The sequence below is a fragment of the Rhinopithecus roxellana genome, chromosome 16, assembly GCF_007565055.1.
Source record: "Rhinopithecus roxellana isolate Shanxi Qingling chromosome 16, ASM756505v1, whole genome shotgun sequence".
Lineage (NCBI taxonomy): Eukaryota > Metazoa > Chordata > Mammalia > Primates > Cercopithecidae > Rhinopithecus > Rhinopithecus roxellana.
This window is the reverse complement of record NC_044564.1, coordinates 23,920,667-24,064,119: the sequence shown is the minus strand read 5'-3', so window position 1 is coordinate 24,064,119 and position 143,453 is coordinate 23,920,667. Positions and strand designations below refer to the sequence as shown.

The 143,453-nt window shown below is 44.3% G+C and overlaps 3 protein-coding genes, 1 long non-coding RNA gene and 2 pseudogenes across 11 annotated transcripts in view; 3 read left to right on the top strand and 3 right to left on the bottom strand.

Moving 5' to 3' along the window:
- Positions 1-3,941, bottom strand: part of FAM205C (family with sequence similarity 205 member C) — a 14,170-nt gene extending 10,229 nt beyond the window's left edge. Inside the window, exons 1-3 of one of the 2 annotated variants that reach the window (XM_030920063.1) lie at positions 3,742-3,941; positions 3,205-3,250; positions 2,606-2,666 (exon numbers count right to left, since the gene is read on the bottom strand). In XM_030920063.1, the coding sequence (XP_030775923.1) occupies positions 2,606-2,666; positions 3,205-3,250; positions 3,742-3,885 (251 nt within the window). In that variant the 5' untranslated portion in view covers positions 3,886-3,941. The remainder of the gene's footprint in view (positions 1-2,605; positions 2,667-3,204; positions 3,251-3,741) is intronic. The other variant, XM_030920062.1, reaches the window with a different exon arrangement.
- A 22,507-nt stretch (positions 3,942-26,448) lies between these two features.
- LOC104680022 lies at positions 26,449-27,568 on the top strand (annotated as a pseudogene).
- Positions 27,569-35,041: 7,473 nt separating this feature from the next.
- Positions 35,042-35,863, bottom strand: LOC104680023 (annotated as a pseudogene).
- A 34,357-nt stretch (positions 35,864-70,220) lies between these two features.
- PHF24 (PHD finger protein 24) lies at positions 70,221-95,631 on the top strand. Of its 4 annotated transcripts, none has more exons than XM_010385809.2 (8): positions 70,221-70,431; positions 84,349-84,730; positions 85,452-85,637; positions 89,293-89,371; positions 89,676-89,881; positions 90,222-90,382; positions 90,683-90,778; positions 91,098-94,828. In XM_010385809.2, the coding sequence occupies exons 2-8, from the start codon at positions 84,353-84,355 to the stop codon at positions 91,192-91,194; spliced, it is 1,203 nt and encodes a 400-aa protein (XP_010384111.1). In that variant the 5' UTR covers positions 70,221-70,431; positions 84,349-84,352; the 3' UTR covers positions 91,195-94,828. The 4 variants fall into 4 exon arrangements, with proteins under 4 accessions (XP_010384111.1, XP_030775673.1, XP_010384112.1 ...); XM_030919813.1 differs by having other exon boundaries at positions 90,680-90,778; XM_010385810.2 differs by lacking the exon at positions 70,221-70,431 and adding an exon at positions 70,924-71,099 and having other exon boundaries at positions 91,098-95,631.
- Positions 95,632-98,492: 2,861 nt separating this feature from the next.
- On the bottom strand, positions 98,493-102,374 carry LOC104680025. Its single transcript, XR_750391.1, has 2 exons — positions 102,154-102,374; positions 98,493-99,009 (listed from the first exon to the last, which is right to left on the bottom strand). It is a non-coding gene; the product is annotated as an uncharacterized LOC104680025 (long non-coding RNA).
- Positions 102,375-102,662: 288 nt separating this feature from the next.
- On the top strand, positions 102,663-111,408 carry DNAJB5 (DnaJ heat shock protein family (Hsp40) member B5). 4 transcript variants are annotated; one of them, XM_010385814.1, is made up of 5 exons: positions 102,663-102,825; positions 103,661-103,805; positions 106,181-106,425; positions 109,242-109,843; positions 110,002-111,408. In XM_010385814.1, the coding sequence occupies exons 1-5, from the start codon at positions 102,663-102,665 to the stop codon at positions 110,233-110,235; spliced, it is 1,389 nt and encodes a 462-aa protein (XP_010384116.1). In that variant the 3' UTR covers positions 110,236-111,408. The 4 variants fall into 4 exon arrangements, with proteins under 4 accessions (XP_010384116.1, XP_010384113.1, XP_030776201.1 ...); XM_030920341.1 differs by having other exon boundaries at positions 102,739-102,825; positions 103,492-103,805; XM_010385813.2 differs by lacking the exon at positions 103,661-103,805 and adding an exon at positions 103,492-103,604 and having other exon boundaries at positions 102,745-102,825; positions 110,002-111,403.
- Positions 111,409-143,453: the final 32,045 nt, after the last annotated feature.

Sequence of the window (143,453 nt, the reverse complement as noted above, 5' to 3'; positions counted from 1 at the left end):
TGGGAGTCTAAGTCTCTTTGTAAGTCTCTAAGGACTTGCTTTATGAATCTGGGTGCTCCTGTATTGGGTGTATATATATTTAGGATAGTTAGCTGTTCCTGTTGAATTGATCCCTTTACCATTATGTAATGGCCTTCTTTGTCTCTTTTGATCTTTGATGGTTTAAAGTCTGTTTTATCAGAGACTAGGATTGCAACCCCTGCTTTTTTTTGTTCTCCATTTGCTTGGTAGATCTTCCTCCATCCCTTTATTTTGAGCCTATGTATGTCTCTGCATGTGAGATGGGTCTCCTGAATACAGCAGACTGATGGGTCTTGACTCTTTATCCAGTTTGCCAGTCTGTGTCTTTTAATTGGAGCATTTAGTCCATTTACATTTAAGGTTAACATTGTTATGTGTGAACTTGATCCTGCCATTATGATATTAACTGGTTATTTTGCTCGTTAGTTGATGCAGTTTCTTCCTAGCCTCGATGGTCTTTACATTTTGGCATGTTTTTGCAATGGCTGGTACCGGTTCTTTTCCATGTTTAGGGCTTCCTTCAGGGTCTCTTGTAAGGCAGGCCTGGTGGTGACAAAATCTCTAACCATTTGCTTATCTGTAAAGGATTTTATTTCTCCTTCACTTATGAAACTTAGTTTGGCTGGATATGAAATTCTGGGTTTAAAATTGTTTTCTTTAAGAACGTTGAATATTGGCCCCCACTCTCTTCTGGCTTGTAGAGTTTCTGCCGAGAGATCTGCTGTTAGTCTGATGGGCTTCCCTTTGTGGGTAACCCAACCTTTCTCTCTGGCTGCCCTTAAGATTTTTTCCTTCATTTCAACTTTGGTGAATCTGGCAATTATGTGTCTTGGAGTTGCTCTTCTGAGGAGTATCTTTATGGCGTTCTCTGTATTTCCTGAATTTGAATGTTGGCCTGCCCTACTAGATTGGGGAAGTTCTCCTGGATGATATCCTGAAGAGTGTTTTCCAACTTGGTTCCATTTTCCCCCTCACTTTCAGGCACCCCAATCAGACGTAGATTTGGTCTTTTTACATAATCCCATACTTCTTGCAGGCTTTGTTCATTTCTTTTTCTTCTTTTTTCTTTTGGTTTCTCTTCCCGCTTCATTTCATTCATTTGATCCTCAATCGCTGATACTCTTTCTTCCAGTTGATCCAGTCGGTTACTGAAGCTTGTGCATTTGTCACGTATTTCTCGTGTCATGGTTTTCATCTCTGTCATTTCGTTTATGACCTTCTCTGCATTAATTAGTCTAGCTGTCAATTCTTCCACTCTTTTTTCAAGATTTTTAGTTTCTTTGCGCTGGGTACGTAATTCCTCCTTTAGCTCTGAGAACTTTGATGGACTGAAGCCTTCTTCTCTCATCTCGTCAAAGTCATTCTCTGACCAGCTTTGATCCATTGCTGGCGATGGGCTGCGCTCCTTTGCAGGGGGAGATGCGCTCTTATTTTTTGAATTTCCAGCTTTTCTGCCCTGCTTTTTCCCCATCTTTGTGGTTTTATCTGTCTCTGGTCTTTGATGATGGTGACGTACTGATGGGGTTTTGGTATAGGTGTCCTTCCTGTTTGATAGTTTTCCTTCTGACAGTCAGGACCCTCAGCTGTAGGTCTGTTGGAGATTGCTTGAGGTCCACTCCAGACCCTGTTTGCCTGGGTATCAGCAGCAGAGGTTGCAGAAGATAGAATATTGTTGAACAGCGAGTGTACCTGTCTGATTCTTTGGAAGCTTCCTTTCAGGGGTGTACTCCACCCTGTGAGGTGTGGGGTGTCAGACTGCCCCTAGTGGGGGATGTCTCCCAATTAGGCTACTCAGGGGTCAGTGACCCACATGAGCAGGCAGTCTGTCCCTTCTCAGATCTCAACCTCCGTGTTGGGAGATCCACTGCTCTCTTCAAAGCTGTCAGACAGAGTTGTTTGCATCTGCAGAGGTTCTGCTGCTTTTTTGTTGTTGTTATTTATCTGTGCTCTGTCCCCAGAGGTGGAGTCTACAGAGACAGGCAGGTTTCCTTGAGCTGCTGTGAGCTCCACCCAGTTGGAGCTTCCCAGCGGCTTTGTTTACCTACTTAAGCCTCAGCAATGGCGGGCGCCCCTCCCCCAGCCTCACTGCTGCCTTGCAGTTAGATCGCAGACTGCTGTGTTAGCAATGAGGGAGGCTCTGTGGGCGTGGGACCCTCCCGGCCAGGTGTGGGATATATTCTCCTGGTGTGCCCGTTTGCTTAAAGCGCAGTATTGGGGTGGGAGTTACCCGATTTTCCAGGTGTTGTGTGTCTCAGTTCCCCTGGCTAGGAAAAGGGATTCCCTTCCCCCTTGCGCTTCCCAGGTGAGGGGTTGCCTCGCCCTGCTTCAGCTCTCGCTGGTTGGGCTGCAGCAGCTGACCAGCACCGATTGTCCGGCACTCCCTAGTGAGATGACCCCAGTACCTCAGTTGAAAATGCAGAAATCACCGGTCTTCTGTGTCGCTCGCGCTGGGAGTTGGAGACTGGAGCTGTTCCTATTCGGCCATCTTCCCATTATCCCTCTTCTTATCTCTACCCCAAGCCAAGCTGAGAAATGATCACAGACCAGACTAGCAGCTGGGAGACTGCAGAGAACAAGAGATTACCTTTTCATGAGAAAGAGCAGCTTCCACAACTTCTTGGCTTCTTCCTGAGAAGTTCTCCTAGCTGAGGAAACAGAAGATAGTGTTATGTGGAACTGGAGAGGATTCAGGAACATCCTATAAGAAGTTGAAGGCCTTTTAATGAGAGGATATTGAAAACCCCAAGAGTCAGAACACTAAGTCACATCTGTGTACAACTTAACTGTTTACAATGTGTTGTTCTGTACCTCATCTCATTTGTTCTTCACCATCACACTGGGAGTGAGGAAGGCTCATCACATGCCCATTTTATGGAGAACAAGACTGAGAGTTGAAGTGAGTTCCACAGGTTTGTAAAACTAGTAAATGACAGAGTTGAGGACTTATGCCCTACTTCTTCCTTCTTTATTCTCAGGAGGATAAGATAGAGAATTTTTTTAATGTCCCTAGGCTCTGATTTTCCACCCAAGGAAGTCTTCCATGAGAAATTGTCCCTAGGGGGGTACTAGAGTCTGCAGTGGTTAGAGCACCTGGCTCTTAGCAGCAGGGGTCATAGAGGGGTCAGGATCCATGGGAACCTCACCCACAGTAGAAGCGAATCAGAGGAGAGACTGGGACTTTACCTCTTGATGTTCTATCTCCAGACTTTTGTTGGACTCTTCGGTGACACTTAAAGACAAAAACATTAGAATGTAAAGCTGCTACACCATTTTTTCCCATATCTAAAATGAAACAAAACTCATAAACATTTCCCAATCTTTTTCTGTGTTCCAATTTTACATACTCTTCTTTCCTTTCTATATTCTTTTTCACCCCAAGAGTTTCCTTATTTGCTTGTTTCTGACTCCCTTTCAGGCTCTTCCATACTCCATGCCTCCCGCCCTCATTCCTTTCATAAGTTCTGTGGGGACTTTAGGATGAGATGGGAGGAAAAGTGGAACAGATTAAAGGATGGGTGGGTCTAGAAGCCAAAGGAGTTCAGCCATCAAATGGCCCTAAATAGCCGCCAACCAGAATAATCACCCGAATTGGGAGCTCTTCTGGTATCCAGTGAGGAAACCCCCTTAAAAAAGCAAGGGCTAACAGTAACAAGAGAAAGCTGGGGGATAAAGTCTTGTTTGAGGCACATCAATTTAGCCATGGTCATAGTGTTTCCCTACCCGGCAACAGCTCCTGTTAGGTCCCAACCTTAATTTTTGGCGGCTCTTTTTCACTTGCCAAATAATTAATGCAATAATGCAGATGGATCCATAGGTGTATAAGGGATGTCCAACATCCCACAAAACAAAGGTAGGGCTTAACATGATCTAAACCTCACTAGCCATCCTTCTCCCTAGTCTTTCACTGTCTTGGAACCTAATACCTCCAGATTCTACACCTCATCATTTCTGCCTCACAGAAGAGGGATCCAAACCACCAGACCGCATCACAAAGCCCTCCTGTTCCACAAGGCAGGAATAGCATCACAGACCTTTGTCTGTTTTTGGAGAGGCTTACTGTGGTGATTCAATGTTCAGATGAGGGTGTCTGGTGCTCTGTATGGGCTATAGAGCCTGGGGCAAAAGATACCAAGGTCATGGGCAGCATGTACCTTTTCATGTTCACTCTACTCTCTATACCCTTATGGCTCAGCTCTCTCCTTTACTACAATGGCCTGACACCTATCCCTATAAAACGAAGTCTATATACACTACATGCCCTATAAGAGAGACAGTGGGTAGATCAGAGGAACTCCATGAACTACATCATCTGTACTGGGAAGATAACAACAACAACAACAACAACAAAAACAGAGGATAGGGCAGGCATCATATTGTTAAATCTTGGAAACTGATTTTTAATGTCACCAGCAATGATATATGGTCAGTACAGAGAGGTCCAGAAAGAGGGCAATGTATGACGTGTCAAGGAAAGGACAAAGCTGTTGTTCTTTTAAATAACTTTCTGAGAGTTAAAGAAGGACTCCTCCCAATCTGTGTGGTCCAGCCTGAGATGGGTGAGCAGAGATTGTAAGCACTACCTTTCAAGGAGGCAAATGAATGATGCTCACTTCTGGAGCTCTGTACAAGGCTTGATTTTCCAGAATCGCCTCTACAGATTTTATAGCATCTAGCCTATTCATGGAGGTGAGTTATTGGCGAAACTTTCGATTAAGGTCAACAAACTTGTGGCTCTTTGGTTGAATCCACCATGGTCGGAATGTTTGCCTGAAAGAGTGTTTTATGAAAATCTGAATTTGAATAACTTTAGGCAGAGCAGGATTTTCCCTCATTCAACCCTAGGATCTGCCTCTCCTATGCCCACTGATTCTCACATTAATGTTAACTTCATGACCCCGATCAATATTATGGCATGTCCCATAATATTGATCCCTAGGATTTCTGAGTTTCCTTGAGAAGTTCTTGCCCTGATAAGAGTGGTTGCTCTTAGGCTCAAAATCTCTGAAAAGGGGCTGGGTACGGTGGCTCACGCCTGTATTCCCAGCACTTTGGGAAGCTGAGGCAGGTGGATAACCTGAGGTCAGGAGTTCAAGACCAGCCTGGCCAACATGGTGAAACCCTGTCTCTACTAAAAATACAAAAAATTAGCCAGGCGTAGTGGTGGGCACCTGTAATCCCAGCTACTCAGGAGGCTGAAGCAGGAGAATCACTTGAACTCAGAAGGCACAAATTGCAGTGAGCCGAGATCACACCACTGCACTCCAGCCTGGGTGACAGAATGAGACTCTGCCTCAAAAACAAACAAAATCTCTGAAAAGGGTATTTGATCCTTCTTCCAGCATTCGTTCCTCCACCAGACAGGAATAGTGAGCACTCAGTACGTGCTTAACCCTAAGTTGGGCAGTGTGAAGAGTACAAAGACATTTGGGTTGTGTTGCATACCTGCTTTCAAGATTCTTAAATATCTAGTTTCAAAGACAAGGCATTCACAAGAACCAAAAGCCAACCTTTTGCTGGGGAAGGAGCTGGAGAAGGGGGAAATCAAGTGTTATTGTTTAATGGGTACAGGAGTTTCTGTTTGGGGTGATGAATACAACCATCTTATTCATAAGTGAATACCCTTAATGGCACTGAATTGTACACTTAAAAATAACTAAAATGGTAAATTTTATATTAAGCATATCTTACCATAACTTAAAAACAACCAAAAAATTCATTAGCACAAGGGTTTCTTTTTGAACTAGCTATAAGGAAAATTATTCTGAAAATGATTTGACAAACAAATGGATTAGTGAACATTTTTCTCTTTTTTTTTTTTATTTCCATAGGTTATTAGGGAACAGGTGGTGTTTGGTTACATGAGTAAGTTCTTTAGTGATTTGTGAGATTTTGGTGCACCCATTACTTGAGCAGTGTACACTGTACCCTATTTGTAGTCTTTTATCCCTCGCCCTCTCCCACTCCTCCTCCCAAGTCCCCAAAGTTCATTGTATCATTCTTATGCCTTTGCGTCCTCATAGCTCCAATATATCAGTGAGAACAGATGATGTTTAGTTTTCCATTTCTGAGTTACCTCACTTAAAATAATAGTCTTCAGTCTCATCCAGGTCGCTGTAAATGCCATTAATTCATTCCTTTTTATGGCTGAGTAGTATTCCATCTCATATATATATACACCACAGTTTCTTTATCCACTCATTGACTGATAGGCATTTGGGTTGGTTCCACATTTTTGCAATTGCAAATTGTGCTGCTATAAACATGCGTGTGCAAGTATCTTTTTCGAATGACTTATTTTCCTCTGAGTAGATACCCAGTAGTGGGATTGCTGGATCGAATGGTAGTTCTACTTTTAGTTCTTTAAGGAATCTTCACACTGTTTTCCATAGTGGTTGTCCTAGTTTGCATTCCCACCAGCAGTGTAAAGTGTTCCCTGATTACCACATCCATGCCGACATCTACTGTTTTTTGATTTTTTGATTATGGCCATTCTTGCAGGAGTAAGGTGATATCACATTGCAGTTTTGATTTGCATTACTGAACATTTTTCTTAAATGTCCTTCTTATACCTACAAAAGGAAAATAGATTTTCATATTAAGGATAATTTAAGAAGAGCCCGTCCTGAAAATTGGATGAATTTGAGCTATTTCAACATCTGCCCTGAACTTGCAAATTCCATAATACAGGAATGAGAAGACTTTTTCAACCAAAGAACGCTGAATGAAAGGTTAACAAAAATCAATTAAAAGGCAGTTTGAGTCAGCTGTTTAGTAGCAGGTTATCAACATACCTGCAAAGTAGCCTGGATCCTTCATTACTTTTATTACTCCTACTTAACCAGCTGCTGCCACCCTCTATGGGGCTATAACAGTTCTATCACCCATTAGCCTGACCTCTTGCCCCCGGCAAAATCACCACATTCTGCAAATCCTGCACCTGCTCCTACCGGTGCACTACTTACCTCACAGATAACCCGCAGCCTCTGCCCTCTGACCAAGACATTAAAACCGTCTACTGAAAACTCCGCTCCAGCAATTCTCCTGGCCCTTGCTCCTCTGTCTCAGAGCTGAGGAATTAGAGCAAAGGGCTGAGCCAAAAATGGTCTCATGCCTTTTTGCAGATTAGGCCTTTAGCATAGGTTTATTTACTGGTTTGGGGCTCATCGACAAGGGTGCTTGTGCGGACAGGACAGTGGGATCAGTGTCTTCCTAAACAAGGGCACATTCATGTAATGAACACAGCTAAGCCTGGCATTTCTCACGATGTGGGCATGGATCATCACATTTGCCCTTTCTGCCTTGTAGTTGAGAGCAAATAGCAAACAAGGGAGATGAAGTACATGAAAAGCCTCTGTGGATGCTGGAGGGCTGCACAACTATCAAGGGTTCTTCATTTGTTTCTAGAAAACTTGCTTTAAGCCAGACCCTGCTTTCATTATAATGCTGCAGAGCCACAATGATCGCAATAGAATTTCTTCAAGGAACTGTTCATGGCTACCAGTTCATATGTACCATGGGTCCTATCACCTTGTAAAGAAAAATGTGACTGACATGCCACTGATGTGAGACTTGTCCCTCCACACAAGCCTTACGAAAGAGCTTCGCTGTGTCTCATACTCAGAAAATACTAGTGAACATCTCAAATATACCAAGGTGCCGGGGACAGAGATGCATAGTTGCTGCGACTCAGCGGCAACACTTTTATAGATGAGCACCTTTGTTAATGCCCAAGAGCTAGAATTTCCAGGGAGTTGGGCAGGAAGCCTCAGAGCAGTGTCAGGCAGCAGAGCCACCAGAGCTCACACAGCGGATTACTACCCAATGCAGGAGTGTGGGGAGTAACGGTAGATGACAGCCAGAGACACTAGAGGGCAGCACATGCCCACCCAATACGCCTAGTCCTGTGACATCTCTACCCTGACAGGAATTTTCAAAGGTTTTCTTCTCCAGTGGGCTCTCAATCCCAGCCTTACATCAGAATCACTCGGGAGCTTGTTAAAAATATAGATTTCCTGGTTTCACTCCAGACTAATGAATCGGAATCTCTATGTGCAGGGTCCAGCAACCTGTATATTAAATAAGTATCAAAAATAACCCTTAAGCAAGAAGGCACTGAGCTATGGATTTGTATTTGAGACTCTGAAGAAACTATGTCCCTCCCCTCACGCTCAAAATTTGATTGAATTTCAGAGGCATTGACTCCACTTATGGACACCATGGGGAACTCAAGGAGCCTGGTTAAGAAATTTGAATACAATTTATGCCAAGCAAAACACCATCACTCAGAGGTGGGAGCCTCAGCAAGGCCAGGGTCCTTCATGTTTTAAAAAGTCATAGGAACTTTGGGAAAAAAGAGAGCAGACCAATAACCAATATTGAGAATGAGAGAGGTGACTCACCAAAATTCCAAAGATATTTAAAGGACAATCAATTAATGTGAAGGCCAAGTACAGAGGCTCATGCCTGTAATCCCAGCACTTTGGGAGGCTAAGGTGGGTGGATCACTTGAGTTCAAGAGTTTGAGACCAGCCTGGGCAACATGGCAAAACTCCATCTCTACAAAAACTATAAAAATTGGCTGGGCATGGTGGTGTGCACCTGCAGTCTCAGCTACTCAGGAGGCTGAGGTGGGAGGATCGCTTTTTGCCTGAGAGGTGGAGGTTGCAGCAAGCTGAGATCTTACCACTGTACTTCAGTCTAGGTGACAGAGTAAGCCCCTGTCTTAATAACGATAATAATGTGAAACTTTTAATGTCTATAAATTGACAACAAAAAAATTGACAACTTTAATGTCTATAAATTGACAACTGCTATGGTTTGAATGTGTTCCTTCCAAACTTTATGTGTTGGGAACTTAATCCCCAGTGTAACAGTGTTGGGACGTGGGGACTTTTGGGAGGTGTTTTAGGTCATGAGAACAGAGTGGATTGATGCCACTATAAAAAGGGTTTGCAGGAGTGGGTTCTCTCTCTTCTACTTTTCTGCCCTTCTTCCACGTGAGGACAGAGCAAGGAAGCCCTCATCAAATGCTGGTACCTTCCCACCCTCCAGAACTGTGAGAGAATAAATTCTGCCCTTATAAATTACCCAATCTGTGGTATTCTGTAACAACAGCACAAAATGGACTAAGACTGGACAAATTACTTGAAAGACACAAACTATCAAAACTTACTCAAGAAGAAATAGATAACCTGAATGGCCTTATATCCGTTTAGAGAAATTGCATTTGTAGTTTAAATCTTGTCTCAAAATAATTCTTGTCAAGGAAACTCTATTTCTTTATGTCCATATTTCTTCACTAGTGAATTCTAACAAATATTTGAGGAAGAAATAATATCAATTCTACATAAATTCTTTCAAAAATTTAAAAAGAAGAGAATACTTCTCAATTCATTGTTTGAGGCCAGGATTGCCTTGATACCAAATCCAAAGACATTACAAGAATTGAAAACTAGAGACCAACATTTTTCATGAACGTGAATGCAAAAGTTCTTAACATTTTAGCAAATCAAATTCAGCAACATATAATTGGTAGGAAATACAGAGGGCAAACAAACATGATAGACCACGGGGATGCAATTGGCAGAATCAGGACTATGGACAAAGGATCTACTTTCTTCCACAAAAAAATTATAAGAAGAAAAGTTAAAGCAATGGAGCAGAATCTATGTATTAAAAGAGCATTAAGAGACATTTCAACTACTTGAAGTTTGTGGGCTGTGTTTATGTTCTGATTCCAACAAACAAATTATAGAAAATAAAAACGGGGTCGGGCGTGGTGACTGGCCAGGTGTGGTGGCTCATGCCTATAATCCCAGCACTTTGGGAGGCTGAGGTGGATAGATCACATGATGTCAGGAGTTTGAGAAAATAAAAATAAATTTATAAGCCTATCAAGGGAATTTAAGCACTGATAGGGTATTTGATGATATAGGGAAATTATTATGAACTTTCCAGGTTTAATAATGGTAGCTCTGTCATTTTAAAAGCTTGTATATGTTTAGATGCATTCTGAAATATTTAATGGTATAATTCTCTGATAACTGGAATTTATTTCAAAATGAGGAGGTAAATAGTGTGGGGTATAGAAGAAACAAGATTGTTAAAAAATATTAATTTGAAGTTGGGTGACAGGTGCGTGGAGGTATGTTATTTGAAATTTTCCCTAGTAAAAAGATAATTAAAAACAGAATCTTCCAAAAAATGTTTTAAAATACCTTACTAATAAAGTAAAAACTCAGAAGACAGAGTCATGTATAAATAAATAAACATGTAGAAATGCTTTTGATTTAATACTATACACAGGAAGATCTTATAATCAAAATGATTAAATTTTATTTATACCTTGAAAATATGTTACTATGATTGTAAAAATGAATTTATATTCTTATTCTTATATAAAATATATTATCCTATTAAATATTACTGATAGTTACTACTCAACCAAACAAAATAATTACATTTCCATCTGCCTCAATAATGCATCTAAAAGAAACTCCTATAAAAATGAAATTTTAGACTGGGCATGATGGTTCATACCTGTAATCCCAACACTTTGGGAGGCTAAGGCAGGAGGACGACTTGAGCCCAGGAGTTCGAGACCAGCCTGGGCAACATAGTGAGACCCCATCTCTACAAAAAATTATAAAGTTAGCCAGACATGGTGGCATGCATCTGTAGTCCCAGCTACGCAACTCAGGAGGCTGAGGTGGGAAGATCTTTTGAGCCTGGGAGGTCAAGGCTTCAGTGAACCATGATCACACCATTGCATTCCAGCCTGGACGACAGAGTAAGACCCTGTCTCAAAAAAATAAAAATAAATAAATGAAATGAAATTTTAGTCATGATTTCAAAAATGTGTTCAGTAGCTGCATCTTTTTCACCATTTGAAATGTTTCTAAATGTTCTGAAATTTAATTCCTGTCTATGACAGATTTCAATTAAGAAAAAGAAATGAGCTTTCTTGTGGTGGGGAGGTGGTTAATAGGGTGTCAGCAACTCTCTGTGGATGATATTATGAAAAGTCCTCATATAATAGGTGAGTTTGGCCATCTCTGGTGATGAGCTGACCTAGACAATGAACTATAAATAAAGGTCAAAGAATTCAGGAACACAGGGAAGAAAGGGGAATTAACCCTGACTGAGCAGCATTACCCAGTGCCAGGCCTGTACACACATCACCTCATTCAGTGCTTATTACCGGCCAGACCCAGGTATTTTATCCCACATTATACAAGAGGAAACTGAATCACCAAGAAGTAAAGTAACTAGCCCATCACAGCAACTTAGAGATAGATAAAAAGGTTGATTCTAAACTCCACTAAGGGCCTTACCACCTCCATTTCATTCAAGTTAAGAGGATATAAATACTCAGAATGATTATAAATAAGCTGTTTGAAATTTTAGACTATTCACATATCCATTAGTTTTTTAAAAGAAGGACAGTAATAAAAGAAATTTTAAAATAGGTGCCCGGGCAGCCAAGGCAGGAGGACACTTGAGGCTAGGAGTTAAAGACCAGCCTGGGCAACACAGCAAGACCCCATCTCTACAAAAAAATAAAAAATTAGCTGGGCATGGTGGCATGCTCGTGTAGCCCTAGCTACTCAGGAGGCTGAGGCAGGAGAATCACTTGAGCCCAAGAGGTTGAAGCTGCAGCAAGCTGTGATTGTGCCACTGCATTCCAGCCCAAGCTATAGAGCTAAATCCTATTTCAAAAATGAAATGAAATTAAATAAAGTAAATTTTTAAAAAACAGGAGCCAAAGAGCAAGGCTGGATCCAAAGGTCTTCCAGTGTCATCCAGGTATATACCTAGTTCCTGTCATCAGTTGTGTCCCCCAACTGCAGGAAAGGCACCAGGCTGTCACAGCCCAGTGACACTAGCACCTGAGATTGTTCCACTCACAGCCTTTTTGGCAGTAAAGCCATTTTCACAATACTGATTCTACTCATTCATGAGATTTATGTGTTTCCATTTGTTTGTGTCATCTATGATTTCTTTCAACAGTGTTCTGTTGTAGCAGGACAAGCCGCAGGCAAAACTCCTCAGACACCAAGTTAAAGAAGGAAGGGGTTTATTTGGCCGGGGGCATCAGCAAGACTCCTGTCTCAAGAGCCGAGCTCCCCAAGTGGGCAATTCCTGTCCCTTTTAAGGGTTCACAACTCTAAGGGGGTACGTGTGAGAGGGTCATGATTGATTGAGCAAGCAGGGGGTAGGTGACTGGGGGCTGCATGCACCGGTAATTAGATCAGAACAAAACAAGATAGGGATTTTCACAGTGCATTTCTATACAATGTCTGTAATCTATAGATAACAACCAATTAGGTCAGGAGTCAATCTTTAACTACCAGACTCAGGGTGTGGCACTGGACTGTCTGCCTTTGGATTTCATTTCTGCCTTTTAGTTTTTACTTCTTCTTTCTTTGGAGGCAGAAATTGGGCATAAGACGATATGAGGGGTGGTCTCCTCCGTTACTGTAGTTTTCCTTTGTAGAGGCCTTTTGACTCCTTGGTTATGTATATTCCTAAGTATTTTATTTATTTATTTATTTTTTGTAGCTATTGTAAGAGGGATTGAGTTCTTGATTTCATTCTCTGCTTGGTTGCTTTTGGTGTATAGAAGAGCTACTGATTTGTGTACATTAATCTTGTGTCCAGAAGCTATGCTGAATTCTTTTATCAATTCTAGGAGCTTTCTAGAGGAGTCTTTAGGGTTTTTAAGGTAGACGATCATATCATCAGCAAACAGTGAAGGGTTTTCAAAGTAGACAACCATATTGTCAGCAGACAGTGACAGTTTGACTTCCTCTTTACCAATTTGGATGCCTTTATTTCTTTCTCTTGTCTGATTGCTCTGGCTAGGACTTCCAGTACTATGTTGAAGAGGAGTGGTGAGAGTGGGCATCCTTGTCTTGTTCCAGTTCTCAGAGGGAATGCTTTCAACCTTTCCCCATTCAGTATTATTTTGGCTGTGGGTTTGTCATGGATGGCTTTTATTACATTAAGGTAAGTCCCTTGTATGCTGATTTTGCTGAGAGTTTTAATCATAAAGCAATGCTGGATTTTGTCGAATGCTTTTTCTGCATCTATTGAGATGATCATGTGATTTTTGTTTTTAATTCTGTTTATGTGGTGTATCACATTTATTGACTTGTGTATATTAAACCATCCCTGCATCCCTGATATGAAACTCACTTGAGCATGGTGGATTATCTTTTTGATATGTTGTTGGATTCAGTTAGCTAGTATTTTGCTAAGGATTTCAGCATCTATATTCATCAAGGATATCAGTCTGTAGTTTTCTTTTTTGGTTATGTCCTTTCCTGGTTTTGGTCTTAGAGTGATGCCGGCTTCATAGAATCAATTAGGAGAGGGTTCCTTCTTTCTCTGTCTTGTGGAATAGGGTCAAAAGGATTGGTACCAATTCTTTGAATGTCTGGTAGAATTCAGCTGTGAATCCGTCTGGTCCTGGACTTTTTTTTTGTTGGTAATTTTTAAATTACCATTTCAATCTCACTGCTTGTTAGTGGCCTGTTCAAGGTATCTAATTCTTCCTGATTTAAGCTAGGAGGGTTGTATTTTTCCAGGAATTTATCCATCTCTTTTAGGTTTTCTAGTTTATGCACTCACAGCCCTGACTGGATTAGAGTCATCAGACACTTCTGAGTAGCCTAGAACTTGCAATGTAAATAGACCTAGAAGGAGAGAATGCCCTGACTAGCAGGTGGGAGTAGGCCAGGTTCCTTGGAGTTACATTTCTCACTATAAATTAGTAAATTAGCATTCTGATTTATGCTTCAGTCTCTTTTTAGTTTAATTACAGTGGATCCATCCCAAAGAAACCACTTGGCTCAGAGAACCTTGACAAAATGGAGCCTTTCTCTCTATAAAGCTGAATGCTGGCTCCTGATTCTCTCTGATCCCCCTCATTAGTCTCCACCCTCCTGACCAGCTGCAGAGGCAGGGAAGGCAATCCTAAACACCAGATTGCAGTCATGACTTTCACCCACGTCCATGTGAAGAGACCACCAATCAGACTTTGTGTGAGCAATAAAGCTTTTTAATCATCTGGGTGCAGGCGGGCTGAGTCCGAAAAGAGAGTCGCGAAGGGACATAGGGGTGGGGCCATTTTATAGGATTTGAGTGGGTAGTGGAGAATTATCATCAAAGGGGGTTTTTCTCTTACGGGCAGGGGTAGGGGTCACAAGGTGGGGGAGGTTTTGAGCCAGGAGAAGGAGTTTCACAAGATTAATTGCTCAGATAAGGTGGGGCAGGAAGAAATCACAATGGTGGAGTGTCATCAGTTAAGGCAGGAACCGGCCATTTTCACTGCCTTTGTGATTCTTCACTTGCTTCAGGCCATCTGGACGCACATATATATGTATGTATGTCATATATATCCCTCATTTCTCATCTAAGCCACCTTCCTCTCCTGTGCTTTAGTTTTCTACCTATTAGCTGAAAGTGGTGTTCATTAAAACCTATTTGTTGAATAAAACATTGTGGGGGATATAAAAGTATGTAGAAGTGAATTCTGATAACTTAAAAGTTACATGTGTTCAGCATAGTGGGAAATAATAGGTATCTATACAATAATATGGTTTCTGAGAGTGTGGTATATAATCTCCTTATAAATATTATATAAAGTTGCTATATAAATCTCCTGGAAAGGGGAAATTATTTTTGGCTGAAGTGATCTGGGAAAGCTTCATGTAGAAGATGGCATTCAAGCTGGTGCTTGAAGCTGAGAGAGGATTTTAATATGTGAAGTTGGAAGAGGGAATGATCCAAAATGCAGGAATCAACATGCATAAACTGCTGGTGTCTCTGTGTAATGATAACATGCAGAAATAACAGAAGGATTCCTGAAATATTTATTTTACTCTGACTGCATTTTATTTTGTATATATTTGATCTTAATTAACTAAGTTTTAGATTTTATTTTGTCTTCGTGTGGAAACTGGGGTTGTGGATATCTCCTTATGGGTGTATTTCTCTGTGTCACGTGGACATGAACTGTGGAGATGGGTCTTCAGAACCTGACCATATGTGTTTCTAGGTATAAACGTCTGTGTGGGTGCATTTCTCTACACAGATTTTTTGGTCTTTGTGGGTGTGTGCACATGCAGTCCTGAGGGTTGAGAAGGAAAGAGAGGAAGGATTAGAGGGGAGAAACAGGGAGGGGGGAAGGAAGTGAGAAGTTGTTGAGGGTGTTGGGGCTGTTAGTGGAAAAAATAGACTCTGTAAAATATTTTAAAGAGGCTTATTCTGAGTCAATATGAGTGACCATGGCCTGGGTAACACAGTCTCAAGGGGTCCTGAGAAAGTATGCCTGCCTCAGTTGGATTACAATTTGGTTTTGTACGTTTTAGGGAGGCAGAAGTTATAGGCAAGGTCATAAATCAATACTTGAAGGGTATCTATTGGTTCAGCCCAAAAAGGCTGGATGTCTTGAAGCAGATCTTACAGGTTATAATGGATTGAGAGATTCTTGAATTTACAAATGGTTAAAGGTGTCAGGCCTCTGAGCCCAAGCTAACCCATCATATCCCCTGTGACCTGCACATATACATCCAGATGGCCTGAAGTAACTGAAGAATGACAAAAAAAGTGAAAATGGCCTGTTCCTGCCTTCACTGATGATAGTACCTTGTGAAATTCCTTCTCCTAGCTCATCCTGGCTCAAAAGCTCCCCCACTGAGCACCTTGTGACCCCCCCCCCATCCCTGCCCGCCAGAGAACAATACCCCTTTGACCCCTTTGACTGTAATTTTCCTTTACCTACCCAAATCCTATAAAACATCCCCACCCCATCTCCCTTCACTGACTCTCTTTTCAGACAGCCTGCCTGCACCCAGGTGAAATAAACAGCCACGTTGCTCACACAAAGCCTGTTTGGGGGTCTCTTCACACAGATGCGTTTTGTCTAAAAATTTGGAGTCAACGGAAAGGAATCTTAATTTAAGGAATCTTAAGTTTCATTGTGCTTTGACATGGTGCTTCCTTCCTGATGCTTTGACATGGTGAGGCCTTAAAAGCTGTCTTAGAATCCAGATGAATCACTTGGACCCAGGAGGCAGAGTTTGCAGTGAGCCGAGATCACGCCACTGCGCTCTAGCCTGGGCGACAGAGTGAGACTCCATCTCAAAAAAAAAAAAAAAAAAAAAGAAGCTGCCTCAGAATCAAGATCCCTAACCCTAACTCCTACCTTTGTCTTATTCCCCCGACTCAAACTGCAGAGAGGGACTCTCTTGGAATTTCCTTGTCTAAACAAGTAACTTTGTTTCCAAAAGAAATGCAATGTAATTGTCTGAAATCCCCTCCCTAGAGATTCAAATAACCAGGAGAGGTCAACCACTGGAGAAGAGAAGAAATTGGGTGTCATCACCACACCCAGACACACTTTTTTAAAAGAGAAGATTCTTGCGCTGTTGCCCAGGCTAGAGTGCAGTGGTGTGATTATAGCTCACTGCAGGTGAGCACCACCCCACCCCTCTAATTTTTATTTTATTTTCATAGAGACAGGTTGTCTACTGTTTTGCCCAGGCTGGTCCCAAACTCCTGGCCTCAAGGGATCCTCCCTCCTCGGCCTCCCAAAGGGCTAGGACTACAGGTGTGAGCCACCTTTCTGGCCCAGATTTTTCATCTGTTCTTCTGAGGGTAGCCCCAAGAGATCACCCGTGGAACTTTATCTGCATAGGACAACCTTTGTTCCTGTGTAGCTCTACCTCTCACCTTCCCTTAATATAGGCCTCCCAACTCCTGGGTCCATTCATTCTCCCTAATGACTTACTGCCCCTCAAAGGAATTGTTGACATTCCTCATCTCTTACTGTCCATGAAAAAGGATATGTAAGTTTCTGTACCACACTGGGGTATTCAGTAATAATCACTCTGATTATTAATAATCCCCTCCCTCATGCACATTAATAAATTTGTATGCCTTTTCACCTATTAATCTGCTTTTTGTCAGTTGATTTTCATAACCTTCTAAAGGTGAAGGGACGTTTCCCCTTTGCCACCTACAAGGGGAACCTCTGCTCTGAAGACAAAGTGTGGTTTCATATAGTTAATATTTTACGTAGTTGATAATTGATTGTCCCATAGATCACAGATGTTCCTTTCCTATAATACAACATTTATCAGTAAAAGGCTAGTGTTTCAAAATGTCATCTTTTCTTTCATCCATTGCACTCTATCTCTTTTCATTGGTACAGTCTTTCATCCAATCTAATCCTCTTTTTGGATTGTCTTTGTTTACTCTTTTTCTTATCCTTCCAGTTTGATTTCTTTCTTCGCTGTAGTTGTTTTTTTTTGTTTTTTTTGTATGTGTTTATTTGTTGTTTTTTTCCCCCAAGATAGGGTCTTGCTCTGTCACCCAGGCTGAAGTTCAGTGGCACGATCTCGGCTCACTGCAACCTCTGCTTCCCAGGTTCAAGCAATTCTTCTGCCTCAGCCTCCCAAGTAGCTGGGATTACAGGCGCCTATCACCAAACCCAGCTAATTTTTGTATTTTTAGTAGAGATGGGGCTTCATCATGTTGGTCAGGCTGGTCTTGAACTCCCGACCTCGTGATCTGCCCGCCTCAGCCTCCCAAAGTGCTGGGATTACAGGCGTGAGCCATCGCACCCAGCCTCTTCACAGTAGTTTTCACCTTCTGTAAGTTTTCTCTTCTAACTTATGGAACTAATAACATATCCCAGAAACAAATGTTTTGTAATTGAGGAAGGGGCACTTCTTGTTATAAGGATATTTTAGGCTCCATTTTAGGCTTTTGTCTTCACTGCCACTGCCATAGACAATTCATTCATTGATCCTACAAATTTAAATTGGGTAGCTTTGTTTATGTGAAAGACATTGTTCTAGTTAAGACAGAAACAGAAAAAAAAAAATAAAATCCTTCAGGGAGATTTCATTCTAGTGGAAGGAGAGATAAAGCAAACAAATAGGAAAATATGTAGTGTGTTAGATGGTGATAAGTGCAATGGAGGAAAATAAAGAAGAGACCGAGTCAGGAGTATAAACAAGATTTGTAATTTTAAATAGGTGGCAAGGGGAGGTCTGAGAAGATGACGTTGGAGCAAAGACCAGTAGGAGATGAGGGAGCAAATCATGCATGTCTCTGGGAAAAGGGAACAGGAAACATCTATAGGGAGAAGACAGGTAAAGATCCAATAAGACAGTCCCTCAAGCCGGTACACAAGCGGTTGAGAACTTCAGAAAGCCTCCATAGTATGGTGTCCTTCAGACAGACTTTGTCTCAGGTCAACACTTCAAATCCTTATAAGGACTTCTTTCTCAATCTTATTTTATCTTACCTCATCCTTTTTTTCTTTCTTTTTTTCTTTTTTTGAGACTGAGTCTTGCATCGTCGCCCGGGCTAGAGGGCAGTGGCGCAATCTCGGCTCACTCCAACCTCTACCTCCCAGGTTCAAGCAATTCTCCTGCTTCAGCCTCCCAAGTTCCTGGGATTATAGGCACCTGCCATCATACCCCACTAATTATTTGTATTTTTAGTAGAGACGGGGGTTTCACCATGTTGGTCAGGCTGGTCTGGAACTCCTGACCTTGTGATCCGCCCACCTCAGACTCCCAAAGTGCTGGGATTACAGGTGTGAGCCACTACGCCCGGCCCCCTTTATTTTCTTTTTTAAGAGATGGGGTCTCACTATGTTGACTAGGCTGTCCTCAAACTCCTAGGCTCAAGCTTCCTAAACAGCTGGGACTGCAAGAGCACACCGCTATACCTGGCTCTTCTCTTATCTTTGTGTCTTTGGGGACTAATGGTTTAGTTTTGTCTGCCCAACTTGGGAGGTTTAGTCAGCTGTCATCAGTGACAGCCTGGCCTTTGGCCAAGCTCTGGACAGGCACCATCATATGGACCACTGACATTTCACGTGTTCTGCCTCATCCCAAACTGAGCCTCATCTAGGCCAAAAGCTCAATTCCTATGTGGTTTCTCACTATAACATTAACTTGTATGCCTCTCTGTCTGTCACAGTTTTACCAGGGACAGTTTGCAATTGCACCAAACACTTTGGTGAACTGTTTACAGAGACTACTTTGTTCCTTTGAGAGGTACCTTAGAACATAAAGAGAAGAAATCCTTTTAAGGAGGTTTTTCATCTTGCCTGATTAATATGGAGTGATTGTTTTGTTTCATGTAGAAGATACCCCTCCTTCATTTCTGTACTTCAGGAGTTAATAAATGCTGGCTTTATTGTACCACTTATAAAATTGTGAAAGGTCAGAGCTACTGTTTCAACCAGGTATAATAACTCTCTGTTGTATATCTATATGTGAAAATGGATGTTCCTGCATCTAAGCTTTCTCTCCTCTCCTTGAAGAAGGAATATAATTAGCCTTCTACAATATTCATATTTGTCTGAAGCCAGTTTTGTCTCTTCTTTTTTTTACTCACCACTATACTGATGAGGATCTCCTCTGTTTTGTTCTGTTCCTTTCCCTCCTTTTTCCCCCTCTCAGAAAACATTAAAAATTAACTTAGAAATAAAAGTCATTCTGTTATTATGTGCACATTCTAGGAATAACTAGTCCAGATAAGCAGCCAAAAATGTCTAAAAGATCTTGAAAATTGCTAAGAGAGTAGATTTTAAGTGTCCTCTCTACATACATACAAAATAAGTATGTGAGGTAATACTAATGTTACTAGCTGAAATTAGCCATTTCATAATGTGTATTTCAAAACAACATACATGATAAACATATATAATTTCTATTTGTCAATTACAATATGTAAGTAAATGTTTTTAAAGTCTAAAATCTTTATTAAACTATTAGGGTTTCTTTTTGTGAACACTTAAAAGCGTATTTACATAGTAGTCTATGTTACTAAGTTATGAGATAAAAAGAAATAGAGTTAAAGACTAAGAGCTTTTGTTATGGTTTAGAGTCTCTAACTTTTAGTTTACCCTATAGAAAGTAATGTCTTACTTATCTTTAGATATACATGACTTGTATCTTGTCTTCTTTTTTTTTCTATTGAGACAAAGTCTCATTCTGCCACCCAGGCTGGAGTGCAGTGGCAGGATCATAGCTTACTGCAGCCTCCATCTCCCAGGCTCAGGCAGTCCTCCTGCCTCAGCTTCCCAAATAGCTGGGACTATAGACACACACCATCACACCTGGCTAATTTTTTTTTTTATTTTTAGTAAAGACGAGATCTCATTATGTTGCTCAAACTGGTCTTGAACTCCTGAAATCAACTGATCCTCCCACCTTGGCCTCCAAAAGTGCTGGGATTACAGGCATCAGCAACCATGCCCAGCCTATTTTGTCTAATTACTAACTATTCTTGATTTTGCCTATCCAAAAGTCATATTTTAAAAAGAACTGTAAAGGTGTCTTTTATGAATAAACTATATTTATAGGGTTTTCTTTTCTTTCTTTCTTTCTCTCTTTCTTTCTCTCTCTCTCTCTCTCTCTCTCTCTCTCTCTCTCTCTTTCTTTCTTTCTTTCTTTCTTTCTTTCTTTCTTTCTTTCTTTCTTTTTGAGACAGAGCCTCTCTCTGTCGCCTAGGCTAGAGTGCAGTGGCATGATGTTGGCTCACTGCAACCTCCGCCTCCCAGGTTCAAGCAGTTCTCTGCATCAGCCTCCCAAGTAGCTGGGACTACAGGTGCCCACCACCATGCCTGGCTAATTTTTTGTATTTTTAATAGAGGCAGGGTTTCACCATCTTGGCTGGTCTTGAACTCCTGACATCGTGATCCACCCACCTCAGACTCCCAAAGTGCTGGGATTACAGGCGTGAGCCACCGTGCCTGGCCTATGGGGTTTTCTAAAATGGCCATTAAGTACCATAGAGATTTGCTCCTTCAACCCATAAAAGGAAGGACAATAGAACTAATTAGTTTTGTCTAGAATTTTTCCAAATTTCAGTTAATTCAAGCCTGCTATGTGAACTCTTTTGTTTATCAAATTTAAGATTAAAAAACAAAACTGTCCAGCCCATGTCTAGCCAAGTTGCAGCCTATCTCCCCCACTGATTGTAACAAAAATTCTGGAAAAATACAAGAAACAACTATCTAAGAACTCTGAGAAGTAGAAGTAGCAGTTGTCTGTGAAGGAAGTGAAAGCCTGAAGAACAATCCAAATGGAGGCAGTGAGTTTCCTGGGTTGTTTTCTTCCTTTACCTACCAATTTCGATCCCCTGAGTTGGGGATCTATGTGACAGGAACAGATAGCAAAAACTGAGAAAATCCCATTTTTCATGGCCATAGGTCTGGAAAAGATGGACTAAGCAAGCTCGAGAGTGTAGGGAGAATCCTTGGTTTTATTTTTCTCTTTTCGTCCTTTCTAAACCATGCCCAAGACCAGCCCTGGTCATACAGCTGAGCTGTCACGTTGGCAGTGGTACAGAAACCCAGAACCCTGAGAGAAAACCTGTTCCTCTGGAAGGAGGAAATGGGGAAAAAAAATGCCCCTGAGGTAGGAAGAGTGTATGTGGGTGGATGGAAGAGTTCCTGTTATTTTTCTATCTCTCTTTTCTCTAACGATCTTGTCCTGAGTGTAGACCCAATCACACAGAACTGTATGATTATGGTGGCCACAACTCTAGGGGAAACCCCAACTCTCTACGAAAGGACTGGTAAAAAGGGGCTCCTGAGAAACAAAGAATGTATTGAAAATCCAACAGAGGAGAGGGGGATAAGGGATCCCCAGCTTCCATGTGCATTGTCACAAGTCCATACTCACCCCTAAGCCGTGTATGTTCAGAACACATGAAAAACCGCATAGCAAAAGCTTTGAGAACTGAACTGCCGTATAGCCCATCCCCTATGTCCCAGACTAACCTGTAAGAAGTGCATGCAAAGAGCAGACCCAAACAGCATAACAAATACTTTGAAAACTGAAGTCTTTGGAACTGCTCCCCACAGAAAGTGACAGAACTTCCCATCCAAACCTAACAGGGTTAACTCCCTGCTAAAATAGTAACAACCAACATTCTGCAGAGGACTTAAATGGGCCCAGAGTCTCACAATTTAGTACACAAAATGTCTAAGATTCAACCTATTAAGAATTAAGAAAATGTGACCAATTCTTAAGGGAAAAAATAATCAATAGATGTCAACCCCAAGATGTTGACATTATTAGACAAATACCTTAAAACACCTATTATGTGCTTCGTCCAGAAGGTAAAAGTAAACACTATTGAAATCAATAGAAATACAGAAGCTCTAAGCAAAGAAATATAAATTATAAAAAGGAACCTATTGGAAATTTAAAACTGAGAAATACAGCATCTGAAATAAAATATTTACTGGGCACAGTTGAGAGCAGAATGAAAATGACTGACCAATCCATGAACTTGAATTTGGACCAACAGAAATTTCCAATCTGAAAAACAGAGAAAAAAATTGGAAAAAAAAAGATGAGTGCAATCATGAGGACTTTTGGGACAATACCAAAAAGATAAAATTCATGTCAGTGGAATTCCAGGAGAGGAGAAAAAGATTGGTGTGCAAAATATATGTGATGATATAATGGCTGAGAATTACCCAAATTTAGTAAAGTTATAAATTTACATATATGGAATCTCAGTGACCTCCCCAAACAGGAATGAATTAAAGAAAACCATGCCCTAACATGGGAGGAAATTGCTTGACTTCATTTTCCCATCCTGGAAAATTCAACTGAACTCTATTGATAGGAGAATACATTTCACAGAATTCATTATTAAAGAACTCTGCAAAATCATTATCTTTTACTTAGAAACTCTATCATTTAATTATCCACAAACTTCAGAAAATGTAAAGAGAACTAATTAAGGAATTCTAAAATTAAACTTAGCAAAGTTTAGCTTTCAAAAACCCTTTAATTTCTATGGCCTAAACCAGGGTTCAGCAAACCCTGACACAGAGCCAGAGTAAATAATTCAGGTTTTGTGGATTTTGCGGTAGAAAAGACTCCTCCAATCTCCTGCCTAGAAGGTATAGGTCTGGCTCTGGTATTCTCAGAGCACAGCAGGTAAAGAGAACAAGGAACATTCAGCTTTCACTACAGTACCCTCACCCTTAGCTGTGCCTGGTCCAGGTGAGTCCAGGGTCTCTCTGCATTAATTTTTCTGGAGCATAAACCTTTAGGCTTTGTCCTTTTGTGGGAGAAGGAGTGTTAAAAGTTTGTGAGGAGCGGAAGAAGAGATTTAGGTGTCCATTCTCATACTTTCAACCCCACTTTCAGAGATAGCTGCCACCAAATCCTAAGCCTTTAGAGTTATTTGGCTTTAGTCTTTTATAGTCACTCCACAGGCATTTAGCCTTTTCCTTTCTCAGGTCTCCTAAATCAATTAGTACTAGTCTGTTTTTCAGCTTCCAAAATTTTGTTGGCAATTTTTATCTACTGTCATCTCCCTCTTCCTCCATTTGCTCTCCCATTTTCTTTAATATCATGGTTTTTTTCCTCTTAAAAAAATATTTTTATGTCATTATAGCAGGGTAAATTAATGTGATTAAATTTACCTGGAAATGTAAGTCTCAACAGGATATAGGTAGATATAGCATTTATTAAAAGTTAAGTTTGCTGGAAAACAGTAAGTTCCTTTAATATATAATCTAAGCTCTTTTTTTCCACTCAGGAACATTTTCTTCTCTTATACCTTGCATTATTACTTCTTTTTTGTTGGTTTTGCTCCCCGTTCCTATAATAAAAGTCTTTTATTCCAAAATTTGATTTTCGTCCTTTGCTCTCTATATCTATCATCTTCTCTTATAATGTCTACTTTGGAGTTTTAGTTTTGTTTTTGTTTTTACAGTCTGGAAGTACTTCTTAATTGTATCCTTATACAACAGGAATCTCATTTTGCCATGAATCTCATGTCAGTTCTGCTTCTTATACAACTTTTGTTTCATTGAAATCTATTCTTTCTCAGCTAACAGTCCCTTCATCTCTAATCTCTATTTATATCACATTTGGGTTTCTAGTCTTTTCCAATCATCTAAATGTCCTCCTGTGATCACCTGCCTTTCTTTTTTCCTCTTTCTCCTTTGTTTTCTTTTTCTTTTTTTTTTTTTTTTTTGATAGACAAGGTCTTGCTCTGTTACCTAGGCTGAAATGCAGTGGTGTGATCATGTCTCACTGCAGCCTCAACTTCCTAAGTTCAAGGGATCATCCTGTCTTAGCCCCCTGAGTACCTGGGACTACAGGTGCATGCCACCATGCCTGGCTAATTTTTTTTTTTTTTTTTTTTGGTAGAGACAGGTCTCACGATATTGTAGAGATAGGTCTCACTATATTGCCCACGTTGACACATTTCTTTTTTCTTTTTCTTTGAGAGAGGGTGGTACTTTGTCACCCAGGCTGGAGTGTAGTGGCACAATCACAGCTCACTGCAGCCTCGACCTCCTGGGCTCAAGCTATCCTCCTGCCTCAGCCCCCCAAGTAGCTGGGACTACAGGTGTGCACCACCATGCCCTGCTAAATTTTTGTATTTTTTTGTAGAGATGGGGTTTTTCCCGGCACATTTCTTTTATTGAAAACACATTAAGCAGATATCATAGTTCCTAACATGTGTGTCTACTTTGTCTAGTCAAAGCATTTTCAGCGGCATGTCTTTCCAAGTCTTCAGGGATGACAGTTTGTTTTCTTTGCAATGCATATTGTTTGTCACTAGTCCATGTTGGCAGGTTGGCCTTTTTTTTTTTCATCCTCGAATGAAAGTTGAAGTAGGTAGTTCTCGTTTCATATTTTGAACAAAAAACATTAACGCCAAAACAGTAGGCAGAACCAAAACCTGCACAGAAGTATCAAGGCTAGAAATGCCAAGAGGGAAATTTAAAGGGTTCACAAAGTAAAGAAGATCAGAGGCAGGTATCACCTGTTTCCATTGCAGTCAGAGAACAGGTAAGTCCAGACATGGAAGATGTGGACATTTCTTTTATGGATCAGAAGGTAAGGATCATCTGGGATGTAGTGACTAGGAACCATGGAGGTGGAAAGATTCTTTGAGAAACAGAATTGTGGTGATTTGTGCAGAAAGGAGCTTAAGATTTGATGATTGGATTTGTCCTCTTAGGGGTGGTATTCTTGATATGGTTTGGCTCTGTGTCCCCACCGAAATCTCACCTTGAATTGTAATAATCCCCACATGTCAAGGGTGGGACCAGGTAGAGATAACAGAATCATGCAAGCGGTACCCCCTGACCCCACCCCACCACCAACCCCAGTGCTGTTCTCGTGATAGTGACTGAGTTCTCACAAGATCAGGTGGTTTTATAAAGGGCTTCCCTCTTTGTTCGGCACTCATTTTTGCTCCTGCTGCCCTGTGAAGAGGTGCCTTCCGCCATGATTGTAAGTTTTCTGAGGCCTCCCCAGCCATGTAGAGTGTGAGTCAATTAAACCTCTTATAAAGTACCCAGTTTTGGGTATTTCTTCATAGCAGCATGAGAATGAACTAATACAATTCTCTATCACTATAAATAGTGTTATGACAATATGTGATAGGAGCAAAATCTATCATGAATATGTAGTATCTATTTCTTCGAGAAACTTCCCCTTCCCCACCACTTGTGATTCTGGTGGATCTGTCAACTACAGGAGTCTACTCTTTTATTGGGGTAGGAACCCATTGCCCTAGCAACAGTAATTCATCCAAAGGATGATGACGCTGGAGGTGAAATTTGAGTCTAATGTAAGTGGAGTTATAGAAAAAATAGCTGACCATGAGATACTGCCACCCTCTAAGAGACCCTAGATATAAAGTGAGAGGAATGTAGTGAAGACAATCATCTTATAAACATAAATGAGGAAAGGATGACCTCATGTTAGAGGAAGTGATGCCAGCAAAAACTTAACATTAAAGTAACTCTCAGAGATATGTCATAACATTGAAAGTACAAAGGATGAAATGTTAGAAGATAATCAAAACTTAGAAAGGAGTATGACGATTTGCAAAGGCATAGAAAAGATGTTCATGCCATATCACAAGTTATACTATGAAAAGGTAAGTGTTATTCAGACTTTTCTTGATAAGTATGTGGTTTGTTTGTGTGTTAAGTTTTTTTTGGAGAAAGTAAAAATGTTTTATTAAATCTTAGTTCAGAGAGTGTGTGGGAGCATTATCTCCACTATTACACACTATGCAACTTAAAAAGATAATTTTTCAAAGAGAAATACACACTTGCCATGTACATGAACAATAATATTGCAGAAAGAAATGTCCTTGTTTCTTATGCAAATTGTTCCATAAATTTGAAAATTTTTGAATGTCACTGAATAGTTTGAGAAAAAACTTAGAAGCTCTTGAATATTAGAATATTCAAAAGTGTGAACAAAAATCATGGGGGGAGAGTCAAGAGTGGGAGAAGAGCAGAGCATGTGAGCAGCACAGCGGCCTCCTCTCCTCTCCTCACCTCGCTCTCGCGGCCTACCTTTACCCGCCTATCTGCCCAGCACCCAGAATACTTCCACCATGACCACCTCAGCATGTTCCCACTTAAATAAAGGCATCAAGCAGGTGTACATGTCCCTGCCTCAGGGTGAGAAAGTCCAGGTCATGTATATCTGGATTGATGGTACTGGAGAAGGACTGCACTGCAAGACCCTGACCCTGGACAGTGAGCCCAAGTGTGTGGAAGGGTTGCCTGAGGGGAATTTCAATGCCTCTAGTACTTTACAGTCTGAAGGCTCCAACCGTGACATGTATCTCGTTCCTGCTGCTGTGTTTAAGGACCCCTTCTGTAAGGACCCTAATAAGCTGATATTGTGTGAAGTTTTCAAGTACAATCGAAAGCCTGCAGAGACCAATTTGAGGCACACCTGTAAATGGATAATTGACATGGTGAGCAACCAGCACCCTTGGTTTGGCATGGAGCAGGAATATACCCTCATGGGGACAAATGGGCACCCCTTTGGTTGGCCTTCCAACGGCTTCCTGGGGCCTCACGGTCCATATCACTGCAGTGTGGGAGCAGACAGAACCTATGGCAGGGACATCGTGGAGGCTTATTACCAGGCCTGCTTGTATGCTGGAGTCAGGATTGCAGGGACTAATGTTGAGGTCATGCCTGCCCAGTGGGAATTTCAAATTGAACCCTGTGAAGGAATCAGCATGGGAGATCATCTCTGGGTGGCCCATTTCATCTTGCATTGTGTGTGTGAAGACTTTGGAATGATAGCAACCTTTGATCCTAAGCCCATACCTAGGAACTGGAATGGTGCAGACTGCATACCAACTTTAGCACCAAGGCCATTCGGAAGGAGAATGGTCTGAAATACACTGAGGAGGCCATCGAGAAACTAAGCAAGCGACACCAGTACCACATCCTCGCCTGTGATCCCAAGGGAGGCCTGGACAATGCCCGACGCCTAACTGGATTCCATGAAACCTCCAACATCAAGACTTTTCTGCTAGTGTAGCCAGTCGTAGCGCCAGCGTATGCATTCCCCAGACTGTCGGCCAGGAGAAGAAGGGTTACTTTGAAGACCGTCTCCCCTCTGCCAGCTGTGATCCCTTTTCGGCGACAGAAGCCCTCATCCACACGTGTCTTCTCAATGAAACAGGTGATGAGCCCTTCCAGTACAAAAACTAAGTGGACTAGACCTCCAGCTGTCGAGCAGCTCCTAGTTCTTCATCCCACTCCAACTCTTCCCCCTCTCCCAGTTGTCCCAATTGTAACTCAAAGGGTGGAATATCAAGGTCTTAAAAAAATAATAATGGGGGATTTTTCCTATAATGAAATGATTGAAGTATTCATACCTATAAAATTTTTCAGTGTTGAAAAATAAAAAATAATTTTAAAGCGCACCTTCCAAAATGTCTCCTGTGAGTAGGTAAGACCAACCTGCATATCTTAAGATATTAGTTAAGAATTTAGAAACAGAGGAAGAGAAATTCTTAGCAGTGGTTATTTTGGTAAGTTTGCTTTAAAAAAACACTTTAAATCTCAATATTTCTAATGTTTTAAATTGCAGTGTACTAAATAAATATTTATGTTACTACTTTTTTCACTTCCCTATTCATTATAACCAACAAAAGATATTTTTTACATTTTGATGAAAAAATTTTGAAAGGTGACTAAACAATTGTGGTTTTCCCCATTGATTATTAAGATCACTTTGCATGATTTCAGCATGAACAGTCCTTTTGAGTCCCACACTACTGTGAAAAGTAAGGGTTCCTGTGATGGAAATTGAATCACCTTCAGAAGCATTCATGTTGATAAGACCAGTAGTTCTTATGTTGTGTTCCCCAGAATCCTGGGTGCCATCAAATTGTTTCACAGTTTTCAAACATTTCACAAATGTTTGATTTTAATTTCATTTAAAAAAATTAGCTTATTTCTTAAATTAATAAAATTTATTCTTTAGAATAGTTTTAAGTTTACAGAAGAAATTAGACGGTGCTGAAAGCTCCCATTTTATTATACATGTTTACTATGATTAGTGAACCAATATTAATACATTTTAGTGATACATAATTATACATATTAAAGCACATGTGATATTTTGATACAAGCATGCAATGTGTAATGACCAAATTAGGTTAATTAGAATGCCTATCACCTAAAACATTTATCATTTCCTTGTATTGGGAACATTTCAAATCTTCTCTTCTAGATATTTTGAAATATACAAAAAATTATTGTTAACTATTGTCACCCTACTGTGCTATCAAACACTAGAACTTATTTCTTCTGTCTAACTGTATGTTTGTACCCATTAGCGAACCATTGCGCATCTCCTCACCTACCCTTTCCAGCCTCTGATAACCATCATTCACTATCTTCATGAAATCAGCTTTTTTTTAAAATCCATCACCTCAAGCATTTATCATTTCTTTGTGTTGCAAACATTCCAATTATCTCTTTTAGTTATTTTTTAATGTACAATAAATCATTGTTTGCTGTAGTCACCCTGTTGTACTATCAAATACTAGGTCTTATTCATATTCATTCTAATTATATTATTCTTGTACCCAGTAATTTCACACACACACACACACACACCAACCCCTGGTAACCATCATTCTACTCTCTATGTCTATGAGTTCAAGTGTTTTAATTTCTAGCTCTTACAGATGAGTGAGAGTATGCAAAGTTTGTCTTTATGTGCCTGGCTTATTTCACTTAACATAATGTCCTCCTGTCCATCCACGTTGCAACTGACAGGATCTTGTTCCCTTTATAGGCAGGTAGTACTCCATTGTGTATAAGTGCCAACATTTTCTTTATCTATTCATCTATTAGTGGACACTTAGTTTAGTTCCAAATCTTGGCTATTGCGAATAGTGCTGCAGTAAACATGGGAGTGCAGGTATCTCTTTGATATACTAATTTTCTTTCTTTTGGGCGTATACCTAGCAAAGGGATGGCTGAATCATATGGTAGCTCTATTTTTAGTTTTCTGAGGGACCTCCATACTGTTCTCCATAGTGGCTGTACTAATTTACATTCTCACCAACAGTGTAGGAGGGTTTCTTGTTCTGCACATACTCGCCAGCATTCATTATTGCCTGTCTTTTAGATAAAAGCCATTTGAACCAGAATGAGATGATATCTCATTGTAGTTTCAATTTGCATTTATCTGATGACCAGTGACACTGAGCACCTTTTCATATACCTGTTTGCCATTTATATGTTTTCTTTTGAGAAATGTCTATTCAGATCTTTTGCCCATTTTTAAAATTTAAGTTCAGGAGTACATGTGCAGGTTTGTTACATTAGGTAAACTTGTGTCATGGGGGATTGTTGCACAGATTATTTAGTCACCCAGGTATCAAGCCTAGTGCCCATTGTTATTTTTCCTGATCCTCTCACTCCTCCCACCCTCCACCCTCCAACAGGCCCCAGTATGTTTTGTTCCCCTCTATGAGTCTATGTGTTCTCATAATTTAGCTCCCACTTATAAGTGAGACCATATGGTATTTGGTTTTCTGATCCTGTGTTAGTTTGCTACGGATAATGGCCTCCAGCTCCATCCATGTCCCTGCAAAGGATATCTCATTGTATTTATGGCTGCATTGTATTCTGTGGTGTATATGGACATTTTCTTTATCCAGTTTGTCATTGATGGGCATTTAGGTTGATTTTATGTCTTTGCTATTTTGAATAGTGCTGCAATGAACATACACATGCATATGACTTTATAAAAGAATGATTTCTATTCCTTTGGGTATATACCCAGTAATGGGATTGCTGGGTTGAATGGTATTTCTGTCTTTAGGTCTTTGAGGAATTGCCACACTGTCTTCCACAATGGTTGAACTAATTTGCACTCCCACCAACAGTGTATAAGTGTTCCTTTTTCTTCACAGCCTCTCCAACATCCTTTTTTTTTTTTTTTTACTTTTTATTAATAGCCATTCTGACTCCTGGGAGATGGTATCACATTGTGATTTTGATTTGCATTTCTTTAATTATCAGTAATATTTAGCTTTTTTTTTTTCCAATATGCTTGTTGGCCATATGTATATCTTCTTTTAAAAAGTGTCTGTTCGAACAGAGTCCTCAGAAATAATACCGCACATCTACAGCCATCTGATCTTTGACAAACCTGAGAGAAACAAGAAATGGGGAAAGGATTCCCTATTTAATAAATGGTGCTGGGAAAATTGGCTAGCCATAAGTAGAAAGCTGAAACTGGATCCTTTCCTTACCCCTTATACGAAGATTAATTCAAGATGGATTAGAGACTTAAATGTTAGACCTAATACCATAAAAACCCTAGAAGAAAATCTAGGTAGTACCATTCAGGACATAGGCATGGGCAAGGACTTCATGTCTAAAACACCAAAAGCAATGGCAGCAAAAGCAAAAATTGACAAATGGGATCTAATTAAACTAAAGAGCTTTTGCACAGCAAAAGAAACTACCATCAGAGTGAATAGGCAACCTACAGAATGGGAGAAAATTTTTGCAACCTACTCATCTGACAAAGGGCTAATATCCAGAATCTACAAAGAACTCAAACAAATATACGAGAAAAAAACAAACAACCCCATCAAAAAGTGGGGAAAGGATATGAACAGACATTTCTCAAAAGAAGATATTCATACAGCCAACAGACACATGAAAAAATGCTCATCGTCACTCACCATCAGAGAAATGCAAATCAAAACTACAATGAGATACCATCTCACACCAGTTAGAATGGCAATCATTAAGAAGTCAGGAAACAACAGGTGTTGGAGAGGATGTGGAGAAATAGGAACACTTTTACACTGTTGGTGGGATTGTAAACTAGTTCAACCATTATGGAAAACAGTATGGCGATTCCTCAAGGATCTAGAACTAGATGTACCATATGACCCAGCCATCCCACTACTGGGTATATACCCAAAGGATTATAAATTATTCTACTACAAAGACACATGCACACGTATGTTTATTGTGGCACTATTCACAATAGCAAAGACTTGGAATCAACCCAAATGTCCATCTGTGACAGACTGGATTAAGAAAATGTGGCACATATACACCATGGAATACTATGCAGCCATAAAAAAGGATGAGTTTGCGTCCTTTGTAGGGACATGGATGCAGCTGGAAACCATCATTCTTAGCAAACTATCACAAGAACAGAAAACCAAACACCGCATGTTCTCACTCATAGGTGGGAACTGAACAATGAGATCACTTGGACTCGGGAAGGGGAACATCACGCACTGGGGCCTATCATGGGGAGGGGGGAGGGGGGAGGAGGGAGGGATTGCATTGGGGAGTTATACATGATATAAATGATGAATTGATGGGTGCTGACGAGTTGATGGGTGCAGCACACCAACATGGCATAAGTATACATATGTAACAAACCTGCACGTTATGCACATGTACCCTAGAACTTAAAGTATAATAAAAAAAATAAATAAATAAAAAGTGTCTGTTCATGTCCTTTGCTCACTTTTTTATGGGGTTTCTTTTTTTCTTGTAAATTTGTTTTAAGTTTCTTATGGATGCTGGATATTAGACCTTTGTGGGATACATAGTTTGCAAAATTTTTTTCCTAATCTGTAGGTTGTCTGTTCACTCTGTTGGTAGTTTCTTTTGCTGTGCAGAAGCTCTTTAGTTTAATTAGATCCCACTGTCAATTTTTGCTTTTGTTTTTTGCCCGTTTTAAAATGAATTATTAGGCCAGGCGCGGTGGCTTACACCCATAATCCCAGCACTTTGGGAGGCTGAGATGGGTGGATCACCTGAGGTCAGGAGTTCGAGATCAGCCTGGCCAACATGGTGAAACCCTTTCTCTACAAAAATACAAAAAAAAATAGCCAAGCATGGTGGTGCAAGCCTGTAATCCCAGCTACTCAGGAGGCTGAGACAGGAGAATCACTTGAACCTGGGAGGCAGAGGTTGCAGTGAGCTGAGATCGTGCCACTGCAGTCCAGCCTGGGCAACAAGAGCAAAACTCCATCTCAAAAAACAAAAAAAAAAATTATTAGATTTTTTTTTTCCTGTTGAATTGAATTCCTTATATATTCAAGTTATTAATCCCTCATCAGATTGATAGTTTGCGAATATTTTCTCCCATTCAATGGATGGTCTCTTCACTTTGTTGATTGTTTACTTTGCTGTGAAGAAGCTTTTTAACTTGATGTGATCCCATTTGTCCCTTTTTGCTTTGGTTGCCTATGTTTTTGGGGTATTACTCAAGAAATCTTTGCCCAGACCAATGTCCTGTAGAGTTTCCCCAAAGTTTCCTTTTAGTAGCTTCACAGTTTGAGATCTTAGATTTAAGTCTTTGATCCACTTTGATTTTATTTCCTTTATGGTGAGAGACAGGGGTCTAATTTCATTCTGTTGCCTATGGAAATCCAGTTTTCTTAGCACCGTTTATTGAAGAGACTGTTCTTTCTCCAATGTATGTTGTTTGCACCTTTGTCAAAAATGAGTTCACTGTAGATGTATGCATTTGTTTCCGGGTTCTCTGTTTTGTCCCATTGATCTATGTATCTGTTGTTTTATGCCAGTACCATACTCTTTTTGTTACTATAGTTCTGTGATTCCTCCAGTGTTGTGATTCCTCCAGTTTTGTTCTTTTTGCTCAGATGGCTTTAATTATTCTGGGTCTTTTGTGGTTCCATGTAAAATTAAAGATTATTTTTTCTATTTCTTTGAAGAATATCCTCAGTATTTTCATAGGGATTGCACTGAATCTGTAGATTGCTTTAGGAAATATGGACATTTTATCAATATTGATTTTTCCAATCCATGAATATGGAATATCTTTCTATTTTTTGTGTTCTTTTCAATTTCTTGCATCAATGTCGAATAGTTTTCATTATAGAGATTTTTCACTTCTTTGGTTAAGTTTGTTTCTAGATATTTTATTTTATTTGTAATAATGTAAACGGAATTACTTCCTTGATTTATTTTTCAGATTGTTTGCTGTTAGCATACAGAAATGCTACTGATTTTTGTAGTTGATTTGTACTCTGCCACTTTACTGAATTTGTTTTTCAGTTCTAATAGTTTTGTAGTGAAATCTTTAGGTTTTTGCAAATATAAGATTATATCACCTGCAAACAAGAAAAATTTGACTTCTTCCTTTCTTTGGGTGCCTTTCTTTCTGTTGTCTGATTGCTCTAGCTAGGAATTTCAGTACTGTGTTGAATAATAGTAGTGAAAGTGAGCATCCTGGTCACCTTCCAGATCTTAGAAGAAAGACTTTCGGTTTTTCCCTGTTCAGTATGATTCTAGCTGTGGATCTGTCATATATGCCTTTTATTTTGTTGAGGTATGTCTCATCTATACCCAGTTGTTGTTTTTTTCCATTCATAAAACTTTTATTCCACTTACATGAATTTAATAAATGTGTCCTTAACAATTATGCTTGGATTGTTCATGAAAATTTCATAAGACATTAGGCCGGGCGAAGTGGCTCATGCCTATAATTCCAGCACTTTGGGAGGCCGAGGCGGGTGGATCACAAGGTCAGGAGATCGAGACCATCCTGGCTAACACGGTGAAACCCCGTCTCTACTAAAAATGCAAAAAATTAGCCGGGCGTGGCGGCGGGCGCCTGTAGTCCCAGCTACCTGGGAGGCTGAGGCAGGAGAATGGTGGGAACCCAGGAGGTGGAGCTTGCAGTGAGCCGAGATCGCACCACTGCACTCCAGACTGGGCGACTGAGCAAGACTCTGTCTCAAAAAAAAAAAGAAAAAAAGAAAATTTCGTAAGACATTAAACAAACATATTTCCCTGTTAACTATTTTTACAGCGCATGTATGATAGGCAACTATCAAAAAAAAAATCACAAAAGCAAAAAACCTAAAAAAAAGTTAAATACATGGGTTTTTGTTTTACTGCTGTGCTTGATATACATGACGTAATGAATACCAGGCAATTCATTTTTACTGCATCTTTACTTTTACATTTGTTCTTAGGTTGCCTAAAACATTTAAATACAAATAAAATGAGTGTAGCAAAAATAATGAAAGCTAACAGCAGGTAACTTTACAAATAATGGAATGTGAACCGTTTCTGCCCTTATCCAGAGTAAAATGGGTCACAATTTTGTCTAAAGGAACACTTCTGCAGCTGTAGTCAAAGGTACGCACATTGAGACTGAGTATTCCACAGATACACATGGTTTAACATGTGGTATCAATGGGATATCTGTTTCTGCCGCAGCCTTGTAAATGCTCCAAACCTTGAAGTATCCACAATTACTACACCTGTGACTGGAACCAAACGATCCCTTTTATTCCCCACCAGGACAAACCAATATGTAGGCAGTTTTCTTTGCTTAGACATGGAAGCAGTTTTAACACTGGCCCTTGTGAAGCCACAATGTACCAACAGTACTATGCAAAACATTAATAACTTGTATAAAAATTCCACATCCCCATATTGGCCACCTCAAGATGAAAACAGCTCCCTAAATGTTAACTGGCTCTGCTCCCCTAATAATAAACACAAAAACCACTTGGGAAATATAGAAATTCAAATAGAAGTAACATAAACCTGTCATAAATTGTAAACAAAAAACTATTTGTGGACAGCATAGGTGACAAATGGTCTACTGTGTAAATTTTAGAATGAGGCAGACAAAAGTTGGAAGGCCGGTTAATTTTCTTCTCCTTCTCCTGCTTCAGCTTCGTCTTCTTGGATATCCGATGTCCAGAATGTCAAGCTGTCTCTCAGTAATTGCATTATTAGTGTGCTGTCTTTGTATGACTCTTCACTTAATGTATCAAGTTCAGCAATGGCTTCATCAAAAGCTGTCTTTGCAAGAGAGCAGGCTTTCTCTGGGGAATTCAGAACCTCACAAGAGAACACAGAGAAGTTAAGGGCCAGACTCAGTCTGATAGGATGTGTTGGTTGCATTTCCTTTTTGCTGATTTCAAAAGCTTCTTGGTATGCTTGTTGTGACTGAGCCACAATCCCTTTCTTGTCATCACCAGCGGCAAACTCAGCCAAGTAACAGTAGAGATCGCATTTCATTTTCAAATAGAAGAATTTGCTCTCTGCTTGTGAAGCACTGGGGATCAAGAACTTTTCCAAAAGAGGCAGTACATCATTGCAGCTATCTCTTAGCTCCGTCTCAATCTTCTCTCTGTATTCTTGAGCCATCTGCTGCTTTTTTCTCAGCACTTTTCGTCCTTTGTTCAATACTTGAGATGACCCTCCAAGATGACCTACAGTTTCCTACAACATTTTTATAAGCAACTGAGAAAAGATTCCTCCCCTCATTGGATAATTAAGCTCCTTGCTCAGTTACAGACTTCATGCAGGTTGCCTTGTCATCATATCACTCAGCCTGCTCGGCCAGTTTGGCCTTCTGAACCAGCTCATTTTTATCCATGACTGGATGTTCCCGCAGTGGGCTCACCTCGCACTGGCGCGAGCTCGCCCCAGTCTACCTGGGGGGCGCTGCCGGGCTGGGCCTGGGCTCCACAGCCTGCCTATACCCAGTTTTTAAAAAATTGTTTTGTTTATTTTTGTTGTTGTTGTTGTTTTTAATCATGAAGGGATGTTGAATTTTATCAAATGCTTTTTCAGCATCAATTGAAATGATCATGTGATTTTTTCCTTCATTCTGCTGATATGATGTATCACATTAATTAATTTGCATATGTTGAAACATCCTTGCATCCCTAGGATGAATCCCACTTGGTCATGATCTTTTTAACTGTTGTTGAATTTACTGTGCTAGTATTTTGTTGAGGATTTTTTGCATCAATGTTTATCAGAGATATTAGCCTGTAGTTTTCTTTTTCTGATGTATCTTTATCTGGTTTTGGTATCAGGGTAATACTGGCCTTGTAGCATGAGTTTGGAAGTATTCCCTTCTCTATTTTTTGGAATAGTCTGAGCAGGATTGGTTGGTCCTTCTTTAAATGTTTGGTAAAATTCAGCAGTAAGTCACTGGGTCCTGGGCTTTCTTTGCTGGAAGACTTTTATTATGGCTTTGATCTCATTACTTGTTATTGGTCTACTCAGGTTTCGGGTTTCTTCATGATATAATCTAGGTAGGTTGTGTGTGTCTGGGAATTCATCTGCTTCTTCTAGGTTTTTCAATTTATTGGCGTAGAGTTGCTAATGGTAGTCTGTAATGATCCTCAGAATTTCTACATATCAGTTGTAATCTCTTTTTTTATGTCTGATTTTATTTAGGTCTTCCTTCTTTTTTTCCTAGTCTAGCTAAAGCTTCGTCCATTTTGTTTATCTTTTTTAACAAAAAAAACACAAAACAATTTTTCATTTCATTGATTTTTTGTGTTGTTTTCATTTTTATTTCATTTATTTCTGCTCTGATCTTTATTACTTTTTTCTTCTACTAATTTTGAGTTTGGTTTGCTCTTTCCCAGTTATTTAGATGCATCATTAGGTTGTTTATTTGAAGTTTTTTTTACTTTTTTGATGTAGGCACTTATTGCTATAAATTTTCCTCTTAGTACTGCTTTTACTTTATCCCATAGATTTTAATATGTTGTGTTTCCATTATGGTTTGTTTTAAGAAAATTTGCAGTTTCATTCATAATCTCTCCATTGACCCACTGGTCATTCAAGAGCATATTGTTTAATTTCCATGTGCTCGTATAGTTTTTTTTTTTTTTGATACGGATTCTTGCTCTGTCACCCAGGCTGGAGTGCAGTGGCGTGATCTCGGCTCACTGCAAGCTCCACCTCCTGGGTTTTAGGAGGATATAGTAGTGTAATGTAACCTCCATGTAGTTTCTTCAGCCGTTATCCACACTAGTGGCATTTGGCCATTTCTCAGTGGCCTAGTCTGAAATAATTTGTGGCAACGGTGGTGCAACTTTGCCAGGGCTGGGTTCACTGGCCTGTTTCTCAGGTCAGAGGCATGTGTGTGCATATGGTGATGCCATTCTCCTGCCTCAGCCTCCCAAGTAGCTGGGACTACAGGCACCTGCCACCACGCCTGGCTAATTTTGTTTTTGTATTTTTAGTAGAAACAGGGTTTCACCGTGTTAGCCAGGATGGTCTCGATCTCCTGACCTTGTGATCCACCTGCCTTGGCCTCCCAAAGTGCTGGGATTACAGGCATCAGCCACCATGCCCAGCCACTTGTATAGTTTTTAAAATTCCTCTTGTTATTGATTTCTAGTTTTATTCCATTTTGGTCATAGAAGATACTTGATATTATTTCAGTTTTCCTGAAAATTTTAAGACTTCTTTTGTGGCCTAATATATGGGCTTCCTGGAGAATGTTCCATGTGCTGAGGAGAAGAATGTGTATTCTGCAGCCACTGGATGAAATGTTCTGTAAATTTCAGTTAGGTCCTTTTGTTTCTTTGTTGATCTTTGTCTAGATAACCTGTCCAAGTCTGAAAGTGGGGTGTTGAAGTCTCCAGCTATTATTGTATTAGGGTCTATCTCTCTGGTTCTAATAATATTTACTTTATATATCTGGGTACTCCAGTGTTGGCTTCATATACATTTATACTTGTTACATACTCTTGCTGAATTGACCCCTTTTTCAATATATAATATGACCTTTTGTGTTTCTTTTTATGGTTTTTGTCTTGAAATGTATTTTATCTGATATTAGTATAGCTACTCCTGCTCTTTTTTGGTTTCCATTTGCATGGATTATCTTTTTCCATTCCTTTATTTTCAGTCTATTTGTGGCTTTATAGGTGAAGTGTGTTTTTTGTAGGCAGCAGATAGTTGGGCTTGGTTTTTTTATCCATTCAGCCACTCCATATCTTTTGATTGGAGAGTTTAGTCCATTTACATTCAATGTTGTTATTGATAAGTAAGGACTTACTCCTGCCATTTTGTTATTTGTTTTCTGGTTGTTTTGTATATCTTTTTTTCCTTACCACCTCTCTTATTGTTTATTTTTGCAGTTGGGTGGTTTTCTGTAGTGCTAAGCTTTGATTCCTTTCTCTTTCTTCTTTGTATATTGGCTCTACCTGTGAGTTTTATAGTTTCATATGTTTTCATGATAATAGTAATCATCTTTTCAATTCCAGATGTAGGACTCCCTTAAGCATGTCTTGTAAGGCCTAGTGGTAATGAATTCCTTTCATTTTTGCTTGTCTATGAAATATTTTATTTCTCCCTCATTTCTGAATAATAGCTTTGCTGGCTATAATATTCTTGACTAGCAGGATTTTTTTATTTCAGTATTTTGAGTATATCATTCCATTCTCTCCTGGCTTGTGAGGCTTCTGCTGAGAAATCCACTGTTAGTGGGGCCCCTTATATGTGACTTGACATTTTTTTATTGCTGTTCTTAGAATTATTTCTTTGTCTTTGGCTTTTTACAATTTAACTCTAATGTCCCTCAGAGAGGACCTGTTTGGGTTGAATCTACTTGCAATTCGTTGAGCTTTCTGGACTTAAATGTCCATTTCTCTCCCAAGACATGGGAAGTTTTCTGCTATTGTTTCATTAAATATATTTTCCTCATCTTTCCCCTTCTCTTCTACTTCAGGAACACCCATAATACAAATAATTGTTTGCTTTATGGTGTACCAAAAATTTAGTAGGCTTTCTTCTTTTTTCTGCTTGGTCTAGTCTATTATTGAAGCTGCCGATTGTATTTTTAATTTCATTCATTGACTTTTTTAGCTCTAGGATTTCTGTTTGGTTCTTTTTTATGATATCTATCTCTTTGTTGAAGTTCTTGTTCAAATTATCAATTGTTTTCCTGATTTCATTGAATTGTCTATCTGTATTTTTCTTGTATCTGAATACATTTCCTTAAGGTTGTTATTTTGAATTCTTTTTTCTGGAATTTCATCTGCTTCCTCAAGATTGGAGCCAGTTACTAGAGAATTATCTTTTTCCTTTAGAGGTGACATGTTTTCTTGCTTTGTTGTGATTGTGTGTTCCTATGTTGATTTATATGGCTTTGGTGGAAAAATCACCTCTTCCAATTTTATGGAGTAGGTTTAATAGGAAAAGACTTATTTATATGAATGGGACCTGGGGTGTTGGTTCAGAGGGGTGTACTAGCCTTGGTTTTAGGAGGATATAGTAGTGTAATGTAACCTCCATGTAGTTTCTTCAGCCGTTATCCACACTAGTGGCATTTGGCCATTTCTCAGTGGCCTAGTCTGAAATAATTTGTGGCAACGGTGGTGCAACTTTGCCAGGGCTGGGTTCACTGGCCTGTTTCTCAGGTCAGAGGCATGTGTGTGCATATGGTGAACTGACCAACTTGGGATCTGGATCACTGGGGTTGGGACCACTGGGGTTGGAGCCATGGGGCTATTACTTTCTCTAGGAGTATGAGTTGTTTGGCCACCCTGGGGACATGCCTGCCAGAAGTGGCTCACAGAGCTGTTTCTCAAAGGCCTAGGACATGGGTATAAGGCTGCTCAGCTGACCTGGAGGGGTGTCCACCAGGAGGCCAGCAGGGCTGTCTCTTAGGCCTGGTATATGGGCGCATAGCTGCTTGGGTGGCCTAGGGATGCACCTGATGGGGAGATCCATGGGACATTTTCTCAAGCCAAGACACAGCTGCACAACTGCTTGACTGGTCTGGGGGTGTTTCTGTAGTGGGTGTCCCACTGGGCTGTTTTGTAGGTCTGAGATATAAGCACAGGGCTGTTTGGTTGGCCTGCAGGTATGCCCACAAGAGGTGGCCTGTGGGGCTGTTTTTGGTGCCTGAGACATGGATGCACACCTGCTTTGTTGGTGTAGGAGACAGGTCTTCTGGGGGCAAGCACAGGGTTGTTGCTTATGCTCATGACAGCTTCATGGCTGCTCAGTTGACCTGGGGATACTTCTGCTGGAGATGGCCCACAGGGCTGTTTCTTAGGCCTGGTATGCAGGCACATAGCTTCTTAGCCAGCCCAGGGCATGTTCACTAGTGATGGCCCACAGAGCTGTTTCTCAAGTCCTGGATATGGGCTCTTGGCTGCTTGACTGGCTTGGGGTCGTGCCTACCAGGGGCAGCCTGCAGGAGTATTTCCCAGGTCTTTATGGGAAATGCAGGGCCATTAGGCAGGCCAGGGGCATGTCTGCAGAGGCAAGGGTGCTGTGGGGTTGTTTCTCAGGTCCTGAGCATGGGAGCATAGCCACTGCACTGGCCTGGGGGCATATTAGCTACTAGGAGGCTCAGGGGCCTCTCTCTCTTGTGGGAGGGTGCAGAGCAGTTTGGCCAGCTCAAGACAAGTTGGCCCTGGGCGGGACTGGCAGACTGTTCCTCTGGCTGGAAGTACAGTAAGCAGGGGTTTGTTTTCTTGCTGTGCAGGACGAGAGTCACAGCTGATCCTAGGCCCAGGCTCTGTGCAGCTGACGGATGGCATTCAGCCAAGCGTGTGGTGTGGGCTTGGCCTAATGAAGATGGAGCACCCCAGTGCTGGAGATATGCAGTGGCTACGGGCCCCCAGAACAGGGTGTGCTTCAGAGTTTGCTCTTTTCTCAAGATGGCATTATGCTGCAGCAGCTTGGCCCACAGGGAGTGGGATGGGGGGAATGGGGAGTGCGCACCTTGCTCTCCTGATCTGGAGCAGTGTCGCTGCATGAATTCCCAGCAGCTCTTCAAACTGGGCTCAGGGCTTGGGAAGACTGTAGGATTCTTCTGTAATAAGGACTGTAGGTTTTTGCAGTGGCAGTGGGGGCTGGTGGAGATCTTGTGCTTACCTTTTCCCGGGAATAAGAAGTCTCTCCTGACTCGGGGCACATCCAATCCAGGCGGGGGAGACAGGGCTATAGAGGCCCAGTGCCTCCTCGCTGCCCTCCTGGATTTCTAATCACCACAGGTGCATCTCCACTCCCCCACCACACTCCACCACTCTCCCTTCCATGCTGCAGTCAAACATTAATCTGTTTATTCGTTGTGTTGGGCCTTTCTTGTGGGATAGATGAATACCAGGCATCTCTCGCCAGCCATCTTGCTGACATCACTTACTATTGAAGGATTTTAAGCAGAGGTGTGACTTCATGAAACTTATGTTTTAAAACATTAATGAGTTGGAAGCTGGGGGCAGATGGGGATGGTTAATGGATACAGAAAAATAGCTAGAAAGAATTAATAAGATCTACTTTTTGGACCTGCCTGGCCAACATGGTGAAACCCTGCCTCTACTAAAAATACAAAAATTAGCCGGGCATGGTGGAGAGCACCTGTAATTTCAGCTACTTGGGAGGCTGAGGCAGGAGAATCCCTTGAACCTGGGAGATAAAGGTTGCAGTGAGCTGAGATCGCACCATTGCACTCCAGCCTGGGCAACAAGAGTGAGACTCTGTCTCAAAAAAAAAAAAAAAAATCTACCCTTTGATGTCACAACAGGGTGACTGCTGTAGCCATAATTGTACATTTTAAAATAACTAAAAGAGTATTATTGGATTGTTTGTAACACAAAGGATAAATGCTTAAGGGATGGATACCCCTTTCTCTATGAATGTGATTATTATGCATTGCATGCCTGTATCAAAACATCTCATGAATCCCATAAATATATACGCCTATATACCCACAAAAATTAAAAAAAGTTTTAAAAACCCACTAATGAGTCAACAAAGTTTATGCTTCTGCTTTCTGGCAAAAAAGACTCTTCTGAGCTAAACCTTTCCTACCAAACCAGTCTATTTTTCATTCCTCTCCATCTTTTCATGTGTGATAGTCGCTTCCTGATAAGCATTAATTCAAAGTTCAGCCCTTATAGAAGTGTTCTTCCCCTCTCCCTTCTCCTGTGGGAGCACAGTGTCTGTATAAGGGAAAGTTTACTACTATTCCCTGGGTACAGCTGGTCTATGTGTTGCCATTTTCTGCTGGACTCCAATTGAGCTGTCTCAACCAACTTATCTCTAATCCATCCCTGTCCATTAACTTCTGTCCTAGAATCCACTTGGGATGGACAAACACTACCACCAGAACTCTGGAAGCACCAAACTCCATTACTGCTCTCACCTCAGTAGCCCGGGAGTCCCTTGGTCTTGCAGTCCTCTCGGTACCCTGGGGCTACACAGGAACTTTTGAATCGCTTCTAGATATAGACCATTCAGAACCCAGCATGATTTCAGCAGTGCTCCCTAGACACTTGCCTTCACAGATGCTGTGCTATCGCCCACTCTTCCCTCCCCCATCTCCATGTCAAACATAGAGCTTCTCTGAGGCTTGTACCCTGCCACCAAGATCAAAGGATCTCAGGTCACCCTTCTCCCTATCTGAATATTTCTGTTGCATCATCCCACCTCCATACTCCCACTCTCAATGAAAAGTGCTTATTTTTATTTCACCTCCTCTGGAGGGAGTTTCCCCTTTATCATATGCTCCTTTTTTTAGGTGGGGACCATTTTGATGGAATGGCGGCAGGGGAATATGATTGGATTTTTTTTAATGATTTGGATTAGGGTGTCTGTGAAAAAAAATCCACATCAATCTATTATCAAACTGTTATCTCCATTTAAATTATTTGCTTATGGTCTGTCTCAACTAGAAGAACAAACTCCACAAGGGTGGGACTCCCTTTTCTGTTTTCTTTACTGCTGTATCTCCAGCACCTAGCACAGGGTCTATTACTCAATAAATATTTGTGGGGAAAAAAAACGAAGGGATGAGATGAGCAAACCAATGAATGAGTGAGTTATTCTATTAGTACTGGGATCTGTTGAAGAATTTTGAGCAGAGGATTAAAGTAATCAGATTTTCAGGTAATCAAATATCATTAAGCTGTGACAGTCACCATAAGCAGCAATCTGTATTGTCCCCCCCCCCAATAGCCCCCCATGTAACAGCTATTAGCTCTCAAGCAGGCATACTGTGGTGGGAGAATTCACTGCTGCAAATATTCAGATTCGTGAACAGCCTCCTGAGAAGAGCTGAAGAGAGATCACAAACCTAAAACGGCCTCCCCTGACTCTTCATCTTCTTTTTTCCCCTCTCTTTCTCCCTAACACTGGGGGCCCTTTAGTCCCCTGAAGAAGCTATACATTGTAACCCTTTCAGAGAATTTCAGCTGAGATCTGGATACCCAGCCCACTCTGCTATTATATTTGCATTTCAAGCTTAATTTGTCTATAACATTACAACTTTTATACTCCTACATTTCTGCTGTTATAATCATAAAGAATACTATTTTGGGGCTTCTCTTTTGCAAGTGAAATTAGCATTTCCACGTAAAATAGAGAAGAAAAATTGTTGATTATCTCACTAAAATCCAAGCCTGAAGTTTAATTTCTCAGTGTCTGGGAGGAGCCACTGGTTTGTGCAGGTTTCTCAGTGTACTTAAGTGCTGCTGAGACTCATGCTTCGGGTCTCTTGTGTCAGGGGATAACCTGGTTGACTCTTCCTTTGGTAAAAAAGAAGGAACCTGAGATAAGACATCCCATTTGGGTGTGTCTGAAATGGTTTACCATCTCTTGTTCCTTACCTTTACGGGATTTCTGACACAAGGGTAGAGTGCAGAAGCCTCTTCACTGAAGGAGGCACCCAGAATCCTGTGGGCCTAGTGTGCTAAATAAAGACAGTGCAGGACTTTGTGGCCAGTGCTCACCTCCAGAGCAGAATCAAGGGATATATCAGGAAAGGGGCTGGAAGGAAGCGAAGGAGCTCTAAATGCATTTTCACAAAGATCAGGGACATTTACTCCTGGTATTTATGAAGATTTCTAGTAATGGTATGACTATTCTTATCTTATGGAATCTTGCCATTAGGGAACTGATGTTTTAGAATAACAAAGAAGCTAACAAACTTCTCAGATAGGGTCAGGGATGTGGAGAGGAACTAGCCCAGATTACCTTTTCAACATCTTTCAATATTATAACTCCAATTCTAATGTTAAAAAGCTAAATATTGTTCATAAACTTGTTTCAGTGTCTGAAGGGGGAGGATTAAATTGGGAAACTGCATCCTAGTTTGAAACATATGTAGGTGATATGGTCTGGATTTGTGTCCCTGCCCAAATCTCATGTCGAATTGTAATCCCCAGTTGGAAGTGGGGCCTGGTGGGAGATGATTGGATCATGGGGCGAAGTTCTCATGAATGGGTTAGCACCATCCCTTCGATGCTGTTCTCCTGATGGTGAGTGAGTTTTCATGAGATGTGGTTGTTTAAAAGTGTGTGGCACCATAAGAATGGTATAATGAGGCCTGTCACGGTGGCTCACGCGTGTAATCCCAGCTCTTTGGGAGGCCGAGGCGGGTGGATCACAAGGTCAGCAAATCCAAACCTTCCTGGCTAACATGGTGAAACCCCATCTCTACTAAAAATACAAAAAATTAGCCTGGCGTGATGGCTGGCGCCTGTAGTCCCAGCTAATCAGGAGGCTGAGGCAGGAGAATGGCGTGAACCCGGGAGGCGGAGCTTGCAGTGAGCCAAGGTGGCACCACTGCACTCCAGCCTGGGGAACAGAGCGAGACTCCGTCTCAAAAAAAAAAAAAAGGTATAACGAACTTGAGGACTCGGGGGAAGGGTCGGAGGGGGTTGAGGGATAAAAGACTACATATTAGGTACAGTGTACACTGCTCAGGTGATGGATGCATCAAAATTTCAGAAATCATCACTAAAGAACTCATCCATGTAACCAAAAACCACCTGTACTCCAAAAACTATTGAAATACAATAAAAATAAAAAATAAATAAAAAATTGAGAAGTGTGTGGCCCCTCCCCCTTCTGTCCTGGGCCTCCTGCGCAAGTGCCTGCTTCTGCTTTGCCTTCCACCATGACAGAGCTCCCTGAGGCCTCACCGGAAACAGAAGCCACCATGCTTCCTGTACAGCCTGCAGAACTGTGAGCCAATTAAACCTCTTTTCTTTATAAACTACCCAGCCTCAGGTATTTCTTTATGGCAATGTGAGAATGGACTAACACACTAGTCAAGAAGTCAGCCTGGGAAGATACTGGTGGAAGCGGGAAAAGAGGGCAAGAGGCTAAATCCTGAGTCTATAGAATGTGAAATTAACTTGTTTCAGGGTTATATTGAAGGGACTTGGGCTTCCATCTCAACCCATAAGCCTGAAAGAAAGAGAAGTGTAAGTCCTTATGGTGTAAGGAGTGACTACTTTCCCATGAAATCACGGGAGGGTGAGAACACAACAGTGAGAACCTAGGGCTCCTCTCTATCTCCAGAAACTTCTCTCTGGTCTTCAGGCACCTGGCATCTCCTAGGGGCTTAATCCTGCTTCTGTCTATCATCTGTACCTGCTTTTTTCAACATAGCCAATATTCCCCTGGGCTAAGGGGGTTCAGAATGCTGTTTGCAACCCCAACCCATGCCCAAATGTTAGGAAACTGAGCCCATTTTTTTCTCATGCTGAAACAGCAAGAGCTCCAGGGATGTGGTAAGAGATTCAAGCATGGAAAAGGGAGTTGAACTTTGATGTCTTCTAGCCCAGAGGTTCTGCAGAGGGCAAATGGGCAGACTCACAGTAGCTGTCTTTCTCTAGGATCCTACTGTATGGGATACCAGGGGAAAGGATGTCATAATTACCTCTTAGTTACTTTTACCTATGCTCTCGCTAGCCTCACCTAACCACTGTTCAATATCCCATGTACTAGGTACCTGGCACAAAATAGATCCTCAGTAAATGTGTGCTGAATAAACTATATTAAAAATGTGCCAAGGCAATTTTAAATGAATAAAATTAGTAATGAAATTATGGATAATTTTTCTATTTTTCCAAATTTCAGTATAGTGTTACTACCTGTATAATAGTCTTTTCCTTAAATATTTTACAATTAATAAGTATATTCTTAAATAAAAAATATATAAGTATATACTTAGGTAATTTTATGTAAAATTAATAGTTTATAAATATATTTTACCTATCACTATAAAAATACTATTTTATATAAAAATTCAGAAAAATTTTCTCCACATATTTTCTAAATATACTGCAATCACTGAATCACTGCTTCTCTCTTCTCTATCACAACCTAACTCCCACTAGAATGTAAGCCCCTCCACCATGATAACATGAGTCCCCTCCCCACAATATAAGCTTCATGAGAGCAGGAACTCATTTTCTTCTTTTTTTAAAGAGGCAGGCTCTTGATATGTTGCCCAGGCTGGCCTCAAACTCCTCGGCTCAAGGGATCCTCCTGCCTCAGCCTCCTGAGTATATACTACATGCATGCCACCATGCCCTGCTAACAAACTCCTTTTATGTTCACCACTATTTCCTTAGCTCCAAGAACAATGCCTGATAAGTAGTAGTCACCAATAAATATTGCTGAACAAGTGAATAAACGTGTATGCATCTTTATTCAAAGTCAGAAACACTAAAGCAATCAAGTAGAGGCAATAAGAATAAATATATTACAGATTTTCTTATGATATTAATAATGGCTAATATTTATTAAGCATTTATTAAGTAAATAAGCTGGCACTATGCTAAGCACTGGCCACATAAAAATTCTATGATATAGACTCACTCTATTATTAATTTTATTTCAAAAAACCTGGAGGAGGCTGGGCACAGTGGCTTGCACCTGTAATCCCAGCACTTTGGGAGGCTGAGGCGGGCAGATCATGAGGTCAGGAGATCGAGATCATCCTGGCTAACACAGTGAAACCCCATCTCTACTAAAAATACAAAAAAATTAGTCGGGCGTGGTGGCAGGTGCCTGCAGTCCCAGCTAATCAGGAGGCTGAGGCAGGAGAATGGCATCAACCTCAGCTTGCGCTGAGATCGCACCACTGCACTCCAGCCTGGGCAACAGAGCGGGATGCTGTCTCAAAACAAACAAACAAACAAAAAGCCTGGAGGAAACTGAAGTTAGAGAGTTTATTAATTTTTTTTTTTTTTTTTTTTTTTTTTTTTTTTGAGACAGAGTCTTGGTCTGTCACCAGGCTGGAGTGCAGTGGCATGATCTTGGCTCACTGCAACCTCTGCCTCCCAGGTTCAAGCGATTCTCCTGTCTCAGCCCCGTAAGTAGCTGGGATCACAGGCAGGTGCCACCACAGCTGGCTAATTTTTGTACTTTTAGTAGAGACGGGGTTTCACTGTGTTAGCCATGCTGGTCTCAAATTCCTGACCTCAAGTGATCCACTCGCCTCAGCCTGAGATTATTATTGTTATTAGGTCCTTCCAGATGATATATTTTTTAATTTAGCAAAGCACTGAACCATCTTCACGAGTTATTCTTCATAATAAAATTACAGAGTAAGACAACGTCCAAGTTCTTATTATATAGATTATCAAAATCACACTGGGAGTAACAGAGTTGCAATGAAGATTTTGATTCCACAATTTCAGTGTGTGGCCACAGCCACTCAGATTCTTTCCCACATGTAGTAACATTGCTCATGTCACAAGGCTATGGTGAGGGAGAGTTAATAAGTAATTACAAAATTCTTTGTAAATACAGAGTGCTGTACAAATGCAAAACATCTACAACAACAGTAATTAGTTCTAATCACTATCTCTATTCTGTGTGCAGCTGTCTCTCAAAATTCATTTTGGGAGTTTAATCACCCCATCGCAATAAATAAAGTAACCTCCCTCTTTCTCTGACCCTGCTGAGAGCTGTCCCTCGTTCCTCCCAGCTGCTGAACATGCCTCCTATGTACCCCCAGCCCACCCCTCCTACTCTCAGCAAAGGCTGAATTCTGACATTAATTGGAAAAAAAACAGGACCTCCTGAGCCTTAAGCTTTTCAAAATCCCTGACTCTCAAACAAAATTGGGCACAAGGGCTGGAGAAGTATACAGACCTTTCAAAATAGGATTCTGCCCTTCCCTTACACAGGAAGGGAACTTTTCCTTCCTTGGAGCTCCAGTAATGCTCGGGTAGCTATGGTGAAGTACCAGGTTGACAAATTATCATTTATTTAGCAATGTAAGGCACATAATGGGTGCTGAATAATGTAGTAGTCATGTCAAAGATCAATTCAACATTTATATACTGTCTACAGCTTCTAGAGTAGTTGCAACAGAAACCATATGACTCACAAAACCAAAAATATTATCTGGCCTTCTACAGAAGCAATTTACTCTCTGACCCTTTGTAGCAGTAGTTTGCCGACCCCTGAAAGGATGTGAATATAGATAAAGGAAAAGACTGAGCCCTGAGTCAACATTTAGAGATGAGAAATATAAGAAAAACAGGTCATGACACAGGCAGAAAACTAGAGGAATGTGGCGTCCCCAAAGCAAGTGAAGATTGTTTACTAAGGTAAGAGGGAATGATCAACTATGTTAATGTTACCTGGAGGACATTTAAGATGTGGATTGAGAATTGAACGCTGGATTTCATAACTTGAAGGCCACTGGGGACCTTTACAAGACCATTCTCAGTGGAATGGTAGGAATGAAAGTCTAATTGATGTGGTGGGTTCAAGAGAGAATGGAGCCAGGCGCAGTGGCTCATGCCTGTAATCCCAGCACCCCAGCACTTTGGGAGGCTGAGGCAGGCAGATCACCTTAGGTCAGGAGTTTGAGACCAGCCTGGCCAACATGGTGAAACCTCATCTCAACTAAAAATACAAAAATTAGCCGGGCATGGTGGCACGTGCCTGTAGTCCCAGCTATTTGGAAGGTTGAGGCAGGAGAATTGCTTGAACTCGAGGCAGAGGTTGCAGTGAGCCAAGATTGTGCCACTGCACTCCAGCCTGGGGGGACAGAGCGAGACTTCATCTGGAAAAAAAAAAAAAATGAGAATGGGAAGAGAGGTGGTGGTGGAGACAGCTACATAGGAAAGAGCTTCACTAGAATGGATAACAGAGAAAAGAGCCATAAATTAAAAAGGGTTGTGAAGTAAAGGAGTGTATTTTGTGCTGGGGGGAGTGTGTGTATGTGTGTGTCAATAGTATCTCACAACATATTTGCGTGCTGATGAGAATGCGAAAATTATCCAGTACAGATAAGAATGATGATGACAATGAAGACAGATGAGGACAAAGAGGAGGAAAAAGAGGAGAAGAGGTAAAATTAGGACACAGATACACTGTGGAAGCTGCAGCCCTACTGGTAAGGGATAGAGTTTCAGCAGTGGGGTGAAGTGATTCCTGTGTCAAGGGTGAATAAGAGTCCTCAAAAAAGAAATGAAAATCACAACAAGGCAGAAAGCTGTCTGGCCTCGCTTGATGTAAAAGGTAATGGTTTTCACCTAATGGAGGTCAGAAGGGAAGAACCTGGCTAGCCCTGTGCAGAGACGGAAAGGATCATGAAGATTCTGAAAATAAAGCTCTGACTTGCAAGTCATGTTGCGTGAAATAGATTCATGGTTTTCTAGATTAGTTTCCCTTTTGTTATCCTTTACTAACGTCTCAATCAGATATTCCATATTTTTATAGAGAATCTAACGAAAGCACTGTGTCCCCGTGAGAATCAGAATGTTGAAGGAACAGTGTTTTCTTGAGGCCAATGCGGTGAGGGAAACTGATTAGGAAAAGATGGATGAATTCCACAGGCATAGAGCCTGGGCCACAAAGTGGAGACAGCCCTTGATTTTCATTCCAGTGTGTTAACCTTAGAAATTTTGTGTTTTGTTTAATGAAGAAGAGGAAACCTTACAAAATCATAGAGGATTTTGCCTGAAGAAGGCACATGTTCTAGCATACGGTCTGTTATAAAACAAAACTTTGAACTTTCAAGGTTTAACTCTTCCAGGACACTCCCCAGGCAGTGAGGGGGAGTTCAGCAAAGCAGCCTCAACTCTGTTCCCCGAGTTTCTCCTCTCCCTGTTACCTCAAGAACTGAGGCCCACCCCAGGAATACAAAGTTCTTTCTTTCACATTATGTTACAAATGTAGTCAAAAACTTCTCTTGCCTTTGCAGGGCAGAGACAGACTATTCAAAAGCCTTTCCGGGAGAGTAAGGGAAAATAAAGCAAACAGAAACTGCAGAGGCAGAAAAACAGGAAATTGAGACCTAGGCATATGGTTTTATAGCCAGGATTATCTGGATTTAAATCATAGCTCTGATACTTACTGGCTATATAACCCTGTGCAAGTTACTCAACTTCTCTGAAGCATAGTTTCCTCATCTATAAAATGGGTTAAAAAAGCCATGAGCCTGTTGCTGCACATGGTGGCTCACGCCTGTAATCCCAGCACTTTGAGAGGCCGAGGCGCGTGGATCACGAGGTCAGGAGATCGAGACCATCCTGACTAACGTGGTGAAACCCCATCTCTACTAAAAAAAAAAAATTAGCCGGGCGTGGGTGGTGGGCGCCTGTAGTCCCAGCTACTCAGGAGGCTGAGGCAGGAGAATGGCATGAACCTGGGAGGCAGAGCTTGCCATGAGCTGAGATTGCGCCACTGCACTCCAGCCTGAGCAACAGAGAGAGACTCCGTCTAAAAAAAAAAAAAAAAAAGCCATGAGCCTGATTTATTTTTTTTTAATAATATAATAAAATTGGCCGGGTGCAGTGCCTTATGCCTGTAATCCCAGCACTTTGGGAGGCTGAGGCAGGTGGATCACCTGAGGTCAGGAGTTCGAGACCAGCCTGACCAACATGGAGAAACCCCATCTCTACTAAAAATATAAAATTAGCTGGGCGTGGTGGCGCATGCCTGTAATCCCAGCTACTCCGCAGTTTGAGGCAGAGAATCGCTTGAACCCAGGAGGCAGAGGTTGCGGTGAACCAAGATCGTGCCATTGCACTCTAGCCTGGGCAACAAGAGCGAAACTCCATCTCAAATAATAATAAAATAATGGGTAAATTTATACCTACCTGTGTTAGTTTAGGTCCTCCAAGAAGTAGATGCCACGATCAGCATAGACTTGCAGGATATTGGGGGAAATGCCTGCAAAAGGTAATTGGGAGGAAGCAGGAGGATGCTGAGAGAGCTGTCAGAGAGAGATGCACACCTGACCCCTGAGAAGGAAAGAAGGAAAGAAGAAAGGCTGGATAGGCCAGGCCTTAGGCTGCCATGTAGAATTCTCAGGCCAGAGTTGTCTGTCAGAGGAGTCCTATGTTTCATAAGAATGGACCTGCCATAATATCCCTGCCATGTGCCATCACTGGCTGGAAGCAGACCATGGGAAGCATGGCCTCAGAGCAAATACAGTGATGTGTTTAGAACACAGCATCTGGGGACACCAGTCAATTGTATTCCCTACAGTAGGAGATTGGAGAGGCACATTCTCATGGTCCCACACATCTGCTTCTACTCAGGGGACTGAGGAGCAGCTCCTCTATGGTTCCCACAGACCTTCCTCCTAAAGGTAAACAGAAGGGCCAGGTTAGTGGAACGTCACTACTGTTGATATCAGGCCTACAATTGGTACTCATACTCTCCCTTCTCCATTCTAAATTCCCCTCACCGTTGAGGTGGGGTGTGACAGAGCAAGAGCACCGTCATCTCAGACAAACACCACCACTTTAAGTTCCAGCTCCCTTTCTAGCCTCATACATTTCAAGGAAATCACTTCTCTTCTAACTACAAGCAGCCAGAAAGAACAGACAGTAAAACACAGATAAGACAGCTCAGGCACAGAGGGAGGTGGGGGGAAAGTCTTTTGGGTAACTGCCAAACTTCACCCTCGTACAATGGGCCCCAGTAAAACAGTGGACCTTAATAAGCACATTCCTTTCACTGCACTAAGATAGGGAAGCTAAAAGCAGACTTGGAGGGCATGCCTGCAGCTGCAGAAAGATGTATGGGAACAGACACACAACTCTCCCTCCCAGATAAGCACAACAAAGAGACACAGAAGCAGTCCAAGCCTCTGATAAACTCTCCCACCCTGAATCCCATAAGGGAGTGTGCCTCTGACCTAACTTGGCTAGAATGCTCCTCTCAAGTTTGTTTTCTCTAAAAAAAAAAAACAAAAAAAAACCTGTCTTGACTGGCGAGCCAGCTTTCGTGTTTCTTTCCTCTTTCTTTAATGCTTACAGGGTGTAGTGGTTCACAACTATAATCCCAATACATAGGGAGACTGAGGCAGGAATATCGCTTGAGGCCAGGAGTTTTAAGACCAGCCCCAGCAACATAGTGAGACTCCATCTCTCCGAAAAAATAAAATAAGTTCCCTCTTTGTTATCTATAACCTTGGCAGGTCTTGGTGGCTTACCTGCCACGAAGGTGTGACCCAACGTTCACTCCTGAAGAGTCTGGTAATCATGCCATTGGTAATCACATCCTTCTCAAGTTGGAGTTGTGTATGTGTCCGTTTGAGAGGGCAAGGGAATACCAGGAGGTGCCCAACTATGTCACTTAGATTTCACACATATTCCCTTCCTGTTCCCACTGTGTAAAAGCAGCCTTTCCTCCTTCTGCTGATCATGGTTAATCAACTCTGCCAATATGGTGACTCCTTTTCTCTCAGACTGGTTCCTAAACACGAGGAGCCTGAAATGCCTTGGTGGAAGGCATAGCTTATAGTTCAGTGGGACTCTTGACTGTATCTTTTGGCGAGAGTGCACCTTCTTTGGAGACCAGGACACCTCCAATTTTGCAGAGCTCAGAGTTGCATGGATGTGAAATACAAAATTCTCCAGTGGGTCATTAGGAGTAAGGGTAAGTGGGGTTACTCCTGCTTGCACCTTTGGTTCCCAGATGCATGTATTCTTCCTACTGGGGACCTAGCACAATATAAAGGTCTCTGTCTATATACTGCATCCTAAAGGATGGCAACATCCTTTCAGAATGTTGCCACCAAGCTGGCACTTTAGCTGTGCCTTTAAATGGCTGGGTAGAATTTTCTGAGATCATCTGCCCCTGGATGATGCTATATGTGATGTGGCCAGTAGACAATGTGATCACAGGTCAACTCCACACTTCCTTCACTGGGAAGTGGGTCTCATGTCTGGACGCTAATGCTGTGTGGGATTGTATGCTTGTGGATCAGGCATTCCATGAGCCCCTGAATAGTGATGCTGGCTAAGGCACGAAAGGTAGCAAAGACCAACCCATACCCAGAATAAGTCATTTGTCTTTCTAAGGATGAACCACTGGCCCTTTGTCTTAGGCTGTTCAGGCTGCTATAACAAAATATCATAAAATGGGTACCTTATAAATAACAGAAATATATTTCTCACAGTTCTGGAGGCTGGTAAGACCAAGATCAAGGCACTGGCAGATTCAATGTCTGGTGAGGACCCTCTTTTTCCATAGACAGATGTCTTCTCACTGTAACCTTACATGGTAGACCCCTTCCACCATGCTCCCTGCCAAACAAGCTCCCTTGGGCCTCTTTTTATAAGGACATTAATCCCATTCATTAGGGTTCTAGCCTCATGATCGAATCACTTCCCAAAGGCTTCACCTATTAATACCATCACCTTGGGGGTTAGGATTTCAACATTTTGAAGGGACACCAACAGTCAGACCATAGCACCCTTCCAATATGAGAGATGCCCAATGTCGTTGACTTGTCACTAAGTGGCTGGTTGGTCTCCTCGAGGAATAGTGCCACATCAAGGGCACACCATTGGTCTCTACTGCTGATAGCTTAAACATTCAGAAGCAGCAGTAGCCGGAGTTCCAGGGTCTGCATTGTGATTCCTTCTTGGGAGCTTAACACAACCTTCATACCGCATCTTTTCCAACCACTGACATTTCCAACACCATAGGGTCCTCCAAATCCTATTGGCAGGACAGCTCGCACCACAGCCTTAACCTACCGCAGAGCCCTTTTCTTTCCCAGGTCCCATTCAAAGCTGGCAGCCTTCCATGTTGGGACAGAGCAATGTTCCTAGGTGTAGAATGTGTTGCTTCCAGATCCCAAAGAAGTCTACTGGCACTGTACTTCCATCTTTATGGTAGAGGATACATGAGGTGCAATTTTGGAAAGATATGCCCACAAACTTCTAATGATCCCTAAGAATTTCACTGAAGTTGTAGGTTCCTAAATCTTTGTAAGGTGTCTCCCACCCTCTAGAGCACATCAGCATGCTATCAATGAAATGGATTAGTGTGATGGTTCTGCAAGATACACAGGTGGTCCAGATCTCATCAAACTATATTATGACAGAGGACAGGAGCATTAACATAACCCTGAGGGCAAATTGTAAATGAATATTTCTGGCCATCCCATATGAATACAAACTTTTTCTGATCCTGTTTACTGATTGGAATTGGAAAGAATGCCTTTGTCGATGAGTTCATGTCCTTTGCAGGGACGTGGATGAAGCTAGAAACCATCATTCCGAGCAAACTATCACAAGGACAGAAAACCAAACACGGCATGTTCTCACTCATAGGTGGGAATTGAACAATGAGAACACTTGGACACAGGGCGGGGAGCATCACACACGGGGGGCCTGTCATGGGATGGGGGGCAGGGGGAGGGATAGCATTAGCTGAAATACCTAATGTAAATGATGAGTTAATGGATGCAGCAAACCAACATGGCACATGTATACCTGTGTAACAAAGTTGCATGTTGTGCACTTGTACCCTAGAACTTAAAGTATAATAATTTTTTTAAAAAAAGAAAAAGAAAAGAATGCCTTTGTCAGTTCACTGGCCATATACCATGTACCTGAAGACTCATCAATCTGCTATAGCAATTAACCCATAACTGGCACAGTAGCTATGATTGAGACTACTGCTTATTTAAGCCTGCAGCAGCCTTCAGTCATTCCCCAGGATCCACCCAGGGATGTGATACTGTTTTTTGTTTGTTTTTTTGTTTGTTTGTTTCTCTAAGTCTGCTTGCTAGGGAAGATATTGTTTGTTTACTATCTTGGCCAAGGTTTCTACTTGGCCTTTCTCACTATTATGTCTTTTACCTCACAGGCTAAGAACCCAATATGAGGGTTACTCTAATATCCAAGTATACCAATGCAGTCAGGAACAGGAAAAAATGACCACTGGGGGCATCCACAAGCTAAGCAGGTCCACTCTGAGCCAGATTTTAGCCAGGACTTCATTTGTTAACTGGTCTCTGTAGACCTCCTATTCTATTAGAACCATAAGGATGTTTTGGGGCTCCAAGTATCAATATCAACTCAGACTGTGTGTCCAGTCGTCCTCAAAATGTCTAGGTATTTTCCCTTCCTTGGTTTACAATCACCCAAGTAAACAGCCCCAAGTTCTTTTCAGGAAAAAAACTAGGGGATTCATCACAGTATATATTGGTGTCGCTACCTATTTTTCTCCCAGAGAATTCGTGCCCTATTACCATCTCTACAACTCCCTCAAGCTCAAGCTCCTTGGCTGTTCCTCAGACCTTGAAGGTTGTTACAATTATTGTAGCCTCTATTACATTGAAACTCATTAGTCCCATGGATATCAATGAGCCCAGCTCCATAACCACCTCCTACTATCAGCCCCTGAACTGCAGAGGGTAGCCACCACTGTGGTGCTAGTGGTGCTTTTAGAAGTATTTTCCTGATGGCTTGGGTGAACTATATGTCTTCTGAGCTCTGCCATAAGACGTAATCAACTGGTATGTTTTGTAGCCTGCATAATATAGCTATTCTTGCTTGCTCACTTTCCTCAGCCCTCTTTATTTCTTCTACCATCTGTCAGAATAGCTAAAGCATTTCTACTTCACTCAACATTGGCCATCACTTTCTTCAAGTCTCTAAGAAGCACCCTATTCCCTAGGGTTCTTGCCAGGGTGTTAAATCCTGTGTTCCAAAAAACTGTTCACAATCAAAGCATGATGTAGGCTGATAAAAAGAAAAAAAAAATTCACAAGTCATTATCCAGTCTTATATTCTAGCCTGCTTGATGAAGCACCCTCAAAATACAATCCCAGGTATATCACCTAGCTTTCACCAATATGTGATAGCTAATTCTTTTCGTTCCTTCAGTGTGTAACATTTTGTCTCCCTTATCAGGTCTATCACTTCCTGGCCAGGTTGTGCTGGTATTTAACCCTAAGTTTTTGGCCTAGCAGCCAGGAGAAGAGGTAGAGCCCCTGAAAGGGCCAGCTGTTGCCTTATGAGAGAAGGGACTCTGCAACATCTATCAATACACAAGTGCCAGCTTTTACTAGAGAACAGTAGACCACTTCTGCAAAGTCTTAGGGTTTAGAGGGTCTTTAGAGCCAACATCCTCAAAAGCATTCATCCAGATGTCTGTATGCTGTATGCCAGGGTCTCAAGTTTTTCCAAACAGGACCATGACTGTAGCATAATAGACCTGCCTTGCCTGCTTATTTAAATGTCTCTGGATTAGCCAGGCATGGTGGCACATGCCTGTAATCCCAGCTATTTGGGAAACTGAGGTGGGAGGATTGCTTGAGTCCAGGAGTTTGAGACTACAATGTGCTATGATTTTGCCTGTGGATAGCCACTGCACTCCAGCCTGGGAAACATAATGAGAACTTGTCTCTTTAAAAAAAAAAAAAAAAGGCCGGGCGCGGTGGCTCAAGCCTGTAATCCCAGCACTTTGGGAGGCCAAGACGGGCGGATCACGAGGTCAGGAGATCGAGACCATCCTGGCTAACCCGGTGAAACCCCGTCTCTACTAAAAAATACAAAAAACTAGCCGGGCGAGGTGGCGGGCGCCTGCAGTCCCAGCTACTCGGGAGGCTGAGGCAAGAGAATGGCGTGAACCCGGGAGGCGGAGCTTGCAGTGAGCTGAGATCCGGCCACTGCGCTCCAGCCTGGGCGACAGAGCAAGACTCCGTCTCAAAAAAAAAAAAAAAAGAGAGAGAGAGAGAAAGAAATCTAAAAAAATCAAAACTAAAATAAATTCTCTGGACCTCTTAACTGTTAATGGTCCTCTGGTTCTCATTATCCCTCTGCAGAGCATCAATTCAGCTTAGTAGTAGCCAGCCAACTCCACTGTCTTTGTATGCACTGTTCCCCCTATGTCTTGCACATGAGAGAATCATTGTGCCAGCAAAGGCAATCTTTTCAATCAGAGAGTTTTCCCAGGTAACCTCTAGTGAAATCTTTAGCACCTGCACCACCACTGCATGCCAGGGACTATCCATCCTCCACATACCACCCAAGAGGGAGTAATCTCTGGTTACCAGACAATGGGTGAATTATACCCGGAACTCCATCTTTTACCTATTTTCTTGTACCATGTGTGTTGGTTAGGTCATCAAATGGGAAGATGTCAAGATGAAATTAGATACACAAGAACTTTGGCGGGGGTGAGGGAGGGTGAGTTCCTGTGAGGGAAAATAGAGGGAATCAGAGAAGCTGGGATAGCTATCAGAACATGACACAGGTCTGAGTCCTGTGTACGTGAGACGGAAAGAAAGGTTAGTTTGGAAGAGCCTTACACTGCTGCTGTAGTATGAACGTCCTTTCCAAAACCCATGTTGAATTTAATTGCCATTGAGATGGTATTAGGAGGTGGGATCTTTAAGAGGTCTGCCCTCATGAACAGACTAATTCTGTTATCTCGGGAGTGGATTAGCTATCATAGGAGTGGGTTCTTGATAAAACGATGGTTGGTCCCCACCCTTCCTCTCTCTGTCTACTGTACTCACTTGCCCTTCCACCATGTTATGACACAGCACAAAGGCCCTTGCTTGATGCCAGTGCCATGCTCTTATTAAACTTCCCAATCTCCAGAATCATGAGCTAAATAAACTTATTTTCTTTATAAATTACCCGGTCTGTGGTATTTTGTTACAGCAGCAGAAAATAGACTAAAACAACTGCCATGTTGTTTTAAGAAAATTTCAGCAAGGCCAGTGGGAGTTCCTCAAGCCAAAGTAGCCTGTCAAAGGAGTCCTACATCTTGTCAGAATAGGCCTGCCTTAGTATCCTGCTGCAATCACTTGCTGGCTGAGAACAGTCCATGGGAACTGTGGCCTTAGTGCAGATGCAGTTGATTCAGAGTGCAGCAGCTAGGGTTGCCAATACTATGCTCTGCAGTAGGAGATAGGAAAGGCACATTTTTTATGGTCACCACAACACCTTGCAGGATTATTTGGAGGATTAAATAAAATAATATAATCTATGTAAAATGTTTAACTATACTTAACACATAGCAGGCACTTAATACATGCATTCTATTAGTTGTTGGTGTTATTATTAATGGTAGGTGGTTCCTAACTGCCTCATTGAAAACACAATATCTTATCTATTTAGAAGCTACCTCGTTAACATCTTGACACCTTCATGGTCAAGTCTGATAGAAATAGATTCTTTCTATTCTGTCCAACAAGAGTTTCAACTTCTGGCATATAAGATAGGGTTTTTTCTAAGTGATTGACACTATTTCTCTTGTAAGATTCCATACCCACTTCCAAACCCATTCGAAGATGTGACTTTGCTGTTTTGCAGGTTTATAGGCACAATTTTAGATTAATCTAATTAAAGCCAATATATTATAGATCGAGATTTCTAGTTCTACATGGGGTGATTATTTGACAATATGTGAAAGTACCTTACAAAGTGTACAAAAATTAGATAAATGCTGACATGATTTTTATGATAATGATGATGACGTTGGTGTTTTAAGAAGTTGCATACAGCTACAGACTGCCCAGAGATTGGTCTTATAAAGAGAAGGCAGGAAGGACAATTTGGAATTTATTGACACAAGCAGGTGCAAGGTCACAAAGATCCAGACCAGGGTGATGAAATTTGGGAGAAGATGAGAAACATTTAAAAGGAAAAATCATCAGAAATGTGTAATTAATTTGCTCTGATGAATAAGAAAGGGTACTGAAACAAAAAGAAATAAAAAGTTCCCAGGTCCTAAGAAAAAAGGGTGGTTCAGTTGAGAGGGTAGAATGGACATCTGTTTTTCAAATCTGCCCATCAATTCTTTTCTCCTCTTCTTCTACCAACAGCGACCCTCTCCTTTAGAGAACTTTCCCAACTCTACTCCATTTGGTTGTCATTCAGCTGCCAATTATAGTACCATACTTCCTTGTCACAGGGGGAGCTTGAGACTCGGACCTAGCCAATTGTAGAGTCCCATCCTTCTGGCCACAGTGGTTGTCCCAGTAATGGGCATATGACAAGTCATTTCAACAAGTGACCTTCCTTTAGATTTTATTTACAGCTATGTGCTGCAAAAATGATGTTTTGGTCAATGGTGGACCAAATATACAATAATGGTCCCATAAAATTATAATGAAGCTGAAAAATTCCTATCACTTAGTGACACTATAGCCATTGTAAGTCACAGCGCAGCACATTAATCACATGTTGGTGGTGATGCTGGTGTAAACAAACCCACTGTGCTGCCAGTTATATAAAAGTATAGCACATACAATTATATATAGTACATAATACTTGCTAGTGATAATAAATGACTGTGTTACTGGTTTATGTATATAAATGCTGACATACTTTTTATTTTTATTTTAGAGTGTACTCTTTCTACTTATTAAAAAAAAAAAAAAGTTAACTGTAAGACAGCCTCAGGGAGGTCCTTCAGTAAGTATTCCAGAAGAAGACATTGTTGTCATAGGTGATGACAGCTCCAGGCCTATTATTGCCTCTGAAGGCCTTCCAGTGAGACAACATATGAAAGTGGAAGGCAGTGATATTAATGATCCTATCTCTGTGTAGGCCTAGGCTAATGCGTGTGTGTTCGTGTCTTCATTTTTAAGAAAAAAGTTTAAAAAGTTAAATAAAAATGTTAAAAATAGGAAAAAGTTGTTTGGGGGCAGTGGCTCATGCCTGTAATCCCAACACTTTAGGAGGCCAAGGTGGGCAGATCACGAGGTCAGGAGATCGAGACCATCCTGGCTAACACAGTGAAACCCCGTCTCTACTAAAAATACGAAAAAAAAATAGCCGGGCGTGGTGGCGGGCGCCTGTAGTCCCAGCTACTCAGGAGGCTGAGGCAGGAGAATGGCCTGAACCCAGGAGGCGGAGCTTGCAGTGAGCCGAGATTGCACCACTGCACTCCAGCCTGGGCAACAAAGCGAGACTCCATCTTAAAGAAAAAAAAAAGGAAAAAGTTTATAGAGTAAGGATATAAGGGAAAAAAACATTTTTGTACAGCTGTACAATGTGTGTTTCAAGCTAAATGTTATTACAAGAGTAAAGAAGTTTTTTAAAAATTGAAAAGTGTATATAGTTAAAAAGTTACAGTAAGCTAAGGTTAATTTATTTTTGAAGAAAGAAAAAAATTAAAAATGTAGTATAGCCTAAGTGTACAGTGTTAATAAAGTCTACAGTCATGTGCAGTAATTTCCTAGGCCTTCACATTCACTCACCACCCACTCACTGACACCCAGAGCAATTTCCAGTCCTGCAAGCTCCATTCATGGTAAGTGCCCTATACAGGTGGATCACTTTTTATCTCTTATACCATATTTTCATTGTACCTTTTCTATGGTTAGATAGGTTTAGATACACAAATAGTTGCCATTGTGCTACAAATGCCTGCAGTATTCAGTACACTAACATGATATACAGGTTTAAGCCTAGGAGCAATAGGCTATACACATAGCCTAGCTGTGTAGTGGGCTATTCTACCTAGGTTTGTGTAAGTACACTTTATGATGTTTGCACAATGATGAAATTACCTAAGAACACATTTCTCAGAACCTATCCCCATGTTAAGCAACACACAACTGTATTTCACAGTCTGAAAAAATCCAAACTCTCAAGCATTTCAGATAAGGGATACTCAACTTGTATAGATAGATTAAAAGTTAAAATATGAGAAAATACATAGCATGGCAACTCAAAGCTAGACTGACTATATTAACATTAGACAAAGTAGACTTCAGAACAAGAACTATTACCAGGAGTAAAAAGCCACATTATATAATGATAAGAAGGTTGATTCCCAAAGGTAGCATCACAATCCAAAGGTATATGCACATAATAACAGATGCTAAAGCATAAACTAGTATTACTAAAAGTCATATCCACAAGTATACTGGAACATTTAAACACTCCTCTCTCTCTAATCAATAGAACAAGTATACAGAAAATCAGTAAGGACACAGAAGACCTGAATGACACTATCAACCCATTTGATGTAATTGCCTAATTTAAAGAGCACTCCATCCAACAAAATTATTTTCAAGTGCACGTGGAATATTCACAAAAGTAAACCATATTTCTAGGTGATAAATAGAGAAATGCAAATCAAAACCACAATGAGATACCATCTCACACCAGTTAGAATGGTGATCATTAAAAAGTCTGGAAACAACAGATGCTGGCGAGGATGCGGAGAAACAGGAATACTTTTACACTGTTGGTGGGAGTGTAAATTAGTTCAGCCATTGTGGAAGACAGTGTGCTGATTCCTCAAGGATCTAGAACCAGAAATACCCATTTGACCCAGGAATCCCATTACTGAGTATATACCTAAAGGATTATAAATGGTTCTACTATAAAGACACATGCACATGTATGTTTATTGCAGCACTATTTACAATAGCAAAGACTTGGAACCAACCCAAATGCCCATCAGTGATAGACTGGATAAAGAAAATGTGGCACATATACACCAAGGAATACTATGCAGCCATAAAAAGGAATTAGTTCATGTCCTTTGCAGGGACATGGATGAAGCTGGAAACCATCATCCTCAGCAAACTAACACAGGAACAGAAAACCAAACACCTCATGTTCTCACTCATAAGTGGGAGCTGAACAGTGATAACACATGGACACAAGGAGGAGAACATTATACACCAGGGCCTGTTAGGGGGTGGGGGAAAGGGGAGGGAGAGCATTAGGACAAATACCTAATGCATGCGGAGCTTAAAACCTAGATGACAGGTTGATAGGTGCAGCAAACCATCATGGCACGTGTATACCTATGTAACAAACCTGCAAGTTCAGCACATGTATCCCAGAAGTTAGAGTAAAAAAAAAAAAAGAAAGAAAGAAATCATAAGCCAGTTGTGGTTAAAGATAATAACCCCATGAAAAATAAAATTTATATAATTATATTTAAAAAAGAATTGACTGGTGACGGGTTGATCACTTGAAGTCAGGAGTTTGAGACCAGCTTGGCCACATGGTAAAACCCTGTCTCTACTAAAAATACAAAAATTAGCTGGGCATGGGGGTGCACTGCTGTAGTCCCAGCTACTCAGGAGGCTAAGGCAGGGGAATCGCTTAAACCTAGGAGGCGGAGGTTGCAGTAAGCAGCGATCACGCCATTGCACTTCCTCCAGCCTGGGCAACAGAGGAGACTCTGTCTCAAAAAAGAATTGAAATCATACAGAGTATGTTCTTGGACCACAATGGAATAAAATAGAAATTAATGACAGAGAAATATCTGTGAAAAACCTAAAATACTTGGAAACTAAACAAGACACCACTAAATAGCCCATGTGTCAGAGAATAAGTCTCCAGGGAAACATGAAAATATTTTTAATTTAGTGAAATTTAAATATATCAAAATTTGGGAATGTTTATATCAATAAAGAAGAATATTATGAAATTAGTGGTGATGATTGCACAACACTGTGAATGTATTAAAAACCACTGAATTGTACCCTTTAAAAAAGTGAATTTTATAACATGTGAATTATATTTCGATTTTAAAAAAGAAAAGAAGAAAGATCTTGGGACCAAAAGGCTAAGCTTCCACCTTAAACTAAAAACAAAAGGGCAAACAAAACCCAAAGCAAACATAAGGAGGAAAATTAAAAAGGTAAAGTAGAGTTTAATAAAATTATCAGCAGAAAATCAATAGAGAAAATCAATTAAAATACAAAAGCTGATTCTTTGAAAAGACCAAGAAAATTGACAAACTTCTAGCTAGACTAAGAAAAAAAGAAAAAGACACAAATTACCAATATCTGGAATGAAATAACGGATATTCATGAATGAAATAAGGTCTGTAGGACAGATATTAAAGGGATAATGAGGAAACATTATGAACAATTATATGCCTATTATATTAGTTTTATATTGTTCCTTAACAAATTACCACAAACATAGTACAATACACTTATAATCTCACACTTTCTGTGGTTCAAGAGTTCATGCATAGCTTACCCGGGTGCTATGTTTAGGGTCTCATAAGGCTGCAACTAAGGTTTTGGCTGGCCTGTATTCTCATATGGGGGTTTGACTAGTGGGTAGGCGGAATAATGGTCTCTCAAAGATGTCAATGTCCCAATCCTCAGGACTTGAGAATATGTTATAGTACAAGGCGACCATATGGCAAAAGGGTCTTTGCAGATATAATTAAGTTAAGGATCTTGAAATGGGAAGGTTATTTTGGATTATATGGTGGGCTCAATATACTCATAAGTGTCTCTATAAGAGAAAGAGATAGGCAAGAGATTCAAAGAACGAGATGTAACAATAGAAGTCAGAGTGATGTAATGTGAGAAAGATTCAACCATCTACTGCTGGCTTTGAAGACAGAGGAAGGGGCCACAAACCAAATTATACAGGTGGCCTCTAGAAGCTGGAAAAGACGAGAAATGGGTTCTTCCCAAGAGCCTCCAGAAGGAATAGAGCCCTGCTGATGCCTTGATTTTATCCTCCATAGGACTCATTTTGAACTTCAGACCCCTAGAATTGTGACATAATAAATTTGTGTCATTTTAAGCCACTAAGTTTGTGATAATTTGTTACAGCAGCAATAGGAAGTTAATATAATTGAGGAACATTCCACTTCAAAGCTCACTCAGATTGTTTGCATAATCTATTTTGTTGTGTCTGTAAGACTGAAGGCTCTGGATTCTTGCTGGCTATTGGCTGGAGGCCACCCTTGGCTCCTTGAGGCTTTCTTAACCTAACAAAGAGCTTCTACAACAAAACTTAAAACCAACATCATATTTAATGTTGAAAAACTAAATGCTTTCCCCCTGAGATTGGATGTTTGCTTTCACCACTCCTATTCAACATCATGCTAGAAATCCCAGACAGTGCAATAAAGAAAAACAAATAAATAAAAAGCATAGAGATTGGCAAGTAATAATTAAAACACTCTCTGTTCACAGAGAACACAAATGTCTGCATGAAAAATCCCAAATAATCTACACAAAAGCTCCTAGAACGAATATGTGAGTTTAGCAAGGTCACAGGATACAAGGGCAAAACAAAAATCAAGTGTAGGTCTATATACTAGCAATTTGGACAAACTATAAAAACTGCACAAACGATGTGCAGGATCTATATACAGAAAACTATGAAACACCAATAAAAGAAATCATAGGAGACCTAACTAAATGGGGAGATATGCCATATTCATGGATTTTATTTTTTATTTTTTTTTTTATTTTTTGAGACGGAGTCTCGCTCTGTCGCCCAGGCTGGAGTGCAGTGGCCGGATCTCAGCTCACTGCAAGCTCCGCCTCCCGGGTTTACGCCATTCTCCTGCCTCAGCCTCCCGAGTAGCTGGGACTACAGGCGCCGCCACCTCGCCCGGCTAGTTTTTGTATTTTTAGTAGAGACGGGGTTTCACCGTGTTAGCCAGGATGGTCTCAATCTCCTGACCTCGTGATCCGCCCGTCTCGGCCTCCCAAAGTGCTGGGATTACAGGCTTGAGCCACCGCGCCCGGCCATATTCATGGATTTTAAGAGTCAACATTAAGATGACAGTTTTTTCCCAAACTAAAGATTTAGCGCAGTGCCAATTAAAATGCCAGCAGGATTTTTTCATACAAATCAAAAAACTAATTCTAAATTTTATATCCAAAGACAAAGGAACTAGAATACCCAAAATTATTTCAAAAAAGAAGAACAAAGAGGACTCACACTACTTGATTTTAAGACTTACTAAAAAGCTATACTAATGAAGATGACCATGTAGTATGGGCAAAAGGACAGAGACATAGATCAACACAGCAGAAGAGAGAGTGCAGGAATAGACCCACACAAAAATTGCCAATTTATTTTTTAACAGCTTTATTGAAGTAGAATTGCCATACAAAGAACTACATATATTTAATGTATACTCTTTGATGAATCTGTACATATGCAAATACCTGTGATCAAGGCCAGTTGATATCTAAAAAAGGCATAGAGGCCACTCAATGAAGAAAGTCTTTTTAACAAAGGGTGCTAAAACAACTGGACATCCATATACAAAATCAGGAATTTCAATCTATACCTCATACATTACACAAAATTAATTAAAAATAGATCATAAACCTAAGTGTAAATAATAAAAGTATAAACTTCATTTCTTCTGTAAAAGATAGGACAAAATCTTTTGTGATCATGGGTTGGGCAAAGAGTTCTTAGATAAGACACTGAGGGCACAACCCATAAAAGACAAGATTGATAAACTGGACTTCATCAAATTAAAAACTTTGCTCTGCAAAAGACACTGTCAAGAGAATGAAAGGACAAACTACAGATTGGGAGCAAATTTTTGTAAAACACATAGTTCACTGCAGCCTCGAACTCCTGAGCTCAGGCAACCCTCCACCTCGGTCTCCTGAGCAGCTAGGCATGTGCCACCAATCCTGGCTAATTTTTCTTTTTTATCTTTTATTGTAGAGACAGGGGTCTTGCTATGTTGACCAGTCTGGTCGCAAACTCTTGGCCTCAAGTGATCCTCTGATCTTGGCCTCCCAAAGCACTGGGATTATAGATGTGAGCCACCACATCCAGCCTTATACTCGGGATTTTTTTTTTTTTTTTTTAGACGGAGTCTCGCTCTGTCCCCCGGGCTGGAGTGCAGTGGCCGGATCTCAGCTCACTGCAAGCTCCGCCTCCCGGGTTTACGCCATTCTGCTGCCTCAGCCTCCCGAGTAGCTGGGACTACAGGTGCCAGCCACCTCGCCTGGCTAGCTTTTTGTATTTTTTAGTAGAGACGGGGTTTCACCGTGTTAGCCAGGATGGTCTCGAACTCCTGACCTTGTGATCCGCCCGTCTCAGCCTCCCAAAGTGCTGGGATTACAGGCTTGAGCCACCGCGCCTGGCTATACTCAGGATTTTTAAGTGCCAATCCTAATAACAAAGAAGCCCAGGGCTTGTGTTTCTTTGGTAGAACAGGTATTAAGGGATTGTTACAGTGAAGATACAAGCTCTGAATAGATGTCAACACCATTTTAGTATTGTTTACTGCACCAGGAGATTCCAATTTAGAACGAGATTCTTCATCTACAGTTTGGTGACTCTATTTCAACCCTATCACTGCACTCCAGCCTGGGTGACAGAGCGAGACTCTGTCTCAAAAAAACAACAACAACAACAAAAAAAATCCCTTTAGGCTAGGTGTGGTGGTTCACACCTGTAATCTCAGTGCTTTGAGAGGCCAAGGTGGGAAGATCAATTGAGGCCAGGAGTTTGAGATCAGCCTGGGCACCAGTGAGACCCCCATCTCTACTATATATATATATATATATATATATATATATATATATATTTTTTTTTTTTTTTTTTTTTTTTTTTTTTAAATAGCCAGGCATGATGTCTACTCGAGAGCCTGAGGTGAGAGGATAACTTGAGCCTGGGAGGTCAAGGCTGCAGTGAGCTGTGATTGTGCCTCTGCACTCCAGCCTGGACAACAGAGCAAGACCCTGTCTCTTAAAACAAACAAACAACGACAACAACAAATACCCTTTGGTTGTAAGCAATGGAAACCCACAGGCTGGCTGAAGCATTCAAAGGGATGGAAGAGATGGGCACAGTGTCTCACATCTGTAATCCCAGCACTTAGGGAGGCAGAGGCAGGAGGATAGCATGAGCCCAGTAGTTTGAGACCTGCCTGGGCAACATAGCAAGACTCCCTTCTCAAAAAACAAACAAACACACACACACACACACACACACACACACACACACACACACATAAAGGGATGGAAGGATCAGAAGAACCAAGACGTAGGAAGCGCAGGGACCCACAGCAGCAGTGGGTAGGTCTTCACTTCAGGACACACTGTCACTAATGTACGCACCACAATTCTCAGACTCTTTGCTTCTCTGTTTTGAGTTTCAGGTTTCTGAGTGAGTATAATTGCACCGACTTCGGTTGGCTCTCTACCTCTGGATCAATTAGCGGCAGCCAAGGGATGAATGCCCTAAATCTGAGAAGGCCACTGGGGCTTTGTCCTTGTGCACTGAAGCCATTCACAACAAAGGGGGAATTGTGTGCTAGGCAGTGGCCCCAAGAGATGTGTATTGTAAGCAAAAAGGTTGCACAGATTCTCTTCTACATGAGCTCACCATCAGCATATGAGGACAACACAGAGTTTGGTGTCATTCTGATTTCCGCGCCCCAGTCTCTTTAATACCCCAACAGGTTTTTGTCTAAGGCCTAAGAGAAATTAGTCTCATCTTCATGTTCATACTTTTATAATTTGTTTAAGCTACAAACAAAATATCATACACACTCTCATTCAGTCCTTTACCTAAAAGATAATAATTCTAAATGCTTAGGGTGGTCCTTAAGATGTTACTACTCTGCTCAAAAACTTACAAGAAAAAAAAACATATAGTGCATTGCACTCCAGCCTGGGTGACAGAGCAAGACCCTGTCTCAGAAAGCAAAAACAAAAACTTACAGAGGCTCTCTATTACCTACCATATTAAAACATGTAAGAATTTAGTTACTTATCAAATAGCCTTTCCTTCCTTTCCCAACTCCTTTTTTATTAAACATTAGTTGAGCATACAGTATTCTCTTTTTTTAAGTATTATTTTTTAGCATAATTTTACACGACAGCACAGCTTCGCTGCTGGAAGTGAAAGATTGTTTCTTGCTATGTTGCCCAGGCTGGTCTCAAACTCCTGGGCTCAAGTGACCCTCTCACCTCGCTCTCATAAAATGCAAGGATTACAGGTGTGAGCCACCATACCCAGCCAGAACAATATTCTCTATTTTCTAGACATTAACATGGTGGTAACTGTATTTGTCAATCTTATAAGCCCAAAAACTTATGGTCATAAATATCTGAACTCAGACCACCCCAGAATATTTTTGGCATATGTTTGCCATAGCCAAAGAATATGCAAAAAAAAAAAAAAAAAAAAAAGTTGAAAACAGTCCCTGGCTTATAAAGACAGCTAAAAGTGGTACAGGCTAGGGCCAGGTGCAATGGCTCATGCCTGTAATCCCAACACTTTGGGAAGTCAAGGTAGGGGGATCATCTAAGATCAGGAGTTCAAGACCAGCCTGGCCAACATGGCGAAACCCCGTCTCTACTAAAAATACAAAAATTAGCCGAGTGTGCGTGGCACATGCCTGTAATCCCAGCTATTCAGGAGGCTGAAGCAGGACACTCGCTTGAACCTGGGAGGCGGAGGTTGCAGTGAGCCACGATCAAGCCACTGCACTCCAGCCTGGGCAACAGAATGAGACTCTGTCTCAAAAAAAAAGAGTGGTACAGGCTGCTCTCTAGCAACCGTTTCACCTTGTTAGAGTCCCAGCTGCCTCCAGACTAACCTTATTCAATCCCGCCTTGCCTTTTCTTCTGCTATTCCTTTGACCTTGAAAATCTTACCTTGTGCATCATTCTGTGTCCTCCACTTGCATAAAGTAAACTACCTCCAAAAAGTTTGAACTTTCTAACCTCTCCATTCTCTGAATAACATAGTAAAAGCTGTCTCTCCTCAACACGAGAAAAACTGCATGTAATTAAAAAATGAAATTGATAATTTTGATATGACTTTTAACGTTTTAATATCAACAATAATTTAAATGGTCATTGTGCATTCCTTAACCCAAGTACCTCCCTTCATGAAGTAATCTGTCTCTCCCACCTTAGAACTTCCATTGCATTTCATTCCTCTATTGCGCACAACTGATTTTCTCTTTTGTAGTATGATTATGGTTCTCTGTCAATGCTTGTCCTCTATGAGATTATAGTTCTTTGAGGGAAAGTACTGTGTCTTACTCTTATTTGCACCCTTTCTAGTTCTCAGCACAATGCCTGGCATGCTACAGATGCACAATGTACTTTTGTGTGTGTGTGTGTGATGGAGTTTTGCTGTCACCCAGGCTGGAATGCAGTGGTGCGATCTTGGCTCACTGCAACCTCTGCCTCCTGGGTTCAAGAGATTCTCCTGCCCCAGCCTCCTGAGTAGCTGGGAACACAGGCACATGCCACTGCACCCGACTAATTCTTGTTTTTAGTAGAGGTGGGGTTTCACTATGTTGGCCAGGCTGGTCTCGATCTCAGGTGATTCACCTGCCTCGGCCTCCCAAAGTGCTGGGATTACAGGCATGAGCCACTGCGCGTGGCCACAATATACTTTTTTTGAATGAAGGAAGGAATTAACCGACAGAGATTTATATGATGATGTTACAACCTCCTTTTCCATATAAGCCCATCAGACGGCCTAGAAATAAAACACTTACTAAAACCAGTTCAGAGAAGCCTATCAGTGAAACTGTTGGTATGATGTAATTCTAAAGAAAGTTAGGGGACCCCCAGACTATATGGATAGCTCACTCTGCTTTTTAGCGCTAGTTTCACAACAAGCAAAATAACCATAGTGTCTCTTGAGAAATAAGCACTCATTTTAGAACTAATAAGTACTAAATTTAGAACTCCATATATTAATGGTTTATAGACTTTCCTTTCTCAGTGACAGTACTGAGAAATAGGAGCTTGCGGTATGAAATCAGAATACCTGGATTTCAGTCTCACCTCCATTTCATATAGCCATGTGACCTTGGGCGAGTTGTTTAACCTCTCTGTGCCTCAGTTTCATCACTGGCAAAATGTTGAAACTAACAGTACACTCCCTCAAAGGGATGATGTGAAAATTAATGACAATATATTTATACCATTTAGAATAGTACCTGGCACTTTGTGTTTTAAAGTGATAGAAATATACCATACTTACCTTATATCCCCTATTGGTAAATTCCACATTAAGGGCAAAATTTCTTTTTCATATCCCACCAGGTTACCTAGCACAGTATGTAACAAATACTAGACGCTCAAAAAATGACGTGCATTATATTTGAGGTAAATAAATTGAATGCACAAGAAAATGAAGGTATTTTTAAAATGTAAATGCAATTAATATAAATTAAAGGGATCTCGGCATATCATTTGCATATCTTCAGTTTTTCCTTATAATTAGTTGCTGGGTGTCTTACGATTTGATCTTTTTCTTGCCCTCTTCAAAGCATGTAGTTTAGTGTAATGCACATTATAGCCCTCAGAATTGCTGGCCTTCTGACAAGTTAGCTGTTTGGATAGTGTGAGGGATGAGGTTGCTGCAGCAAAAAGTGGGTTACACGACAGCACAGCCTCGCTGCTGGAGATGAAAAACCAATAATCCCAGAAAACAGCGCATAGGGTAGGCTGGGCCAGCCGAGGACTATGTGAAGGCTCCTTGGGACCCTCCGGAGGCCAGTAGGGTACTGCAAAGGTGAGTGCCCCAGTGCCAGGGTCGTGAGCCCGGAGCCCTGCGGGGACGGCTGGTAGGACCCGCTGGATGAGTCATTCTCCCCACCCCAGGCACGTGCTGGTGGCAGCATCTACCCGGACCCCGCCTTCGCCCCGGCGCGGAACGCAAGCGGTGAGCGGCCCCAGCCCCCCCGCGGCGCCCCCTCTGGGCCGCCTCCTCCGGGCGGGCACTGTCCTTGCCGCAGTCGGCCGCTGGCGCAGTCCCCGCGCCGCAGTGCCGGGCGCTCGTGGGGGGCGCCCACGGGCACCTGGGCAGTCTGCTCATCGGAGCCTGCCGCCGTCCTCCAGCATTCCCACGGTGCCCCACGCCCGCGCGCCCGTCGCCGGTCACCCGTCGCCCGCGGAGCCGCGAGGGCCGAGCCTGGAGGCGCAGGAGGACTGGGCGGGGCGGGGCGCGCCCACCGTCCGGCCGAGGGCACCTCGCGCGGGTGCACGCGCAGCAGCCCCGCGGGGCGGGTGGGTGTGCTCGGGGCGCGCGCGCCGCCGCCTCCTCAGCCTGCCGCTCCGCCCGCGCCGCCTGCTGCCGGCGCTCGGCCCAGCACGCCGGCTCTCGGGCTGCCGTGGGCAGCGCGGGGCCCGCGGTGTAGAGTCCGCCGCCCCGGAGCCGCGTCCCGCACCCGGACGGTCCCGGTAAGCGGGGGCGGGGGCGGCGGGGACCGGGCCGTCACCTGAGGGGCGGGTCTGCGGCCGCGGACAGTCCTCCGGGACTCTGAGGTGCTTGTGTGGGAGCTGCTTCCAAAGTGGCCCCCGTGTCATTGGATGAACCCCGAGTGACTGCTGCCTCTACGCCTTGGGGAAGTCCCTGAGGTGCTGTGAGGAGCCGCCCCCATAAAGACCCCCTGTGGGAATGGACTCCTGGGGCGCTGTCTGCATTTGCTGCCATGGGGAAACCCAGCGTGGAGGGGACTGGCCCCAGAGAGCCCTTCCGTGTCACTGTGGGAGAAGGCACAAGGGTGGTCTCTGGAGCTGGCTCAATGGAAGACCACCTGGGAACATAGGGGAGCCGCAGGAGCCTCGAGGTAGTGGAGCCCCCAAAGGGCTCCCTAGAAAAGGAGGCCCTGAGACTGTGCCCTAGAACTGTGGGAAGCAACCTCTGACTGGGGAGGGGGGATCCTGCCATGGGATCTATGAGTGACTTCCCACGGCTCCAAGGACTTTGGCCTCGACCTCCCTGTAGGGTTCCATATGCCCTCACTTGTCTCCCCACACCGTGGCCCAGAGATAGGGGCCTTCTGGGGCTGCAGCCTCTTTCCATTCCCCTCTTCACCTATTCGGATTTTTCTTCTGCATGGTAGCCCATTTGCTTCATGCTGCATTTTAGTGGAGGTAGAAACTGCTGCGAGAGCACAGGGCCCGCAAGCGGGGGAAGAGGACCAGTGAGGCCTCTCAAGCAAAGATAGGAGATTTGAGCCCCTGGGTTTGACCGTCCAGAAGGAAGCAGTAAGATCAGGTGGAATAACAGATTTTGGCAGGTACTGGAGGGAAAGGCCTTTGAAGGAAGGAATAAAGGATGTATAGGATTGTTGAGCACCAGTGCGCTCGGCACTATACCAGGTATGTTTAAACATCTCATATAACTCTTACAACATCTTTGTGAAATTATCCCCTTCTAAACATTGAGCCTCAGAGGGATTTAGCAGTTTACCCAAGGTCACAAAGCTGATGAAAAACATAGTCATAAAATGTTTTTCAAATTTTATTTGGGAAAAAGTACTAAGGAGAAGCAGAAGAAAGAATAGATACTTGTTAATAAGTTGCACTAAGGTGCCTGCTGAGCATAGGGTTTTGCAATGGTACATGCTCAGTAAATGTGATGATTAAATAAGTGGATGAGGACAGTTTAAGTGGCCATGAGATTGCTGCAGGAACTGATTTCCACAGAATCCCCAGATTTCAGGGTGTGGCTTCCTTCACTGGCAGTCCCATTTCATGATGACTTGGGGTGGCTCTGGACCTCACTGAAGCCTCTGGGTGTGGTTTTTGACAGGGCTTGCTCTGGGGATCTAGGGGGACCCTTCTGCAGATGGAGTGTCCCAAGGCCACCCTCCCTGCTACAGAATACTTGAAGGAGAGAAAGGAGAGACAGGGACACTTTTAGGAAGCACGATCCACACTGTCCTTGTGGCCCTCTGACTACATGCACCAGTGGACAATGGTCCACAGATAGCACACAGGACACTTTTGCCCAAGAGTACCTCTGCATGAGGGGGAGGAGGGCGGGAAAGGTGCAGAGCCAAGGAAGGCTCACTGGGAGTCTGTTAGGGGGAGCGCAAAGGGTCTGCGCCAGACATAGTGTTGCCTCCTCATCTCGCCCCCTCGATGTTTTCATTCCAGCTGTATCCCAAGAGTTCAACTTTGAGCCCAAGGATGGATTCTGGTTTCTTGTCCAAAAATGGAGTGGTGAGAGGGCCAAGCAATGATATTCATTACAGAGCCATTCCGGAAAGGTTTTCCTGCTCCCCTTCCCTGCTTTCTTCCACACAGTCAAACCTAGTTAAATCCTCCTTGAATAGAAGCGGCTTCCTTTGGCTTCTGGAATTACATAGTGAGAAGAGAGACCAAGCTAGTGGGAAAACAGAACAACATAGTTTACCAGTTGTTAAATTTTTTCTTTTTTAACTCATTTATGCTACCTTGTGCGCAACTCAGTGGAGTAAATTCTGACAAAGATTTATGTTGGTTAGGACCTCCCCATTGTAAAGTTGTTTACAATCCTCCTTTCAGTTCAAACCCACCTCATCTGCTCAACAGATCAAAATAAATAGGTAAGCATATTTTTAAAGAAAGTCAGAAGGACCAAACCTGAAGATACGATCTTTGTTCCAGCTCACTGATTTGTCTTTGAGGTTTTATTCCTAAATTGGTCTTTTGTTGAGGGTGCTTATTATCACACCCACTCATGACCCTGGAAAAATCACTAAATGGATCCAGGCTCTCCCCTAATCTTGGATCTTGGATATCACCTTCCCTATGTCCAGCATTGGGTAAAAATTAAGGTTTCAAAAATTCTAAGAATACTGCCTAACTCTCCCTAGTCACAGCATGAGTCTGCAAATCAGATCATTCCAGAATGTGCATGAAAGATGTCACCAGGTGGCCTTAATCTTCTCAAAAATGCTCTCTCCAAAGGGAAATAAAAGGGGAGAGAATGGCTCACCCAGTTTCATTTGAGTGTGCCCAAATGTGTCTGGATTTTACTGTCTGGATTTCTCAACCTTTGATCTTTTCACATATTCTCCAGTCTTCTAACATTGTCTTCTTCTAACATTTGCCATTCCTTTTCCTCAAACATGGATAGTAAGACCTTCCCAGGCCCATTTCCCCCACTCTGCAATTTTTTCCACTATACCTGTTCCTAAGTGGATCACATTTATGCAAATATAGTTTCCCTTCTCTTTAGCTACAGAATCTATTATCTTTTAGTCCCACATGCTTCTCTCCAGCAGTGCTGCTTGGCTTCTGCTATCTTCATGTCCCAACTTGATTTATTCATTTCTGATGGGAATATCATTATCCATTCCACCCCTCAATCTTAATGACCAAATTCTGACAGGAATTGCTTACTAGCTTTGGACCAAGAAACAAAGACCATCAGTGTCCAGCTGGAGACATGATTATTTTTCCATTAGCACATCCCCCTCCATTCTCTCCCCTTTTCCAGCAATCCCCTCAGAGACTCACTTACATTTACTAAGTGCTACTTACTTGCCAGGCACTATGCTAGATAAATATGAGTTTCTTGCCCTTGAGGAGCTCACATAGAATCAGTCTGCATTCTCTAATAATTCACTATAAAGAGTAGGAAAAGTAAGGGGGAAATTATGGCATTACAGAATATCTACAGGAACCAATGTAGAGTATGCCTTTTCCCAAGCATCACTGAAACTCAGCTGCTGTGCTATGCCTCCCCTGGCAGCCACATTCAGCCCTCCTGCCAGTGCCCTGCCAAAATTACTTTTGCCCATTATACTCTGAGTGTAAACTGACCACATTTTTGCCTTCCTATGATAGTAATGACAGAACCTTTTATTTGGATAGCATGTTACAGTTTATGAATCCCTTTTAGATATATGTTGGCTCTTTGGTTTTGAGAAATGCTTCATCTTACTGGGGTCCTCTCACTAAAACAGAACTGTGTGGGCTAATTGGCTCACTCTCTTTTTGTATGTTTGTTTTTTGAGGCTTAGGAGTCTCCCAGAGGGAAAGCCCCAATGATTCACTGCAATCACCACCTACTAGCTCTTAGGTTGCGAAGGAGTTTCCTGTTGGGTCCTAAGGCCAAACAATGCACTCATTGGTCAGTGCTGGAACTTATCAGGGCAGTCCCTCTTCCTGGCCTCGGCAAATCCAATTCTCTGGGGTTTTCTTCCTCCCTGAAACTCAAATACATATCCTCTTCTAACAAATATTTTAAGCATACTATCTCAAACCAGTTTTTTGGACTGATGCTAATTCTTATGTGAAGACACATTTCCTTGCCTATTTCTATCTAGCCCCCAGGCTGGCTTCATACCATCTAAGTCATGATGGAGTCCCCATATAGCTCCATGCCTTGGCATGTGCTGTTATCTCTTCCTGGAATGCTTTTTTTTTTTTTCCTTATCCACTGATGTAACTCCTACTCATATTCAAAATTTAGCTCAAGCAACACCTTTTTTTTTTTCAGTCCTACACTTATGCCCCCTGCACATGCACATACTCACTGCATTCTCACGGCTGAATGTGCTTCCATTTGTTCATTCTATCATCAGTTATTAAGCACCTGATTTGTGCCTGATGCATAGTAGGCTGCACTTGGCAAATGTTTGGAGAATCAGCAAAGAATCAGCAAAGAAGTAAATGGTGATAATTAAGGTGTAATAATTGCATTACATCTGTGTTTCAGGGAACCAGAGCAGAAAACAGGGAGTGCCTCTCCATCTTGCTGAAAAGCTCTGCTTGCTAAGTGCAATCTCACCAGCCAATCACTGATGGTATGATGTTCCTTAACTGTTGCTCTGCCTCTGTGGGAAGTCAGCACTGTGGCTTTTAATGAAGATTCAGGCCCTAAGAGGCTAAAATCATGCCATAATTTTGCTCTCATATATATTAGAACTTTGTGAGCTTTCAGTAAATGTTAAACAGCAGCAGGATGCCTTGTAGTCTTGAGCTGAGGCCAGAAAGAGTTTTTCTGTCTTTAGTCTTTCTGTTCCTTGGAAACCCCAGAAAAGCCCCATGTAGTTGTGACTGTGTCATCCTGAATAAACAGGCTGAATGGAGAGAGATGGGGAGGTACCAGGTAGACCCTTTCAGGGTCTACAAACATGAATACTAAAATTAGTTTCTAGGATACTGCCAGGTGACAAAATGTCTGAGTAGGAACAGGCTCCGAGAGCACTGTAGTGAGACACTGGATTCCTAAAGCAACGGCCAGTCACTGGAGAAAAATCGGACCCCTTGGGGCTTGGATTTCCTCAAAGACCCACAAGAGAACTCTTTTTGATGGTTTTTTTGCTTACAATCTTGGGGTTGATGCTGATGTTCACGGTAAGCTCAGAGTCTGTGCTATGCATTCAGCATTTTTTTTTTTTTTTTTTTTTAGACCCTGGTTCTGTTGATTTTCCACAATCTTGCAGCTGGTCACCTTCTGTGTTAGGCATGTGGCTTTTCCTAAGGCTCCCAGTCCTTTGGGCACATGCTTCCAGGAGCCAATTGTTGACCACCTTGAAAGTTTTCACTTGTATGTGCAGATACTGCTCATGCTAAATTTCAAACCCAGGACAAAGGAAGTACATTTTCACACTTTCTACTTGTGTCCTTAAGGCAACTGCCCCCTGTCGGCCTCACCATAGTCCACAGGACACAGCATAAATGCAGGGGACTGTTGACCTTGGTAATACTGGCTTCTCTTTTCTTACCATTGTGATTGTAGAAACCGGCTAAATTGCAGAATTTCTTAGCTCTCCTCTGTAGTCAGAGAAAAATCACCCTCATGTTTTCATCCCTGCTAGCCCTGACTCACTGTCCAGGTGCCACCTCTTGGGAAATAGAGTAGATGTGATGATGTGAGCTGGTGACTGCACAGTTTCTAGAATTGAGTTTTGGAGATTTGGTCTGATTAGTCTCTCTGGCCAATTTGATAAAGAGAAAAGACACTATGATCTTAAATAAATTGTTTATCTTGCCCAGTCATCTCTGCATCATTCATTCAACAAAGATTTAAGAGGCTAAAACCCTTAATGCTTAATGGAGAGGATCAAACCTGTATTCAAAAGAAGCTTTGATTAAAAGTGAGTGTCACATGCTCTGTGGAAGGTAGTAAGAACCATCTCTACTTTTCTCCCTCCTGATCTCAGTGAAGCACAGATTCCTTTACTCCGCTTGCTCAACCCATTCTCTTTGGTTGTCTTTCCCTTTCTCCTCACTCAGAGGTTTTCTTTGCCTTGTTCCTTCCTAGGGAAGCCCTAACCTCCAGGCAGCCACTTTTACTTGCTTGTGGGCCTTTTATACAGCCTCCATTCCCATACCAAGAATCAGATTGGACCAGCTACTCAGGAGGCTGAGGCAGGAGAATCACTTGAGCCCAGGAGTTTGAGGCCAGCCTGGGTAACACAGTGAGACCCTAGAACCACCCCCGATCTGAAAACATAAATTTTAAGAAGAGAAAATCAGTAAATGTACTTTATATTTAACAGGCTGCACGAGGAAACTCCTGCCTATTAGGAGTATTGCCCTTCAGGCTCTCCACAGCTCTGAATCTTTATAAAGAGTGCTGGGAAATAGAGGCTCCCCAGCTGCCTTCCCCTTCCTTATTTCTCTATCAGCTCCTGCTGTGGAGCAGCCCCTCCTCCTCTTACTCCCACCATTTTGCCCTTATAACTAATCCCGCTGAATTCTAAGCAGGTGCTCTGCAGAAAATGGGTGTGTCTTGCAAACATTCCAAGCTGCCCACATATGTCTTACTGCCTGACAAACACATCTAGACAGGCTGCTCTTACCCAAGACAGATTCTACTTGTTGCTGTTTTCATTTCTTCCAGTTCATGAAGTCAAACGGCCCTCTTCCACCTTCTTGTCCTGCTGTTATTTACCATCACCTGCTCCTCTCCCCGAGTTTTTTTCCAAGTCTTCCCTAGATATCACAAATTCCCTGACAGCCACATAATTCTTGGGACAATATCTTTTTGGCCTCTTTTCATCATTTTTGGGGAGGCAGAAACCCCCAGTCCCACCCACCAGTCAAAGAAGTAATCATTAGGTATAATTTGTGGGATCTTTGCAACTTGATTTCCTTTTAACTCTCTCTTTTTCCTAGGACTTCTTCCAGCACAGGAGAGGGCAGGTTTTTCTCCACAGCCATTTGTTTTTACCTGGCACCAATCACTACCACTTGTTTCTCTAAAAATTTGAGCTGATTTTGTTAAGTTCTCAAACACCCCAGGTGCACATCTTAGATATTTCAGAACACACTTTTAATCAAAGTGTCCTTTGTATACAGTTTTGATCCTCTCCATTAAGTATTAAGAGTTTTAGACTCGCTTTTAAAGCTGAATTCTGTTGTGTCCTCACAGTTTACTGTCAATGTCAAAGCCATGTCAATTCAAAATGACTTGGTGGTCTTGTTTGGATTTTGATGGTTTACTGTGAATAGTTCTACTTTGCATTTCTGCCCTTACAGGCATAAAATGGTCTACAAGCTTGAACCATCTCAGGTAAAAGGAATAGCAGCGCTCCAAGAGCCTGTGGTCAGGACTGGAAAGTGTTTGTTTTATGTTTGTTTTGCTAGTAGATGTCAGCTTCAGTCTTCATAGAAATTGCTTTAAGGATAAACTCCCAAAACCATTGCAATGACATAATTGGCCATGGAGATAGCTTCATAGCTATTCTTGGCATCCTTATAAAGAATAATGGTATCCCTACAGTTAATAATGGGTTATAGCGGATCTACAGTGTGTTGGGAGGTGTCTGTGGTTAATTTGCTGATTCACTGTGAATGAGTAAGTTCACTTATAGAGTAACTTCCTAACTAACTGGTCTTTGTTCAATAACTTTTATTAAAACATCTGAAAAAGCCAAAAACAAATGCATACCATTGGTTTTCCTCTAATGAATCATTCTTGAAAATGTGAATTTACTATGTTTTTTCCAGATCTGCAAATAAGTGTTTCTCAACTATTTTTTTCCAGTGTATGCCTTCCTTCTGATAAACATGAAAGTCTCTTGATTGTTCCCTAAAACTTCTGATACAACTTTTGGGAGGAGGCTGCCTCCAACTATTTGGAGAGTTAGTACCTTCTATATAGCCCTAAGAGCCAAGAAGATACTGTCAAACTCACTGTTTTGTAGTCTATGTCACACACACACACACACACACACACACACACACACACACACACACACACACAAAGCAGAGATGGTTTTTAGTGTTTGTTTTCCAAATATAAATATATAATTGATAAGCTCTGGAAACTCACTTATTTCTCCCCTCCTCCTGGTGTTTCTGATATATACCTCCCACCTGCTGCAGGATCCAGCCAATTCACCATTTGAGAATCATTGCTCTGGTTGTTATGTTTAAAAAATTAAATCAAGCTGGGTGCTCTGGCTGGAACCTATAATCCTAGCTACTTGGGAGGCTGAGGTGGGGAATCACTTGAGCCCCAGAGTTATCAACAAGTCTGGGCAACATAGCAAGACCCTGTCTCTTTAAAAACTTTTCAAAAATTAGCACGACCTGTAGTCCCAGCTATGTGAGAGGATTGCTTGAAATTTTTCAAAAATTAGCACGACCTGTAGTCCCAGCTATGTGAGAGGATTGCTTGAGTGCAGGAGTTGGAGACTAGCCTGTGTAATATGGCGAGACCCCCTCGCCGCTGTCTCAAAATAAATAATTAAATCATTTTTTCTCTTTTTTAATAGCATGAATATATCACAAGTTATTCAGTAATTTCCCTATTGAGGTTGTCTCCACCTTTTTTCTTTTTTAAGAGACAGGGTCTCACTGTGTTGGCCAGGTTTCAGTGCAGTGGCTATTCACAGGCACAGTCATGGCACATGACAGACCCAAACTCCTGGTCTCAAGCAATCCTCCTGCTTCAGCCTCCCGAGTAGCGGGGATTATAGGAACAAGCCACCATGCCCGATTTGTTTCCATCTTTTTAATCATTGTAAAAAGAATGCCCCAATCAATCAATCTTTTTTTTTTTTTAATGTGATGAGGTCTTGCTATGTTGCCCAGGCTGGTTTTGAATTCCTGGGCCCTGCAAGCAGTTCTCCTACCTCAGCTGCCCATGTAGCTGGGATTACAGGCATGTGCCACTATGCCTAGCTAATTTTGTTTTATACATACGCCCACAGGTGAAAGAGCATCAGCCTCTTGGATACAATAGGTTTTCTTTAGTCAGAGGTGTATTAGTAGCTGTCCATCTCTGGTGGATCTTCCAACCACACAGACTCTTAAGAGAAGCTTGAATACACTGTTCATCTTGCACCACATCAGTTAAGGGCAGCACTTTCCTTATATCCTTGTCTTTTAGAGGCGCGTTCTTCAAATTGCAGATTTAAATCCATTAGTAGGTCATGAAATCATTCAGAGAGTCACTATCAGGGTTGTTTTAATGAAATAGGATAGGATAGAAAATATCAGGGAGCATCACATGTAGTAAAAGTATGATTGTTCCACAAATTTTTTTTTTTTTTTTTTTTTTTTTTTTTTTTTTTTTTTTTTTTTTTTGAGATGGAGTCTTGCTCTGTCACCCAGGCTGGAGTGCAGTGGCCGGATCTCAGCTCACTGCAAGCTCCTCCTCCCGGGTTTACACCATTCTCCTGCCTCAGCCTCCCGAGTAGCTGGGACTACAGGCGCCCGCCACCTCGCCCAGCTAGTTTTTTTGTATTTTTTAGTAGAGACGGGGTTTCACCAAGTTAGCCAGGATGGTCTTGATCTCCTGACCTCGTGATCCGCCCGTCTCGGCCTCCCAAAGTGCTGGGATTACACGCTTGAGCCACCGCGCCCAGCCTCCACAAAATTTTCACTTGTGTCTACAGGGTTATCACATAAAATCTATTTCTTATTCTGAGCCACAGTTGAAAGTTTTGAGAAACATACCTTGGGGTTTCTGAGGAAAATATAGTGGTCTGCAAATGTAAATGCTCATAATAAAAATATGCTCAAATAAAAATGTGAAGAATTATCTGTCAGTTTTGTATTTTCTCTCTTGGGGTGCCTCTCTCACTGTGAGTTAGGGAGTTGCATCCCACCCAGCCATCGAACACGCTGTTGCCCATGAGGCATTTGAGCAGCATGTGGGGACTACAAGGCCCAGCCCTGTCACTTCAAGAACCCCCTGGGTCCAAAGCCTCAGCAAAAAATTTAACATATACATACTCTTCTCTCCATCCCCACCCCACCCTGGCTAGATTCCCTCATTAGGTCATATGAACTTTTAAAAGAAGATGAAAAACAACATGAGCATTCTGAATGCTTTAGACCGTATGTTCCAAATACACTCATCAACAGACAGAGAACTAAAGCCCAAAGCAACTAACAACAGGTTCTGAATCACAGAACAGGGGACCCAAAACAAAAGCAAGTCGCCAAGTTGCCAACCCTAAGATTTTCTTTATTATCTAATTAAGGTACCATGTGGGAAAACTGGAAAATACAGATTACAAAAAGATTAAAAGTACATACAGTACAAAATTTATATCATAGCATGAGCATTTTTGTAACTTGCTATTTTTGTGAATATGTTTGCATATTTTGAGTATCTTTCCCACCAATAAATATACTTCTACGTCAGTGTTTTCCAGGTTGTTTAGTCTTTCATGGTAGGTACATAATTTATTTCCCTATTGTTTAATATTTGTTTCTAGCTGATGGAAAAAAATGATTTCTGAATCACAATTTTTTATGGATTTATTTGGGGATTAAGATATTTTCCTTTTAATTACAATTTATTATTAGTTGTCCACTGAGGCATGAATAACCTAAATGATTTCCTGAATTTGCTCAATAAATCTTTCTTCAATAAATCTCCTGTGCCACTGCCCTTTAAGGCAGTATTAAGTATTTAAAGTCAATGTTCCTTAGTCACATACTTCAGTTTTACAAACAAATTTATAAATGGAGTCAGGGAGGTGGTTCTTTCCTCTTCTGTCAATCAGTTTATAAATTCAAGAATATTAATTTCCTTGGTAGCAGTAGTGGCAAGGCAAGCACCTGAGCAGGGTAGGAGTTCACATCACTGTGGCACATACAAGCAGTGTTTCCGAAAAGAAGATGGGGCTGTCATCAGATAGTACATGTATTAAGATTTCATTTTTTAAAGCAAAAAGAATTCTCCACAATTAATTAGCTAATTGGAAAATGTTTATTATAAAGAATCTATTCTGTTAGATGCTTAACAAACACATTGCTAGGCAATGGAGATAAGGACTGTGTGGGATAAAACAGTCTAATGGGGAAACTGACATTGATCAGTAATCATCCTATTGAATATGTAATGACAAAGGTAAGTGCCCAGAGCAGAAGGGCATGGTGCTGTGAGCACTCCGACCTGGACTGGAGTCAGCAGTGACTTCCCCGAGGAAGTGAGACTTGAGCTAAGCTCTGGTAGATGAATAGGCAGTAGTCAGGTGGGGAGGAATGTTCAAACTTCCTCCAGACGGAGAGAGTATAGCAAATAAAGACTGAAATAAGGCCATTATGATTGGGACACAGAGTAAAGAAGGAAGGCCAGACCTGCAGGGCCTCACAGGCCACAGTAAAGAGACTGATTGTGGGGACTTCTCCTGAAAACTGTAGGAAGCACTGAAAGTTTTAATCAGGGGGTAACATGACACCTGAATGTTCCAGGGACATCTTTAATTCAGCATGTATAAAATCCAATTTAATTATACCTTTTATTTCCAATTTCTGTAAGTGGCACTACCATTCTTCTAGTTAGTCCATTTAAAACTGCCCTCTTTTTCCGGGCGCGGTGGCTCACGCCTGTAATCCCAGCACTTTGGGAGGCTGAGGCGGGCGGATCATGAGGTCAGGAGATCGAGACCATCCCGGCTAACACGGTGAAACCCCATCTCTACTAAAAATACAAAAAATTAGCCAGGCGTGGTGGTACGCGCCTGTAGTCCCAGCTACTCAGGAGGCTAAGGCAGGGGAGGCGGAGGTTGCAGTGAGCCAAGATCATGACACTGCACTCCAGCCTGGGCAACAGAGCGAGACTCTGTCTCAAACAAACAAAACAAACACAAAACAAAAAAACTGCCCTCTTTCCCTTTGTTCTTCATCCAATCAATTATCAATTTATTCCTAGATTTCCCTCATTCTATTTCTATGGTAACAGATACACTCTGTCATTATTATTCCTGCTGTCATCATTTCCGTTTAAACCCTCTACCTCTTGCCTGGACTATGATATTAATAGTAACCTTCGAATTGGCCCTACCTCTCCTCCTACCTGCTGTCACCTTTTTCCCCAAACAAACTGAGCATAACCGCCTATGCATCCTTCAGGGTCCACTTGGTCCACCAGCAGTGTGGTGGGTCTCGGCGTCCTTTAGGTACTCTCAGCACTTTAACTTCTTTGGTTTCTAATATTAAGTAGCTTGAGTGGTGAGACTGTTCTCCTGTCTTCTGTTTCCTATGATGAGCAGTTAGTGCCTTGCACATAATACTGTTCAATAAGCCTTGATTAGAATGGATTGAGAGCAAGGCTAAAATGGACTCTGCTCCACTTTACTTAGAAAAAGCATTCCCCAGCTGACTTCTACAAAGTCTCCTCAGGCTAGGAAATAGCAGACCAGCTTTGCAATGTGCCCTGTCATGCCCTCACTGTCCAATGCTGTGCTCTGGTACTGCAGAGAAGAGCAGGGATGATGTTACTTTTTAACCTGTAAAGGATATGGACCCTTCTTGAACAGTTCAGAAGAATTAAAGCAGAAAATATGGGAGTGACATTGGTGCAGCCTTACCTTAGAAGTGTGAGAGGTACCTTAGAGCTTTGTAATAGACCAGTGTCTGTAATAGATAAACAGACCCACAAAGAGGCACAGTTACTAATGAGAGGGGGCAAAGGAGTGTTTGTGTGACCTTGACCATATGGATATGGGTGGCAGAGTTCCCTTACTGACTAATTCAAGGAATCCTCTAAAACTAGGAGTTTATTGACTTAAAAAGTAGGCATTTGATGAGGATTAGCCCCAGATGGATTGTTCATGGTACTTACTGAAGGAGCTTTTCTTGTGTCAAAAGGCCTGAACTGTGTTGCTACCAGCTTGCTTTAAGCCTTGAGTCTTCCTGCAGGGTAGAGGAGAAATTTGGATTCTGAAGTCTCCAACCATTTAGAAGTAGCAGAAGTGTAGGACCCCTGGACTAAATTGGTTTTAGGACAGGAAGGGAGACAGATATCATTTCATGCACATAGAGTGCTTTCCAGTCTATGAAGCACCCTTAAGCCCATTTTCTTACATTATCCTTGTAACATCCCTGTGAAGTGGGCTGGGGAGATAGCCCTCATTCCATAGATGGGAAAACCAAAGTTGCAAGGCTTGTCAGAAATTGAACCAAAGTCATTCAGGCAAGGTGGTAGGCCTGTGATCCCAGCTACTCAGGAGGCTGAACCAAGGGAATCACTAACGCCCAGGAGTCCAAGAACAGCCTGGGCAACATAGTAAGACCTCATCTTTAATAAATAAATAAATAAAATAAATACATAAATACATAAAATTTAGGAAAGAAGTAGAACCAACATCTTCTGATCCTTAACGTGCTGTCTCCACCCCCACCATGTTCTAGAAGAGGGAGAAACTGTTTAATAGCACTTGCCACTTAGGTTGAAACTGATTGGCCTGACATCCTCAGCCATTGGCTGAATTTGTGCCCCTCTGCTTTTTGTCCACAGAGCCATGGGGGTGTTGATGTCCAAGCGGCAGACAGTGGAGCAGGTGCAGAAGGTGAGTCTGGCTGTGTCTGCCTTCAAGGATGGGCTGCGGGACAGGCCTTCCATCCGACGCACAGGTGAGCTGCCAGGGTCCCGCCGTGGCACTGTAGAGGGCTCCGTCCAGGAGGTGCAGGAGGACAAAGAAGCAGAAGCAGGAACCTCGGTGGTCCAGGAAGAGAGAAGTGCCGGCCGTGCAGCCTGGGAGCGGCTCCGAGATGGGCGCGGCGTGGAGCCTGAGGAGTTTGACAGGACCAGCCGATTCACGCCTCCTGCCTTCATCCGCCCCACCCGGAAGCTGGATGATGACAAGCCTCCAGAAATCTGCCTGGAGCCCAGAGAGCCTGTGAGTATCCAGTTAGGACAGGATCCTCAAGTCTTAGCGTATCAGGGGGCCTGTGAGTATCCAGTTAGGACAGGATCCTCAAGCCTTAGCGCATCAGGGAGCAGGACAGGAAAAATGGATGTGGATAAGGTGATCCTCAAAGCTGGAAAAATGGAGCTGAGTCCAAAACAATCTTTGAATTTCTTCTATAAGAATAAAATGTTTGTTATATCCTGGATTCATCTTAGTTAAAGGCTTGGGGCAGTGGATGATAAAGAATGATGCTATGGCAGGTATTCTGTCGACTCTCCCCCTCTTCCCCGCTGCTATGGGTTTTCAACCATGGATAGCACTACCCTCTGTAGGAGGCATTAGGAAATTTGGGAGGGAGGAGTTTGGGGAGGTCACAACACCAGGTGGCTACTGGTGTTTGGTACCAAGAAAAGCAGGGATGATAAATGTCCTGCAATGCCTGGAACAATCTCTCACAACAGATTGTTCTTTCTAAAAGTGCCAGTAGCTCCCTGTTCATAAACATGGTCACAAAGGCATGAGCAACTGGAAGGACCTCCTGGTTCTTGTCCTCCAGAAAGAAAACCTCAACAATGGCTTCAGTTGGAGCTGTTCCTCTAGGCTAATCTGGGAAGGCTCAGCCCCATGCAGGTAGCTCTGTGCTTCGTGGCCTTGGAATCTTGCTGCCTATGCTTTCACATCCCTATTTCCTCCTGCCATCTTTCTGCAGGTTGTCAACGATGAGATGTGTGATGTTTGCGAGGTCTGGACAGCTGAGAGCCTCTTCCCGTGCAGGGTCTGCACCAGGGTTTTCCATGATGGCTGCCTGCGCCGCATGGGCTACATCCAAGGAGACAGTACAGCGGAGGTGATGGAGATGGCCCACACGGAAACAGGCTGGAGCTGCCACTACTGTGTAAGTCTGGACTGCAGGGACAGCAGAGGACTTGGCACTTTTCCTGGAGGCCCAGTCTTAGAACATTTGATTTTAGGCAGTGACCTAAAGAATTTTCCAATGGGCTGGGCATGGTGGCTCACGCCTGTAATCCCAGCACTTTGGGAGACCAAGACGGGAGGATCACGTGGTCAAGAGATTGAGACCATCCTGGCCAACATGGTGAAACCCCATCTCTACTAGAAATACAAAAATTAGCTGGGCCTGGTAGCACATGCCTGTAGTCGCAGCTACTCGGGAGGCTGAGGCAGGAGAATCACTTATACCTGGGAGGCAGAGGTTGCAGTGAGCTGAAATCGTGTCACTGCACTCCAGTCTGGTGACAGAGACTCCATCTCAAAAAAAAAAAAAAAAGAATTTTCCAATGGTACATACAAGAGACCTAGAGCTAGGATGGGGTTTCTCAACCTCAGTACATTTTGGGCTGGTTAGTTATTTGTTTGGGGGGCCAAGTGCATTGTAGGATATTTAGCAGCACCCCTGGCCTCAATCCCCTAGATGCCAGTAGCATACATCTCAGTGTGAAGGTAGCAAAATCACCCCCGGTAGAGAACCTCTGAGCTAGGAGATTGACTGGGGCCTAATTACTCAAAAGTAATTCTGCTTGGAGCAGTTCTTTCTCTAATAGTCTATAGTTGTCATTCACCGTATCCATCTGAAGACTAACCTGAAATCCTAACTAGCTGCTTCCAGTAGGGGTAGATTCTATCACAGGAAAACTTCCTAGGCCTCAGATCCTCACTCAGCCTGCCACCTGACTCATAAGCATTGGCGTTTCCTCTTTGAAGTGGTTATTATGTGAATTAAATGACAAAGCTCTATTGATTCAGAACTTCGCAGATTATATATAAATGCCTTCTAACTTTTAATGAAGGACGGAGTCTAAGGTTTCCATTGAAAGCCAGATTTATATCCATTTCTCACTACACCTGAATAGAGTTCAAGTCTTGCCTTATGGATCTGTTGTCTTGCAGATATCGTCATTGTTTATTGATTTCAGAGTGAGGAGCACCTGCTGATCCCCCTCTTCTTCCTGCTGCTTAGACGAAAGCAGAGATGTGCCACTTTCTAACAAATATCTCTTCCTCTGTGGCTTGTTATGGAAGAGTTATTTTCAGCTGCTTAAACACCTGTCCCCCTGGAGTACACTGCAGCAGACCCTGCTGTACCAGTGACCTTCTCTAGTGCCTGTCGCCCCTTCCAGATGCCAGCCTTTCATCTCAGCCACTCTGTTTTGCGATGTACTGCTGCCACAGGCCTGGGGTGAAGGGGTCACCTCCCTAACCTCCAGGAACACACTGCTCCCTCCCCAGATTCCTGACACAGTCCTACCATCATTGCCACCATGGTCTACTGGGCTTTTTACAAAGCCTCCTTCCAAGTACCTCTCCTTTCTTTCCTTCCCTTCACAGCCAACGAAGCTGCTGCTTTTTTTTCTTTTTTTTTCTTTTTATTTGACAGGGTCTCATGGTGTCACCTGGCTGAAGTGCAATGGTGCGATCGTAACACTGCAGCCTCGAACACCTAGACCTAAGCAATCCTCCTGCCTCAGCTTCCTCAGTAGCTGGGACTACAGGCACAAGCCATTGCACCTGGCCCACAGCCAAACTTCTTAAAAGAATTTCATCATCTCCTATGGTTCTTCAACCACCTATAATCTAATCTGACATCTGCATCCATCATTCTGCAGAATTGTCCCTTCCTAAAGTCACCAGTCACCTCCTAATTGTCAAGTCCACTGACCTTTTCTGAGGCATCTTCTTACTTGATCTCTCTGAAGTATTTATTACTTCTTTATTCCTCTCTCTTTCCTTTAGGATTTAGTATTTTTGTGAGAATTATTGCATAAGATATGGAAATGAGAGAAAGTAGAAAGTCAATAAAATCCCACCTCAGTCATGTAACCACCATTAACATTACCTCCCACATTCTGCAGCTGTCTTTGCTTGGTATCCAGTACCCTCTTCTCTACTGATTCTCTTCCAGTCTTAGTCTCTGACATTCTTTCTCGATGCCCTTTGTTAGTTTCTTGTCTCAGTCCTGTGTTTCTCAGGGTTCTGTTGTTTAATACTCTTCTTTGCTCACTGCGCCCTCTTTGGGTGACTTCATCGACAGCCATCATCTAAACACTAATGACTCCTATATTTGTGTGTCCAGACCTAAATTTCCTGTCTCTTGCACTTATTCACCTTGATATCTCACAAGTACTTCACACTCATCATGCCCCAAAATGAACTCATCTTTGTCCCCAAACCTGCTCTTCCTCCACTCCTCATCTCTGTGAATAGTAATACCATGCCCCAGTTACTAATCCCAGTTCATTCTCCCTCACGCCTCACATCCAGTGAGTCATCAGGTCCTGTTGATGCCGCCTATAATATCTCTGAACTCTCTCTTCCCTTCTTCATTTTCATGTCTCAGTTTAGCTGCTCATCATTTCTTGCCTGGACTGTTGCAGCAGCCCTCAACTGCTCTCCACACCTCCAGACTCTGCCCCTCTAATCCATCTTCCACACAGCAGCCAGAGATCTGACCACAGCACTCCCCACTTGAAAACCCTGTGGTGGCTCCCTTTTGCCCTCAGAATAAAGGCCTAATTTGAGGGGCTCGATAAAGGGTACTGGAGGTACTTCATAGTAGGCCTCCTCCTTCCCTCTCACACACACACACACACACACACGTACTCCAAGCCCCAGCCACACTGAACACATCTCACAGTGTTACACACCACTGTGGCACCCAGTATATACTAGGTGCTCAGTAGGTGTTTGCTGAAAGTATGGTTTGAAAGAAAAATACAACTATTATATATTAGTTTTTAAAAAGTGTTATGGAAGAAAAAGAATGGTTTGAGTTCTTTATGAGATCCACATATGAATACTCATGAAATATCTGCTCTTGTACTTTGCTGGTATTTCAGAGGAAGAAAGTAACCTTATACTAGAAAGGGTCTTTGATAGTTTGAAGACTGTATGGTTAAGTCAACAAAATAACATATCAGTGCTCCTTTGGAATGAAAATTTCTGTGGCACCACAAAAACACGCATTTGGCTTTAGGAGCCTTATAATGATGGCATCTTTTAAAACCATTCTGGAGTTATTTAAAGTGATACAACCCACTTTGTATCCAAGTGGGCCAGCACCACTTGGAGCAGAGCTAGGATTAAACTTTTTTTGAACTAAAATGCATTTTTAGCACAGCCTAACACAGAAGCCAAGTAGATAAAAGGGATGGAGATGGAGCCACTCTGGTTGATGGAGACAGGGATTCACAACCTGCCTACTCAATAGCCCTCATTCCGTGCAGCAGCTTCCTAAGGCACTTCCAAGAAATCCCCAGGTTAGCTCAGAGGAGACAACCACTGTTTTAGTGAAGGAACTCAGTGCTGGAGTCAGGGCATCTGGGTTCTGGGGAAGATTCTGCCCCAGAGTAAAGACAACTCTGGCCAAGTCCTTTCCCCTCTCTGGGGCCTCACTCTCATTGATTGTGAATAGGAGGCTGGGATTAGATGATCCTGGAATTGCTTTCCAGCTGAAATTCTATTTCTAGCCTCCTTGACCCTGGCCTTTCTTACTGGCCTGTATGGCCCCCGACTCAGCTCTTCCTTATTTTCAGGACAACATCAACTTGCTGCTGACTGAGGAAGAAATGTACAGCCTCACGGAGACCTTTCAGCGGTGTAAAGTCATCCCTGGTAAGGTTGGGTGGTGCTACTTGGATGGAGAGGGGCCGGGCAGATTTCTCCTTCATGCTTTCTAGGATGAACCATGAAAGGAGTGTTCCGTATTCAGTGGGTAGAGGGTAAATGGGTCCTTGTTCCTGAGTTGTTGGCCAGCAGAGTCACCCATCCCCTGTCACAGCCTGGGTAACCCTGGCCATAGGTGCAGAGACTCAGCAAGAGCTGTGGGTGTAGGGGCCCCAAGGGTGCCCTGGAGGTGATGGAAGTGCCCTAAGGCTGAAGAAGGATGGGGATGGCCAGCACGGGGTGCCTCCCACAGATTGCTCCCTGACACTGGAGGACTTTCTGCGCTACCGTCACCAAGCAGCCAAGCGGGGGGACCGTGACAGGGCCCTGAGCGAGGAGCAAGAAGAGCAGGCAGCCCGCCAGTTTGCTGCCCTGGACCCTGAACATCGAGGCCACATAGAGTGGCCTGACTTCTTGTCCCATGAGTCCCTCCTGCTTCTGCAGCAGTTGCGTCCCCAGGTGAGGGCCAGCTGGGGCAAATGTTTCTGGGATACTGGGTGACAAGGGCCTGGGAGGCATGCTGGGCAGGGTGGGGGAGCACTGGGTCCTGCCCGAGCAGGGGCCAGTATCAGGAATGGGCTCAGGTTCCATCCAGTGACGGATAATCTGGTGCCCAGGCTGAGGAAACTGTGAGGAAGACTGATCTGCCCTGGGCTGCACTGGAAGTGTTGGTGCCTCCAGAAAGGCTCTGGGCAGTTTCTAAGGGAGGTTGCAAAGGTGGTAATGGAGGTAGGATTCTCTATGGCCTGGCAGTTTACAAGATATCTCCACCTCTAAGATCTTGTCTCTTCTTCCCCAGAACTCTCTGTTGAGGCTTCTGACAGTGAAGGAGCGGGAACGAGCCAGAGCTGCCTTCCTGGCACGGGGCAGTGGGAGCACCATCAGTGAGGCAGAGTGCCGCCGGGCCCAGCACTCTTGGTTTTGCAAACAGTTCCCAGAGGCTCCTTCCTGCAGTGTCAGGTCTGCTCCTTACCAGTCCCAGTCCCCACTCAGCCTCTTCTCCTCCCTTTTCCATGCCAGTGGCCCTTCCATACCTCCCTGCTCCCCCTGCCAACAGCCGAGAGAGGAGCCTCCTATGCATTAGGTAGAAGATGGTGATGCCTACAGGCCAGGACATGGGGCAGCCTCTACCTTCAACTCGGTGTTGCCACACGTCAGAAGAGCCTGGATGAGCGTGTCCAGAGCCTTGGGCTTACCAGAGTTTGGGAGGGGCAGGCATTTCACTATCCCACTCCTAACCATGTGTCCTCTGCCCAGCAGCATCAGCCATGTGGGTCCCATTGCAGATAGCAGCCCAGCCAGCAGCAGCAGCAAGAGTCAGGACAAGACCCTGCTGCCCACAGAGCAGGAGTCCAGGTGAGTAGGACCTCCTCACCTGGCCATTTGTATCCTCTGAACCCCCACAAAACACATAAGTAAGAGAGGGTATTACTCACTCCCACTCCAAAACAACAAGCGCCCACCCAAGAAACCAGGCTCCAAGAGTGCACATTTGACCCAAGTCTATAGGACCAGCCAGCTGGTCTGTTGGCTTGGTAGCACAGCCAGCCATAACCAGGTCAGGCATGAGCCAAGCTTCCCTGACTTTTGTGTAGCCCAAGCCATGTTGCCCCAGGATCAGGGCTCACGTGTCTTCAAACCAGCCTCATGACCCTGTTCTTTGCTTCCACTCCAGATTTGTGGACTGGCCTACCTTCCTGCAAGAGAATGTCCTCTACATCCTGGCTGCTCGCCCCAACAGCGCAGCCATTCACCTGAAACCCCCAGGATAGCATGGAGCAGAGAAGCTCAGTTTGAGGACAGTGACGTCCTCTCCCCTCTCTCCTTTCTCCCTTCCCCCACCAACCTCTGGCACTGAGACTCATGGGGTTGGGACACCGCCAGCGTCTTAATTTGTCACTAAGCTTTATGGCACTGAAATCACCATTCCCCTCACAACAGAAGCAGTGAATGCATTGCCACAAGGAGAAGCCCTGGGAGCTATGGCAGCATCCTCTCCTGGACCATCCCTGCCCCACATCATAGACGGGACCTGCCACCACACTTACACACATGCACACATGCTGCCCAGCTGTCCATGCCATCAGAAGCCTGGTTCTTTTTGGTTGAGAAAGGACCAAAGTCCCTTTGTGAAGCCCCTGATATAGAGGAGAAGGTCTCTACTCACCCCTTCTATAGGCAAGTTCTAATTTCCAATAGACAAATCTCCGGCCAAATGATTCTTAATAAGGGGCATGTCAGACTCACATGCCTGCCTAGAGATCCTAGAGATCTCAACGGGCCCCACTTTCCCCCCTGAAAATCCCTTCTGCGGTGAGCTGCTGTTACTAGTAGGTGTGCATTATGTACCTCGGCTGTACTGAGTTGGAAAAAGAGTTAAACATCACCACTGAAGTTCAGCCCTTTATTTATTTAAATTCCAATTCCTGGTGACAGAGAAGGTAACTAGCCTGGAGAATCCTGACTGGAAGAGGGGGAGGCAGCCCCTCCCAGGGACTCAGGATTCTAGGAACCTCTCAGTCAGGTTACCTGCGTCCAAAAGTCTTTAGCAGGATAGTCAAAAATCAAGGTGAGCCTTCTTGGCCCCTATTTTTCAGATGGTAGCTCATGGCCCAGGGCCAAGGGGACCTGAATGGAGCAAACACACCGGCGGGAGCCACAGCCTCTGTGTTAGATGCTTCACCCAAGTCACCAACCACAGAGACTGACGAGAGCACGCTCTGGAGGAAGAGAGAACGGGGCTCATGCTTCCTCATTGTTCCAGCTCAACTCACTGTAGACAGCTTCCACAGCCCAAGAAAGATCTGCAGAGCCCTGAGTGGGGACTCTTTCAGCCATCCTGACAAAGAGGATAAGAGGCTGGGGCTTAAGAAGAGGCTCTGCAGAGAAGGTCCTGGGAAAGCCTTACAGAAGGAGAAATTTTCCCCTTCTCCCTGTCACTGAGACACGGCTTGAGTGGCTGCTTCTCCTCACTGCTAACCACATGTCCTTCCCCACCAGGCTAGGGCCTGGGCCTGGCATGGAAGACCTTTTGGGGCAATCAGAGGCTGCTACAAGAGCACCAAGCCTGGCCTCCAAGCCCCAGCCCCTCCTTGCTAAGTACTCATCAAATTCAAATTCTTCAGTCTGTGTGTTATGGCTCATCTTGGCTGGCCGTGGGATCCATGTTCTAGGCTTCTGTTTCCAACCTAATGACTTAGGCATAGCCAGATCTGACTACCAAGAGTTATTCAAAAGGGAGTGGAGCACAGTTATGCAGAAGCAAACACATCTTCATTGCTCAAGGCCCTTGTGCTAAATCGGGTGCATACAGAAGAAAGCACACACTGCTCAGTGCTGAATGTTTCGAGGAAAGCAGGGAGCTGCAGCCAGGGCCTTCGTGAGAGCCCTGTGTAGTCTCCTCCTGTAGGAACCGCCTTTAGCTGGAAGCAGGGTGGTGAGCTGCTGGGGTTGTATTATTTGGGACTGAAATGAAGCAGACAGGAGACAAATCTGGGCTCAGGTGTATGGCCCACAGCTTTTAGAAATACTCTTCAGCCATCCCCCAGGATTGATCCATAGGAGGGGCCATTATTCAGTCTAGTCAAAAAAACAAAGCACAGGACTCCTGGGCCTAAGAACTGCATCTGAAGCAGCCAGGCCTGGGGTTTTGCACTGAGATTAAAGCACATTAAGCACAGGGGCTCTTACCTACTCTCCTGGCAAATCATCTCCTGTGCCAGTGGCCTTGGGCTGCTCAATCTCACAGGGCATTTTGAGTAGAGACAAGCTCTGGGCTTTGAGAGCTGAACAGCATTTTTCTCCTGCCTCATCAGTCACAGGGACTGGAAGTCCATCTTGTTCCCTGATCCTTCACAGATCAAGGTGATGCCTACCTCTTTGGAGCTGCTGTCTCTAGCTCTCTACGGGTGAGGGAGGAGAGTCAGTGGGCCAGGTCAGGCCTGCCATATTCCAGGGCCTGGCAAAGCAGCCCCGGAGTTCTTCCACAACAGGAGCAGGCCCATTTGGGATCACCCTTCTCCCTATTCGAGAAGAGCAAACTTCCTGGGTGAGGGCCTGCTACAGAGATCCCAGGGGCCACTTCCCCCAGCAAAGAATAGAGTTCCCAGCCCACAAGAGTCCCAGGAAGCAGGAAAGCACAAAGGAGCGGACAGCCTCTTCTCCAGAGGCAGTTGTCTAGCTTTTTACCAAAGGGGAAGTGCCATTGCTCCCCAAGTCCAGAGTTGCAGAAGCCCTGCCCCAACCCTGTGTCCAGAATCTCCCTTTGCAGTGTTCTAATCCCCAGCGCCCCTATGCGGTATGTATAGAGATGTTAAAAACGTTCAGAAACCTAGTGAAGCCCATTTCATTTTCAAGCCCTCCCGTCACTGTGACTCTGAAATTCTGCCAAGTACAAATATTAGCGACTGACTCTAATAAGGTATGAGAAAATGTTTCAGTCTTCTTGGCTACCCAAAATTGAGATCAGTGTTTCTAACCAAGGAAGGCCTGGGTTACAGACAGGCTCCTCTGAAGCCCACTTGCCCTAAGTGTTTTCACCTCGCATTCCTCTTGCCCACCTTCAGATGTGAATGAAGGGGCAGCTGGATGATGTGGCAGAGCTGCAGGGACTGAGGGTCAGCTGAGCAGGGGCCCTGGCCACGAAACCACTCCAAGTCTCCTCCTTGGCTTCCTCACCTGAGCCCAGCCTTCCCCCAGCAGAATACTTGAGCAAGGGCCCCTAGGGTATCCCAGGGATGGAGCAGTCCCCTCACTCTAGGTACTGATCTAACCCTCAAAGGCCCCTCTTCGTTTGAGGACAGCTGCAGTAGAAACCATGAGGACATTGCCTCTTTTTTGCCCTCAGCCCAAGTACCTGGGGCTAGCAGGACAGATACCGGCCTTTCTGGCCCTGCTGCTCCCTATGGGATGTCACCCTGACATTGCTTAAGTGGCCAAGTCTTAGGGTCCCCTTATTCCTGTCACCATTATGGAAAGCACAGAATTAAACTGCTTGGGAAGAGGACACCTCCCTGGGGAGTGAACCCCAGTGTTATACCCAGGACTCATAGCCCAAAGCACAACCTCAACCATTGCAGGTTTCACAGCTTCAGTCAGAGTGGTGCCAGGAAGCCCAAAAGTTGAGAGGGAAGGTCAGCAGAAGCTGCCTGGCAGGGCCCCAGGCCAGCTAGACCCACCCCAGAGCCAAGAGAAACTCAAGCAGGACTGAGAACTGGTAGCTGGCTCTAGTGATCCTGCAACCATGTTCCCTTCAGACCAGCAGAGTGAAGACAGATAGATGTGTGGCCCTAAAAGGCAGAACAGTTTTGATGCCAGAACTTCAGGACATCCTGGCAGTACCTATCACCACAGTCCCTTTTTACCCCTCCTCTATTTACAGTGAAATAAAATTCCTATTTTCTTTTTTTTTTTTTTTTTTTTTCTTTTCCTTATTTCAAGCTCTTGTCTGAAAAATTGCTACTTTCTCCTACCACTTAGTTTGAATTTGCCCAGGATATCTCTCTGGGCCCCTGGCTGCAACCCAGACAATGGCGAGATCTCCTGGAGTGGAGAATATTCACGCATCATGCCTGTTCCTGATGGCTCAGCCCTGGAGTGGGGTGGGACTGGGCATTTTCTCTGCTGTTGCTTTTCTGCTGCCACTATTTTTGGCAACCTTGGAAAGAAAACAAACAGGTTACAGAATTTCTACTAGCACTAAGGAAAAGCTTTTTCCTTCTGGGCCACACGCCACAGTGACCCAGAGCATGGAAAGGGAGTCAGCCCTAGTCTGGACCAGTGACTAAGAAGCCCAATCACATTCCAGTTTCTATAGCACTGGGTAGGCACAACCCATAGTTGAGAACATTGAGTTATAAGTAGCTAGGCCTTTCCATAGCCATGGTGATACAAAGGTCCTGAAGATTGGCCTCCTGCCATCATGGGTTGGCCTGTGATCTGTCCCCCAGCCAAACCCAAGCTTGTGAGAGGGACTCGAAACACTTGAGTAACACTGGGGAATCCAACACGCTCTGGTCCCTCATGCCTTCATGTGCTTTTCTGCGGAAGGTAACTTGACAGTAAGCTGAGGGGAACGTCCCCAAGACCTGTCTCCCCATCTCTACAGCTGCATGCTCCTCTGCGTGGCCCAGGCTTCACAGCACTCCAGAAGAAGCTGATGCCCTGAGGCTGGGCACAGTGGAAATCATAATAAAGCGATTGTAATGCTCTATCGGCTTCCTGTTTCTTGTTGTTTGGGGAAGCTGCCATTTCTGTGTGGTTTCCCATTGTTGACCAATCCCTGGGTCTAAGATGGGCAACTGCGGCTGCCAGGAAGGACACAACATGCTGTGACTCTTTCTAGAGTTCTCCTGGTCCTGACCTTCCCAAAAATCAAGAGATGGGTAGAGCTAGGGGCACCACACATACAGATACAGAGATACTGGTATTTCTGTATCCAGCACAGATACGGAGTGGAAAAAGGAGCACTGAAGTGGGGAGCCAGAGTTTTCAAAGAAATTGAGGATGAGGTCATAAGGTCTCCGAAGCTGTCTGCTGTGTGTTGTCTCTCCCCTGTGCCATGCCCCAGGGCCAGTTTTAGACACTTCCAAGTTCCTCCTGAGCTAAAAGTAAGGAAACTCGTTGGCTATTTTCTCCTGGTCTGAGTGTTTCCTCCCCATTTTGACAAATTGCTTTAATGTGATATGATAGGGTTGGGGAAGTTAAGATTGGAGATGCCATTTGGAGGACTATGGGATCCTCATTCATCCTTTTTATCTGGTGAGAACAGAGCCAGTACCTATAGGTGAGAAAGCATTTCTAGGCTGTGGATCAGAGGCCAATACTCTACCTCCAAAACCAGAGAGGATCCCAAGTACAAGTCATCTCTAACATTTTTTGAGCACTTACTATGCACTTGGCAGTGCTTTGCATAGAGTCGCTAATCTTCACAATAACCCTATGAGATTTTTATTGCAGGTGAGAAAAATGAGGAACAGAGAGCCCATGTTTCCCAAGGTTACACAACCACACAGGAAGTAGGGGAACCAGGCAGTTTGCCTTCAGAGGACATGTTCTTAGCCACTTTGTTGTGCTTCCTGTCAAAGCTCACCTCAAAGGAACCACTGCTGTGTAAGCCAGCATCTCCCCTCACCACCCTGGGAATAGACACAGACAGGTAACCAGGCTTGTATCCATGACACGGATTTCTTACCAGTGCACAATTCACCCCACCCACTCATGAGGCTCCCACACCTCTCCTCCCTGAAGTCTTCCCATGGGGTCCACCAGACTGACAGCAGATTAATGACACCCCACCAGCCCTTTGTCCTTGTCTCCAGGCTCAGTAAAGCTAAGCATTGGGACAGAAAAAGAGGCATAAAGGCTGGGTATCTGTGGGCCCAAATGAATAAGGTTTCCCTGCCCTCAGTTCAGCAGTCCTGGCTGGAATTTAGACCCCCTGAGGACTGTTCTTCCCACCAACTGTCACTTGCTCCCAGGACTGGCCGGGGTCTTCCACAAACTTCCACCCATCCTGTCCTGCTCTGGTTCAAATGCATATCCTCTTTCTCCCTGGGGAGAGTCATTCCTTAAGAGAATCAATGGCTGCTAAATTTGCTAAACATGGAGTAGTGCTCTCTCCCACCCCACCCTGTCTAAGGGTTTCTTGGAGGTTGACTTTGCTGAACCTCAGTTTCCTCAACTGTAAAATCTGTAGGACAGTCCCTGTCCTGTCAGCCTCCTGGGCTGGTTAATTGAGGAAAGAGTTTTGTAAGAGGAGAGAGCTTTACAGACTGTAAGGCACTGGGTAAGTAGAAAGGATTTCTGCTCCAGCTGAAAGCTGTGAGTGTATCACCTCCACCCTCCCACAGTCCCAGGCATAGCTGGGTGGTGGGGTGGTGGGTACCGTGATTGCCTCTGTCCAAAGTGCTGAAGTCACAGCCAAGCCAGCTGAGGACCTTCAGTCCCTCCTTGTCCCACCTTTGAGTGAACATCAAGTACAGAGATTTCCAAGCCCAAAGAGTGTCCTAAAATTGAGAATGTATTGCAAACAAATTTTATTTTATTTCCAGTATCTTTGTTTAAAATGAATACAGCTCTCCATTCAAAATTATAACAAGTACAAATGAACAAGAGGTGATTTAGCAGCTCAGTGAGAAAAGAGCCTTAACTCGGTATGGGTGAACAGTATGAGGTGGCTACCAAAAAATAAACTGGTGGGCCAGGTGTGCTGGCTCACGCCTGTAATCCCAGCACTTAGGGAGGCCGAAGCAGGTGGATCTCCTGAGGTCAGGAGTTCAAGACAAGCCTGGCCAACATGGCGAAACCCTGTCTCTACTTAAAATGCAAAAATTAGCCAGGTGTGGTGGTGCGCACCTGTAGTTCCAGCTACTCAGGAGGCTGAGGCAGAAGAATTGCTTGAACCCAGGAGGCAAAGGTTGCAGTGAGCCAAGATCACGCCATTGCACTCCAGCCTAGGCAACAGGGCGAGACTCTGTCTGAAAAGAAAAACAAAACAACAAACACACACACACACACACAAAACCTGATGTAATCTGAGCCTATGTGGAAAGAAGTTCAGAGTCAGAGGAGGGAGGCAGGTCGGCTTATTTGTACCCTGCACCAGCTCTCCTGGAAAAAGCTAATCATAACTGGGCACTACAAACTGAAACCCACTCAGGCAAACATGATCTTAGTGGGTAGAACTGAGAAAGGCAGGGGATGAACCCATGAAGGCATGGGTCCTGGAGAGAAGCAGATTTGAAGGATGCAGATGGTGACGTTTGGCAGATGGGCCAATGAGGTCAGTGTGGTCTCAAGGACAGGGCTAAGATGAAATGTGAACACTATGGAGAGGCAGATTTCTGCTCAATAGGACCAAACATAACTGGTTACCAGGGAAGGCAGTGGAGCTGTATTAAGCATGTGACAGAAATGCTGATTTCAGGGTGGGGTGACTTCAGTCCTCTTGAGATCTGAGATGCCAATAAACAGTTAAGCACATTCTGTGCATACCCAGTGCTAAGCCCAGGTGAGCCAGAAGGAGAAGATTCATGACTGTAAGAACCCACATAAACCCAAAGTTTTGGCATCAAAATCGAGAACTTTAATTTTTTTAGTTCACAGGTGGGCTCTTGGACGCTTGCCTCTAGAACCTGGTGTTGCACGCCCTCTGCTGGTTATCCCTAACATTGCGCTCTCATCCCAAGGCAGGACATCACCCCTCTGAACCCTTTTGGTGCTGGTCAGCCATAGGTTCAGAACACGCAGGGAGACACCAGCGAATATCAGGGAGTTAGATCCTGGAGTGCTCAGTTAGTTCAGTATAGGATCAGAACTGAATCTGAAGATGAATTCAAGTATTTTTAATCAAAATTAGGGCTCAGCCATGTCTAGGAGGAGGGTTTGGGCAGAGGCTGGATTTGGGGAACTGTCTCTACCAGGACAATAACCAGGTTGTGTCTCAGGCTGAAGTCAAAGTTGGGATTCAGCGTGGGACCAAAGTCTGGGCCTGGGTGTCAGCATGAAGCATGTATCAGGTGAGATGCTCAGTCTGATCACAAGAGAGAGGCCATCTGCAGCCAAGGTGATGGGTCAATGTGGCATTCCTATGCCCAGGAGAAAGCATCAGGTAATGAGTACCCAGTCACTGGAGAACTCAAGAACAAACAGGGAGACTGCCCAGGGAGAGGTATGAGGGACAGGGGACAGAAAGAGATAGTCACTCTTTTTTTTTTTTTTTTTTTTTTTGAGAGGGAGTCTCGTCTCACTGTCACCCAGGCTGGAGTGCAGTGGCGCGATCTCGGATCACTGCAACCTCTGCCTCCTGGGTTCAAGCGATTCTCTTGCCTCAGCCTCCTGAGTAGCTGAGATTACAGGTTCGCGCCACAACACCTGGCTTTTTTTTTTTTTTTTTTTTTTTGTATTTAGTAGAGATGGGGGGTAGTCACTAATTCGTAAGGCCCTCCCAACTTTAAGGATGGTGATGGGTAGGCCAAGGAGCCCCCTTTTCCTCAGTATTCTAGTATCCCAGTATTCTAGTCCTGGTTTCCTGTAAAGCCCCCGCTCCTGCTCCCACACACACACTAGTACTACCACATACATATCATAGGCACAACTGGGGGAAAGAAGTGGCCCAAGGGCCAATTCTATCACTGCAGAGAGCTGGCAGTTGTGAGGGTAGTCTTCCTTCCCCACAGGATTCTCTGTTTCTACTGGCAACAGGGCCTGGCAGCCTCCCACACCCAGATCTTAGCAACCATGGGAACCCCTGGCAACTGCTACCATGGTGACAAGACAGGGAACTGAAAACAGGCTGGGGGCACTTCCTCTGCAGCCTTTGGGATGTGAGCAGGATAGGGGCTCCCTTCCCTATACAGTCTGGGAGGGAACATGTGCCTCTGTCTAAAACACCTCCTCACTGGCACCCACCCCCACCCCTGCCCACGGGTTCCGGTTCCCTCAGGGTGAGGAAATGAGGGACACCTAGGGTTATGACGTCTCCAAAGGGAGGGAGGGTGAGTGGGGGCGTTTGGCACTGGCATGATCGCAGATGCACTGCATACGCTGGCAGACGTGGTGTCAATGTGTCAGCGGCCACATACCTCATCCACTCTTTGTCATGTAGACACATGCCCACACAGTCATTTACTCACACATGTACACTGACCCAAAATCATATACCTACAACATATAACAGAATCAGGCACACCATCACACAAAAATAACTGCAAAGATCCACTCACAAATCACATTACCAGTACCACACTATAAATAACTCCCAATCAGACTCACAGATTTACAGATGCACTCACACTCCCAGCATTTGTGAACATGTAGAGTAATGGTTAACTTGGTTGAGTTAACCAAGTTAACCATTGGTTGGGTATAAACTACATGCCCAGCTCAGAACTAAGTGCACTACCTGTGTTACCTTAATTAACCCTCTCAACAACCCCCTGAGGCACCAATCCCCATTTACAAAGGAGATGAGGTGCCAGTGTGGCATGTAAGCTCACAAGGTGCATAGACTCCAGACCACACTGCCACGGTCCACGCCACACCGAGCACCACACACCCAGGACAATGGGACCGAGGGCAGGAACCACGGACTAGGCAAACAGTGGAGTCCGTGCTACCAACACCTAAAGGCACAGTCCCGCACCCTCAAAGGTCCGAGCCTACACTTTAGCATTAGCAGGGGCCAGGTAAAGGCTGGTGACTAAACTCTCTGCCTCCGTGTTGGCACAGGCAAGGTTGGGGGAGGCAAAAGAGACAGAACTGGAATAGGAAGGAGAGCCACCCACAGCCTGGGCCCCACAAGTCTGGAGGTGGGAGAGAGAGAGCCCCCAGATCTGAGGAGCCAGCAGCGGTGCAGGGCCCCTCACCCCACCTCACCCATCTCTGTGTCACACTAGTCCATCCCTCCTCCCTATCCTCCCCCTTCCTCACTCCTCCTCACCCTATCTCTGTGCCTCATCCTTTCGTTGCTCACCCCTTTCCTCATCCCCCACCCTGCCTTCCTGCCCCTCCCCAGCCTTTCTTTCCTCTGCCCTCCTTACTCCCACCCTATCTCTCATCTGCCCCATGCCCCTCCCCTCCTCATCCCCCTCACCCCATCTCCCCATCCTCTCACCACTCCCTCTCCCTACCTCCCCTCCCTCAACCCCATTTCCCCAAATTCCTCATGCTCCTCATTCCCCCACATTCATCACCCATCTCTGCTCCCCTCCTGGCCCCCAACCCCACTTTCTCTCCATCCTCCTCTCACCCCAAGTCTCTTTCTTCCTTCACACCTCATGCCCCTTTACCCTTGGGAGCCCCATAGTGACTCCTGGCACGAAGGCAGGTAGTGAAGAATCTGCAGACCTGACCCCAGGACCCTGGCCCCCTCCCTGCTCTGCTCTTGGCCCAGGTACTCAAGCCGCAGTTTCTAGCAAGACCTCATGGGTGTCCAAACTCTGTCTCTGGAAAATAGGAAAGAAAGAAGTAAAGGAGAGCTTCCGGCCTGACCCTTCCTTTATCATCAATCCCCCAGCACTCTCCCCCCACTTCACCCCCAAATTACTCCCTCCTCACCCCCGCTCCCTCGAGCACAGATGGGCCTGGGAGACAGTGACGTGGGCGCCAGGCACCGTGTCTGCTCGAGTGGCGGCTTCCGCCGGCGAGGCGACCGCCTCCGCAGCCCCGCCTGCTCCCTGCATCGGGGACACTGGGGCTGAGATCTAATGACTTAATGGGGAGTGGGGGAGATAGAGATTCTGAGGGTAAGGAAGGGGATCTTGAGGAGTGAGATGAAAGATTAAAGGGGAGATCTAGGATAGGAGATCAGGGGTGTAAAGAAAGAACCAAGAATAGGATAAAACGGATCACTGCGGGAAGGAAGACAGGAGATCATTGAGGGCCAAGAAGGAAAGGGCTAAAACACAGGCACTCCAGGGGGAAGCAGGATGAGAGACTGATTAGAAAGGGGACTGAAATGGGCACCGCGGGGTCGCTCAGGAGGGGCGCGAGGATGAGGGGCTGTACAGAGGGTGGGCGGGGGAGACTCCTGGAGGCACCGGCCTGGGCAGAGTCATCTGTTTTCCTCAGGGAAGAGGTCCAGAGGGCTCTGAAACCCGGCATCCGTGGGATCTGTTAGAGATTCCTTTAGGTCACGTCAGGCCACCGCGGGGTCAGGGTAAGGTAAAGCTAAATGAGGTCAGCTCGAGGTGGCTACACCGTTGGCTTAAAGGCGAGTAAGAAGTGCTGACCTTTTGGCCCCGGTCCAGGGACTACACCTCCCAGAGTGCACTGTTCTCACCCCCTTGCCCCCCAACGAAGAAAGAAAAGAATGCACGGCCGCACGGCCAACTGGTGGGTACAGTTTTCCTTTAAGGCTGCCTTTGACGTCGCAAGGGTTCCAGAAGGTTCTCCTGGGATTCGAGCAGTGGCCAGTACGTCCCACCTTCTCAACCCGGAGATTGGACTAATATAGTTGCCCCTGGGCTCGGGTCTGAGTCTCAGGCACGAACCAATAAAATCAAAGGGCGAGTGGGGTTGCCGCCCTCTGTCTTTTTCACCAATGGCACGACAAGATGGCAAAGAGGCGTGGTTGAGTGATCCCAGAGGGCGCCAATCAGATCCATACCAATCACTGCCTGGAATGTATGCGCGTGTGGCCGGGTGACAGGGGCGGAGGATGGGCGGCTATCACCATGCCGCTTGTTGAAAATTGCCCAATCACAGTAGAGGCTGAACTGAGTGACGGGAAGGTGGTTCAATGGACGGCGCGGAGGCGGAGCCGTGGGGGCGGGCTCCCGGTCCCGCTGTCGGCGGCCGGCGGGCAGGCGACTCCTGTCCCGGGTGGAGGCGGCGGAGCCGGAGCCGGGGGAGGGGGCAGCGGCTGTCTCACGGACCACGGCGGCGCCCGCAGCTCCTCATCGGTGAGGGCGCCGAGCCAGGACTCGGGGGTCCCGGGAGCGGGGCGTCGCGAAGCCAGGGCTCCTGGTGTTGGGGGGTTGGGACACTGAGGGCCCGTAGGCTCTGCTGCCGTGGGGTGCGGGGCCCCGGGGTCTGCAGGGTGCTCGGAGTCCTGGACCCGGGCTTGGCTGTTACAGGGGGCAGCGAGCGTCTGAGCCGGGGATGGGAGGGGAGGGGAGGGTCGGGTCGGACCGGACCAGATTGGGTTCTGTGGGGCGGAGGCGTCTGTGAGCAGGCCAGCCAGCCAGAGCGGGTGACATCACCGACCACCCTCCCCCGCCCGAGCCCCCTCCCCTCCTCTCCTTGCCGCGCCTTTTGTCCCGGCCGAGCTCCGCTCTGCCCCGCCCATCCGCGAGGGAGGAGACTCCCGTCAGTGACTTCATTGAGTAGGTTCTTGGGGATTGGGGTCGGGTCCTCCCCAAGGAGAGGCGACAGGAGCTCACTGCCTCTCGGGCCCTCACAATCACACCTGTCACAGGTACACACGCTGCCACTCACAAACACACGCTTGCACTCCCAGCCTCACTGACACGCTGCCATACAGCCGCTCACAGCCAGCCAGACACTGCTGCACCTGAGAGCAGGTGGCCACGGGTCCTCTCCCTTCACTCTCCACACCTGGGGATCAGGTCCGGCACCTGCTGCGCCAGACAGGCCTTGCTGGGCACGCGCCTCTGAGAGTCCGAGGAGGTGGCTTCCAGAGCTGCAGCACTTCAGGCCGGCTCCGGTGGAGCGATCAGAGGTGAGGGGCTTGGCTGGGCATGTTTAAGCGCACAGTGCTCTCCTGCCCACCCCCAGCAGCACCCCCACTACAGGCCCGAGGAGCTTTCCGGAGCTTCCCACACTCCTGGGGAGAAGACTTCTTAGCCAGCTTGATGTTTAAAATTCAGCTGGAGCCCTTAAAACTTCGAGCGTGGACGCTGAATGGGTTTGTAAAGTTTCGGTAAGTCCCTCCGGAGAAGGGCACTCATACCCATACCCAGTCAAACCCTCCACACAGCCATCCCTTCCATTGCCTTCCTGCTTCCTCCACCTCATCCTCATCCCCTCCGTGACATGCAGGGACCCCTCTCCTGCCTCACCCACATATTTGAATGAATTGCACCCCTTATCATTCTTCTTATCTCAAACCCTTCAGGTATCCATTTTCCACAGACATTTCCTCCAATATTTCAACTCTCTACATTCCTCCCTTTCAACCCATCATTAACCCATTTTCCACCTCAGCCATTTCCACTTGTCACTCATCCCCTCCATCAGTACATCATTTTCGGTATCAGCCATCTCCCCTCCCTGTACCTCAGCAGTCCCCCTTGCCCTTTTCTCCCCATTTTTCCTTCCTGCCTCTACCTTAACATCCTCCTCATTCTTCTCCATCAAAGGCAGTGCCATGCCATGGGGCTCCTTTGTCATTCCAACACGTGGCCTGTGGGTAGGGGGGAAGGGAAGGAGGGAGGAAAGCAGAAGTAAAAAAAGGAGGCAGATCCTGAAAGAGCTTGCCCTGTGTCTGTGGAGGCAAGAGATGTATGGGCCTAGAGCAGCTAGCAGGTGGGTACCAGGGAGGAAGCTGGCCGGGTGCGGAGGTAACGCAGGGACAGAAAAAGGAGGTGGGTGGTTGGTGAACTGTTCCACTGGCCCTTTGCCTGGAAGCTGCTGTAGTTCTCTGGGGGCACCCTCTTGGTGTGCTAGGGTTCCTTCCCAGTCCCAGGGAGAAGAAGGTGTGGGTTGAGGCAGAAATGGCAGACCACCCCCAGCTCCCTCTCAGACGGCTTTTGCTGCCATTTCTGAAAATGGCTGCCCCCCACCCCAAGGTGCTCTTTCTTCTCTGCCTCTCCCAATCCCCCCCCTACATCTCCCCCACAGACGTGACATGCTGGTGGGGGGTGATGGGGGAGTACCTGCCTTTGTTGAGCCTTTTCTTCGTCAGAGAAAGGTGACTCCCAGAACCATGAGTCAACCCAGCCACCTGCAGCAGAGCCTATGGGGGCAGAAGTGAGGGCCATTGTCCCTGCCCACCTAGGGCCTTGGGCACCTCCCCCTTACCCGGTTACAGCCCTCACTCCTGCCAGGACACCCTGTACACCTCCCTTCTGTGAAGCAGTCAGAGGCAGAAAGGCAGGTCTCAGCTGTGGCTGCCAGCCTAGGACATTGCTAGAAAGACTCTGGTTCTCCTGGCTTTGGCAGGGGTTGGCCAAGTCTCAGAATGGCTGAGAATGGCTTCTGGCCATTCCCCCAGAGAACTCTAGCTACAGGAAAGTCCCCCTTCCCCTGATATCCACCACAGACACACCGATGGAGGGAGACTGGAATGAAAGAATTTGGGTTGTGCGTTTCTCTTATAACAAATGCTCCTGCACCCACCTTAAAAGGGACTCAGAGGAATATGGGTCTGACGCTGGGCCAGATCCTAAACCGCAGGGCGGACTGGGGTGCGGGGTGGGGCTAGGAGAGTATTAAGGAAATGGTGGTTGGTTAGTGCCCAATTGTCTCCTAACAGCTGGGGTTTAAAAAGTCCTGTCCCCAGGATGCTTTTTTTCACTCACACTGGTGCTTAGGCGGCACAACCCTCACAGTTTTGTCTGTAGACGCTGGGAAATAAGGGAACCGTTGCCCTGGTTGGGGGAAGGACAGTATCGCACCCCCTGCTAATGAGGGAGTTGGAAACAGCAGTTTCCAAAGGCTGTGAGTCACCCTGTGATCTGAGTCACACGTGAGGCTTAGCATCTTCAGGGGGTGGGGGCGGGGAGGCCTGGGGTCTCCAATGGCAGAGAGGACTCCAGACACCCATTCCCTGACTCAGTCTGGCTGGCCAGGACAGCTGGCGGAAGACCCAGGCCTGTTCCCAGTCCTGGGCCACTGCCCCAGCTGCCCTCAGCCTGGGCACCATGCCTGAGGTGTGGCGTAGGAGACCACGATGCTCAGGTGACCTCACCCGTTACACTGACCTTCGCCAGCTCCTGTGTGTGGGTCGCTCAGTCCATGGTGCCACCTCACTCAGCAGGGCCTCTCAGGGGTCCTCAGACTGGCCCAAGGACCAGGGCCTCAGCCTAGCCCCAAGAGTGGGCCACAACCTTCATTTTCCTGCTGGGAAAACCCAGGAGGTGAGGACGGAATCACAGAATTCTAGAATGTCAGAGCTGGAAGAGATCATCTAGTCCAAACCTTTCATTTTCCAGATGGGGGGGACACAGGCCCACAGAACAGGCATGACCTGCTGAAGGTTACCCAGGGAGTCATTTAGGGACTGCAAGATCATCAGGAACAGGGCTGGGGCAGAAGAGGAGAAGGCATCAAGTCTCGGCCCTGGGTTTCTTTCAGAAACAAGGAGACCAGTGCTGGTCCAGTGGCTGTGATGGGAAAAGATTATTACAAGATTCTTGGGATCCCATCGGGGGCCAATGAGGATGAGATCAAGAAAGCCTACCGGAAGATGGCCTTGAAGTACCACCCAGACAAGAATAAAGAACCCAATGCTGAGGAGAAATTTAAGGAGATTGCAGAGGCCTATGATGTGCTGAGTGACCCCAAGAAACGGGGCCTGTATGACCAGTATGGGGAGGAAGGTAAGAGGGCAGCACTCTAGCCCAATCCCGGACCCCTCCGCTTGGTAGAGGTCCTGAGTGCACCAGTTTGTGTAGCAGGGAACTGGAGGCTGTGGAGGGGGTGAGGGCGGCAAGGGTTTCCAGCACTGCCACCCAGAGGAGACAGGAGCCCACCCACTACCCAGCTCAGCTCACCCTAGTTCTCCCCGCCTCTCTATGCTCCCTCCCTCCTTGGGTTCAGGCCTTAGAGAGGTCTGAAGCAAGAGCCAGAGGCCTTCCCCCCCCTTCTTTCCTTCCCAGCCTTATTAGTCCTGCCTGAAGTCTCTGCTGCTTCATTGGCTGATGGGGAAGGTTGGGGAGAGGGAGTGTGTGGCTCTCTGAGGACAGAGCATTTACATTCATCAGCATAAAAGTCTGGCCCTTAAGCAGCCTGGGAATTAACTACCAGAGCTCTGAGCAGAAATGGTTTTTCCCTTCTCTCCCCCAGTCCTGCCTGCTTCTGGCCAGCAGAACAGAGGTGGAGCTTTGCCTCCCAGAGGAAGTGGCAGGGATCCAAGGGTGGAAGGGGAACTGCTGCTGGCATCTTCCCCCTTCCCTGGGGTAGCTGGTGGCCATGGGGTGGGAGGCAGGAAAGGCCCAAATAAAGCCTCTGAGAGGGAGGCCCCTCCCAGCACATCCCACGGCCATGATGTAGCTGCTAATTCTGGGCCTGCCCCTCAGGGCTGCCTGCCACCCGCCAGCCACAGGCACCTGTCAGGCTATATTAAGAGACATTGTCACGCTGAGGACTCTCCTTCCTGGGAAGAACTGTCCTTCCTCCCCAACAGAATCCACCTTTCTTTCACATTCTCCTCCTCTTCACCCTCCCCATTCTATCCTCAAAACTAAATGGGCTAATCATATGTAGATAAGAAGGTTATTTTCTTCCCCTCCTCCTGGCCTTGTGTTCCATGCCCCTCTGTGCACCCTCGTCCTCCCAACTCCCTCTTCCTATTCTCCATGCTGCCGGTTCCTTCCATTCTTCCTGCCTACCTCCTAGATGTGCCAACTCCCAGATTCACCAGATACTGGCTGGCACCCCCAGTATTCTTCCAACTAAGACATTTTTCTCTCTGGCATGGAGCGATGGGAGGGATAGGAGTGGGAAAGAGGGAAGCAGTGCAGACACCATGCCACCATGTGACCTGTCTTGGAATTGCACCCATTCCTCCATTCAGCCTCACCTTTGTTTAGAAAGAAGGCAGGAGCTGGGAGAGCTCCCCCGAGATACTTCACCCCTTCTGCCTAAGTGAAGGGGTCCAGACGCCAGGTTCTGATGCAGAACCCCATCCCAGGAGGGCCCCTGAGGATGCGGCATGGCCTTAAGGGGAACTCCATGACCTGGGGAGGGAGAAGCAGCTTAGAAATGTTGGTTATATTTCTGTCTACCCTGCCCAATCCCCAGCAGCCATCTATTATAGAGCAGTTATACACACAGACTCTGTGTGCAGTTCCAGCAAGGGACAAGTTGCTCCCAGCTTGAAAAGGGGGTAGTAGTGGAAGAACAGAAATCCCTATAGAGAGAATTACCCCTTCCCTTCATCATCCGTCCAGCCTCCCTCCCTCTCTCACCGAGCTCTGCCAGGCTGCTTACACTTGCTTGGTAATCAGCCCCTCGATAGAAGGAAAGAAGAGATCCTAGGTCTTGGGGGAGGGGTGAAGAGGCAGCTGCCACAAGTCCCTGAACTGTCTGCCACTTGTCCTCTCTAGTGAAACTCAAATTTGCCTTTGTGGTTCCAGGAAATAAGAGGCTAATTTAGGCTCAGATCTCCATGATCAGTTGAAATTCTAGATAAATGGCCTCAAAGAGAAGGGTCTCTTTCCTAGCCTAGACCCCACCCATAGTCTCCATATTCCAGAGCAGTTCTCAGTGTGAACCCTCTCCCCACATCCCCCACTACCGCCAGCACCTCCTCCTCTGCAAGAAAGCTGCCTCCAGGAATCTGAGCCCCTTAGGACCCGACAGAGAGAGCAGCTAAGGTCACCACCTGCCATGTGCCAGCCCATTCATGCATTTTGGTTGCTCAACATTAGGTGTGGGGTATGGAGTTCGCTGTTGTATAACTCCAGGGAGCTCCATTCCCATTGTACTCTATGTCTGTACAATGTGTGAATGACACTCCCTAAAGTTGTGTAACACCGAGCAGAGTGTGGGAACAAAGCATTTGAACATTTTTTCTAGAAAAATATCTCTTCATCTCCAAGCTAATGAGCTTTCCCACTTTTTAAGGCCTCCTGATTTCCCATTTGAGCAGGAGTCAGGGAAAGAGGAAATATTGCTAGAAGCAGAGTGAAAGTGGTCTTCCTCCTGGGTTGGATCCCTACCCTATTTGCGACTGTTCACTTACCAGCCCCCTCTGTGGTCACATCCTGTCTGATTGCCCCTTGTCCTATATGTCTTTGGAGATAAGCAAATATTTGGGAACCAGGTATGACTTGTAATGTGATACCAGGCTAGTCATTCAAAGCTTTTTGAGACATCTTTGGATCATGAGTATGTGGAAAAGATTACAGGACTGGAAGTCACATCCTCTAAGTCCTCTAGTCCTGGCTTTTCCACCTATTGGGTAAGCCAACCTCTTTGAATCTCAAGTTGTGCGTTGTTATTAAATATATAATTAGGAATGGAAAATAATCTTGCCAGAAGCCTTTCTTACTCTATTAGCCTGGCCCTCTCTGTGGGATTTAAATGTTGCCTCTTTCTCTAGGCCTGTGAACTGGGAGCTAGAGGGCAGGGGGAAGACACTGGGGTGGGGCCAGGATGAGCCACACTGCCCCTAACTTCTCCTCCCCTCTAGGCCTGAAGACCGGCGGTGGCACATCAGGTGGCTCCAGTGGCTCCTTTCACTACACCTTTCATGGGGACCCCCATGCCACCTTTGCCTCCTTCTTTGGTGGCTCCAACCCCTTCGATATCTTCTTTGCCAGCAGCCGCTCCACTCGGCCCTTCAGTGGCTTTGACCCAGATGACATGGATGTGGATGAAGATGAGGACCCATTTGGTGCTTTCGGCCGTTTTGGCTTCAATGGGCTGAGTAGGGGTCCGAGGCGAGCCCCAGAACCACTGTACCCTCGGCGCAAGGTGCAGGATCCCCCAGTGGTGCACGAGCTGCGGGTGTCCCTGGAGGAGATCTACCATGGCTCCACCAAGCGCATGAAGATCACAAGACGTCGCCTCAACCCTGATGGGCGAACTGTGCGCACCGAGGACAAGATCCTGCACATAGTCATCAAGCGCGGCTGGAAGGAAGGCACCAAGATCACCTTCCCCAAAGAGGGTGACGCCACACCTGACAACATCCCTGCTGACATCGTCTTTGTGCTCAAAGACAAGCCCCATGCACACTTCCGTCGAGATGGCACCAACGTGCTCTACAGTGCCCTGATCAGCCTCAAGGAGGTGGGGCCTAGTCAGGCTGTGTGTGTGTGCTGGGGAGATGGTGGGGACATTCCCCCTCTTCCTGCCAGCTGGCACATTCTTTCCCCACTCAATCTATTTCCTTCCTTCCCACTCACCTTGCCCCACTTTTTCCTCACTTTCTGCTTCGTCTTCCCCAGGCGCTGTGTGGCTGCACTGTGAACATTCCCACCATCGACGGCCGAGTGATCCCTTTGCCCTGCAATGATGTCATCAAACCAGGCACCGTGAAGAGACTCCGTGGGGAGGGCCTTCCCTTCCCCAAAGTGCCAACTCAGCGGGGAGATCTCATTGTTGAGTTCAAAGTTCGCTTCCCAGACAGATTAACACCACAGACAAGACAGATCCTTAAGCAGCACCTACCCTGTTCCTAGGCTCTGCCCCAGCCAGTCCAGAGCCTACCACAGCAATACCCCAACACTCACTTCCACTCAATGTGCACCCAGCTTGATGTCCACTGGACACTGGCAACTTTTTCTAAAATGCAAAAAAAAGCCACTGGTTTTCAGGAAAATGTTCCTGTCCCTGACCCCTTTCAGAGCTGGGCTGCCTGGGGGGAGTGGGAGGGAGGTGGGGAGAGCTAGCCCAGGCCAGGGGTCAATGTTCATGTCACTAGCTTTGAATCCAGTTTCCACTGCAGTGGCTGGAGAGTGACCTGAGTGCTACTTGAAGATATGTAGAGATTCCTTATCCATGCCTGTACATAGCATGTCCTTCTCCCCTCAGCTTTGCTAATACCAGTCCCCTCCCTTCCCTTTGGCTTCCTGCTGTTGGGGGCGGAAGAGAATAGAAAGGACATTGCTTTCTCAGCCCCACCCCCAGGTCCACAGTGTCCAAGGTTATGGCACACATATTCATGCACAAGAAGCACTCACCTAGAGCTGTCTGTGCCTCTCTGGGAGAGAGGAGAGGGGATAAGAAGGGAAGGTTCACAACCTGTGAACAGGGACTTGAGCACGAGACACTTTTCATCTGGAGCAGGGTGGTGAGCTCCTCAGCAGCCTCCGCAACAGCGCCCTGCCTGCACCCGCAGAGCTGGAGGTTCTGTCCTCCCTGCTCCTCTCAGGAGTGTTCAAGGGTGGAGGGCAGGGAATGGGGCCTGAGGTATTAAGGCCAAGAGGTTGGGGGCAGGGCCCATGTCCCGCCTTCATTAGGAAGGGAAAGGGCTTTGGGGTCAGGTGGCAGCTATTCCCCACCAAGAGATTCAGGGTCACAGGTTTTTCCCCACACCTCTGAACTCAGGGCCTAGCCACCCCCAAACTTCCAAATCCCACTTTTGTGATATGTGAAGCTACTTATTTCTTACCCTTGGAGGCTGTGTGGGGAATTTCCAGCCCTTTTATGCCTGTGTGATCCCGCCCCACCCCCACAGTTGTATAAAGGTCATAGTGAAGGAGCTGGGGGAAGACTGCTTCAGCCAGATCCTGGGGTGGGGTCTTTAGGTTTTCTCACTTTGACAAGCCCCTGAATGTTTTTATAGTAGTTTTTTTGTATTTTTTTGTAATGACAGTATTATGTAAAAAATAAAGTATTTTAAAAATATGGCATCTGAGCAGGAGCAACAAACCGGGGATGGGGGTGGGTGAGGAGGGCCACTGTCACCCTCCCTCCCAGGCTCTGGTCACCGTTGAGAAGCCCAAGCAGGCCCTCAGTATAAGCTGAAGCTGACCCCTGCCTTCCTGTAAGCCTCCTGGATTTCTAAAACATATACTCCAAGCACAGCACAGACAGAAAGTACCACTCAGCTATTAGAGGAAACATCTATTGGGAAGGAAAAATATCCCTGCTCATGAGAGACAGAGACCATTGTCTTCAGATGCTCTAGCATGAAAACAAATAGATTTTCTCTTCTTGTCTAAATTTTCTGAGTCAGATAAATTTTCCTTCTAGGAGAAAATTTATCTTCTAGGAGGGGATGGAGGACTTTTTTTTTTTTTTTTTTTTTTGAGACGGAGTCTTGCTCTGTCGCCCAGGCTGGAGTGCAGTGATGGGATCTTGGTTCATTGCAGCCTCCGTCTCCTAGGTTCAAGCGATTCTCCTGCCTCAGCCTCCCGAGTAGCTGGGATTACAGGCATGCGCCACCACACCCGGCTAATTTTTGTATTTTTGGTAGAGATGGGGTTTCACCATGTTGCCCAGGCTGGTCTCAAACTCTTGACTTCAAGTGATCTCCCTGCCTTGATCTCCCAAAGTGCTAGGATTACAGACATGAGCCACTGCTCCTGGCGAGGCTGAAGGACTTTCTGGCTAACTAGAAGAGACACATCCCCGAAGACAGAGCCTGGCCATTGGAGAGGATAGCCAGAGGTACCTGGCTTCCTTGGCCCATGCTGGTGAGGCCTGGCTATGGACACAGACTCCCCGGGAAGCATTGAACACAGCTGCAAATCCTTGAACCTCACAGTTACCTGGGGATATCTGTCCTGCCCTCTGACCTGCCTGTGTCTACTGAGACAACTCTGGCCCTCAGGACCTGAGTGGTGGCTGCATGAGGGGGCACTTGTCCCTTTCCTGTGATCTGTGTAGAAAGGAGCCCTGTAGTTGCAGAAATGCCCATCTGCAGGCTCTGCCTAACCCTGGACGTCCTCCTGGGGCTGACTTTCCTCTGAGCATGAATCCTACATCTTCTCCAGGATCAGGCCCATGACAGTCATGCCCTCCTGTGTGCCAGTGTCCCCAGTACTATCCAGACAGCACTGCCTTCAGCTGGGTCTGGCTGAAGCTGACACTAACTGGCTTTTTTCCCACAGTAAAGACACTGAACAAAAGCTCCTCATCCTTTCACCTGAGGCACTTTTGTACCTCCTTCGAAAGGAGGAAATGTGCAGAAACCAGAGGGTCTTGCTCACAAGGGTATCTGCTAATCCCCTGGCCTGAGCAGGGAGACACCCTCACCCTACATCCCCTACTCAATGCTCTCCTCCTTTGGGGCTCCTAGAGTAGCCTCTCTCTTGACTTGTGGCTAAATTCTTGTCCGGGATTTTTCCTAGGGCCTGAAGATTTGGGATTCTGGTCTGCTGGGCCAGACTGCTCCCTTTGGCCTCTGTGTGGACATACAAGACCTGGGAAATTATCATGTCCTGCTGAGCACACTCTGGGGATAAGATTTTTTTTTTTTTTTTTTTTTTTAAGACAGAGTTCACTCTTGTCACCCAGGCTGGAGTGCAATGGCACGATCTCGGCTCACTGCAACCTCCGCCTCCCAGGTTCAAGTGATTCTCTGGCCTCAGCCTCCTAAGTAGCTGGGATTATAGGCGCCCACCACCACACCCGGCTAATTTTTGTATTTTTTAGTAGGCATGGGTTTTCACCATGTTGGCCAGCCTGGTCTTGAACTCCTGACCTCAGGTGATCCGCCCGCCTTGGCCTCCCAAAGTGCTGGGATTACATATGTGAGGCACCGCGCCCGGGCAGGGATAGGATTTTGAGCGCCTAGAAGCAAGGCTATCTGGGGCAAGGAACACTTCAATGGGAAAGTCCTAAGGCTGACTGTAACCTTACCTGCAATTTGCACCTTACCCTTCTTAGAGGCCGAGTGAGGAATTTCTGCTATTGTAATGCCTGTGTAACCACCCCTAGAGACACTGAAGCGTGCACAGAGCTGTAGAAAAGTCAAGATAGTAAAAGAGCTGTGGGAGAGACTAGTTCAATCTGGTCCTGAGGAGTTGGGGTCTTTTTTCTCACATTGATAAGCCCCTGAATGTTTTTATAGTAGGTGTGTGTGTGTATGTGTGTGTGTGATTTTGTAATGATAGTACTATGACAATCATTTGCTCATCTTGTATGACAGTAATATCCTCTTTAAGACTTGGCCATCCTGGATCTTGGGCAACCAACATTCCTGGCTGGGGAGTATTCCTTAGTCACTGGAGCCCCTCGACTACTCAGATGGGCATTTATCTCCTGGACATCTTCCCGTTGTGGCTTAGGAACTGAAGTCTCTGGAATTCCTACCTCCCTGGCCTCTTTGGCTCTTAAAGAAATTCCTAATCTCCGATTTCCTTTTCCTAAAAAAAAACTCCAAGAAGATGCTATGCTCTGTGGTGAGCCCCTTCTGCCTCCAGGCACTGCTCCTCCATGGCCAGAATCTGTTGAGATGCAACTCCACTCTCATCCGTTGGGTATGTCTTGCCTCTGACTTGAAGTGACTCTGGATTGCCTCTCTTGATCCTCAAAGTCCCACTCTGACATGACTTGTCCATGGAGAGGGCAAAAGGAGCTAAAAAGTTTGTTTGCTGTCCTTGAACTAGGGTCCTCTGGACTTCCTTGCTTACAGTTGAGGAGGCAAGGACTCTCCAGGGTGGGGGCTGAATTCCTTGTGATTAGCTTATCTCCTGACCTATCTGTTTCTTTCAAGGAGCTAAGCAACCTCAATTTAGCCATCCCTGAAACATGGGTGGCTGAGGGATAAAGGTGGACTTGGGAAAGGAGCCATGATTGGGTCTCTATCACCTTAAGTTTTATGGATTCAGAGACTTTAAAGAGGTAAACTCTATCTCTGCCATGCTCAAAACCATACCACGTAGACTTCTAGTGCCCGCGTAGCACCTGCATCAAGAAAGGAAAGCTTCCAAGAGGTATTTAGGCAGTGTTCCTGCACTAAGGGTGCCAAATTTCCAGTTTTCAAGCAGCTATAGGACTTCCCAGAAGGGAGTGATACATCACTGTCAGCAAGCCATGAACAATACACATATATAGGCCACCTGCCCAAGTGAACTTTCAGGGTGTTTTCCAGTTGCTTCCAGTCTAGGTTCTCTCTTGAATGCATTTATAAGTCGTTTCCTGACCCACTCCTTGAGTGATTCAACCATTTTTTTGGTCTCCTCTGATGAATCAGCCCCCAAAACCCCTACTGGGTAGCTTTCTGAATGCCTTGATAGGTTACCTTTGGGACTCTTTCTCAGGCTATGCCTCAGACCCTTCCCTAGGTCATTCTGAAACTTGGCGGGGGCCCCTCATATGGAAGCTTCTTGGGTGCCCAATCAATTCTTCCTTAGACTCTTGCTGCCTTGACCCATAAATACCTCGAGGGCTGTAAGAATCTATGATTGTTCCTTAGCTGAGATGTGTCTGTTATTTGCTCTGAGGCTGCATCAGCACCAAAAGCTCTTGCATCCTCTAGGCCAGGACCCACTAGTGCTACATGAGGCTCTTTCAAAAAGCGGTGCTCTAGTTGGTTCCAAATACTATTGCTTATAGGAAATTCTCTAGGAAGAATAGAAAATGGCGCATAGTCCTGGGAGGCCAGGCTGTACTGAACAAGGTTGGGAGTTGGAAGACAAAATGCTTCCTAAGATCTCTGAATTACAGAGAGTAAAAGCTAGAAATTTTCAACAAATGTTGAGCTTCAGTTGGGGTGAGAGACTATACCTCATTCTGGGTCCTAGGAAAGGATACCCCAGAACCCTTAATCTGGGGTGAAGAAGAAAGTAATAGGAGCAGGAATGAGGAATGAAGGTGGGTCCAAGGTAGGTGCTGGGATGAAAGAGAGTTTGGAGCTGGGGGAGCAGTGGGGAACCTTTAGCCTGTATTTAAACCGGAAAGTGAAAATGGGCATTAGAGATTCTACTGACTAAAACAAAGAGAGACTCCAGTGCAAAATAATCACCAGAAACCAGAACAGTAGCCACCAGGGCCTCACTGTGCAGAGGTGAGACTCCAGGAGAGATGGCTCCACCCCCCAAGATTTTGGAATTTGGGAGCTGCTGAGGATGTGCAGCTGCTCTGGTTTGTCTTTGGTGCTCCACAGTGGTTGGGAGCCTATGTTGTCCTGTATGCCAGCAAGTGGCTCTAAAACAGTTCCAGAAAAATATACATATATACCCCTCTAGCAAAGACTGGGAGACTCATTGGGTGAAATCATTTAATGAAACATCTGTCCAGCCTGTGGCTAAGCTAGTCAAGCAGACACTTCAGGGGCCACATACAACAAAAAAAAAAATACAGAATTTACAGAATTATTAAAGTCACTACATGAGCAAACAACAACAATGACAAATAGCAACAACAAAACTTGGAGGGAAGGGGGAATCTAATTTCCAGAAATGCCACATTATACTATTCTAAATGTCCAGTTTTCAATAACAACTATAAGACATGCAAAGAAAAAAAGAGAATGGGCCGGGCGCGGTGGCTCAAGCCTGTAATCCCAGCACTTTGGGAGGCCGAGACGGGTGGATCACGAGGTCAGAAGATCGAGACCATCCTGGCTAACACGGTGAAACCCCGTCTCTACTAAAAAAAATGCAAAAAAACTAGCTGGGCGAGGTGGTGGGCACCTGTAGTCCCAGCTACTCGGGATGCTGAGGCAGGAGAATGGCGTAAACCCGGGAGGCAGAGCTTGCAGTGAGCTGAGATCCGACCACTGCACTCCAGCCTGGGCGACAGAGCGAGACTCCATCTCCAAAAAAAAAAAAAAAAAAAAAAAAGAGAATGGCCTATATACACACATGAGGGGAAAAAAGCAATCAACAAAAAGTGACCCTGGGGAATCCCAAACATTAGATTTACTAAAAAGACTATAAGTCAGCTTTGAAAAAAAGTTTTAGAGAGGCAGGGTCTCACTATGTTGCCCAGGTTGGTCTCAAACTCCTGGCTTCAAGCAATCCCCCCACCTCAGGCTCCCAAAGTGCTAGGATTACAGGTGTGAGTCACTGTGCCTAGCTAAATCTACTATTTAAAATATGTTTTTAAAACAATGAAGAAAAACTTTGTCTAGGCCAAGCAGTGGCTCACTCTGTAATCCTGGTGCTTTGGGAGGCTGAGACAGGTGAATTGCTTGAGGCCAGGATTTCGAGACTGGCCTGGGTGACATGGCAAGACCCCATCTCTACAAATAGAATAAAAAAATTAGCAGGGAATGGTGGTACCTGCCTGTGGTCCCAGCTACACAGGAGTCTAAGATGGGAAGATGGCGTGAGCCCAGAAGGTCGAGGCTGCAATGAGCCATGAGCCATGTTCACACCACTGTGCTCCAGCCTGGATGACAAAGTGTGAACCTGTTGCAAAAAAAAAAAAAAAAAAAGACTAAAAAACTTAAGAGAAGTGTGGAAATAATGGCTCACTCAATAGAACTTATCAATAAGGAGGTAGAAATTACTTTTTTAAATAACCCTAGGGTTGAAACCCTAGGTTTGAAAAGTATAATAACTGAAATGAAAAATTTGATAGGAGCTCAAGAGCAGAGTTGAGAAAGCAGAACAAAACTCAGTAAACTTGAAGGTAGGTCAACTGAGATTATCCAATTTGAGAAACAGAAAGAAAAAAGAATGATGAAAAATGAACAAAACCTATAAAACCTGTGGAACACCCTCAAGTATAAGAACATAAAAATAAATAAAAGCCTGAGAAAGAGAAGAGAAAGAGAAGGCATAAATATTTAAAGAAATAATGTTTGAAAACTTCCCAAATTAGATTAATCTACACACCCAAAAAGCTTGATGAGCTCCAAGCAGGATAAACAGCAAGAGATCCATACCTAAACACATCATAATCAAACTATCAAAGACAAAGACAAAAAGAGCATCTTGAAAGAGGGAAGAGAAAAATGACTTGTCACATACAAGGGATCCTCAATAAGATTAACAGCTGATTTGTCATCAGGAGCCATGGAGAAGGCAGGGGATGTGCATACTCAGAGTACAAGAGAAAAAAGTCTGCCTAGCAAAACTGTGTATCAAAATGGGGAGTTGGAGGAAGAGTATGGAGAAAAGCACTGCCATAGGACAGCTGAGACTATGGCTGAGAAGGTGTCAGCGGACAGCATGGAGAGGTAGGCTCTCACAGCAGCTAAGGAGCTGGCCACTTAGAAGCATGAACCAAGACTGCACAAATTCTGGGAGCTGCACCTGAAGTAGACTGAAGCTTGAAAATTAAATCACCAAGAAGTTGTGGAGGACGACAAAAGACTTAAAACTACCTGCAAACTGGGAAGCTAATAAGGCTCATTTCAAATGGGAATTGCAGGAAGGAGAAAAAAAAAAGAATGTTCAGACAAAGACTATGAGAAAAGATACAGAAAGATGGGAGAGGAAAAAGAATAGGAAAAACTCCAATCTGGGATTTTTACATTATGCCACTTCTGGGTTACACTAGTATCATTGGTTGACCAAGCAGATCAAACCTGACATAGAAAGATATCAAAAACTAAGAGACAAATATGGAGAGGAGTTCTACACAACATCCAACAGCCTTCTTCATGGAACATATGTGCCTTCCACAGAGGAAATTGATAGGACAGAAAACCAAATTGAAAAATGAGACGAATATAGCTGGAGACACCCTTAGGATTATGATGCAGATATCAACTACTAAACATTTAAAGAATTAACACCAATCCTTCTTAAACTCTTACAAAAAAATGAAGCAGAGAAAAACTTTCTAACTAATTCTATGAGGTTAGCATTACCCTGATACCAAAGGCAGATAAAGACATCATTAGAAAAGAAAATTACAGACCAATATCCTTTATAAATATAGATGATAAAATCCTCAACAAAATATTAGCAGGTTGAACTCAACAGCAAATTAAAAGGATCATTCACCATAACCAAGTGGAATTTGTTCCAAGAATGCAGGGGTGATTAAACATAAGAAAATCAATCCATGTAATACATCATATTAATAGAATGAAGGGGAAAAACCAAATGATCATTTCAGTCAACACAGAAAAAGTATTTAACAAAATCCAATGTTTTAATGATAAAAATTAAGAAAACTAAGAATAAAGAGACCATTTCCCAACATGATATAAAGTATTTATGATAAACCCACAGCTAGCAGGATATCAATGATGAAATAGTGAAAGTTTTCCCCCTAAGATCAGGAACAAGAAAAGGATGCCCTGTTATTTAATATTGTAATGGAAGTTCTAACCAGAGCTATTCAACAAGAACAAGTAATAGAAGGCATCAGCTGAGAATGGTGGCTCATGCCTGTCATACCAGCACTTTGAGAGGCCAAGGTGGGAAGATTACTTGAAGCCAGGAATTCAAAACCAGCCACGGCAAACTTTTCCTGTGGAAAAGTTTGGAACTTCTTTTTTTTTTTTTTTTTTTTTTTGAGACGGAGTCTCGCTCTGTCGCCCAGGCTGGAGTGCAGAGGCCGGATCTCAGCTCACTGCAAGCTCCGCCTCCCGGGTTCACGCCATTCTCCTGCCTCAGCCTCCGGAGTAGCTGGGACTGCAGGCGCCCGCCACCTCGCCCGGCTAGTTTTTTGTATTTTTTAGTAGAGACGGGGTTTCACCGGGTTAGCCAGGATGGTCTCGATCTCCTGACCTCGTGATCCGCCCGTCTCGGCCTCCCAAACTGCTGGGATTACAGGCTTGAGCCACCGCGCCCGGCTGGAACTTCTTAGAGATTGATTAAGTGGTTGTGATCAGAATGTTCATAGAAATACAGACAGTAAAGGCCACGCTGACAATGTCTCAAAACAAATTAAGAACTTATTGGGAACTGGACCAAACCTTGTTAGCAGAAACAAAGAACTGGCTGCATTGTCTCCACGCTCTAGGACTCTGTAGAAGGTCAAACTTAAGAGTAATGACCTAGGGCATCTGTTGGAAGAAACTTCTAAGCAGCAAAGCCTTCAAGAAATGGAGTGGCTGCTTTTACCAGCTTACAATCAGTTCCAGCAGGAAAAGAACGACCTATGAACCCAAAATATCTGAGACAGGTTTCAAACAATTTAGAAAGTTTAATTTGCCAACGTTAAGGACACACCCATGACACAGCCTCAGGAGGTCCTGATGACATGCGCCTCTTTGGATGAATGGAGGCAAGATGGTGCACTTCCGGGTTCTTCTTAACCAACTTTTCCCGCTGGCGAAAATGCAGCCGGTGCCCGGGAAGGTGCAGACCAACTGGGCATGTGCCAGGTGACATCAATCCGAAGAGACCAAGATTTACCTGGTCGCACCTGTGGAACGCCCCCTGACACGCCTGTGCCCCGCCTATTGCCCTCCCACTCCTAGAAAAGCCGCTCCGGAGGCACGCCACGCGTGGCCTTCCTCAGTCCTCCACTCCTGTCGGGATGTCAGGACTGCGGGAACTCCGTCCGAGAGCCCCACCGGGGGACTCTGTCGGCCTTCTTTGCCGGAGGCCGACAGACCTCTTCCCCACACCTCAGGTGACCAAAATAAACTTGCAGTTTTGCTCCTACCCTTGCCTAGTTGCTGGTTCTTTTGTACCCGCTCTGGTGGTCTTAGAAAAACAAATCAGTTGGTGCCGAAGACCCGGGAGGAGACCCCTCCTCAGGCCTCTAAGGGTTGAGGAACCTCCTCCTGCTCCCACGCGGCAGACGGACCAGGACCTGAGACCCGCTTCCCTCACTCTCCCGGCCTCTCTGGGGTAAGTGCCCTTGTCTCCTCTTTACCTCCCTCGGCCAGAAATCCTGTGCAGGTCCGAGGTCCATTTTGAGCCACCATGTGGCTCGGGAGACCCGTTCAGGACGGAGACGTCCGCCTGACGGTAATCTCCACTTTGGCTCCATGAGCCTCCAGTCTGTCTCTGCTGGTTCCAAAGGACGCTTTGAAGCCAGGCAGGGATCCATTTCCATTTCCATTGTGTCCATTGTGTAAGTAAAGAGGAAACAAATGGGAAACCCCCAGTCCAAATTTCCAAAGAGCACCCCCTTGGGGTGCCTCCTAGTCAATTTAAAAACCTTACAGCTCGAACAAGACCTTAGGAGGAAGCGGTTAATTTTCCTTTCCACTGTGGCGTGATCGACCTCAGCAATTTCTGCCAGCGGCTAGGCAAGTGGTCTGAAATTAATTACGTACAAGGCTTTTGGGCCTTAAGCTCTCGTCCCTATACTCCTCCTTCTCTCCCCGCTCTCTCCACCCCCTCCCTTCCTGCCCAGACTCCTCCTTCCTCCTCCTTATCTACTAGTAATCCACTTGGTCCCGTGCCTCCTTCGGTGCCCCCAACTGGCTGTCTTGAGTCCCCTATCTCTGCCCACACCCTCCTACAGTGTTAGCACCTTTGCGAGAGGTGGCTGGGGCGGAGGGGGTAGTCAGAGTACATGTCCCTTTTTCATTGGCCGATCTTTCCAAAATTGAGAAGCGTTTAGGTGATTTCTCAGCTAATCCTACCATATACATAAAGGAATTTAGATACCTTTGTCAGGCCTATGACTTAACTTGGCATAACCTCCAGGTTATCCTAACCCCTACCCTAAACTGACTGAGGTTCTAACCCAGTATACCCGGTTAGATCCGGCCTCCCCCACAGGGGCCACCATTTTGGCATCTTATTTCATTTCTCAATCAGCTCCTGACATTCGTAAAAAACTTCAAAAGGTAGAGGATGGTCCTCAGACACCAATAGAAGACCTGGTTAAATTAGCCTTTAAGGTCTATAACTCCAGAGAGGAGACGGCAGGCTCGCCTCAAACAGAAGTTACAGCTCCTAGCAGTGGCTTTACAGCCCAGTCGTAACCCCAGGCCAGAGAGTACACACTCCGCAGACTCCAAGGCTACGAAAGGAGCCTGCTATAAGTGCGGCAAGGCAGGACACTACGCCAACAGGTGTCCTCAAGGTCCCCGAGCCCCAACGCAGCCTTGCTATAAGTGCAAGGCATCAGGACATTGGGCCAGTGAATGTCCTAACCCTCGTCCACCAGCAACCCCCTGCCCTGCTTGCCAGCAGGGAGGACACTGGAAGTCTGATTGCCCCACCCTGAGAACAGGTGCTGCGTCTCCACGTGACCCCCTTTCCCAGGATCCTGGGAGCTCCTTCCAGCTCCTACATCTGGACGACGACGACAACTGAAGGTGCCGAGACTCGGGGACCCCCATCACCCTCGCCGAGCCGCGGGTGACTCTCCTGGTAGTGGGTAAGACAATTTTTTAATCAACAGCGAGGCTACCTATTCTGTTTTGCCGTCCTTCTCTGGACCTAGCCTTCCATCCAATATCTCTGTAGTAGGAGTAAGCGGAAAGCCATCCACTCCACAAAAACTCCACTCCTTAATTGCTGCCTGGCCAACAACTACTCTGCACACTCGTTCCTCATTCGCAGCTAAAAAGGGCCCCTACTGAAAGCAATCAGTGGAAATCAGTTTGGCTTTCCCCCACTCGCCTCAAACTTACTAAATTTTCTTAACTATCTCATACTCCTCAACCTTGCTGGGACCTTCCTTCTGGGTTTTGCCCCTATTCCAACAAATGCTTCCATTCCTCATTCCTATACTAATACTGTGCCTTACTTTATTCTTCATCCGTACGTCCAAATGCCAACCATGGGCCCCGAACTTAACGACGCCCCTTAACAGCAGGAAGTAGCCAGACAGACCACGGCGCCCCTTATCACTATTACCAATAAAAGGTTGGACTGTTTGGATGAATGGAGGCAAGATGGTGCACTTCCGGGTTCTTCTTAACCAACTTTTCCCGCGCACGCGAAAATGCAGCCGGTGCCCAGGAAGGTGCAGACCAACTGGGCATGCGCCAGGTGACGTCAATCCGAAGAGACCAAGATTTACCTGGTCGCACCTGTGGAACGCCCCCTGACACGCCCGTGCCCCGCCTGTTGCCCTCCCACTCCTAGAAAAGCCGCTCCGGAGGCACGCCACGCGCGGCCTTCCTCAGTCCTCCACTCCTGTCGGGATGTCAGGACTGCGGGAACTCCGTCCGAGAGCCCCACCGGGGGGCTCTGTCGGCCTTCTTTGCCGAAGGCCGACAGACCTCTTCCCCACACCTTAGGTGACCAAAATAAACTTGCAGTTTTGCTCCTACCCTTGACTAGTCGCTGGTTCTTTTGCGCCCGCTCTGGTGGTCTTAGAAAAACAAATCAGCGCCCAAGGTGGTTGGGTACAGTTTGCTTTTATACATTTTAGGGAGACGTGAGACATAAATTAATATGTGTAAGATGTACATTGGTTCAGTCAGGAAAGGTGGGACAACTCAAAGGTGGGATGGGGGTGGGAGTGGGCTTCCAGCTTATGGGTAGATAAAAGACAGAAGGTTGCATTCTTTTGAGTCCTTCATCAGCATTTCACTGAATACCCAATTTAGTCTGAGCCAGGTATGGTAGCTCACACCTATAGTTCTAACACATTGGGAGGCTGAGGCGGGTGAATCACTCGAGGTCTCTCAGGACCTCTCACTCTCAGGAGTTTGAGACTAGCCTTGGCCAACATAAAGAAATCCCATCTCTGCTAAAAATACAAAAATTAGCCGGGCATGATGGCACGTGCCTGTAGTCCCAGCTACATGGGAGGCTAAGGCAGGAGAATCACTTAAACCTGGGAGGCAGAGGTTGCAGTGAGCTGAGATTGCACCACTGCACTCCAGCCTGGGTGACAGGGCAAGACTCTGACACACACACAAAAAAAAAATTTAGTCTGTCTCAGGGAATCTGCATTTTTACATACACAGTATGGCACAGGAAGCAATCGGATATGCAGTTGTCTCAAGTGAGCAGAGGGATGACTTCCTGTCCCACATCTGTGAAAATAAGCTATCAGTTTACATTGCCAGGGTGAAATTCAACAGAACTGTTTTAGGGTAAAGTTCTTGAGGCCCACAAGAAATTTCCTTGTGGGCAAATTGTGAGGGAGGTTTTTTTTTTTTTAATCTTTGTAGCTATCTTATTTAGGAATAAAATGGGAAGCAGGTTTGCCTGACATAGTTCCCAGCTTGACTTTTCCCTTGGCTTAGTGATTTTGGAATCCAAGATTTATTTTCCTTTCACATTTCTTCCATTTCTTTTAAAAATATTTCAGAAAGAGCATTTTAGAAGAAAATGAGTCTCCAGTCTCAGGTCTTTCTGATCTCTTATAGCTAGGATGATTTATTCTAGACAGGTAGGTCTCGCATTATTAGAAAAGCTCATTTTTAGCAGGTTGTAAAATATCATGTTCTACGAAGAGAAAATAGGGAAAGAAAGAGAAAGAAAACAACAAACAAATGAAAAGATAGAGGTATTTTTCTCTGAAGTCCATACATCAGTAGGCAGGCATATAGGTTGCTGTTATTTTCTTCTGAAGCTTAAGTTGTGTAGCTTCAGTTCACAGGGTTTTAAGAAAGCACAGCATAATTTTTAGTGATTTCAAATCAGGAAAAATGGGGAAAAAAAAGGAAGGAAAGAAGAAAAAATTGAAAATATTATTTTGAATACCTGTACCACCCCCAAAATTTTAAAATTCAGTCCAAACTAGAAAATAATAAAAATTGAAAAATATTAGGCAAGACTAGAATCTAATGACAGGTGCATTATAGTTCACTTTGAAAAATAATGTTTTCTCTCTCCAGTCCCCATTTTCACTAAACACAAATCACAGGACAAATTTGTGCATAAAATAAGCATTAGTCTTATATACTTGGCCTGAGTATTTACATGAAGTCAGCAAGAATAATTATGTGCTGGCCGGGTGCGGTGGCTCACACCTGTAATCCCAGCACTTTGGGAGGCTGAAACATGTGGCTCACTTGAGGCCACAAGTTCAAGACCAGACTGGGCAACAGAGAGAAACCCCATCTCTACTAAAAATACAAAAACTAGCCAGGCATGGTGGCACATGCCTGTAGTCCAACTATTCAGGAGGCTGAGGCATGAGAATCACTTGAATCTCAGAGGCAGAGGTTGCAGTGAGCCCAGATTGTGCCACTGTACTCCAGTCTGGGCAACAGAGCAAGATTCTGTCTCAAAAAGGAAAAAATTTGCCATATAGGCTCTTTTTTTTTTTCAAACTGGCTTTGCTGGACCTTTATTCCACAAGAATTTTCAGATTAGACTTCAATGCCTTGAGCCTAGCCTGTGCCTGCAGATACCTATATTAATTGGGTGAATTCCCAAGATAATTTGAGGCTCCTGGGCCTATCAGAAAGTGACTTTTTTTTTTTTTTTTTTTGAGACAAAGTCTCACTCTGTCACCTAGGCTGGAGTGAAATGGTGCAATATTGGCTCACTGCGACCTCTGCTTCCCAGGTTCAAGTGATTCTCATGCCTCACCTCCCAAATAGCTGGAATTACAGGCACATGCCACCATGCCCAGCTAATTTTTTTATTTTTAGTAGAGATGGGGTTTTGCTATGTTGGCCTATTGGCCAACTGGTCTCAAACTTCTGACCTTAGGTGATCCACCCACCTTGGCCTCCCAAAGTGCTCGGATTACAGGCATGAGGCACCACACCTGGCCCAGAAAGTGACATGCTTTACTTACCACAGGTCAGGAAACTGTACAGGAACTGTGTGGACAAGGCATGAGGCCAGCTTTCCCAAGGGGCTTTTATGGCTCTATAAGTCAACTTTGATTCCTTAAAGCAGTTGATTTATATCTGAAAGTATGCCATTCCAATCAAAGCCTTGGTAAAATAACCAGTGTCCAATTGTATCCTGTTACAAAAGAAAACAGATTATTATTGAACTTATGCAAATAACTAGACTGCCATAAATTAAGTATACTTGCAAATAGTTTTCAAATTCTGGAGAAATCAGGTAGAGGAATATGCTTCAGATTTTGCTCATGGGAATTTCGTTTACTCAGTTGTTAAAAGCTGTAAATCGCTCAAAGAAAAAGGGTTTTCTGAACTCAGAAACAAAAGAATTACCAGTGTTTCAAACAAAGTCATAAAAAGATTATTTCAGTTTTCCATTAGTTTAGTCTGTGTAATTAACTCCAGTTCTACTCAATGTTTATGAACACATTAGCTGTCTATGGGAGTCTTAGACGTTTCTCCTCTATTCTAGTGTCACAATCTCCAAAGTTATCAGAAACCTGCATTCAAAAGCACCTGTCAGAGTCATATAACTATTTATAAAATCACCTTTTGAAAAGGATAAAAGTAGGCTGGGCGCAGTGGCTCATGTCTGTAATCCCAGCACTTTGGGAAGCTGAGGTGGGTGGATCACTTGAGGTCAGGAGTTTGAGATTAGCCTGGCCAACATGCAAAACCCCATCTTTACTAAAAATACAAAAATTAGCCGGACATGGTGGCATGCACCTGTAATCCCAGCTACTTGGGAGGCTGAGGTGGGAGAATTGCTTGAATTTAGGAGGTGGAGGTTGCATTGAGTCAAGATTGTACCACTGCACTCCAGCCTGGGTGACAGAGGGAGACCCTTTCTCAGAAAAAAAAAAGAATAAAAGCAAAACAACTGTGGATGACAAAACTCTTAGAACAGTCATAGTTAGACACGATTGACAAGGAAATTTGGTTACTTCTGTGGCATACAACAATTTTACATGATAAGCATAATTACTACTGACAACATATACTAAGACTCATCCAAATCACAGAAATCTGAAGAATGGTAAATATCATTTCATATTTGACAAAACTTCCTGTATGATTTTATTATATCAAATAAGCCAAATATGTCTTTTTTTGCACTTCAGGGGACCTAATATCAAAACAATTAATGAGAAGCAAAGTTAGAATTTGATTTTGGGAAGTTTGTCAAATATAACACTTGATATCACAAAATAGGATCATTGTAAAATATTGTAAAATAATTCATTAATTTGGCCAAAATGATAACTCAAAGATTTCAAAAAGGAAAAAACTTTTATTCTTTGAGAAAAGAGACTTACTTTCCCAAACAATAAGTCCTAATAAAGATAGCATAAGAACAATTAATCTCTCAAAATTTTATAAACAGGCCAGGCATGGTGGCTCATGCTTGTAATCCCAGCACTTTGGGATGCCAAGGCGGGTGGATCACTTGAGGTCAGGAGTTCAAGACCAGCCTGGCTAACATGGTGAAACACTGTCCCTACTAAAATTACCCGGGCATGGTGGCATGTGCCTATAGTCCCAGCTACTTGGGAGGCTGAGGCGGGAGAATTGCTTGAACCCAGGAGGTGGAGGTTGCAGTGAGTTGAGATCATGCCACTGTACTCCAACCTGGGCAAAAGAGCAAGACTCTACCTCAAAAACAATTATAAACAAAATCTATTAAATTTTAGTCATGTTGACCATAAGATATAATTTCCATAAACCTTTCTATAACCTGTATAACCTTTTATTAAAGAGTGTGCTAATGCTCTAAGAAAATGCTCAAAGACCAGCCATATGCTGGTTTTGCATCAGTGTGCCTTTGACATTAATGGTTAGGTTTATAGAAAAACTGAACTAATTTAGTCTCTCAACATCAGCCCTTACAATCTCATGCACCCACCTCTTCCACAATAGTCCCTGAGCCTTGAGAGGTCGAATATTTTTAATTTCTGGCCTTGTGTCTCATGAAAGTAGTTTATTTTTATTGGCATCTTCTACCAGGTCTGAAGATGAGGCTTTAACTGCTGTCAGTATTTAAGATTGAGCAGGACTTGGTGTCCTTTTTAGACCCAAGAGTCAAACCCCATAACTGAATGGCAAAAAAACATGAAAAGCACATACAGAAAGTTACACAGATGCAATAACCTTAATTTAGAATGTTTTCTAATTTCAGTTTTTTCTAAGCAAACCAAAACTTAATGATATAGAAACTATTTCAATAAAACATAAAATCTGTTTGTTAGGCCAGTTGCCAAAAGGCAAAAGCAAAGAGCTTCTGCAGTGCAATTTCTTTTCCCTATGAGGAATCCATTTAGATAATCTGCAAGTCAAAACTAATGAAAATAGTACTTGAATTAGATATAGGAAGAATGTTTCCTGGGTCACAAGTAAAATTTTTCAGATTCATAGAACAATTTAAAGACAAGAGCACAGGATACTATATTAGAAGAAAACATTTCCTTTAGATCTTTAAGGTAAAACATTTTTAGCATCAGGCCACAACAAATAATTACAACCTGAGGGGAAAAAAACTTACAGGAGCTGAAAATGAGTTGAAGGAGAGTTATTATTTCAGGCCTTTTAAAGGGGGAGAGAAAGCTGAAAACAGCAAAATGCAATAAAAGTTGAACTTTGGGTTAAAAATATTAAAATCTCTTGTAATTTTACTAAGAGTAAATCAATACCTCGAGAAAATTTTGCTATTCTAACCAGTTCTTTAGTGTTTCTTTTTTTAAATCAAAACCCAGTCTCTAGAAAAACCATATAAATAGTTTCTCTTTAATTATAGACAACTTGATACAAATCATTTAAAACATGCTTGGAATTCCTATTTTGTCTTAGATATCCCTCTTTGTTAAATAACCAGTCATTTTATTTCAGGACAAAATTTTATCACACAAGATTCTTTCTTACATAAAATTACTTTCCTTTTAACCTTTCTTGCCAAAAACAACTCTTTATATTTGCAACTTTCTTTACGTTGCTCATATTTACTGATTACCTTTATTTTGTTTCATAAATAACTTTATAATAACCTTGGAATTAGACAAAAATTATTTTCCTTTAAATAAGAACACATTTCTTTTTTTTACAAAAATGCTTTCCTATAATTTTTTAAAAGGAAATGACCCAGACATTTAATGAATATTTATTATTTAACTTAATATAACTTTAGATTTTAAATTATATGGTAAGATTATTTATAAGCATTTATTCCATTACATTTACCTAATTAATTTTTTAAAATAGTTTAACCAGATTACTTATGAAAACTGTGATAGCTATCATTTAAAGTTATTTCCTTGATGACCAGCCCAGTGGCTCATGCCTGTAATCCCAGCACTTTGGGAGGCTGAGGTGAGAGGATCGCTTGAGGCCAGGAGTTCGAGACCAGCATGGCCAACATGGCAAAACACCACCTCTACTAAAAACACAAAAATGAGCTAGGCCATAGTGGTGCATGCCTGTAATCCCAGCTACTTGGGAGGCTGAGGCACAAGAATCACTTGAACCTGGGAGGCAAAGGTTGCACTTTGCAGTGAGCTGTGATCATGCCACTGCACTCCTGCCTGGGTGACAGAGCAAGACTCTATCACAAACAAAGAAACAAACAAACAAAAAGCAACAAAAATAAACTTATATTCTTGTTAACCATTTGTTTTTGTTTTTGTTTTCCTTCAACTTTTAAGTTCTGGGGTACATGTGCAGGATGTGCAGGTTTATTATGTAAGTAAACGTGTGCCACGGTGGTTTGCTGCACAGATCAACCCACCGCCTTGGTATTAAGTCCAGCATCCATTAGCTATTCTTCCTGATGCTCTCCCTCCCACTGAGAAGACCAAGTGTATGTTGTTCCTCTCATGTGTCCATGTGTTTCCATTGTTCAGCTCCCACTTACAAGTGAGAAAGTGCAGTGTTTGGTTTTCTGTTCCTGCATTAGTTTGCTGAGGATACCAGCTTCCAGTTTCATCCATGTCCCTACAAAGGACATGATCTCATTCCTTCTTACGGCTTCATAGTATTCCATGGTGTGTATGTACCATGTTTTCTTTATCCAGTCTATCATTTATGGGCATTTGAGTTGATTCCATGTCTTTGGTATTGTGAGTAGTGCTGCAATGAACATACACATGCACGTATCTTTGTTAACAGAATGATTTATATTCCTTTGGGTATATACCCAGTAATGGGATTTCTGGGTCAAATGGTATTTCTGCCTCTAGATCTTTGAGAAATTGCCACACTGTCTTCCACAATTTACTCTCCCACCAACAGCATAAAAGCATTCCTTTTTCTCTGCAACCTCGACAGCATCTGTTGTGTCTGGACTTCTTAGCAATCGCCATTCTGACTGGCATGAGATGGTATCTCACTGTGGGTTTTCTAGGGGTTTTGTTTGTTTTGAGGCAGAGTCTCACTTTGTTGCCCAGGCTGGAGTGCAGTGACGCGATTTTGACTCATAGCAACCTCCACCTACTGGGTTCAAGCAATTCTCCTGCCTCAGCCTCCTGAGTAGCTGGGATTTCAGGCACACGCTACCATGCCCAGCTAATTTTTGTATTTTTGGTAGAGACGAGGTTTCACCATGTTGGCCAGGCTGGTCTCGAATTCCTGACCTCCAGTGATCTGCCCACATCGGCCCCCAAGGTACTGGGATTACAGGCATAAGCCACTGCTCCTGGCCTCATTGTGGTTTTGATTTGCATTTCTCTGATGATCAATGATGTTGACCTTTTTTTCATATGGTTAACCATTTTTATAATCTGTGAATTTCAGATTTTCCTAGGTAAGAAACTTAAGATTAGATAAATGGTGTTTTGTTTTGTTTACCAATAATTCAGGATTTAGCTGTTTTCATTAACTAAACAATATTAAATGCCTTATATGTCAAGTTTTACATAAACAATTCTCTTTTGGGCTACATTCATAGCTTTACAATCTTCATGCCAAATGTTGACATCTAGCAGAGATAAATATAAAACCACTTGACAAATAAATCTAAACAATAATGTATGTTGACAATTCTGAAGCCATTTCTAATTCTACTTCACCAGTATTTTTAAAAACAGCTAATTTATTAAAGATTTACTTAAGTCGAGACTGGGCACGGTGGCTCACGCCTGTAATCCCAGCACTTTGGGAGGCTGAGGCAGGCAGATCACGAGGTCAGGAAATCGAGACCATCCTGGCTAACATGGTGAAACCCTGTCTCTACTAAAAATACAAAAAAAATTAGTCGGGCATGGTGGTGAGCGCCTGTAGTCCCAGCTACTCCGGAGGCTGAGGCAGGAGAATGGCGTGAACCTGGGAGGTGGAGGTTGCAGTAAGCCGAGATTGCGCCACTGTACTCCAGCCTGGGGGACAGAGCGAGACTCTGTCTCAAAAAAAAAAAAAATTTACTTAAGTCACATGAACTTGAAAAAGCACTTGGTTTAAAGTCTTGATTTTTTTCCAGTAAAGATTTGATTTAAGTGCTCCTCAATTAATTAAAGCTCTTTTGTATATTTTTAGTAATGAAACATCATATATGTGACACATAAATATGTAGATGTATTAGACACACAGGTAGAAGTAGATCTTACAGATTTATAAGACCTCTTTTTTCCTATTTTAGACTTCCAAATTCCTTTCTTTTCTTTTTTTTCCTCTTTCTTTTTTATTTTTATTTTTATTTTTTTGGCAGCAAAGAAAGAGTTTAATAATCACAGGGCTAGCCAAGTGGTAGTGAAATAGGAAGATTTTTCCTTTATCCCCCTTGCAGAGTGTGCGATGTGGTTGTGGCTCGCTTCTTCAGTGCCTCCATGCTCAAACCCCCAGGGGGAGCATGCAGACAGGCAGGCTGTGGGGAGCACGGGCTCCAACCCTATGACAGTGTCTAGGGTTGAGTGTTTACAGCTCCCAAAGCCCCAGTGGGTGTGTGTTACAGCATGCTCTTTCAGCTTAGCTGTCCACAGGCCGACTTGTGTTAATTAGCCCAATTAGACACTCAGCTTTATCACAAGGACAGAGGGCTTTCTGTATTCCCAGGGGTTCTTGCCCTAGTGTACCGGAACAACTGGATCACATATGGTCTTTGTCACATGCGTCCATGTGAAGAGACCACCAAACAGGCTTTGTGTGAGCAACAAGGTTGTTTATTTCACCTGGGTGCAGGTGGGCTGTCACCTGGGTGCAGGTGGGCTGAGTACACAAAGAGAGTCACCAAAGGGTGGTGGGATTATCATTAGTTCTTATAGGTTTGGGGATAGGCAGTGGAGTTAGGAACAATGTTTTGCCGGCAGGAGGTGGATCTCACAAAGTACATTCTCAAGGGTGGGGAGAATTACAAAGAACCTTCTTAAGGGTGGGGGAGATTACAAAGTACATTGATCAGTTAGGGTGGGGCAGAAACAAATCACAATAGTGGAATGTCATCAGTTAAGACTCTTTTCACTTCTTTTGTGGATCTTCAGCTGCTTCAGGCCATCTGGATGTATACATGCAGGTCACAGGGGATATGATGGCTTAGTTTGGGCTCAGAGGCCTGATATTCCTGTCTTCTTATATTAATAAGAAAAATAACATAAAATAGGGCTGAAGTGTTGGGGCAGCAAAAATTTTGGTGGGGTGGTATGGAGAGATAATGGTCGATGTTTCTCAGGGCTGCTTTGAGCGGGATTAGGGGTGCCGTGGGAAACTAGAGTGGGATAGATTAAGCTAAAGGAAGATTCTGTGTTAAGGGGTGATATTGTGGGGTTGTTAAAAAGAGCATTTCTCATATAGAATGACTGGTGAGGGCCTGGATGCAGTTTTGTATGAATTGAGAAACTAAATGGAAGACACAAGGTCCAGATTAAGAGAAGGAGAAAAACAGGTATTAAATGACTAAGAATTGGGAGGACCCAGGACATCCAATTAGAGAGCGCTCAAGGGGGTTCAGCATAATTACTTGCTTGGTTGGTGAGTTATTGGAGCTCTATCCTTGACAGAGTCTTCCTTTTTAAGTTGGAGGCTGAGATTGGTGGGTGATTTTTAAAAGACAGTTAGTCCATTCTACCTTTCCTGAAGATTAAGGATGGTAAGGGGTATGAAGGTTTCACTGAATACCAAGAGCCTGAGAAACTGCTTGGGTGATTTCACTAGTAAAGACCGGTCCGTTATCAGACTATACAGAGGTGGGAAGTCCAAATCGAGGAATTATGTCTGACAGAAGGGAAGAAATGACTGTGGTGGCCTTCTCAGACCCTGTTGGAAAGGCCTCTACACATCCAGTGAAAGTGTCTACCTAGACCAAGAGATATTTTAGTTTTCTGACTTGGGGCATGTAAGTAGTCAATTTGCCAGTCCTTGGCAGGGGCAATTCCCCGAGCTTGATGTGTAGGGAAGGGAGGGGGCCTGAACAATCCCTGAGGAGGAATAGAATAGCTGATGGAACACTGAGAAGTGATTTCCTTGAGGATAGATTTTCACGATGGAAAAGAAATGAGAAGTTCTAAGAGGCGGGCTAGCGGCTTGTAACTTACATGGAAGAGGCTATGAAATGATGACAGACTAGAACAGGCCTGTGAGGCTAGAAGGAGATATTTTCCTTGGTCTAAGAACCATTTGCCTTGTGTGGGAAGAGATTGATAAGTGGAAGTTTCAGTGGGGAAGTAGGTGGGAGTGACCGATGAAAAGGAGAAAAACTGGCCATGAGGGACAGAAGTTGGAACGCTAGCTGCTTTTTTATCATACCTTAACAGTATGAGAGTTGCCCTGAGCGATGGGATCTGATGCATTTTGATGGCTCTTGGAGTTAATGACTCTAGCTTCCTTTGGAAGTAAAGTGGCCTTGAGAAGAGTTTTTATTAAAGAGGCATTAATGATGGAGGATGCTTGCATAGTGAGGAAACCTCTTTCTGCCCATATAACAGCATGGTGGTGCAGGATATGGAAGGCATATTTAGAATCAGTATAAATATTGACACGTAGTTCCTTTGCAAGAGTGAGGGCTCGAGTTAAGGCAATGAGTTTGGCTTGCTGAGAGGTAGTGAAGGGGGGCAGAAAGTATATGCATCAGGTGTGAGGAAGAAAATAGATTTTGGAAGTTATAAGAACTGTAGAGAGTGAGTTAAGCATAGTTTGTGATTTTGAGGGCCTCTAAAAGTATTAAGGCAGCAGCAGCCACTGCACAGAGACATGAGGGCTAGGCTAAAACAGTAAGGACAAGTTGTTTGGATAAAAAGGCCACAGGGTGTGGTCCCGGTCCTTGTGTAAGAATTTTGACTGCACAGCCCTGAGCTTCAGTTGTGTGTAATGAAAAAGGTTGGGATGACTTAGGGAGAGCTAGTGTGGGAGCAGCTTTTAGGGCTGTTTTTTAAGGAATGGAAAGGGGAGTGGGGAAAGGATATAGGATTTATAGGGTCAGCTAGGTTAATCTAGAACAGAATGGGCTGTGGAGGAAGGTATTGAGGATAGGAGAGTCTATGGGTTTGGCACCATGGGGTGGATAGGCAAGACAATTTGGTTGATAAGGTGCAGATCCTGAACTAACCTGTAAGACTTGTCCAGTTTTTGGACAGGTAAAATGGGGGAATTGTAAGGAGAGTTCATAGGCTTTAAAAGGCCATGCTGTAACAGGCGAGTGGTTACAGGCTTTAATCCTTTTAAAGTGCGCTGTGGGATGGGATAGTGGCGTTCAGCAGGGTAAGAGTGATTAGGTTTTAATGGGATGGTAAGGGGTGCATCATCCGTCACCAAGGAGGGAGTAGAGGTGTCCTATACTTGTGGATTAAGGTGGGGAGACACGAGGAAAGGATGCGAAGGAGGCTTTGAACTGGAGGAAAAGGCAGCAATGAGGTGTGGCTGTAGCCCAGGAATAGTCAGGGAAGCAAATAATTTAGTTAAAATATCTCAGCCTAATAAGGGAGCTGAGCAGGTGGGGATAACTAAAAAGCAGTGCATTAAAGAATGTTGTCCAAGCTGGCACCAGAGTTGGGGAGTTTTAAGATGTTTAGCAGCCTTGCCATCAATACGATCAATGGTTATGGAGGCAAGGGAAACAGGCCCTTGAAAAGAAGGTAATGTGGAGGGGGTAGCCTCCGCATTGATTAAGAAGGGGACGAACTTACCCTCCACTGTAAGAGTTACCCAAAGTGTCTGTGATGGTCCAGGAGGCTTCCAAGGCCATCGGGCAGCATCAGTCTTCAGTCAGTAAGCCGAGAAGATCTGGGAAGGCATCAGTCAGAGCCTTGGGCCAGTTGGACAGTCCAATTTCCAGTGGGGTCCCACACAGATGGGACACAGCTTAGGAGAAATCCTGGGCTGTGGGCATTCCTTGGCCCAGTCGCCAGATTTCCAGCACTTGAAGCAAGATCCTGGGGGAGGAAGTCCTGAAGGAATGCCTGACCACTGTGGCTTAGGTGTTTTGAAGTTTTTGTGTGCTGGAGAAATGGCTGGGGTTTCTCTCACAGATGAGGCAAGTAGTTACAGCTCTTTAATATTGTACACGTTGAAGGCAAGGTTAATTAGGTTTGAAGGCCGGAATCTACTTTTTGGAGCTTTTTCTAATGTCAGGAGCGGATTGGGTAATAAAATGCATATTGAGAATAAGATGGCCTTCCGGACCCTCTGGGTCTAAGACCATAAAGCATCTAAGGGTTGCTGCTAAGTGGGTCATGAACTGAGCTGGGTTTTCATCTTTACCTTGGGTAGTTTCTTTAAGTTTGTCATAATTAACAGTGTTGTAAGCTGCCTTTTAAAGCCCTTTAACTAGGGAAACCATGTAATCTCACCTAGCTATACCTGGGGATCTGCCTGATAGTCCCATTGGGGATATTCTCAGGAAACTGCTCTAATGCCTTCCTGGAGATCTGGCTATGAAGCCAGTGGTTATCAGCGTGAGACTGGGCTAGCGAAAAAACTCCTTCCCATTCACCTGGGGAGATGGTAGAGGTTAGGATGACATTTAAGTAACTCCAAGTTAAATTGTAGTACAGAGTTAGACATCAGAATTCCTGTATATATTTAGTGATATCTTTCTCTGATGAGAAAGAGCCTAAATGCTGGCTGATTTGGGAAAGGTCTGATAGAGAAAAAGGCACATGTACCCAAACTATGCCTTCAGCTCCAGCCATCTCTCTAAGAGGAAACTGTTGGCCAGGTGGGGGAGAGCTAGTCGCAGAACGAAACTGTAAAATGGACCCGGTGTGAGGAGAGGAGGTGATAAAAGGATTATAGGGTGGGGGAGCAGAAGCTGAGGGAGAATTGGGACCTGGCTCAGCCTGGCAAGGAGCAGCCTGGGGAGGAGGGGAGAGGTCAGATGGGTCTGTAGAAAAGGAGGATTCAAAGGACTCAGAGCTTGGGGTGGAGACTGAAGGAACAGACAGGAGAGAAAGAAGAAAGATTTGGGATGAGTCGCATTGGGAGCAGAGACTAGGGAGGGACCAATGTGTAAAACAATGCCTGGATGTCAGGCACCTCAGACCATTTGCCCATTTTTCGACAAAAATTATCTAGGTCTTGTAGGGTAGACAAATCAAAAGTGCCATTCTCTGGCCACTTGGAACTACTGTCAAGTTTGTACTGGGGCCAAGCGGTACTGCAGAAGAAAATAAGGTGTTAAGTTTTAGGTCAGGTGTGAGTTGAAAACGTTTTAAGTTCTTGAGAACACAGGCTAAGGGAGAAGAAGGGGGAATGGAGGGCGGAAAGTTGTCCACAGTGAAGGAGGTAAGTTTAAAGAGAAAGGTAGAGACATGGAGAAGGAGGGTGGAGAGCAGCCCTGGGCTGCAATGTGGGTGAGCAGCCAAAGCAGGCATCCCTGCAATTGACTTGCCACCAGGGGAATGTGGGTGAATGACCAAGGCAGGCGTCCCCGCAGTGATCAGACACCAATGGAGTGTGGGTGAATAATCAGGCAGGCGTCCCCGCAGTGATTAGACACCAAGGGAAGTCTGTCTTCCCAAGTCCATGACCAGTGCCGGAGTTTTGGGTCCATGGATAAAATGTGTCTCCTTTGTCTCTACTAGAGAGGAAAAAGAACTGGAATTGGAAAGACAGGGAGATTGAAGGGTAGTGAGAGAGGCTGGAGAAGAGAGTGAAAAGTTCGCTTACACAATTTGAAATTGGTGAGATGTTCCTTAGGCTGGCTGGTCTGAGGACCCAAGGTTGTAGGTGGATCTCTTCATGGAGTGAGGGTGAGGACAGGGGACTGGTCTCCTGAAGGAGTCCCTCTGACCTGGGTCTTCGGCACTAAATGTCTCTTGTGTCCATGTAAAGAGACCACCAAACAGGCTTTGTGTGAGCAACAAGGCTATTTCACCTGGGTGCAGGCGGGCTGAGTCCGAAAAGAGAGTCAGCAAAGGGTGGTGGGATTATCATTGGTACTTACAGGTTTTGGGATACACAGTGGAGTTAGGAGCAATGTTTTGCCGGCAGGAGGTGGATCTCACAAAGTACATTCTCAAGGGTGGGGAAATTACAAAGAACCTTCTTAAGGGTAGGGGAGATTACAAATAACCTTCTTAAGGGTGGGGGAGATTACAAAGTACATTGATCAGTTAGGGTGGGGCAGAAACAAATCACAATGGTGGAGTGTCATCAGTTAAGGCTATTTTCACTTCTTTTGTGGATCTTCAATTGCTTCAGGCCATCTGGATGTATACGTGCAGGTCACAGGGGGTATGATGGCTTAGCTTGGGCTCAGAGGCCTGACAATTATTATGAGGCTAGACCATGTGATGCTTTTACTGTGCACTTTTTTTTTTTAACAAAGACATTTCTCTAAGTGTCTAAACTACACTCTTCCTTGATTTAAACACCCAAGAGTAATCTCTGTTATAATAACTATTTTAGTAAAAAAAAAAAATCAGGTAACACAATACAAAAGCAAGCAGTTTAAGATCTGAGATGAGGCTGGGCGCAGTGGCTCACACCTGTAATCCCAGCACTTTGGGAGGCTGAGGTGGGTGGATCACGAGGTCAGGAGATTGAGGCCATCCTGGCTAACACAGTGAAACCCCGTCTCTACTAAAAATACAAAAAAAGTGGTGGCGGGCACCTGTAGTCCCAGCTACTCAGGAGGATGAGGCAGGAGAATGGCGTGAACCCAGGAGGCGGAGCTTGCAGTGAGCCGAAATCGCGCCACTGCACTCCAGCCTGGGCGACAGAGCGAGACTCTGCCTCAAAAAAAAAAAAAAAAGATCTGTGATGAACTTGTCTGTTTACACTCTTGGGGTTCCATAAGGAAAAACAGAGATTTCTTCCCAAAAGGGAGTCTGACACCTTCTCTGTTTTCTTTAAGGAATCCCAGGCTGTTAGAAACTATTTTAGGTTCCTCATGCAGCAGAGGGTGGCAAGAGAAAGGAGAGATAGCAGAAGTAAATGAAGAAAACAGAATTCAGTTGACTAAGAAGAAGAAAAACACCTTTTTCTCAAATAAAAAAAAAAAAAGAAAGGAAGAAAAAAACAAAACAAGGTCCTAGGAGAGAAAAGAAAACCACAAAGGCCTTTTAAATACACACACACACACACACACACACACACACACACACACACACACACACACCTTGAATACTAGCTTTTAATTAAGCTGACTTTTATTTTTATTTATTTATTTATTTATTTATTTATTTATTTATTTATTTTTTTTTTTGAGGCAGAGTCTCGCTCTGTCGCCCGGACTGGAGTGCAGTGGCCGGATCTCAGCTCACTGCAAGCTCCGCCTCCCGGGTTCACGCCATTCTCCTGCCTCAGCCTCCGGAGTAGCTGGGACTACAGGCGCCGCCACCTCGCCCGGCTAGCTTTTTGTATTTTTAGTAGAGATGGGGTTTCACCGTGTTAGCCAGAGATGGTCTCGATCTCCTGACCTTGTGATCCGCCCGTCTCGGCCTCCCAAAGTGCTGGGATTACAGGCTTGAGCCACCGCGCCCGGCCTAAGCTGACTTTTAAACGTTGAGCTCCTTTAAAAAAAAATTGACTGGGCGTAGTGGCTCATGCCTGTAATCCCAGCACTTCGGGAGGCTGAGGCCGGTGGATCACTTGAGGAGTTTGAGACCAGCATGGCCAACATGGTGAAACCCTGTCTCTACTAAACATACAAAAATTAGTTGGGCATGGTGGCACATGCCTGTAATTCTAGCTACTCAGGAGGCTGAGGCAAGAGAATCACTTGAACCCAGGAGGCAGAGGTTGCAGTGAGTCAGGATCATGCCACTGCACTCCAGCCTGGGTGACAGAGTGAGATTCTGTCTCGAAAAACAAAACAAAACAAAAAATTTACCAAGACAGTTGTAGGTAAAGAAAGGCATATTTATTAGAGAAAGTATTAAAATACTTTTCAAAAAAGCAGTGGGCAGAATTATCAGAGGTGTGTGAATCAGAGCAACTCCATCTTGAATAGGGGCTGGGTAAAATGAGGCTGAGACCTACTGGGCTGCATTCCCAGATGACTAAGGCATTAGTCACAGGATGAGATAGGAGGTCAGCACAAGATACAGGTCATAAAGACCTTGCTGATAAAACAGGTTGTGTAAAGAAGCCGAAGCTGGCCAAAACCCACTAAAACCAAGATGGCCACGAGAGTGACCTCTGGTCATCCTCAATGCTATACTACCACCAGGGCCATGGCAGTTTAAAAATGACATGGTGACATCAAGAAGTTACCCTATATGGTCTAAAAGGGGGAGGCATGAATAACCCACCCCTTGTTTAGCATATAATCAAGAAATAGCCATAAAAATGGGCAACCAGCAGCCCTCAGGGCTTGCTCTGCCTGTGGAGTAGCCATTCTTTCTTCCTCTACTTTGCTAATAAACTTGCTTTCACTTTATGGACTCGACCTGAATTCTTTCTTGCGAGAGATCCAATAACCCTCTCTTGGGGTTTGGATTGGGACCCCTTTCCAGTAACAGAATCAGCAAGAGAGGAGCTGACTGCAAGGAAACAAAGGATTGCTGGAGATTTTATAAGCTGATTCTTGGGCTGCAGAGTGCTACATGCAGTACTGACAATGACAAGGTTGCAGAGGAGCTAATTTGCATTTTTCTGTCAGCCAAGGTGTTTGATGATAAATGGAACCATTTGATGATAAGCAGGAAGACTGTGAGTTGTACATTATCTGCAAAGGAGGGCTCTATGTCCTGGGCCACAAAGAAAGGCAGACCTATTATATAGCTTATCTGCTTTATCTCTTTGCTTTCCTCTGATCTCGCCAGCCTGACTCCTTTTCCCTAATTAGGACTCCGCAAAAAGAGACCAAACAACAACAAAAACAGAAACAAAAAAAAATCAAAACAAAAAACAGTTAAGCAAAACAAACAAATGATTGCACAATTTATACAATTACTGAGCACTCTAATAATAAGGAGAAATTAAGACTAGCTGTTTGTTAATCCTAACTTTAGCCAAGACAAAAACTCAATTCAGCTACTTACCGAGGAATAGGGCTCAAACTGAAGACTGCTCTCTACCATCCTAGAAGCGAGAAAAAGCTCAAACTCACCCTCCCTCTTGGAAGAGAGTTGAAACTCCAGAAAGAAGTTACCTGCCGCCATCAGCATGGAAGCAGGAAAACTTGCCCTCCTTGTTGGAAGCAAGTAAAACTCCAGAAAAGTTGTACAGCAAAATAAACATTAGATCTCAACCAAATTTGGAGAGATCAGGGATTCTCTGGAGGAAGGGGGCTTCCAGGCATCAGCAAATTGTTCTATTGGTTTGAGTCATAAGGATAGCTCAAGCTAGTACCAAGCACCAAAAGGAGATTTGTCAAAGATCAGGAGAACCTCCACTCAGAATCCCTTCGTGGTTCCCAAAATATCTGAGTCAGGTCTCAATCAATGTTTCTAGTTTATTTTGCCAAAGTTAAGGACACACCCATAACACAGCCTCAGGAAGCCTTGATGACAGGTACCCAAGGCAGTTGGGGTACAGCTTGATTTTATACATTTTAGGGAGACACGAGACATCAATCAATATGTATAAGATGTACATGGGTTTAGTCTGGAAAGCTAGGACAACTCGAAGTCGGGGGAGTGGGGGCTTCCAGGTCGTAGGTAGATAAGCAACAAAAGATTTCATTATTTTGAGTCCTTGATCAGCCTTTCACTGAATACACAATTTAGTCTGGCTCAGTGAATCTGCATTTTTACATAAACAATAGGACAGAGGAAGCAATCAGATATGCATTTGTCTCAGAGGGATGACTTCCTGTGTCACACCTGTGAAAATAATCTATCAGTTTACATTGCCAGGGTGAAATTCAACGAAACTGTTTTAGAGTAAAGATCTTGAGGCCCACAAGAAATTGCTATGGGCAAATTGTGAGGGAGATATGTAGCTTTATTTATTTATTTATTTATTTATTTATTTATTTATTTATATATTTTTTAAATCTTTGTAGCTATCTTCTTTACAAATAAAATGAGAGGCAAGTTTTCCTGACACAGGTCCCAGCTTGACTTTCCCCTTGGATTAGTGATTTTGAGGTCTGAGATCACAGATTTAAAGGTGGAATTTATAATTAAAAGGGACGCAGAGTATAAAAATTTGAAATATTTGTAGTCTGGCCATGTAATACAAAACGAAAAAGCATTTTCAGGAGAGGAATCCAAGGGTGCTGTGGAGCAACCATTTGCAAGAGAAATGACTTGCAAGAGAGCATGACTAAAAGTTAATCATGCTGATAGTTAAGGCAATGGGGAAAAGTCCCCAAAGGCACTTCAGAAAACAGGCAGCCTCTCCATCACAAGCTGAGAGGTCCAGGAGGACAGAATGCTTTTTGGAGGACAGGCTCAGGGCTCTGTGCCCTGTACTGCCTAGGGATGCTGCTCCCACATCCCAGACACTCTGGCTCCAGCCACAGCTTAAAGAACCTCAGGTACTGCTCAGGATGCTGCTCTGGAGTGCACAAGTCATAAGTCTTATCAGCTATCATATGGTTAAGTCTGCAGGCACCCAGAATGCAAGAGTGGTGGAGAAGTCGTGGTGGCTTCCACCTAGATTTCAGAGGATGCATCAGAAAGCCTAGGTGTCTAGGCAGAAGCCTGCTGAAGGGGCAGAGCTACCACAAAGAGCCTCTACTAAGGTAACGACAATCAGGAATGTGAGATTGCAGCCCCCATAGAGACCTGTATTAGGGCAATGCCCAGTGGAGCTGTGGAAGCAGGCCCATTGTGCTCCAGACCCCAGAATTATAGAGCCACTGGCAGTGTGCAACCTCAGCCTGGAAAAGCTGCAGGCATTCAACCTAACCCATGAGAGCAGCCACATGGACGGAGCAAAGCCATGGGGGTGGGGCTGTCGGAGGCCTTTGAGGTCCATCCCTTACACCAGTATGCCTAGGATGCAGATCATGAAGTCAAAGGAGATTGTTTTGGAACTTTAAGATTTAATGTCTGCTCTGCTGGGGTTTGGATTTGCATAAGGTCCATTACACACACACACCTACATATATAGGTGCAGTAGCACGATCATAGTTCATTCTGTCTCCCAGGCTGGAGTCCAGTGGCACCATTATAGCTTACTACATCATCAAACTCCTGAGCTCAAGCAATCCTCCCACCTCATCCTCCCAAGTAGCTGAGACTACAGGCACACGCCACCACACCCAGCTAATTTTTAAAATGTTTGTAGAGACCTGTCTCATTATGTTGCCCAGGCCTGTCTCCAACTCCTGGCCTCAAGGGATCCTCCCACCTCAGCCTCCCAAAGTGTTGGGATTACAGGTGTGACCCACTATGCCTGGGCCTGTTACCCCTTTCTTGGGCCAATTTCTCCCTCTTGGAATGGGAACGTTTACCCAATGACTGTACAACCATTATATCTTGTATGTAAATAACCTGATTTTTATTTTAAAGGCTCATAGCTTTGAGGAACTTGCCTTAAGTCTCAGGTGAGACTTTGGACTTACAAGTTGATGCTAGAACAAGTTAAGACTTTTGGAGACTATTGGGATGGAATGATTGTATTCTGTATGGAAGGACATGAGATTTGGAAGGCCAGGGGCAGCATGCTTGTTTGTCCCAAACATCCAAATCTGTTGCTGTTTGTGATCCTCAATTGATTTTTAGTCAGTAGTCCTTTACTGGAACATCCTTTACCCAAATCTCATGTTGAAATTTGATCCCCAGTGTTGGAGGTGGGGCTTAATGGGAGCTGTTTGGATCATGGAGGCAGATCCCTTACCAATGGCTTGGTGCCACCCTTGAAGTAAGAGAACTTACTCTATTAGTTCAGTGAAAGCTGGTTATTAAAAAGAGCCTGGCACCTCACTTCCCCCATTCTCTTCCTCTCTCACCATGTGATCTCTGCACATTCCAACTCCACTTCACCTTCCACCACAGTGGAAGCAGCCTGAGGCTTTCACCAGAAGCAGATGATGCAGAACCATGAGCCAAGTAAACCTCTTTTCCTTATAAATATCCAGCCTCAGGTATTCCTTATAGCAACACTAAATAAACTAAGGCAGACATTCATTATAAATAAATTAATATGATCCTTCCTTCCTTCCTTCCTTCCTTCCTTCCTTCCTTTTCTTCCTTCCTCTCTCTCTCTCTTTCTTTCTTTCTTTGACAGGATCTTGCTATGTCACCTCCCACCTCAGCCTCTTGAGTAGCTGAACTACAGGCACACACTACCACACCTGGATAATCTTTTAATTTTTTTTTTGTAGAGACAGGGTCTCACTATGTTGCCCAGGCTGGTAACAAACTCCTGGCCTCAAGCAATCCTCTGCCTGAGCCTCTCAGAGTGCTGGGATTATAAGTGTGAGCCACTGCTCCCAGCCAGTAATTGAATTCCTTATTTTTTTTTTTTTTTTTTGAGACGGAGTCTCGCTCTGTCACCCAGGCTGGAGTGCAATGGTGTGGTCTTGGCTCACTGCAAACTTCACTTCCCAGGTTCAAGCGATTCTCCTGCCTCAGCCTCCAGAGTAGCTGGGATTACAGGTGCCGCCACTGCACCTGGCTAATTTTTGTATTTTTAGTAGAGATGGGGTTTCACCATCCTGGCCAGGCTGGTCTTGAACTCATGACCTCGTGATCCATCTGCCTTGACCTCCCAAAGTGCTGGGATTACAGACATGAGCCACTGCCCCCGGCCCAGCCGGTAATATAATTTCTACATTGAATTAATAAACATCTGTGCTCTTTCCTCAAAATTCATTTTTTTTAACCTGATAGATGGTGCAAACCTGAAATTTATTTTTAAAGTGCATTGAAATATTTTCTATTTTTTCTTTTTTGAAAATCTCTCCCATGATTTGAGAAAGAAAAAAAAAAAAACCTCAAAGTTTTCCAGTATGTGATCTTCAATTGATCTTGTCAGTAGTCCTTTACTGAAAAGAGCAAAGAATCTCACTCCAACAGATACATGTATGCTCTGTCCAGTAAGATTTTATCCCCTGGGTACAGAGCTTAC

Bases quoted from the DNA above. Each gene is read 5' to 3' on its own strand.
- PHF24 (XM_030919813.1), top strand. From the start codon at position 84,353: ATGGGGGTGTTGATGTCCAAGCGGCAGACAGTGGAGCAGGTGCAGAAG. The intron at 84,731-85,451 runs GTGAGTATCCAG...ATCTTTCTGCAG, and splicing joins GCCTGGAGCCCAGAGAGCCT to GTTGTCAACGATGAGATGTG. The intron at 89,372-89,675 runs GTAAGGTTGGGT...TGCCTCCCACAG, and splicing joins GCGGTGTAAAGTCATCCCTG to ATTGCTCCCTGACACTGGAG.
- DNAJB5 (XM_010385814.1), top strand. From the start codon at position 102,663: ATGGACGGCGCGGAGGCGGAGCCGTGGGGGCGGGCTCCCGGTCCCGCT. The intron at 102,826-103,660 runs GTGAGGGCGCCG...GCCCACCCCCAG, and splicing joins GCGCCCGCAGCTCCTCATCG to CAGCACCCCCACTACAGGCC. The intron at 106,426-109,241 runs GTAAGAGGGCAG...CCTCCCCTCTAG, and splicing joins TGACCAGTATGGGGAGGAAG to GCCTGAAGACCGGCGGTGGC.